General features: G+C 41.3%; 2 protein-coding genes across 4 annotated transcripts; one reads left to right on the top strand and one right to left on the bottom strand.

Annotated features, from left to right (window-relative positions):
• Positions 1-20,019: 20,019 nt before the first annotated feature.
• ibtk (inhibitor of Bruton agammaglobulinemia tyrosine kinase) lies at positions 20,020-96,625 on the bottom strand. 3 transcript variants are annotated; one of them, XM_007905054.2, is made up of 29 exons: positions 96,330-96,625; positions 71,009-71,764; positions 66,141-66,237; positions 65,512-65,636; positions 64,164-64,274; positions 61,172-61,342; positions 60,355-60,472; positions 58,338-58,518; positions 57,725-57,848; positions 49,825-50,002; positions 48,307-48,484; positions 47,407-48,018; positions 45,616-45,702; positions 45,284-45,366; positions 44,442-44,479; positions 43,512-43,608; positions 43,146-43,247; positions 42,505-42,622; positions 40,703-40,763; positions 38,898-39,025; positions 34,497-34,609; positions 32,985-33,136; positions 32,131-32,285; positions 29,472-29,564; positions 28,610-28,759; positions 27,227-27,385; positions 25,749-25,817; positions 23,995-24,127; positions 20,020-22,256 (listed from the first exon to the last, which is right to left on the bottom strand). In XM_007905054.2, the coding sequence occupies exons 2-29, from the start codon at positions 71,330-71,332 to the stop codon at positions 22,122-22,124; spliced, it is 4,092 nt and encodes a 1,363-aa protein (XP_007903245.1). In that variant the 5' UTR covers positions 71,333-71,764; positions 96,330-96,625; the 3' UTR covers positions 20,020-22,121. The 3 variants fall into 3 exon arrangements, with proteins under 3 accessions (XP_007903245.1, XP_007903244.1, XP_007903246.1); XM_007905053.2 differs by lacking the exon at positions 96,330-96,625 and adding an exon at positions 87,173-87,295; XM_007905055.2 differs by lacking the exons at positions 28,610-28,759; positions 96,330-96,625 and adding an exon at positions 87,173-87,295.
• Positions 96,626-97,480: 855 nt separating this feature from the next.
• On the top strand, positions 97,481-102,111 carry tpbgb (trophoblast glycoprotein b). Its single transcript, XM_007905057.2, has one exon. It carries the CDS (start codon positions 97,544-97,546, stop codon positions 98,711-98,713), a length of 1,170 nt encoding a protein of 389 aa, XP_007903248.1. The 5' UTR covers positions 97,481-97,543; the 3' UTR covers positions 98,714-102,111.
• Positions 102,112-144,179: the final 42,068 nt, after the last annotated feature.

Consider the following 144,179-nt stretch of genomic DNA (forward strand, 5'->3'; position numbering starts at 1 on the left):
TGTGTTAGTGTCCAGAGGGACTTGGGTGTCCTTGTACACCAATCACAGGAAGTTAGTCTGCAGGCGCAGCAGCAATTAGGAAGGCGAACGGTATGTTAGCGTTCATTATGAAAGGATTGGAGTACAAGAGTAGAGAAGTCTTGTGCAACGGTATAGGGCCCTGGTGAGACCACACCTGGAATACTGTGTGCAGTTTTGGTCTCTTTATTTAAGGAAGGACGTACTTGCCTTGGAAGGGGTGCAGCGTAGGTTTACTAGGTTGGTGCCAGGGATGAAGGGGATGAGTTACGAGGAGAGACTGACCAATTTGGTCCTATATTCTCTAGAATATAGAAGAATTAGAGGGGATCTTATAGAAACCTATAAGAACATCAAAGGGCATGATAGAGTAGATAGTGGGAGATTGTTTCCCCTGGTTGGAGAAACTAAAACCAAGAGTCACAACCTTAAAATCAGAGGTCAGCCCTTTCGCACTGAGTTGAGGAAGAACTTCTTCACTCAAAGGATGGTGAATGTATGGAACTCGCTACCCTAAAGGGCTGTTGACGCTCAGTCCTTGAACATATTCAAGACTGAGATAGATATATTTCTTATTGCAAAAGGGATTAAGGGATATGGGGATAAGGCAGGGTTAGGTTATTAGCTGGAGTTAGATTAGAAAATCAGCCATGATTGAATGGCGGGGCAGGCTTGAAGGGCCGAATAGCCTACTCCTGCTCCTACATGTTATGTTATGTTATGTTGAGTAACCTTGGATTTTACAGACAAGAAAGGATATTGCAGCTTCAGAGTGTAGAAAGCAATTAAAGTGCAGAAGCGAGCACCAATCATGGGAACATTCTCTTCACAACTGAGAAATAGATGGAGAAAGTAATTATTCTCAAAGAAATTGAATTATGATTATAAAAAGCAGAGATCTTTAAGCGACTGTAATTTCTATGTGTGCAAGTCTTGCTAAAACCTCTGCTCTCTTGAACGTTTTAAATAGAGGCTATTCATTCACTATTAGCAAATACTGTAACATGGAATGAATAGACCACTCAAAGTTTTAATGTGAGAATGTTGTCCACTAAACCAATTGACAGCCCACCCACTGTGTTGTTTTTGTATTCCCCTATTATTACTCTCCTCATCTCCGGATGTGCTGACTAATGCTGGGATATATCCATAGGCATCAGCAGTCTCTGATCACTCTTCATGTGTGAAGCTAACCAGTGTTTGCAGACCATGGGAAGAATCACGTCAGAGCCAATATAATAAGGTCCAAAATTTCTCATGTCTGTCCTAAGGCTTACGAACTTTGGTTAATAGCCTTAAATTGAGTCTTGATTTGCAACTCAATTTTCCACGGTTTAATTTGAGCTTTCTGCTTTAAGCTTTAAACGCTCCGGGACACTGACCCACGTGAAGGGGGCTATGTAAATGCAAATTGATGTTGTTATTGTTTGCATGTTGTTCCAAAAAGATCTTCCATATCTGTCATGTGTTTGCAACAATTCTTAACCAGGAGCATAACTTTTGTAAGAGTTGAATTTTTTTTCTTACTTTCTACTTTCCCTCTCCCACAGTGGATTCTACAATTTGGAAGTTTCCCCAATTCACCAGTTTTCATATGAGTCTAGACAATGAGGAGCAGTGGGGAATCCATTGTGGCACATCACAATGAATCCTCCCGCAAACTCCACACATACAGGCTTACCTTTAATTTTCACTGGGTAGGACTGGGAACTCTAACTTTCCCCTGTTCTATTAGGAGACATAGGCCAACTGTATCATCACTGCTGCGAATGAGCCTTGACAGGCACTATCCAACTCCGATGTAATATCATAATTGAACCAAGTCTCTGCAGTGGGCTTGGTAGTTCGGTTTCTGTGCCAGTCGAGACCGCAGTAATCTAGGGCACTGCTGATGACAGCACAGCCACCCTGACTCATCGGCAGGATTCAGAGGAAAGACTGAGACAATGATTCTATCGCTGGTATCAGGATTTCTTTCCATGCAGCTCCTGTTAACAGTTAAGGCGGTCCTAGCTGGGCAAGCGGTGGGAGGCTTGCCAGACAACACTTTCAATGTCAACCAATGCAGTTTCCTTTTTTTGCATCATATGCACTAGGAATCTTAAGGAATTCATCAATTCTCAGTGCTCCAAGAAGCTACCCCACATAATTGTATATAGATACAAGTTGTTGTTATGGAAGTAGATGCATGGTTTCAACTTCTGCTAGCCTGACACCTTTGTTAATAAGATAAGTGTCAACAAAGTATTGGTATATTTCTGGCAGTGTTGAGCATTTTCTGTAGCCAGTTCTATTAAAGTTACTTAGAGGTAGGGTTATCATTCACAGAGAGCAGCTCCTCATCACATTGCTTCTTATGTGCCTCACTGTGTTACCAAGATTATTTGAAAGACGCTGTAATTTAAAACAGTCCATTCGTACCTTGCAGCCCCTTGTGCAGATGACCAATTTATTCTGTTCCTTGTGTTGGAAGTGGAGCAATATATCCTCACTCTACACAACAACTGATTCCAAGAAGTACTTCTTTACCCAGGGGATGATTGGAACAGGTTACCGGGAAGAGTGGCTGAGATCAGAATATTGGAATTATTTAAGAAACAGCTTGAGGCTGCCCCGGGAATAAGGTGGAAGATCGAATGGGTCGAAGGGCCTTCTTCATCCAAACCTAACTTGTGGCTTTATGATCCTACCTAGTGAGTGACCAAAGTCATTTAAAATGGAAAGCTCCTCAAGATCCAATTGTAAATGTACCTTGTGATAACTAATTTCCAGGGGGTTAAAAATGAAAGTTTTCTGTAAACTAGTATAAAACAGGAGGGTACACAGTTTTATTATTGAATAGGGCCCTTCAACAAAAGGCAAAATACTCCAGATACTGGAAATCTGAATTAAAAACAGAAGTCACTGGGAACACTCAGCAGGTCAAGCAGCATCTATGGAGAGAGGAAAGTGAGTTAAAGTTTCAGGTCGATGACCTTTCGTCAGATCATGGGTCATTGATCTGAAATGTTAACTCACTTTCCTATTTTTATTTTAGGGCCCTTCAATAAGCGGTTAACAAGATTAAATAGCTTTAGAAAGGCAGATTTGTAAAGCTGAGTCCTAACATTTTCAGTTTGGCACATTATAGTTTCCATGGGCTACAGCTTTCTAAACACTTACAACAACCACTTGCATTATTACAGTGCCCTGCAGGAAGGGTAATGTCACAGAGTGTTTTACAAAGATGGGATCGAATGCCAAATGACGGAAAGAGGGAAAGGGAGGAGCCATAGAGGTAGCCATAGAAGTAGCGCGTTCAAAGAGGTAGATTTTGAGGTAAAAGAGAATACAAGTTCTAATTCACACAGCTCTAAGGACTTTTTGTGAACATTTCATGAAGGGGCTCATTGTTTATTTATCCAGACTTCATTCATTTGTGTATTCACTCTGGATCTTTACAGCAATGATAAAGCCCGTTGCTTTTACAATGGATTTATCATTTCTGTAGAAGTAAATGTTCAACAGTTAAGTATCGATTTGTCTGGGAGACATCAGGCAGGATATGCATTGTGGGGATGGGTTGATGCACTTCAAGGTAAGAGACAGAACAAAGTATTAAACTGAGCACAAGCAAGGCTGCAATATATGATTCTCTCATCAGATGCAGCCCCTAACCAACACTCCACAACACTTCCAGTGAGCCACATGAGGCTTTTCAAGGAATTAAAACTTCGAGCTGTTTCTGGTGGAAGAGTTTTCAAGCTTTCAAGTAATCTGGAGCATTCACCATGTAAAACTCCAAGGAAATCTGCAAAGTGAGTCATTCCAACAACTGGCGCACATCCAGAAGGACGACATATGACTTGAAAACAAGGCCTGGGGTTACATGGCTATCATCTATGTGTCCAGTGACGTGAAGCAGCAGTGCAGGCTATAGTGTCAATTATGAACGTGTTGTAGGCATTTACATTTCAAAGAGTGCTTTTATATGTGTTGCTCTTTATCATTTCAATAAGTCTCGACAGAAAGGGTTCCAGCTGTATTAGGTTAGGTTGCTAGGAAGCAGATGGACTTCACTGCTTTTTAAAATTAAATTTCTTTTGAGCTTTAGTTTTGCACTGAGCAATTGGATGTGCAGGTCTTTGTGACTGGAGGGAATGCAATATTTAACTGTCTAAAATAGCAAACAAGTGATTTCTTTCCACAAATTTCAACAATTTAAAATGTACTGTGCGTTCAGTCTGTGTGCCATTAGGTGGTAGAAACCAAGGTTTCTTCAACTGCTGAAAGCTGTCAGGTGGAACAACCCAATTAAGAGTCCAAACTAAGCTGCAGTTCTGGATGACATGAATATTAACTGCATTTGGCACTGATAATGTCAAAACGTCTCAGAGCATCACTTGCAATTGTTCTGTAGTGACTATGACTGTGTATTTGCAGGTAAACACAGCAGCCACGTGCCACATACAACTTACTAATTTATCGGGAGGATTTCTGGCCAGGACACTGAGAGAAACTCCCTTCTCTTTTTGATATAATGTCTCATCTGAAGGATTTACCTAGTGCACACTGGAGTGATAGCCTAGACAGTGAATTCCCAATGTGCGGATATTAATCCAGAATGTTCTCAACTGAGTCAAACTGACATTTGGACAGGAAACGGTCTTAATTTTATTTTGTGAAAAATGCAATTATCCATTTTATCTACTGTCCAGAAAGGAAGTCACGTATTTCTTCAAAACATTGTGAAAGCAAGATACTTTGCATTAACTATGATGCATACAGTTGCTTCAAAAAATATCTTTGAATTATGGGTCCTTATAGAAAAGAGCAACAAGAGTAGTTGACTGAGTAGTGCAATTTCCCAATGTCCAGCCCTTTGGAACATCCTCCCGATGTCAAATGTAATTTGTTGTTACTGTTATTTTGGCAACAAGTGGGACCTTGGTGAGGAAAATTAAATTTCAAACCTGTGGAACCAAATGTTTGCTTTCTCCTTCATCAGTTTTCAGACCACGGGACAGTATTTTCACATTATAAAATATAATAAAAGTACTCCAGATGTAGATGTATTAGATACCTGCAAGTATAGTCTTTGGCCCTGAATTTCAATTCACAGATGAAAGTACATTCTGTGTAATTTGAGGGAATTTGTGTATCAACCAGATTCATAGCTTTACTGACCTTGTCTTAACAGGAGATGGAATCATAAGTTCACTCAACTTGCAATCAAGAACAAAAACAAATTCAATGATATTATTCCTTGCAATTTTATGTGCCAGCAGACAAATGAAACCATGCAAATATGGAAAACTCAGTAGTTTGGTTACTCTTAAGAATGGTGATGGGCTTCACGTGGGCCAGACACATTATTATCATAGATCCAGTGCATCCACAATGTTTTGAATGTGCACCTTTTCACATCAAACACTTACTCTGTTAGGTATAGCTTCATTAGTCCTTCTTCTTTGATAGTGCCTCTGTCCACACTCCCACCCCCACTAGCTCTACTGTCCATCCCTCTTGATTCTAACCCCTTAACTGCCCAGCATGTGGTGCATCCTTCTGACATGAAAAGCGCCATATAAATGTAATTTGTTGTTGTATGAAGAAGGCTGCGGGATAAATCATACAGTGGGCCTAATGACTGCCTCTAGAACTGCTTCTGTTGTGCAGCTCCTATGAGAATTATATGCAACATAATCAAAGTGAATTCCATCATGGAGTTTGGCTACAACACATTTGGGAACTTAGTGATTTCTAAATGCAATCTGTTTAAATCTTCAGTACAGATGAATTCTGCAGCTAAAACAAAGTATTTAAAGAGTTGGACAGGGTTATAATGATAATGAAGGAAATCTTTGCTTTTGGCGAGCTTAGTTTTTTGTCCTACTACTAGAAAAATGTCAGCATTTAAAATGGGTTGTTACAAATGTTTACAGATTCAAAGCATTTGCTAGTTTGCCTCTTTGCAAAAGAGATTAGAATGTGCAAAGTGAAGTTTTCAAGATAATGAAGGTAAATTGACAAAAAATGATACGTTCTGGTTAAGTGATCATATATCAGAGACCCACACTAAAAACTGGTAGTAAGACTCTAAGCCAAAGTAATTATGATTCCTGCTCCTTGTCAAAATAGGCTTCCCACCTTCTGCAATGAACAGACCCAGGTAGAAGCAGCAGTGGACAAAGCTTTCAGTAGAGGACAGTAAAGTGTCCTCTGTTTAACCATTGCAGTCCTCTTCCCCAAGTAAAATTTGCTAAGTTCCTCTTCATTGTACACCTTGGTGTCTGCACTGTCCTTGATTCCTCTGCCTTGCCCCTTCATTGTCCGTCTTTAGATCGCACCTGAAAACCTTCATCTTCGATTGTGCCTATGGTCATCTTCCCCCTCTCCCCGGCTCGGCATCAAGCTCCACCACTGTTAAGGGCTCCAAGATGCCACCCCGTGTGAAGGGCCCTATATAAATGCAAGTTTTTGTTGTGGTTGTACTGGTACATGACCACAACAAATATTCAGAATTCACATTGCTATTGCTATTTTATTTTAATATTGTAATGAGCTATGAGCAATGATTGGAAAAGTTGGGCTCTTCATTCTTGAAAGGAGATTTCACGGACAGACCTTATTGAGGTGTATATAATTTTAAGTGAGATTGAAAAAGTAAGCTCAGATCAATACTTTTGAAATCACCAGGTCAGTAGAACAGGAGGACATAGGTTTAGAGTTGCAAAAGGCAACTTCATGACAGACACTAGGAAGTATCTCTTCATCCAGAGGATAAAGCACTTCGAGATGTTATCCCACGTGAAGAGCACTATATAAATGCAAGTTGTTGTTGTATTTAACGACTGGAACAGGTTACTGGGAAGGGTGGTTGAGGCCAGGACATGGAACTCAGTTAAAAAATACCTTGATCCTGTGATGGGAAGACCGTATGATGTGTTTTCTGGTAGGATGAAATCAAATGCGCCTTTTACATCCAAATCAATCTGATGATATTGTAAACACTTGATGAGGTCCCATATAACTCTTTATGTGGTGTTAAAAATCCTATGGCACTATTAGAACAATAACTTGCATTTAAATAGTGCCCTTCTCATGCTTAGTGTCTTGTAGCAATTAACAGTGGTGGAGCTTGACATTGAATTGAGGAGCGAAGGTAGGAGTAGCCACACTCAAAGCGGAAGAGCTTCAGATGTAATCTGAAGACAGGCAAGGAGAGATTGAGGCAGAGAATTCCAGAGTCTCAGGGCATAGTGCTGAAAGCACGGTCACCGATCGTGAAGCGGAGGGAATGAGGGACATATAACAACCACAACTTGCATTTATATAGCACCCATCATACGGGGCAGCATCTCAGAGTGCTTAACCGTAGTGGAGCCGGACGCCGAGGCAAGGGAAGGGAGGAGGTGACCATAAGCACGTTCAAAGAGGAAATGTTTCAGTCATGATCTAAAAAAGGGGAAGGAGGGACAAGGTGGAAGGATTGGGGGAGAGAGTTCCAAAGCTTCAGGGCATAGTGGCTGGTGATGGAGCCGACGGGATGAGGGACAAGCATGAGGCCAAAGTCAGCCGAGCGGAGACAGCGAGCTCAATCTGTTTTGCGATAGGGAGCCAGCAGAGCTTGGCAAGTAATTGGTAATGGGGGTGCAGAGTCTAATACAGGTGAGAATATGGGCAGCAGAGTTTTGGATCAGTGGGATTCTATGGGTGGTGAAGCTGGGAAACCAGTGAGAAGGAAATTGGAAAAATCGATGGGGGAGGTGACGAATAGAGAAGGGATAGTTTCCCCCTGGTTCTTACTGTAGATTGATATTCCTAAATACAGGAAACATTATTGAAAACTTTTCTTGTGCATCAAACAGGAAGTTACCATTTCCTTTTTTAAAAAAAATCTGTTTCCTGTATTTAGAAAAGGAAACCTATGGTAAACCCAATTAGTGCTGCTTTGACCCGCAGCCCTGTTCCCACAGAAAACCAACACAGTAGAGCCAATCAAAACACAGTGATTGGTCCATACAATCTCAACCAAAGCTATAAGGCGTCACAATCGTAGGTCAGAACTTCTGCACTTATTGTGCACACGCACACACAGAGCCAGCCAGCTCATCCAGTGCTCTAAAACACAGTGTTAGACAAACTGCTGTTGGCTGACTCACAGATCATCAGGTCGCCACCAATATCGCTTTCTGCATATTGAGTCAGTGGTGATCTCATGACCCAGAAGTCAGCCATGTGGAGTGCTGCAGCTCAGTGGTTAGAGCATGTGCCTAGCAAACAAGAGATTCCCTACAGGGCAAAATGTTGGACAAGTTTCTTCACACGCCTTTGTTTACCTAGCAATAAGTAGGAACCTGGTTGTTAGTTGATTGGCTGATCGCTTTTCCGGCGGTAATTATTCCTTAAAAAGATAATAATGAATTTGTCACTTCAATCCACGACTGTTTGTGGGACACTGCTGTGCGCAATTGGCTGATAAATTAATGTTGGTTGAGGTTTACTATCAGTGAACTTGTATTGTTCTACTGTATACTGCAGCAGAGGGAATGTGACCCTAAGTTGCCTCTTCTTCAGCCACCTAGAATCTATGACGACAAACAACAACAACAAAATTACATTTGTATAGCGCCTTTCATGTCGGAAGGATGTCCCAAGGCGCTGGACAGTCACTGTTTCAGACCCGAGCTGAGGGTTGGGATCGGGGAGTGTGGAGGGCAAGGGGGAGAAGCAGGGTGATTGAAAGCACAGTCGAAGAGGAGGGTCTTGAGATGGGTCTTAAAGGAGGCAAGGGAGTGGGTGATGTGGAGAGACTGCGGGATAGAGTTCCAGAGGGTGGGGGCAGAGTGGCAGAAGGCCCACCCGTCAATGGTGCGGTGAGCGAGGCGTGGGACGTTAAGCAGGCCAGAGCCTGCAGAGCAGAGGGAGTGGGCAGGACGGTAAGGGGTTAGGAGGTCGCAGAGGTAGCAGAGAGCAAGGCCTTGGAGAGCTTTGAAGGTGAGGACCAGGATCTTGAACTGTATCCTCTGTGTGATGGGAAGCCAGTGGAGTTGGGCGAGGATGGGGTGATAGGGTCAAGGAACCTAGTGCGAGAGAGGACACGGCTGCAGAGTTCTGGATGATCTGCAGCTTATGGAGGGAGGAGTTGGGGAGCCTGACAAGCCAAGAGTTTGCATAATCAAGGCTCGATGTAGTGAAAACTTGTATGAGGGTTTCGGCGACTTGCGGTGTGAGACAGTGGCAGGGGGCGGACAATGTTGTGAAGGTGGGGGAAGGCAGAGCGGGTCATGGCACGGATGTGGGGTAGAAAGGATAGTTGAGGGTCAAACAAGATGCCAAGGTTCCGGACTGGCTTAGCAAGGTGGAGTTTGCAACCATGGATGGAGATGCTGTCAGCAAAGGGATCTTTACTCCATAATTAGCAATTGACAAAGGGTTACCATGAAGGGTTGCTGAGGCTAGGATGCTGGACTCACTTACAAAATAAATAATTGATGCTGTGATGGGATTAGGATATCAATATTCTAGAAGAATGAGATCAAATGGGCTGAAGGACTTCTTCACCTAAACCTCTCAGGATTTCACCTTGTAAGCATTTTCAATGCAAAGATACTGTCACAGGATAAGTGATATTTGCTGATATTATCAATAAAATTACTGGCAATCTTATATTTACCTTGTGTTATATTATTTTATTTTACCTAGAATTATATTCTGTTGTATTGTGTTCTACTATTATAACTGGCAAATGTTCAAATGAGATATTGCTGATATTTTCACCTTCTAAATACAAGACTGAAGGAATTGTACTTTGGGCCGGTCTGGGCTTGTCAATAGTACATCGGGAAAGAATGCATAGCGCACGGGCTTGAGAGGAGTGACCATGTGTCACCCTGGTTGATTTCACTTTTAAAGCCCTCCAGTCTTACTCCTCCGACCTCTGCAATCTACTAAAATTTTACCAACCTGCCCACTCCCTCTCCTTGTGGACACTGGCCTGCTCCATATACTTGAATACCATCAGTGGTCTAGCCTTCAGCCCTTGTGCCTCCACCCTCTGTCGCTTCACCTTAACACCTCCCTCTCCTCTTTCAAGGTCCAGTTCAAGCCCTCCCTCTTTGACCATGCCTTAAGTCATCCTCCCACCTGCACGTCCCTTGCCCTCCACTACTTTGACTCCAACCCCATGATCGGGTTCAAACCCTTGACTGTCCAGCACCTTGGGATGTCCTCCTGACGTGAAAGATGCTGCATAAATGCTATTTGTTGTTGTTGTAGTTGAAGTGGTAGCAGCTCCATTTGAAAGTAAGCCAGCTAAAGATGACATTCAATAAAGCCAAAGCCAGGTAAAAGCCAGACAAACATAGACAACCACAACAATTTCAATTTCAAATGCAAGCTTTGTTGTTATTTCACTGTGACTCAATTGGAGAGTTGCCTACAATGTAAAGGAAGGGAAAAGGTTAAGGTTAATGATCCACTTGTTTATCTGTACCCCGTCACACAAGTTGTAGCGAGGCATGACTGGCTCCCTATCACTGAACAGATCGATTTCAAGATCTTCACACTCGTCTTCAAATCCTGCCATGCCCTGGCACCTTACTTCTCCAACCTGCTTACTCCCCAACCCACTACCCATTGCCTCTACTCAACTGGCTCCAACCTCCTGCTTGTCCCTTGTGCCCTCCATTCATCATTGGTGACCACACCTTCAGCCACTATGCCCCGAAACTCTGGAAGACTCTCTCTCAATGCTTCCGTCTCGCCCCCTCTTTCTCGATTTATAGGTTGTGCCTGAAGACCCTCCTGTTCGATTGTGCTTCAGTCACCTCCCTCCTCCCCTGCTCAGCATCGTGCTCAACGACTGTCAAGTGCTCTGGGACGCTACCATATATATATACATACATGTAAGCTGCTATTGTTGTTGTGTCCACACTAATGTGAACTGAAACACTGTTGAGATGCAGTTCCTTGCATCAAGTCAGTCACTATAAAAACCCATTTGAAGAATTTGCTTTCAGATTGAGTCTACTTATTCTATGCTGAACAAACATTTGCTTACTGACGTGTAGCTTTATTTATTTGTTGATTTGATGAGTAATAGGAGTGTGTGGGCGTCAGATAAACTACCCATTCCTGGTATTGCTCAATCTCCAGGGAATCAGCAATAAAGCCTGATGCCAATTTGGTCGGTTTGCAGGCAGGTCTAAGCTCAGATTTGTGGAAATCTCCATCCTGTAAGAAATCCAAACCTCTTCCACCTAAAGCAAACTGGGAGCGATGCCCAGATTTCTCTTAGACAATATTGGTTTTGACTCAGTAATGTTACATATTTGGAACACGGCTCTGAGAATTCTGAGTCCCTCCATTTTGTTAGTGAAACCGCCCCAATTATGTGGAGGGGAGGTTTGGCCAATAAGAGGGAGAAAAAGATAGCCACCAGACCTCTGTCCACACACTGCTGTTCAGGCTGTTCACCAGGACCCTGTGCGAGCCCTAGCTTGGGTCTGTGGGTTCTATGGGCATCCACCATCTGCCAATTGCTGAATAAAGATATTTATTTTTTGTTTCTGATGTCTGGTTAACCATGAGATAAAGCAGTAATGAGAAGATTGCTAGTTTTAGCAACTGGGTACATGATAGATCGAAGTGTGTAGTGCAAAAACAGGGCTGGAGAAAGTGAAAAAATAAAAGGAAGGGTTGAATCCATTGACAGTCTTCCACTATGTATTTCCTGCGAAACATGGTAAGGTGCTCTATCAAATGCAAGAATTATTATTAATTGATGTAGGACTTCAGCAACAACAAGATTACATTTGTATAGCGCTTTCATGTCGGGAGGACGTCCCAAGGCGCTGGACAGTGTACAGCATTTCAGACCCGAGCTGAGGTCAGGGAGGGAGAAGGGAGGTGACCGATGGCATGATCGAAGAGGAGAGCTTTGAGGTGGGACATGAAGGAGGCTAAGGAGAGGGCGAGGCGGAGTGATTGGGGGATGGAGTTCCAGAGGTTGGAGGCAGAGTGGTTGAAGGCTCTCCCGCCATAGGTGGGGCGGGTGGGTCAGAGAACTTGGAGCAGGCCAGAGCCGGCTGAGCGGAGGGAACGGGCGGGCTGGTCGGTGGTTAGGAGGTCGCAGATGTAGGGTGGGGCGAGGCCATGGAGGGCTTTGTAGGTGAGTACCACGATCTTGAACTGGATCCTCTGAAGGATAGGGAGCCAGTGGAGTCGGGCGATAATGGGGAAGATGGGGTCATGGAGTTTGGTGCGGGAGAGGACACGGGCTGCAAAGTTCTGGATTATCTGCAGCCCGTGGAAGGAGGAGTTGGGAAGGCCGACAAGCAGGACGTTTGCAGAGTCGAACCTGGACATCAGTAAAATGCCTCATCTATAAATGGTCTGGAAAGCCTTTTTTAAAAAAAAAAATGGGAGTCAATGTTCAGAAACCTTTCATTTTCTTTCACATTTATTGAGATTTTTTTGATTTTTTTTAAGATCACACCTGAAGACTTTCCTCTTTGACCACGCATATGGGCACCTCCCTTTTTTTCCCAGCTTGGCATCAGGCTCCATGTGCTCTGAGAGACCACCATGCACAAAGGGTGCTATACAAATGCAAGTTGTTAGTGTCCTCTTGAAGATATTCTCCTGACTCTGTACAACTGAGAGACAGAAATGTAATCTATTATGCAACAAAATTGATCTGGATGATTGCTTACTCATGCATGAATGGTCATGAGCAAGTTATAATACACGTACATATATAATTCATGACATCAAATGCATGTTAAGTACCTTCTAAACAATAAACTCAGTTATTAATATTTAGGGGTATTTTCCCTGTGTACTGACTGTTGGATGAAGTGGGTGTTTGACTGAAAATACAGAGCACGTTACCTAGGGAGTTTAGGTCAAACAGAGCCATAGAAGAGTGGAAATTTAGGGTACAGTTAAGAAGCCGTTGGATCCTTCACATTAGTGTTGATGTTTACTTCTCTAATGAAACTATCCCTAATCCCGAGCTAAAACCATAACAAAAGATCAGTTGCATCGGAGGTGAAAGTGCAGTCCCATCAATTAAATTAAATCGTTGTACATTGTGTTACTTATAGGAACACTCATTGTAGCTCCATGCAGTTAAAAGAATATATTTCCCCATGACTGTGTGTAAATGCACCATCTTGTGATACTGAACCACACAATTAAAGAGGACCCAAGATCAACGTCTAGACTTAGTTGTTCTCAGTGAAGGCAGTGCAGAGAATGATACAATTGGCATCAATGTCCATCTGTTGTGAAAGATTAAAATGAACCAAACTTACTGTTCCTGATCATTATCCCATGACCTCAGCTAGGAATGTGCAATGTATGCACAGGATTGTGTTCAGTTATGACTTGTGTAATGATCGAATAGTCTGCCAACATTTGGTGTCTAGGCCCGCACATGAAGAATGGCAACTTGGATGTAATACCAAACACTTCTGACAACCTTAACTCACTCTGGATATGTCTTTGAGGAGACAAGGGGAGAAAGGTTGAGAACATTAGATGAAAAAAGGAAAAGGACTTCATTTCACTTTTTAAGCCCAGAATGTTAGACTGGAACATAACAATTCTGATAAAACACTTTCTTGCCAACCAAACATTTTTTGGATTCAAACTTTCATGCGCTGAATTTACATTGCAGATAAAACATCAACAACAACTTGCATTTATATAGCGTCCTTCACCGAGGGTAGCTTCTCACAGCGCATATCAGTAGCAGAGTTTGACTCCAAGCCAGGAAGAGAGGAGGTGACCACAGACAGAGTTGAAGAGGAAGGCCTTCAAGTAAGATCTGAAAACCGTAAGAAAGATTGAGGAACTTCCAGTGTCTTGGGGAAGAGTGGCTGAAAGCCAAGTGGAGGGGATGAGGGACATGCAGGAGGCCGGAGCCAGCTGATCAAAAAGGGCAAGTAATGGAGTATAAGCAAGTAGGGAGGTGCCATCATATGAAGTGATTTGTACATGAGTGCGAGATCTTGAAATCGATCCAGTTTTGTCATAGGGAATCAATGGAACCTGGCAAGGACTGGGGTGATGGGAGTGCAAAGTTTAGTAATATAACTATGAATTCAGGTGCTATTTATTACTCCCATCGTAAGGTGGGTCTTTGTCCTGCTTCCTGAGGTAGCCAGCAGAATAAATAATCCCATCCTTCTTCTGACGATGATCCATGTTTTGCTAGCTGTCAGGTTGAGCTGTGAATGCAAAAAACGCACCACTGCCCTATATGTACCTCTTTCGAACAATCAACACTGTGGATTCCGTGGAGGAAATCTACATTCACAGCATTGTGAGCCTCAGTTAGTCTGACAGTCTTAGGTGGCAGCCAAGCTGCTTCTATCTGACTATAATTCAAACTTGCAGCCTGTTGGGGAAAAAAAATTGAAGGTTCCAGGGCCAAATGCTGTTCCTTTCCAGTGCACCCTCTCCCTAAGGCAATGATTTCCAGCAGTGTGAAACAGCTGCTCAATAAATAGTCATCTTTTTTTCAATGGATTTGATGGGCGGTTTTGCATCACAGTTCCAGATTTATTAGGAAAAAAATGCTTCTGCACCATGCAGCATAGGTACAAAACAGCAAAAAAAATAAAAAAAACCTTCTACAGGATAAACTGAATGTTTTAATTTAAAAATAAGAAAATTGAAACTGCAGCCATGTCCTCATCTGAACTAAACTCCACACCATCATCACTCCAGTCCTTGATAGGCTCCATTAGCTCCCTGTCACAGAATGGATCGACACTCATCTACATATCACTTCATACCCTAGCACCTCTCTGACTCTTCAACCTGCTCACAGCCCACTCCTTTATCCACCCATTTTGCTTGTTAGGTGGCTCGGGCTTTCTGCACATATCTCAGCCCCTCCGCTCCACCATCGGCAGCTGTGTTTTCAGCCACTACGTCCAAAACGTGACCATCTTCAGATCACGCCTGAAGACATTATTCAGCGCTCTAAAATTCCACCGGAAAGGATGCTAAGTTGTTGTTGCTGACACTGTACTTAAAAGCATCACTAATATCCCAAGGAAAAGGCAAATAACAATGCAATAATAATAATCTTTGCCTTTGATACAGCACTTTTCACTTTGGAGAGCATCTCAAAGTACTTCACAGGATTTACTATAAAGTGCAGTGGTTGTATTTCATTTTGTAGGTAGACAACATATCATAACATATCAATCACTGGCTCAAGTCTATTTCTGGTGCCCTCCTTTTGCACTGGTCTATGATAGTATCATACAATAACAAAAAAAATCCTCATATCAAAACACATTGGATTATAAAAAGGCAGACAAATGTATTTGTACCCTGAGGGAAAACAAGTGCAATGATAATTTTAAATTAACTGGACACAACAGTACACAACAGGCTCCCAAATGGCCTTTAGGTAAGGCCTGACGTTACACTAGATTTAAAGGATAAGTTATCAGTAAATGTTCAGCTAGCTGATCTCAGCCAGGATGAAGGTGCCTCTGGGCATATTATCCAAGGTTTCAGCTTTAGATAATTGTCTAATGGAGTCCTGTAGCTCAGTGGTTAAGAGCACTCGCCTTGCAAGAATACCGATTCCCCGGCAGGCGAAAACGTTGGGCAAGTTTCCTGACTTCACATGCCTCTGTTCACCTAGCAGTAAGTAGGAACCTGGTTGTTAGTCAATTAGCGGATCACTTTTCCGGGGGTAATAATCCCTTCAAAAAATTAAAAAATAAAAAATTTGGTCACTCAATCCATGTGGGACACTGCTGTGCACAACTGGCTGCCACATTTTGCCTACAAAATAGTCAATTCACTTTATAGTATATTCTGTGAAGCGTCTTTTCCAGTGACTTTAGCCCCAAGAGCGATGCTCTCCTGTGCCACAGTAAATCACCTCAAGAGCACCTATTATTCGAGTCACATAGCGTAGTGGTTATAGCACTTGTCTCACAAGCATTTCCCAGACTGGGTGAAACCTTAGGCAACGAGGAGTCCTGTAGCTCAGTGTCCCATTTCCAACCTACCCTTCCTTGCCAAAGTCCTGGAACCCATTGTTGCAGGTCAACTTCAATCACACCTCCTCCTTTGGTTTTTGCCCTGCCCACAGCACAGAGACAGCGCTTGTCAAAGTCACAAACGACATCCTCTCTATCTGTGACCAGGGTTCCCTCTGCCTCCTCGTCCTCCTGGATCTCTCAGCGCCTTGGGACGTCCTCCTGACGTGAAAGCGCTTTATAAATGGAATCTTGTTGTTGTTGTTGTTGCTGCATTCGACACAGTCGACCACGCCAGCCTCCTCCACCACCTCTCATCCCTCATCCACCTTAGTGGGACTGCACTCATATGGTTCGAGTCCTACTTAACCAACCGCCTCCATTTCATCTCAGCAAATGGTTTCTCCTCCCGCCCCCGCCTGGGCTCCTGCGGGTTACCCCAGGGCTTCATCCTTGGCCCTCTTCTTTTCCTTATCTATATACTCCCTCTGGGCGATGTCATCCGCAGGCACAAAGTAAATTCCACATGTATGCAGATGACACACAAATCTACTTTGCCTTCTCCAGTACCAACTCCAGGTCCGCCGATGTTCTATCAGCTTGTTTGACAGACATCAGAGCCTGGATGAGTGTACACTTTCTGCAACTGAATATGGTCAAGATGGAAGCCATACGCCTTGGCTCCCAAAAATGTCTTCACACCTGCGGATCTGAACTTCTCAACATCCCTGTCTTTCCTCCCCCACATCCGGTCCCTGATCAGGACCACCTTCTTCCACCTCCGTCATATTGCTGCCTCCGACCGTATCTTACCCCAAATGCAGCCGAAACCCTTGTGCATGTGTTTGTCACCTCTTACCTGGATTATTCAAATGCACTCCTCGCCGGTCTCCCCAACTCCACTATTCAAAAGATCCAGCTCATCCAGAACTCTGCCGCCCGCATACTGACCCTGACCAAACTCTGTACCCAGTTCTGACCAGGCTGCCACTGGCTCCCCATCACCGAATGGATCAACTTCAAGATCCTCACAGGTGTTCGAATCCCTACACTCTCTGGCACCTCCCTACCTCTCCGACCTCCTCTCCCCAATCCAACACCCAGCGACTCTGTTCGATTGGCACTGGCCTCCTGCATGTCCCTTCAACCCTCCTCCCCACCATCGGAGATCGCGCTTTCAGCCACTATGCCCCGAAACTCAGGAACGCTCTCCCTCAATCCCCCTCTCCCTTTTCCAAGTCCCATCTGAAAACCTTCCTCTTCAACTGTGCTTACGCCCCCCCCCCCATTTGGAGTATGGCTCCGCCACTGTGAAGCACTCTGAGACACTACCCTGCATGGGGTACAGAAGTGCAGGTTGTTGTTGTTGTATTGTACTTGAGGTGGTGACTTGTACGCTCAATATAGAATTGCCATAACATCAGAAGATAGATCCAAACTCTTGGTATTCAAAACATCTTCTGGACATATTGTCTGCAGAATGAAAAGTGATTAAGAATGTTTACTCTGTGAAGAGATGAGATGTTTTCAAGTGATGAACAAGAATTATTATTATAATACTGTAGTTACTCTCACAGTATGGCCAAGAACAGAATTCCTTCCCTTAAATTTCAAGTAAGGCTGCAAGAACAAACCTTATTTATCTTCTTGACTCACGCATTCAATGTAGTTTTCTTCCCAGGGGAAAATGTCATGAATATTCCATCACTTGAATGGGCCATCAAATACATTAATCCAGCCAGGACCTTAATGCTTCTGCTTAGGGACCATACAATTTAAATCCAGTGGAAGAACTTTTTTTTTCAAATGGCTATTTCTTTAGAAAGTATTGCTGTCAGTTCTTGGGAGGCTGTGGAGACATGTTCTGTTAGTCCAAGGTTTGTTTGCTATCCTTTAATAATAATAATAATAATAATAATCCTTGCATTTGATATAGCGCTTTTCACGTCGGGAGGACGTCCCAAAGCGCTTCACAGAACACACTGTAAAGTGAATTGACTGTATATTTGTGGGCGAACGCGGCAGCCAATTGCGCACAGCAATGTCCCACAAACAGTCGTAGATTGAAAATGACCAATTTATTATTGTTTTTGGTTTTGGAGGGATTATTATTAGACGTGTGGAGTAAGGAAACTTGCCCAAGGTTTCGCCTCTGCCTGGAATTGAACTCAGGTCTCTCACTTGCAAAGCGAGTGCTCTAACCACTGAGCTACAGGACTCCACACTTTAATTAACAAGTAGGGTAACACAATTTAAATAGCAAAATATTGTTTTGATGCTTTAAGAAAACAATTTTTGTTGGAAAATAAATTCTCTTAACACTTTTTCTCTAAAGACCACAATGTTTGTTCCATTTGGATAAGTGATTGCACTGAACGTGGCAATATGAGTTATTCAATCCTTGGATATTAGCATTATTTTGCTAACAGCTTCTAATAGACATAATATTTTTCCAACAACACTATCAGTAAATTTTCTTTGCTTCACTTCTAGATCACCTGTCCATTTGGAAGTCTGCCTTCCTTGTGGGCTGAATGTCTGCTTGTTCCAATCATCTTTCACCTTTTAAGGCCATCCATGGCCTTGTCCCCTCCTACCTCTGACCTGCTGACTCCCTACCAACCTGCCTACTCTCTCCGTTCAGCGGGCTCTGGCCTGCTCCATGTCTCCCGCCCGACCTGCCCCACCATCGGTGGCCGAGCTTTCAGCCTCTCTGCCCCCACACTCTGGAACTCCATTCCACGGTCCCTTCGCCTCACTTACTCCCTTGCCTCCTTCAAGACCCTTGTCTTCGACATTACCTTTGGTCTCCCTCCCACCTCTCTGCCTTCCCTCACCCCAACACCACCCCATGCTCGGGCCCTGACACCTGACTGTTCAGCGCTTTGGGACGTCCTCCCGACGTGAAAGTTGCTTTATAAATGTAATTTTGTTGTTGTTATCATCTGTCACTTACTGCACCAAATCAAGGCTAAGGATTTCAGTGAAGATTAATTTATATTTCTTTCACTTATTGAAAAAAATATTTGACCAAAAGTGCTTGTGTCAAAAAAACCTTTAAATTGGGTTAAACTCAAGTCTACCTTAAATAGATCATGGAAGAGAATTGCTAAAAAGTTTGTTTCAAGGACACTAGACAAACGTAGCTTTCAGTTTTCTCTTCCCACGTAGGCTGTTAAGAAAAACAAAAATACTGCATTTTCTTCTATGCAAGTAGCCACTTTGTTTTCTTCCCTTTAGTCTGCTGGTGTTTTTATAACCACGTTTATACTTACTTTTCCACAAATAGGACAGGTTATTCAGAATTCTGGCTTGTCGCTTACCCCCACCCCGCCCCCAAGAGATCATTTTAGAATCAAGGAATTTGAAATGCTCCCCACAAAGTACTATTTTACTGGAAAAACCTGACCAGAATGAAGTCAACAAAGAAATAAGAAAGCAACAAGTTATTTGATAGAAATAAATCCTGGAAAGGAGAGTAAGAAGGATCATCAGAAGATGGCCATTATGTCAAAATCTTTTAAAATAGATCTTTGGTTATTCACTTGTACTCCAAATTACTGAAGCATAAGCATTAGCTCTTGCAATTGCTCAAAGGGATTTATCTGCAACAATTTGCAATTAAAACTTCTTTCACATAAAAATAAATCACTTGGCACATTAAGGTATGAATACCAAGCAAGGACATTTAATGATATTGACCAAAGGCATGGTCAAAGAAACATATTTTAGGTTTTGATGGCAGGAGTTAAGTATCTAGACATAGTAGTTTGGGAAGAATGTCCCAGAGCATGGCTGCTGAAGGACTGGTTACAAATGGTGGGAGGGAATTTTGCAAAAAATAGAAGTTAGAGGAGTGAAGGGGATTGGATGCATTTTCTCCCTGTTGCCAAACAGTCACAGCTCACTGTTCAAACTTTTCACACAAATAGACACACTGCAAAACAACAATTTTACATAACAATGTAGTTTAGAAACATTAAATGCACAAAACTCACTCAAATTCACATTTATTGCTTTATTTTTTCCAGTTTGTCATCTATCATGGCTAAAACCCCATGAATAAGATGAAAAAATAATTTCTTTTAAAACACTATGACTTAGTGTTACATCGTTTGCCCCATCGAATTCATCTTTTATGCGGTAACACTCGAAACAAGTGCTTACATTTAGATTTGCCAAATGCTACACTTGAAAAACAGTCACATACTTGCCAGAAATCGAAGTCTGAAACCAGTTTGTCAAAAGTTACAGGCAAATCAATAAACTCATTCTCGGCTATGCAAATACTATACAAACATATGGACAAACAAATCGTGCAGCAGCACCACCTTCGCTACAGCCACAGCAAGGCCTTGCAAAACACAAATGTTTATTCTGTTTCAATCAACGGACATAATTGGGAAAACTAGACAACATATTATCTAACCCTAGTATACTTTTCTGATTTGTTACTAGCGAAGGCACTAGTAACTCTCAGTCTCAAATACACAAACCAGTGGTTGTGCCATTCTTTTCTTCACATATGTGATCTTTAAAAAATGACACAAGCCTAAAACATCAACTGCCCACTGCAGTCATTGCAAAACAACTCAAAAACTGCTCAAATTTGTTTCAATTCTACATACAGCATTATTTAGATCATTTTGTTGCTTGCTTATTAGAAATATATTATTTAATTTCTACTGAAGACATTCAATTAATCTCAACAAAACAATTACAAATCTCGATATGTTTTGTATCTTTGAGAGCAGTGGGAAGATCAACCACTGGTATTGGTTTAACTTTAGTTCAATTTTTGAAAAGTACTGATACAATCAATCAGTTTGGAGAGTCACTGTTACTTTGTGCTTCTGTATAATAAACTGCATTTTATTTTTCAAAAAAGTTATTTCAAAATTTATTGCTGCTTTCACTGAAGCTATTTTTTTCATTGGGTAAATCTTGCATCACAGCAAGTTTTTCCATAGGTGCAGGACATCCCCAAAATATATTGACCTAATTAATGCAGTGATCGTTTTTGAGGATATGAAATCTCTTCCATTTTCTCCTATCCCTTGGTCTCCTTCCACAATGCACTGGTTATGACTGAGATGGCAGGCAACCTACTCAAGTTTCCAAATAATGCTATTCTAGAGCCAGGTGGCAGGAGATACATAAAAGTAGTCTGGAAATGATTGGACTTCTAATCTTCCCTTTCCTGTGGTTAGGTACCTGGCCTCCACAGAATGCCTTTCCACAGCATGAGATCAGAAACCCAGTCCAGTGGGAATAAATCAGACCTCTGCATTGTTATTCGATTGCTTTAGGTTGTTGCACCTGTACTTTTTAATGAGAGATGGAATTAATAACAAAGACCAATAACAATAGGCTAGATATTCCTCTCAGCAATTAAACTTAATGGAGTGGTATCATAATAAATGATCATCTCAGCACCAAGCTTCTCCAATTAATTTGAAAAACAATCAGAGGTTCAGCAAACCCCAAAGCATTTAGAGACGATTTCCTTCACAATTCCAACCTCACAAGCAAATGCAGTTTTGTGACTAGAAATAAACTTCTGAAAGTAAATGTCATAAGAGCTTCAAATCAATGTGCATAGGGGAAAGGGAAGAGCGTACAATCTTATTAGGATTGAAAGGTGTTCAAATGGTGTAACTGCTGGGATAAAGCTCTTGCAATATAAACAGTTTTCTACAGTAAAATCTCTGTATGTGACACCAGCCCATGAGACTTTGCCTTGTCAGAGTCGGTTTCTGAGTGAGACTGATATTTCCCTGCAGAAAAGACAAGTTTACTTTGTTGGCTTTTTTTCCAGTGATTATGGCATTTAAAATACATTCCAATCCCATTATTAGATCAGTTTTACCAACTACAAACTGTAGTATTATACAATCAGAAGCACGCTTTTCCTTAGTAGAAAGGACAAGCTGAAGGACAAGCATATACTGCTGATTGTTAGAAAATGGAGCAAAGAACAGGTTCACTGATACTATACTGAAGCTATTTCATATTCGGGGCCAATTTCACTTGTCCCCAATATAAGAGTAAGCACTGATCAATCTAGTTTAATTTTTTGCTGCTATTAACTATATAAAATAGTGTTTACAATAATCGGTGTTTACTCCATACTGGGGTTGCTATGGGTCTTTGTGGTGCCCTGTCTATCACAATGAATTCCTCAGGGTTGTCAAAGGCTTGGTAGCGGATCAGTAGGTCTTGGATAGCATGTTCCTCAATCTGAAAAAGATAAAATCTTTCTGTTAATTTCCATTTTTGAAGGGAGCCCATGACATTGTGATTTTTGTTTTAAATGACTACTGAAGGAGGAAATAATTTTTCTGTAACCAGTTCCTCTCTGGAGGACATCCTATTGTCATGGCTTCTACAGTATTTATTAAATATCTTCTTTACACTGGTAATTAGACACCCATGTCTTCCAAGATCCAATTATCAACTGAATACTACATCATAAATTCACCTTATTTTTGCACCCTGATATTACATCATATGCTATTTGAAATAGACATTAAAGAGAGGTCCAGTCTTTGGTTCAGGTGGACGTTAAAGATTGTGGCACTATTCTAAAACAGAAAGAAATTTCCTCTCAGTATCCTGGCCAACAATTCCCCAGATAAGAAAATGTCATTCAGCTGTTTGTGGAACATTGCTGAGTGCAAATTGCTGATTGCTATTCTTGCCTATAAATGCACTGTAACTGCATTTTACAGTAAACTCCTGTGAAGTGCTTTGAGACATCCTCTCAACGCGAAAGGTGCTATATCAAATACAAGTAGTACTGCTGAAAATAGTGGAGGCAGCTGGCAGATCCACATTTTGTCTGCTGTTGACTGTATTTTGCCGCCACCACTATTTGTAGTGGAGCCTGAAGCTATGTAATGCTCATAGAAACGTTAAGCACAGAGGGAGGTCAGTCATCCCACCCCTTATGTCTGTGTGGTCATCCCCCATTGGAATGATCTGCCATAATTCCATTTGTAATTAAATTAGAATGAGTGAGGTTTATAAGCAATGAAACTGCATAAGCTAGTAAACAACATGTGGTTGCATACTAAATTAGGAGCAACGCCCTATAATTGTTTGTTCTAATTCCAAGTTTACCAGAAATTTCCTGTTAATGCACTTCATTTGTAGTCAATGTCGTTTGTAGTTACTGTAGTTTGCATCTTCACAGTGCTCCAAAATGCATATGTTGCAACAATGTTCACTGCTGTCACCTTGACTTAACTGGTAGCATTTCTGTGTCAGAAGTTGTGGATTCAAGACCGCGTGAGGACTTGAATTCACAGTCTAGGCTGACACTCCAGTGCAGTACTAGAGGAACACTTTTTTATTGGGGATGTGTCCTATGCCTGTTCTTTAGGTGGAAGTTAAGGATCTTATGACTGTTCAAAAAGAGGTTTGTCCAATGTTCTGGTCAACAATGCTCCAAATTAATTAGTGGTCCATTTGCATTTTTCTATATCATACGGTGCTGTAAAAATGCTGTTCCATTTCCAAATATGGGGCTGTTTTGAACGTACTCTTATGTTTGCTGAAAACTGAATTGAGTCTGGTACTTTTTTTTAAAAAAGTGAAAATGAAAAAGAATGTGAGAACAACAATGAGAAGCAATCCACCAGACAATGCACTGTTTTGCCCTGCCTGGAGAAAAATGTAATCGCACAAATCTGTTCCTTATGTAAAAATGTGGACAAACACTGTGTAGTAATGGAAAAAAACACTGTAGATGCTAATATATTTGCCAAGTTAAAATAGATCTGCATCTGTGAGAAGAGCATTTTTTCAACACTAATTTTAAAACGGCTTCATTCTTAATTTTTCATTGCTTTAATTTAGCATTAGGTCTGGTATTAGTTCCTAGTGTTGAGGACAGTTCATCTTTATTATTACAACAACTTGCATTTATTATACACACCATTCATGCAGAACAGAGTCTTGGTGTGCTTATAATTACCTGAATCAAAGCTAGTGGTTTGTCCTTACTCTTCAGAAGTGCAGCTTCTTGCTGCCGTTCTTCCTCCACAATAGCTGCAAAAGTGACTGGAGCTATCGCTGGTGGACTGTTGGCAACAGCATTTACCCAAGGACTGTTGACAGAAGTAAAAGCGATTTAAAATTCACCGCCTTTTAGAACCTGCAGTATCAACCTAACTGCTATCATGGTAGAACTGTTGCAGCATAAAGCAGATGCAGTGAGAAATGCATTTTGTAATGTTCTCAATTAAATTGACATGATTATCTGCAGGAATTAATATTTAACCTTTAAGACTGATGTTTCTAGGTTATGTACAAGAAAATACGTGGAAAGCAGAATTAACCGCACCAAATATTGAAGAGCATCATCCACACTACCCAGCTTTCATGGATCAAAATGTATAAAGTTGAATATTCACAATTATATAAGCATTGCATTCATAAACATAAGCCAGGGAACTTGGTTTCCCTTCTTCCTCCGATTTGGAGAAAAAACTAGCTTAAAAAAACCAAAAAACACAATGTCCTATAATGTGAACTGAGATATAATAATACTCCTTGTGTTTGATATAGGGCCTCATCATGTCTTTCATCACGTCTCGAAAGCGCTTCACAGAATATACCCTAAAGTGAATTGGCTGTATATTTTGTGGGCAAAACGATAATTAAATAATTAGCCTTGTAATATGCAATCGACCTCCTCACTCCCCAATCCACCACCCCGGCGCCTCCGCACGACTGGCACCAGCCTCCTGCTCGTGCCCTCAACTCCACCACTGGAGGTCTTGCATTCAGCCACTGTGCCCCGAAGCTCTGGAACACTCTCTGTCAATCCCTCCACCTTGCCCCCTCTCTCCCTTTTTTCAAGTCCCACCTGAAAACCTTTCTTTTTGATCGTGCTTACAGTCACTTCTCCCACTTCCGCTGGCTCCATGTCAGACTCCGTCATCGTTAAGCGCTCTGAAACGCTATCCTGCGTGAAGTGCAAGTTGTTGCTGTTATCGTCCCTTTATTTAGTCTCTGATATTGGTCAGGCTCGCAGAAAGAACGACAAATTAAATACACTAGAACCCTATTATAATGTGCTTTGCTATAATGCAGGTTTGTTCATAGCATCATTGAGGCATGGACCCAACATTTTAAACCCACCAAAATCCAAAGTGAGTGCAGTGGCTCTGTCAGCGATTCACAATGCTGTTGGATGCCAAAATGGCCGACTTCTAGGTCATCAGGTCATTGCGACATCACTTCCTGGATGTGTATGTATATATATATATATATATATATATATGAGAACATATGTATTCGCCCTCTCCCTTGCCTCCTTCAAGATCTGTCTCAAGACCCTCCTCTTCGACAGTGCCTTCAGTCACCCCCTACCCTCCCTGCCCTCCACCCCTCCTGATCCCAACCACCAGCTCGGGTACAAATCCCTGATTCTCCAGGGCCTTAGGTCATTCTCTTGACGTGAAAGGTGCTATACAAATATAATTTGTTGTTGTATGAATATGAATGCCAAAGTGTGATTGCCGATCTCATTGCATTAGAATGCCAGGAAGAATTTTATGGACCCAGCTATTACATTATAATGGGGCTCTACATATTCAAGCATTAACCCAACCGAGCAGAGAAAAAANTAGTGAGTTACATAGGTCACTCAATCTTTTTCCCAACAGTCAAAGATGGGGTGAAAAGTGTCAGAGTCAAAGTAAAGCTTGTAAATACAGTACTTACTTATGACTATCTGTTGGTGACAAATCAGTGGAATGGTTTCTAGCACTTTGTCCACCTTTGCAAGGCACGCTGTAATTAGACAAAAGGCAAAGTGTTTTATAAATACAGGTTCTCTGACAGGCTACTGCTGGACTAGACTAGCCGAATGGCCTGTTTCTGAGCTGTACTTTAATTAATCTGTGAAACCAGGTGGAGAGAAAATTCCATGAAGCACACTACTATATTATCTGAACCAAAACTAGTCCACTTGGAAAAAAAAACTTAGAATCAATACTGATATTGGATATCAAACTGGGAGCTACAACCACAAAAGAGCAATGGATCATATGATTCATCTGAGGTGGCACCTGGCTACCAAAAAACAATGTTGAGATTAAAATAGATTTCTAAGGAACCGGTTATCAGGAAACTGTAAAGAAAGTAAACTGGCAAATTTAGTTACTAAAGTATGCACATGTGCAGAAATATAATGGATATAGTTATTACATGGGCACAATTATGAATATTAATAATTAAAACAAGTTGATTTCAGAATGTTGAAGAGGAAGAACTACATAAATCTTGTAAACATCTTGATATGCATATGAAATTATTTATTGTGCCTCAATGAAAAGCAAAGTGAAGAGGAAGATACATCATCCTGGCTTCTCTCACACTTTAAATAGCCAGTGAATGCACTGCGTTACCAAAGGCTTGGGAGTTGGACCTCGTCCACTGTCTATATGGGAAGGCTACGTTTCAATGTGACCTAAAAGAGTGAAACATCTTCAGTGTATTAAGTGGGGAGGGAGGGAGATTTTTAAAACTCTATACAATCCCATAACTAGCAAAGAAAGCAGTAATATTCACAAAAGGATCATGGCTCCAACCAAAATAAACCCAACGTCTGAATATTAAAATGCAGATTGCAGTGCTCATGTTCCTCAGTAAACCGATGATTATTTTTATTTATTTTTTTTGGTGGGGGAGAAAGAGTGAGGGAGCCATAGTTAAAAATGTTTAGAAGCTGCAAAGCTATGGTACCGCCTTCACTGCATATTCTCCAACTAACAAGTAAAAAGAACACAAGTCTGGGATGAGAAAAGACCAGTCAGCCAACCACAACGTACCTTTCTTGTATATTGACTCTCCAATGATGGATAAATTGAAATCTGAATAACTCTTTGAGCTTGTCTTTTCTAACATTTTTGGGAGATTATTCCTAAGAATTTGAGGAAGGTCCCCCACTGATATCTGTTCCAAATGTATTTTTCATTGATTTGCATTGATGTCACTCAATTCCATTTTCTAATTTTACTTTAAAGTAATAAGTCTGGATTCGACTTCCCTATACCGTTAGTATTTGGGATATACTTTAATAAGGACATTCCTTACCAGACTGTACAACTTAAGTTCCTGTAGGACACTCAGATTTTGATATGTATGGTGCTTGCTATTTTACTGATTTAAAAGCAGCCAGTTCTTGTGACATTCTTTACCTGCTGGGCTGCTCCTGTGGATTGTTGGGTTGTTCTGGTTTGACACCATTTTTCAGGGAACTGGAAGCTAGCGAATTGCTTATCTTTACTGATGATGTTTCTTCCACCATCAAGTCACGGAATGATCTTGGGGATGGCAGACCATGGAATGGAGTCACCCTGAATGAAACAGTTATAAAGAGTTTGCTTAACCCAATCAACTCTAAACCTTGAAAATGAACCCTTAATGACTGAACATGCCAGATTCATTGCTCTTTTTTAGATCCCATAGGCCAGGGTGGTCCAAATGGTGGCCCATGGGCCGCAGCTGACCCATGGACCGATTTCATCCACCCCCACCCCGCCCCATATCTGGCCCACCTGCTCCCTCCACATAACCTGTAAATGTTATGTCTCTGAAAGGGAAGCACAAAAAGTTTTGCTTATGTGGCCCGCAGACATTTCTCAAATAGAGAATCTGGCCTGCGGCAGCCAAAACGTTGGACCTCCCCTGCCGTAAGCAATGCTCAAATAGGGAGTTAAGAGCGTTTACTGGCATCGCATTGAGTTGCGAGAAATGAAGTTCCTTTGTGCATGCGTTGATGGATCAAGGCTACGTTTCCGCGGGAGTAATGGAGGAAAGGCGAGCAGTCTTTTTTTTTAAATTTTTAAAAAATATTTATTTTTCGAGATTATTACGAATGGCGATTCACCAATCGACTAACAACTGGGTTCCTACTTATTGCTAGGTAAACAGGCGTATGGAGTAAGGAAACTTGCTTAACGTTTCACCCTGCCAGGAATCGAACCCAGGTCTCCTCGCTTGCGAGGCGAGCGCTCTAGCTACTAAGCTACAGAATATGGCACCTTACCACATCATCAAAATGTCTCAAAGTGCTTCACAAGATTTACTGTTAAAGTTTAGTGACTGTTTATTTAAACGCAAGTCACTTTATGCAAAACAAACAATCATGAACTGAGTGAATAATTTTATTTTCAAAGAATATCACTCATCAGCTAAGCAGACAGCACTTTGGAGGTGGGTTTGGAGGAGATGGTCATCATCAACACAATAATGGGATTGAAAAAGCACTTGAATAGCAAAACCTCTGGAAAAGCACTGCACGACGTAAACTCAGTTTTCTTCTGTATGTCACACTGACTCACAAGACCTCTGATCCGAAAGCACAAAAAGGTTTCAGAGCCGAGGTTTTCCAAGTTGGTGCGATAAAGGGAGAATTCTCAGTTAATGTCAGATACTCTTCCCAGTGGTTACAACATCCGAGTGCTTTTTCAAACTACTAATGTTTATCAGAATAGAATAAATACCTTAAATATGTCTAAAGAACCACCTAACAATTTACATAGGACACATTTCCAACTTGTACACACTAGTGATCCTACCAAGCATTTCCTGTCTTTGATGGTGTTAGTGGTGTCATAGTTGATTTCATTGGTGGGCTACTGCTTGTGCTTGGATCTTTAGCTGCCATGGCAATCATCTTCCTTTGTTTCTGAGAAAGCTTTCCTCCATAGAGTGCAGGCCTATTCCCACTGTGGAACACAATATTCAAAGTCAATTTGATAGGTATGTAGTTGCTTTGAGTGAAATTTTTGTTCAGAAACATAAAGGGTTTAACTTAAATAGAGTTGTACAAGATTCACATACTTTCTTGTGGGCTAATATAACACGACTGAAATGCTGCCTGCAGATTAGGACAGTGAAGATCTTGTATATTTTGAGACATATGATACTATTTTTTCCTGATAAGAGTGTGAAGGGCAAAGGTTTAGCCTGGTTGATCAGTATTATTTCCTATATTGTGTGACCCTTACAGGTATTCAACTGCTAGTGAGGGTTTATAATATTTCTGGCAGTGGTTTGTCTCAGGTCCTCTAGAGCTTTGTGTGGGGAGGGGGAAAGAGGGACGGCAACTGAGTCACCCACACCACCGAACATTTTGTCATCTCTAGATCCAATCCTCACATTACTCCATCAGATTGGAAAATATCCCAGAGGTAATGTATTCATGTTTCTTGTGGGGCAACTTTAGAAATGTATCCACCATAAATTCAAAGGTAACACTTAAGAATTAACGGTTAATAATGATGATAAATTCACTTTTAAAATGATTTGAAATGCAAAGTTATGTTTAAAATATAAATAATAATAAGTATTATTATTAAAATATAAAATGAAACATACGCTTTTTGGTGTAACCCATTACCTAAGTTTGACAGAAGTATAATGCAGCTTTACACACACCTTGAATTAGTCTTTGGTAGAATTGAGCGTTTTTGTACATTCTCTTCCATTTCCATTATTGCTCGTAGGTCCACTGTGGAAGGGCTTGTAGGGCTAAATAAAGATTTTTAAAAAAAGTTTGTGAACATTTCAAGATGATATTTTACAACAACAATATTTACATGCATTTATATAGTGCACTTCAAGCAGGGTAGATTCTGAGCACTTAACAGTGGCGAAGCTTGACGCCGAGCTGGGGAGAGGGGATAGTGACCTTAGGCGAGGTCAAAGAGGAAAATCTTCAGGAGTGACCTGAAGATGGGGAAGAAGCAAGCAAGGTGGAGGGATTGAGGAACAGTGGCTGAAGGCACAGCCGCTGATTTCGAGCAGATGGAACAAGGGATATGCAGGAGGCTAGAGGTAGCTGAGCAGAGATGGCGGGTAGTGGAGTGAAGTGTAAGCATGTTGGAGAGGTTGGGAGGTGCCAGGGCATGAAATGATTTGTAACACAACTCGAAGATCTTGAAAATCGATCCGTTCTGTGATAGGGAGCCTGTGCAACCTGGCAAAGAGGTGATGGGGTTACAGAGATTAGTGCAGGTGAGGATATGGGTGGCTGAATTTTGAATTACTTGGATTTTACATGTTTGTGTCATGTGTTTTATGTCTTAGGTCCTTGAAAGAGTTGTCGCCTCCCAGCTGCGCTCTTTCCTCTCCACCCATGCATTATTCGAACCCCTTCAGTTGGGTTTCCGTGCTGCCCATAGCACAGAAACCGCCCTGGTCAAGGTCACTAATGACATCTTGACCATCTGCGACCAGGGCTCCCTCTGCCTCCTCGTCCTCCTCGACCTATCGGCCGCATTCGACCCGGTCGACCACGCTATCCTCCTCCACCGCTTGTCCTCCCACCTCAACCTTCAAGGCCCTGTCCTTGAGTGGTTTAGGTCGTACCTCTCCCATCGTCTTCATTTTGTTTCCACAAACGGCTTTTCCTCCAGCCCCCGCACTATCTCGTGTGGTGTCCCTCAGGGCTCTGTCCTCGGTCCCTTCCTCTTCACCCTCTATATGCTCCCCCAGTGACATCATCCGCAGACATGAGGTTAACTTCCACATGTATGCGGACGACACCCAACTCTACCTTTCCTCCTCTACCCTCAACTCCACGACCACCGATGTCCTGTTCGACAACGAGTCCTGGACGAGAGACAACTTTCTTCAGCTCAACTTGCGCAAAACTGAGGTTCTCCTGATTGGCTCGCGTCAGCGTCTCCGCACCTCAGGCGCTGACAGCATCAGCATCCAAGGCTGCACTCTCCACCTCTCAAAGCCAGTCAGGAACCTTGGCGTTCTGTTCGACCCTGAGCTGTCCTTTCTTCCTCATATCTGAGCCACAACTGGCACCGCCTTCCATCACCTCCAAAACATCGCCAGACTACGGCACTACATCACCCCTCACGCTGCTGAAACTCTGGTCCACGCCTTTATCACCTCAAGGCTGGACTATGGGAACTCTCTCCTCGCCGGCCTTCCCGCCACCTCCCTCCACAAGCTGCAGGTCATTCAGAACTCTGCAGCTCGTGTACTGTCCCGCACCAGGCTTTGGGACCACATCACTCCCACCCTCGCTCGCCTCCACTGGCTTCCCATCCCCCAGAGGATCGAATTCAAGATCCTCATCCTCACCTACAAGGCCATTCACGGCCTTGCTCCCTCCTACCTCTCCAACCTACTATCCCCCTACTTATCTGCCCGTACCCCCCGTTCCTCAGGCTCCGGTCTGCTCCACATCCCCCGCCCTAACCGCCCTACTATTGGTGGCCGGGCCTTCAGCCTCTCAGCCCCATGGCTCTGGAACTCCATCCCCCAGTGCCTTCGCCGCCTCGTCCCTTTCCTCCTTCAAGGCTGGTCTCAAGACCTTTGACCGTGCCTTCAGCTCCCCTCTCGACTCTCTTCTCCCTCCTCGCTCCCTCCCTTCCCTCCCCTCACCCTGACCATTTCCCCCCTCCTTGCTCCCTTCCCTCCCCTCACCCTGACCATTTCCCCCCCGCTCGGGTCCTGACCCAACTGTCCAGCACCTTGGGACGTCCTCCTGACGTGAAAGGTGCTCTATAAATGAAATCTTGTTGCTGTTGTTAAAGGAACTTATAGAATTGAGAGTTCAAATTTTAAAAGTGATGCAAATTTTAAAGCAGTCTAAGGAAACACTGTCGCTAAGAATCCTTTAAAGGAAATCAAAACATCATTGTAGAAGGTTGTGCCAAATGTAGTGGAACCACACATTGTATAACGCACCAACACATAGATGAAGCCTTTGAAAAAGAGGACTGGGAAAAATCCAAGTGTCAATCAAAAGTGAGTTTCTTTACAGCTTTGAAAATTAAAACAATCTCTCAGCTCAAACAAAGTAGCTGCTCTCTGTGTAACCTAGCATTTCTGAACTACAATTTATTTCTCAGATTTAATTTTAATTTTATGTAGCCTGCAGTATCTAACTAGTTAGCCTAAATAATTTTCTCAGCATCAATTTTCAGGTTAAAATTCCAATAACAGTTTTGGCAAGTCAAAAGCGGAAACGTTTGCATAGATCACGGATTGATTAAGTGTTTGTTGAAAAAATGGCAATATGATGAAGCCTCACCCCTGGTATTATTATTTTTAAAGTTTTTTTGATTTATACCTGAGAGAACAAGCCACCCAGCCAACAGCACTTCCAGAGCTGGATCTAGGAATGGACCGAGGGTTTGACTCTTTCTTAGGGGTCCAGGTCTTCTCGTTCATTTTCATCTCTTCATTTGGGCTCATCACCTCAGAAATATGACCTCTTTCATCAACCTAAAACACAAATACTAAACCATCAGCTGTAGGGAACATATGTTAAACCAATGCACATTTGAAATTACTGATTCAGCCAATCACTAACTGCAGGTTATAGTTGGCCATAGGCAATTATATGGAGGATAATGAGTACCTTTTTCTAAATTACAAGGCAATAAATCCAATTGATGGGTTCAGATGATGTCAAACTGAGAGATTCCGTCATCCAAACCAATTGATCTATTGCCTTAAATTCATAGAAATGTTAGTAATTTTCCATCGTCTTTCTTTACTTTTTTCTCTCTTAACTGTGGTCCACGTTTCCAATACATTGCATACGTGGGACTTGTCCTGAAGAAAAGTTGGATTTACAACGCATAAAAATGCAGAATTCAGATACTTCAGCAATAATTATAGAAAATCCCTATATTGTAGATATTTTTAAATCAATCAACCAAAGTGTCTCCTTGAATCTGCTTGAAAACTGGAGAAACTAAACATACAAAGAGAGCAAGTCGCCAGGGAACTGAAAGCTGCCATAAGCTATGAAAGGCCAGGTGCAGCAGGAAATAGAGAACCATTGAGGATTGAAAAAAGCCTCACAAAGTTGGAAGGCAACTAGCCCCTGGCTAGCTCGTAGCTGGAATTTTTACTTCAGCTTCATATTGCACAGCAAATAACACAATCCTCCATTGTATTTAGTATACAGTCTCAAACCTCAGATATATCATGGCAGAACCCAGCTGCAAAGTCAGGCGAAGCTAATTCTCTGGGGCTGGCTGCTCCACCAGCATAACTGCCTTCTGAATCAGACAACATCAGCTCCTGCAGCGATTCCACTGAATTAGTCTTAACAGGCCTTAGTGAATCTGCAGGAGTAAAGAATATTGGGTTTTCATAACATGCTCTAAAAATAAAGTCTGAAACTAAACTTGAATATACACAAAATTACGTGAATTCACAGGAGTTTACTGGATCACATTGATTGAATGTGCCAGAGCAACAGATTTAATAAAACCTCATAAACAAAAATATTCTCACATAAATCAAAACAGCGGCCGACTAAATTTATATTGTTGATTAATCTCGAGAATTTTGTATAAATGAAAAACATGCAAGTTGGTCCCATGGCACTAGACAAACTCAAAAGTACGTGAGGGCATGTTTTTATTGGGGGGAGGGGTTGTAGAAGAACCTTGAGGTATGTGTAGTTTTTCTATTGAGGACATTTGCACACTGAAGATTACATCCATTTATATAAATTCCCATAAAGCTAAAACATCATTAATGCCTCTTAACAAGGACATTGTTTTTAAATAAACATTACTAAATCCAGTATTTAAATCTCCCTATGAAAACATTTCAGAAAGTTTAATTTCACAATGAACCCCCTTCAATTTCCACCCTCAGCACCAATACCCAGCTAGAATTATCAAGCACTTTGTTATGTTCTTCCCGACATGAAAGGCACAACACTAATTGTATTGTAGTGACATAGCTGCTCCGTATGGCATAATCAGAGGTTTTTCTTCAAGTGAACAAGAAATGCTGCTCCAATTCAGGAGGAGCATAAAACTCAAATATCACAGCTAGAGCGCACTTTACCAGGAGAGTTTCTGCTGTGATTCGTGTGATCCATCAATATTTCCATTTCTCATATCTACTGTTAACATAGGACATTTCCGGGGATCAGGTGTATCAAAATAATGCTACTTTTATGGGTACCTCAATCTAAAAAAAACACAATTACCACTTCCCATCTACCTGTACTCGTGAGAATGTTTCCATTTTCCATAACAGATGCTCTTACTGACCTCAGAGTGTGATTGTTAATATAGTGCCAATTTGTGCCAAAATAGGGGCAGCTTTATACTCTAAGCCATTGCCTATTAGGGAGAACACATGCTGGACTACTACAGTAAATTGAGAGAATTCTTTGATCAAATCAGTTTAGGCTAGATTTTCCTAAAGTGAGAGTTTAGTGTTAAACCCACTACCTCACCCAAATTAACATTCCCAATGCCCATTTTTTCTATCAAAAGCTTCACCGACAATATACAACACTATTATCACAACTCCATGGCACAGAACCATAATCAAAACACAATTCTAATTCTCTTAATCTAGCTATGAAATATTTATTGAAAATTCCTCGGCAATCAAATCCCAGGCACTGCCCACCCCACCCCCTCCCTCCCTCCGTGTCCCATCTCATAACAAACTGCTGACCTGTTGAGGTTGGACTCTGAATGAGATCAGATAGATGGTAACCTCCTGAGCTGTCCGATCGTCGTCTTAGCTTCTTTTTTGCCTTTGCTTTTGCCTTTTTTAGGAGAGAATCTCTGAAACAAATAATACCAGATATATAAAACATTGGACAAAATGGTTTACTTCATGATTATCCACTTAAATCAATTAAACTGGAAGAACATGAACAATTTTCCAATTACAGTCTCTAGAACGACCAAAATCACAAGTCATTTATCAATTTATGTTTCTAGTTCAAAAATTCAATCCAATTGATTTGTTTCAAAAAACATTTTTTAAATTTTAATAAATTATTGGCTTTCTGTAGCTATTGCAACATAGCCTCACTACAGCACTCGCTTCGCAAGCGAAAGACCTGGGTTCGATTCCCAGCAGGGCAAAATGTTGGGCAAGTTTCCTTACTCCACACTCCTCTGTTTACGTAGCAGTAATTTGGAACCCAGTTGTTAGTCGATAGGCAGATCTCTTTTCCGAGGGTAATAATTCCTTCCCCAAAAAATCATAGTAAATCCACGACTGTTTGTAGGACATTGCTGTGCGCAATTGGCTGCCGCGTTTCACCCACAAAATATACAGTCAATTCACTTGACAGTATATTCTGTGAAACGCTTTGAGACGTCTCGAAGACATGATAAGGCGCTATATCAAATGCAAGTATGGTTATTATTATTATTGTTGTCAGACTCCACCACTGTGATGTACTCCGGGACGCTCCACCGCGGGAAGGTTGCTATATAAATACAAGTTGTTGTTGTTATTATAACACTATTGTTGGGATCCATAAAATCCAAAGCAGTGAGGTGTGATAGTTGCTTTCACTAAGCATCCATGTAGAAAGCTGGCTCGTTCCCTTCGCTAGAAGAAATATCTGACCCATCATGCCCGATTCCTATTTGCTGCACGTGAGCAAGGCGGGAAGCAGTGTCAGTGGTGACTTGATGACCAGGATTTTGGTCATTCCTGCACTGGGACTGTGGTCTACACTGCAGCCACATTATAACCAACATTAGCACTATAACGCAAGTTTAATGGGCCCAAAATGTGTGAAAGGTTGACAAATGTAAAATGAAACAATTTTATTAAGTCAAAAGTGCTTAGCAATAAAAGGATTACGGAATATTTATTGTACTGAAGCATGAAGCTAGAAATGAATGCATGTTTCCCTGTAACCCAAGTCTTCACAAAAATGATTTTCAAGATGGAAATTAAAGTTTGCTTGAGAGATCATAATATCTAGAAAAATAGGATTTTCTTCTAATCAGTTTAAAAATATATATTTTCAATATTACCCATGTGCTCCAATCAAAAAGCACCACTAAGTGTTTAACAGTAACATAGTATCTATCTTTCATTGACTACTCCATCACATGGAGATCTTCTGGGCTGGCGGGGGTGTGGGGGAAGGGAAGGGAAAAGTGGGGTCTCCTTGGAGCTGACTGGCTCCAAGGTGACATGTTGGGCAGTCGGTTCCTGAGCCAGGTGGGTTTACAGTAACCCTGGGCACCTCTGATAATAATAATAATCCTTGCATTTGATATAGCGCTTTTCACGTCGGGAGGACATCCCAAAGCGCTTCACAGAACACACTGTAAAGTGAATTGACTGTATATTTGTGGGCGAACGCGGCAGCCAATTGCGCACAGCAATGTCCCACAAACAGTTGTAGATTGAAAATGACCAATTTATTATTGTTTTGGGTTTTTGGAGAGATTATTATTAGGCTCTTTGAGGAGTAAGGAAACTTGCTCAAGGTTTCGCCCTCTGCCTGGAATTGAACTCTCTCCCACCCCTGAAGCCTTAGAACTCTCTCCCCCAATCCTTCTGCCTTGCCCCTTCCTTCGCCTTTTTTAGATCACGACTGAAGACCTTCCGCTTCGACTGCACTTACAGTCACCTTCTACTTCCCCCCGGCTCAGCATCAGGCTTCATGTCACTGCCCCGCATGAAGGGAGCTATATAAATGCAAATTGTTGTTGTCATGTACAGTAAAAGAAAACCTGCATAATTAGATTTGCAAAGATTTTCTAACCCCACATTGCTCAGGATAAAATAATATATATTTCACAGCAGGAAGCCTGAAGTGTGTGTGTGCGTGTGGCCGGGGGGGAGAAGAAGATTGTAGGCACAGTAAAAAAAGGTTTGAAGGCAATCTTTGAAGGTGGAGGGGTAGGAAGCAAGGTGGAGAGACTCTGGGATAGAGTTCCAGAGAGTGTGGGCAGAATGGCTGAAATATTGAGCTATCGATGGTAAGACTGGTGAGCAGGGGACATGAAGCAGGGCAGTGCTTGCGTTTGCTAAGCAGAGGGAGGGGCCAGGGCAGCAGGTCTCAGAGGTAGGGTGAGGTGAGGCCAGGGAGGAATTTAAAGTGAGGACAAGAATCTTGAATTCAATCCCCTGGGGGATGGATAGCCAAAGGAGCCAATACCAAACCCACAGGTATTCTCAATGAGAGCTTTTCATCTTCATTATAATTCCTAAATGCATCTTATGATGTGAAAGACTCCATCCCAAATATAGTAATTATTATTAGTAGTAACTATAACTCATCAAAGTGAATCTCTATTGTACCCTACGTGTGACTGTAATATGCATTTTATTATAGAAATGCTCCAAACTGGATGCAATACTTTAACTGCTGCTACATAAAAAAATTGGCATTTTAGATTTTATAAGTTTTGTTTACTTGTATTCACTCATACCTTTAAAGTTGTATGCATCTCATAACATAATAATAATCCTTGTAGTCAGTATAGAGGACATCCCAAAGCACTTCACAGGATTAACTGTGGAGTGACTGTATCTGTGGGCATCTGTATCCTGAGAGCTCTTTGCTCCTAAATTGTCTTTACAATTATGTTTGGTTGTTTTACACACCCTGAAGAACACACTTCTCCCTTAAATATTCAGCACCAGCTGTGATTCATGGGTTTATAGTACCACTGTCTCAAGCATAACACACAAGCTGATTGATAAAAGGCAAAAAGAATCTCAAGGAATGAGGCAGGTAGGCCTCAAATATTTATCATCTGTGTTTGAATCCAGAACCAGAGCCACTCTTCATTTGTTAACATTTATACCTTTTCACAATATTCCAATTTAAGGGAAAAATGTATAAAGGTGTGAAGAAATTAAAGCTAATCCATTTATTAATTCACACAATTCCAGTTGCAAGAGTTTTCATTGAGCTCAGGATGTCAGGGCAAAACAAACAGCTGATCCAAGTTAAACAATAGAATAGACTGTCAGGAGTAAAGTCACTGCTCCCTCAGCTGGCCTGACGCAGAACTGGATGTAACGCCATCTGCACTCTCAGTTCTCCACAGTGTGTACCTGAACACGTTTGCATATGGAACAGATTCCACTCCACCCTTGTATCATTGAATCATTTCAATTCCATTTGTGTCTAAACAAATGTATTCATGAAGACTTTGCAATAAGTCCTAAGTATCCACTTCACACATCATCAGTAAATCATATGCTATTTAGTTAAAACAACTTTCCTTTAATAATTGTTTGCAGTTGTCGAAGACAAAATATTAATCAGAAGTCACACAATTACTAACACTACCAACGTCTGATGAATATAATTTTTTCCAGATTTGCAATATTGTTTTCATTAATAAAATTAATTTCCAATAGACAATTTAATAGTGTAAATTTGCTGTTCCTTCCCCACTCCCCAAAGTTTGATCCAAGCAAGTAGTGAAGGAATTTTAAGCATGGTGCAAATTATTTTACTTAATTAAATGCTCAAGATTTTGTTTAGTCAGTCAGCCTGGGTGCTGACACGTGCAGAAACCCGTCTTCATGTTTAAGAGTATCCAAACCAGACAGACTTCCACAACATGAGAAAATTCCGTATGTCTGGAATATAATGTGCAATCTCTCACTAGAGGGGGGCATGCAGTTTACCTAATTCTGGAAAGCATTAGGCATTAGAGAGCAAAGGCTTGGAGTTCCCAGAGTGTGTGTTGGAGTATTGTTGGTGTTCAACCAGTTTAAAACATATAGCTTGCTATTGAGAGCAAGCAATGTCCGGCAAGTTTCTTATTGTTTGTCCAAATCCTTACCTACTAGAGCTTTGACTTACAGGGTTAACAGACGCAGATTGGGAAGTAACCCTATCCTCAAGTGACTGGTTCTCCAAATCCTGCTGACAAGTCAAACCAGGAGTTCTGTCATCATCAATGCCATGAAGTACTGTGAACTCACATGACTCAGACCCTGCTAATCTCTTCCTCATTCTCCCCAGGAGAAAACCAAAATGGATAGGAATACAGTAGCATTATCCCTTTTCACCTTATACCTTCCCAACATGGAAAAAAAACAGTAATGTACTCACAGCCTAGAAGCATCACTTACTTAGAGGGCTGTTCAAGTTCTAGTTCAACCCAGCTAGCCACAACATCACCATCAACTTCATCTTCTAGAAAGCTCATGTTAGGACCGCCAGGATAAGGAGTGATAATTCGCTTTTGCATGGCTGGAATCTGCAGATCAAAAAACATATAGCTGATGTCTGATAATCCTAATACTCAAAAAATTAAATCCTGTAGCTCAGTGGTTAAAGCACTCGCCTTGCAAGTGAGAGTCCTGGGTTTGATTCCAGGCAGGGCGAAACTTTGGGCAAGTTTGCTTACTCCACACGCCTAATAATAATCCCTCAAGAAAAAAAAAAATAAAAATTTGGTCACTTCAATCCACGACTGTTTGTGGGACACTGCTGTGCGCAATTGACTGCCGCGTTTCACTTTACAGTATATTCTGTGAAGCGTTTTGAGACATCTAGAAGACGTGAAAAGCGCTATATCAAATACAAGGATTAGTATTATTATTAAATATAAGAACCATTTGTATAAAAAACAAAAAAAATCTACAGAATTTATCCAATATACCAAACCAGAAAAAAAAATGGAGGGTTACACTGTGTAGCCAAGAGACAAAAGATCACCCAAAAGAATTGCCGTCTTGGATTTATAAGTCATGGATTTGGTATCAAGGTGTAACCCATATAATAGATATGAAACTTTTAAATAAACAAAAAATATTGTGTCCATTTTATGAACAGAAAAGAATATAGCAATTGAGTTAGAATAATGCAGTTCCTCAGCCAAAGTATAAATATGCATATCATTATCTCCAGTTAACGCAGATATCAGAGATGGGAGTGGAACTTTATGAGGAACATGAATTATAAGTTTATCTTTTTTAAATGCTTGAGTTAAAAATAAACAAATCTCTCAATGATCTCATTGGTAAAGACACTGAGACATACAAACCTGGAAGGTCCCAATTCAATCTCTGTCTCTCTTAAGTGGTATCAGGTGGGCAGTAGTAGGGGTGCTAACATTGTCCTAAGTAACTTGGGCTAGAGAGGGAAGAAGATCAGTCAGTGCTCCCTCTCTATCACTATTCATTGACTCCTGCTGTCTATGTCAGATGAGGACAGGATTGGGTTTGGTTGTAATGCCCCCATGGTTGAACAATTTGTCAACACTCACTGTCTTGGCTGACGTACGAATGGTCATTTGGATAAGGAACAGGAGAGAATGTACCCCAACATGAGTCAGTGTCAGAGGGGAGAAAATTAAAGTAATAAAAAAAAGTTTGCAAAAGGATATTACAGATTTATTTCAAAAAATTGTTGGATGCCTGCATTTAAAAAAAAACTCATAAAAGACAAAATGTAGAAAGCAAACATATGATTAATATCTTTTTTAAAAACTACAAAATACAACCAACGTTGGTGCAGTGCACACCAGTAAAAGCTAGTGATTCACTCAATGTTCTACATCCCATTACTTGTATGTTGTAGAGACAGACACTGATGCTGGAAACTGGATACAACCTGTGCTCATGTTCGCCAGGGTAGAAAAACAACACCTGAAACCAGGATGAGTTGGGCAAATGGTGGAGAGCAATGCATTAATTTGTCTAGTGTTTCAAATAAGTAATGCAGTTATATAACAGCAAACGTCTCCTGCACAGGCAAAGTCCTTTTGTAGAAATACAAAACAGAACAGCTTTTACAAGATGTGTCTCCCCTTATATGGTTTACACTCCAGGGATCAATTCAGCATTTCTAATGAAACAAGAATACATATCATAGTAATCCAGTAATGGTGTTTTTTTTTCTGTGGTAATCAAATACAATTAAGCAGATTTACCATCTTTCTATAAGCAGCTGACAGCTCCTTCATCACGTCATCACTGAGAATGTCCAGAGATCTGAAAGAAAAAAAAATCAGTTGTAGCATTCAATGGATAATCACCTTCCTTGTAGCTCTTTCTTTACCTGCAACATGCAATCACTACACTTTATAGTAAAATCCTGCAAAGCCCTTTGATACGTCCTCCCAATGTGAAAGGCATTATATGAAATGTAACGAGTTATTATTAGTATTTACAGAGCAATTCAATTTTAAGACGGTCCTTTAAAAAGCAATTACGCTGTGGATTCACTATTTGCTTCAGCACACAAACTGATCAACAACAACAAATTGCATTTATATAGCACCTATGTCAACTATACAATAAAAAAAAGGCTGGTTTCCAGGACATCAAGTGACTATGAAGTGTGTGTGTGTGTGGGGGGGGGGGGGGGGGGGGGTGGCAAGGGAGAAAGGAAGAAAGGAAGAAACTGCATTATTTTTCAAATGAGATTAAACAAAACTCCCATCTTGCAGGTTGACATTAAAAATCCCATGAAACTATTCAAAAAGAGAAGTGTTTTCCCTGGTCCTGGCCAACAATTCCTCAGATGAATTGGCTCTTCACCTCATGGTGGTTTGCAGGAACCTTTTGACTCTACAAGTTACAATACACTGACAGAAATTACCATAAAGTGCTTTGACACAGTTTATAATAACATGTTTGATATAGCACTTTTCACATCAGGATGTTGTCTCAAGTTGCTTCACAGGATTTACTGTAAACTTTATTTTGTAGCGAACATGGCAGCCGATTTGTAGCCAATATGTGCACAGCAAAGTCCCTTAAACAATGATGAAGTAAATTTGATTGTTGACCAGGACACCAGGAGAAACTCCTTCCTCTTATCTAATAGGGGCTATGGGATCTTTAACATCCACCTGAATGGGAAGACTGGATCTCACTTTAATGTCTCATCTGAAGGACAGTACCACCAACATTGCAGTACACCTCAGAAATGCACTGGAAAGTTAGCCTGCGTTATGTGAATTGAAAGTCCTGACGTGGGGTTTAAGCCCACAACCTACTGACTCAGTAGAGTGCTACCAAATAACATCCCTTTTACACTTTGGCCCATCACCTCCATTGGCTCCCTATCCCACAATAGATCAACTTTAAAAACCTTGTTTTCACCTTCAAAGGCATCGCCTCACCAAACATCTGCAATCTCCTGTAACACTACTCCCCTTGTACCTTCCATTACAGCAACTCTGGTCTGCTTCATGGTCCCCACCCTTTCTACCCCAACATTGGCAGGCATGCTTTCAACCACTTTACTCCCAACCTACGGAAATCTCTTCCAACATCCAGGTTAAAGGTTTCAAAATCTGTCTAAAGATCTATCAGTTTTACTGCACCTCCCACCTACCTCAAAATCATATTCCTTTTTTTTAAAAAAAGCACTTTTGAGACATTCTCATTCTCACCTTTATATCCATCCAGAATCCTTCCGACACGCCCTCTCCCTCTCCACATTCAAAGCCTACCTCAAAACTTATCATTTTTGGTCATCTTCCCCCTGTCCAACCTCTTCACTTCCCAGCCCGTGGCTCAGGTGCCTAGCAAGCACTGAGAACTTTAAGATGTCTTCCTGACGTGAAAGACACTATATAAACGCAAACTATTCTTCCGACAAGAGAGGTGTTATACAAGTCAAAATTGCTGTAGTAGAGGAATGTTGAATTCTTACAGTATTTCAATCAAGGAGGACATTTACTGCCATTATTTAATCTAATTAAGTATCTTCAGTGACTTTTACCTTGCTTCAAGTAGAGCTGCCACATTTAGCCCTATAAACTGTAGGCAGGACAGTTTTAACTGCTCAGCATTGTACGTTGCAGCAAACTCCAAAAGTTCTGCAGCATTTTTCAAAGTTACTGCAAAAAGAAGAAGGGTTAAGTCTGGGAACATTAAAGAGATGCAGTATCCCAATTAGTCTGATTTAATTTGTAATCTATACACATAAAGGGTACATAAAAAAATCTATTCCACTAAATAATATAATAATCCTTGCATTTGATATAGCGCTTTTCACGTCTTCTCGACGTCTCAAAGTGCTTAGTAAGTACACTAATTTACCAAAAAGAGCTGGATATAATTACTAGTGATTGGAAAACATGAACATAATCAATCAGCAAACCTTTGTATTACACCAACCATGTTGCAAATCAGCCTTGACAAATTACATTTATGAGATTTTCAATAATAATTCACATTGCCACACCTCAACATAGTTCCTGAAGTATTCAACCATTTGCCTGACAGCAGTACTATTAATATTAATCTCCTGTACATGCAATCTTTGCTACAGTTTCTGTAGGTATTCTAGATAATGATTCTAGTCTTTATTCTCAGTCAGTTCTGCATCTCCTATAATGCTTATTAAATAAAGATCCTCACTTTTCTCTGTAATGGCCACTTCACACATTTCCTTGAGTCGAGTGATGAGAAGCTGATCAGCCACTACAAGAACATTACAAATAAACTCCACATTCTGACACTCTAGGAAGAAAAATAAAACAGAGAATAGAAGTTTATAACTATTGCAAATTAAAAGTCAGCAAACTACAACATAAATGTAAACTAAAACAAATTGAGAATGTAAAATGAAATGGGTGGTATAGTGTGTTGGTATAATGCCCTTTCACCCTTGGAGCTAGTGTTTCAATCAGTCCAGACTGACGTGACTGAAATCTGCTCACTCTAAAGATCATAAATGAAATGCGTTAAAATGAAACTACAGAACATTAGATGAACAGTTCTGACCTTTAACAGTTGGAGCTTCGTCCGTGTATATGTAATCCAAAATAACCTCCAAAATATCAGAATGAATGGGCATTTCCAAAGATGTGCAACAAGAAGCCTAAATATAAATAATACAGGGGTGAAAGTGTTAGAGAAGAAAAAAACAAAGTTAATTAAAAACATTTAATTATGATTCAATATTTTCATTTTTCTCCCCTGGGGAGCAGATCACACCCATTTATTTATACATGCAGAAATAAGTAATCAAAATAGTCAAAGATTCCTCTTCCTCATGAAATCCACCAGATCAGAATATGGCAGTAAAACTCTGCCCTAATTTGGCTTTTAGTAATAAACTGCTTTACATCTTATTCTATGATGTATCTCTGCATCTGTTTTATTTGTCTAAATATCACAGCACTTCTCCGTGCATCACAAGCACTGTACTACTAAGAACAAATACATTGTGAAAGTTTTCCTGAAAGCACAATGAATCTGTGCTGTTCCTTTAACCATTATCTATAGAATATCTTTGAACATTTACAGGTCAGCAAAAGTATAGCATTCCTAAATGAAATACAATATGTTAAATAAGGACACGGGACAAAACAAAGATGGGATTGTAAGGCGAGCAGGGAAGAGTTGGCGGGGGAGGGAAACAGATTTCTTGTTACATTACTATTGGAATATTAGTATTTTCAGTTTCCCATTAATCAAATGGATAAAGGAGGACAATGACCTGTAAATATACTCCCTTTGCTTTTATAGAGTAATCATTTAACCAATTCATAATATAGAAAATAACTAAAGTTATGGTATTAATATATCATTTTTTTAATAGATGATGTACTTGCCCATCAGAAAATTATTTTGATTTGAAAATTTCAATAATGTGCAAGGTCTACTTAAAAAAAAACAAGCATATTTACAGTAAAGTAAGATTACAAATACCTCAATCCAGGTGCTGCTCAGCATGCTGTGAAAGTATTCTGAAACAATAAAAGAATGCGTTTAGTAAATAATTTGACCATAACTGTACAATACAAACATCAGCATGCGCATGAGGGAAAAATAACCATTAGGGTCAGTCTTTCCCATCCCTAAATTAAACTCATCCAACTCTCTTCACTCACTCTCAAAATCCTGAATTGAAATCTTGCCAAGTAGCTACTTAATTCAAATCTGAATTTGCTAACACAATGTACCTTTCGTAACCTTATCTTAATCTGTAAATGTTATGTCTACTTCGGTACCGCTGGGCTCCTAGCTACACCACCCATTGGCTACAATTTATTTAAAACACCATCGCACCTAACCTCACCCACAAAAATGCCAAACGCCCATTACCCCAGCCTCACCAGGTTCCAATGGTTCCCTCTCCCAGCAGATCAATTTCAATGTACTCATCAACTATAAATCCCTTCATACCCAAACATTTCCCCATCTCTCTGACCTTCACCGACCTCAATCACCCACTCGACTTGGATAACGCCGGCTTGCTGCGCGCGCCGGCTTTCTCTGCGTCAGTGGCTGAGCCTTCAGATCTATCTTCCTTAACCTCTAGAACTCAATCCCTCTACAGTCTGGCTTGCCTCCGCTCGGTATGTGTCATGCCTTGAAACCTACCACTTTGATCCATGACCATGGTCATCTCCCCCCCACCCCCCTACCACCACTCCTCCCACACTTGCCCTCCAACCAAATCTTTGTAAAGTGGACTGAGAGGTTATTGTTATATAAATGCAAGTTATTGTACTTTTAAGTACCCCAAATGAAGGAATAACCCTGCTTACCAAGTCTAGCACATAGAACACACTTGTGGCAAGCAAATTCTTTCCCATCTTCTGACCTGAGGGTCACATCGGACAAATATGAACTAAATTGAGACCAAAAAAANGCAAATTACACTGGAACAAGGCCCATATAGATTTGGGAACCATCTTTAAACAAAAACAGTTTTTCAACAAATAGATACTCCTGCTCAAAGTGAAAGCACCACCAATTCAAGCCAACTAGAAGAAAATGGAAACTCATAATCTAGAATACAATTGTTCTTTAATCCAAATTCAGACACCTTTAGAACACTTCAAATATTGCATTCCATTTATATTTATGCAGCACTTACCATTTTTTCTGGTTAAATTTTAGTTTATTTCCACTTTTCTTGTGCATAACTTTTATTTTCCAATTTTCCAATTTAACACCATCTAACCTGAAAGGTAAGATTCAAACTTAAGTTTAAAAAAAAATATACTGAACATGGCTTCTGAAGTGATAATAATAATTCTTGCATTTGATATAGTGCCATTTCATGTCTTCGAGACATCTCAAAGTGCTTTAGAATATACTGTAAAGTGAATTGACTGTATATTTTGTTGGCGAAACGGGGCAGCCAATTGCGCACAGCGGTGTCCCACAAGGGGACATAGTGCACAGTGTTGCAATACTTGGAAGCTGAAGAATAACAACAGCAAATTACATTTGTATAGCGCCTTTCACATCCGGAGGACGTCCCAAGGCGCTGGACAGTCAGGGATCCGCATCCGAGCTGGTGGTTGGGATCAGGAGGGGTGGAAGGCAGGGAGGTTGGGATTGGAAGGTGACCGAAGGCACAGTCGAAGAGGGCAGTCTTGAGACGGATGTTGAAGAAGGCAAGGGAGGGGACGAGGCGGATGGACTGCGGGGTGGATTTCTAGAAGGTGGGAGCAGAAAGGCTGAAGGCCCTCTGCCAATGGTGGAGCAGGCAATGCAGGGGACGTGAAGCAGAGGGAGCAGACAGGTTGGCAGGGATTAAGGGGTCACAGAGGTAGGGAGGATCAAGGCCATGGAGGGCTTTGAAGGTAAGGACCAAGATCTTGAAGCCAGTGGAATCGGGCAAGGATGGGGTTAATAGGGTCGCGAAGCCTGGTGCGGGAGAGGACACGGGCTGCAGAGTTCTGTGGAGCCTGCCTGACGATAGTGGGGCGAGCAAGACGGGGGATGTGAAACAGGCCAGAGCCCGCTGAGCGGAGAGGGTGAACAGAATGGTAGGGGTTTAGGAGGTTGGAGAAGTAGGGGGGAGCAAGACCGTGGAGGGCTTTGAAGGTGAGGACAAGGATCTTGAACGTATCCTCTGTGTGATGGGAAGTCAGTGGAGTTGGGCAAGGATGGGGGTGATAGGGTCAACAACTGTCTATCACTGCCACAACTGTTTGTCGTTTAAGTCATTAATTCCTACTCAAAGTTGCAAAAGTGACTGCTTTGAGTAACGACATCTACATCACACTGCCCACACTAAGCCAGCTCAATTTGCTTCAGGAGCAGAGTTCCTGTGAGTATTGGCATAACATACTTCTAGTTACCAGGAGTCACACTATCTGCGACTCAAGCCATCTTTCGCATATCACCACAATTCTGAACCTATTGTCCTAATATTCAAGTATAGTACTGTCATGTATTATGGTTTGCAATTATCCAAAGTTCATTAGTGGCACCACCTTCCCATCCCTTTCCATGCTGCCTCTCCTCTCATAATATGCTACGATAGCAAATAACACTTTACGACGCTACTGTGAAGTCAGTACTCTCATTTTACGACAGCTTTAATTCCTCCCAGAATACTGTATGGCTAACCAGAGTTGGCAACCCTACTCAAGTGACTAACTCTTTAACAATGTAATTATCCAAACTAATTATACAGGCTCGAATGAAATCGACTGGCTATCTTTCATGCAATAATTAAGCAAATTATGTAATTACCCAATATACATTTGAGCAGAGTACAATACCATGCAAACAAATAGTGAATTTTCAGTGTCTAGAAATTGCTATGCAATTAAATGCAGTGTGCAATTATTCAATATGCAATTAAGTGCACTGTACTTGAACAGCAGCATTTAGAATAAATAACTAGCTGAATTTCTCAGACCAATCTCACCTTGCAGACAAACTGCTGAGTCCAAATTTCTTTGCAATGCCCTGCAGCATTTTAACTGGATTAACTGCTTCATTTACTCCTTTGTTCCTTTTGCTGTTTTTGGTCTTGTTTTGCCCACTTGGTTGGTTCATCTGTTGTTTTTTGTAAACTTCACAGGCAGACATTCCTTTCATATCATTACAAAAGCTGAACCTTTGCATGGGTCTTTCCAGATTGGAAATTAGTGGATCTTGGTAGCCTTCCATTTTATCCTTGCACTGGATTTTTGGTTTGTAACCCTCCGTTAACAAGTCACAGGTGTCAGTATATATGAACTGCAAAAGGTAGGTAAATAAATCTGGCTGAACCTTATCCAGAATATACAAGTCACATCCCACTGCATCATCCTCCTTTAGCCGGATATCAGGGAGCTCAGAGTGTTGACTTTCAGGAAAGAAACATTTTCGAAAGTAATCTGATCGCATAGCCAGAATATACTTATGGGCAGGGAAAATCTGATTGATAACTTGACATGTAACATCATGGATGCTGTCTGTTTCACTGGCTTCTGTGAGCAATTTTCCAAAGTCTTTGGTAAAAGTTGATGAAGACACACTTGGAATTTCATATAGGCTGAAAAAGAATTTGCACATTCAGTGAAAGAGTAAAAGGTACAGAATCCAAATGCAATTTTTAGGGTGTTATTAAAAGCTAGATGATGATTTACTTTAAGGTAAATGAGTATATATTAAAGTTTTTAGCTTGCTAGTGATCAAACTAAAAACAAAGTTTACATGGATAGTAATAAAAATCCAGAATAAAACCACATATTGATTTGATCTATTTTTTCCCTATTCCACCATCATTACTCCACTCCCACATAAAATGTAAATCATTCTTGGGCTCTTAGTATAAACTCACCTAGTTTTTGGATCAGATTGTAAAACAGCAAAATTCCGTCCATTAGAATCCATGGTAATGAGCACAGCCCGGTGAACAGAAGAAAGCTTCTCAAGTTTAATCCTTTCGTACAAACTGCTGCTCACGTCCGTCGAGGTAACAGACTGATCTGAAGACTGCAGAATGCTGGACAATTCATCTGAAAACAGAAACCAAAAAAGGAAAGTAATTTCAAATACTTCGAGCAACATAATTTTTTTAAAAAAAAACAATCGGCAAAATAGTTTTAAAGCCAGGAGTTAGATTTTGTCTGACATTTGATACACAATTTACCACTATTTAGGTCAATACAAATTCATATGTAGTTCCTAGCTCAATCTTATTTGCCCCTCTTTAGGGAAAAATGAAAACACAAACTTGCATTTATATAGCGTCCTTCATGTAGGGTAATGTCTTGGAGTGCTTCTCTGGGATGAAGTTGGACGTCGAGCAAGGGAGAGGTGACCTTTAGCACGTTCAGAAAAATAAGATTTGAGGCGGAACTTTGACAAGTGTGATAGTAGGAAAAAGGTTCAAATTGGAAGTGGGGCGGGGTGCAACTGATGCCGTGGAAAAGATGCAAGACAAACAGGCTGTGAATGACAAAACATTATACTGCCTTTAAAATCTGCATCAAACAAACATTGTGGTCAGAATTGTTCCTGCCAAGGGCAGGGCATGTTACAGTGAAATAATCCACTGTGGTAGAAGGCTATCTTGATAGTAGTCAGTAATTTTACTGAAGTGCATTTATTGAACTTGGAGTAGCTAAAGTAAGAGTAGAGCACATCAATAAATAATTGTCAATTGTAAACGCAGAACCATTATCTGGAAAACCTTCTTTATTCAGAGTAATGGACATATGAAATAATCTACCAAGCTAATAGAGACTAAATACAATTAAACATTATGAGTTTATGTACTAGAGGGATTTGCTTTGGTGACTGAACAGACTATCTACTTTTCTAATGCTCTTACCAAATGGGGCAGTCAGATAGAAGATCAGTAGCTCCATCAACAGGAAAATCAAACATCCTACAATATTGCTATGTTATTGCTACCACCAGACGATACGATTCAATACCAGAAACCACTGGAAGTAAAACCTGAACTGCATTATGTAAAACTACAAAAGACAGAACACAACGAACCCTTGAAAGCAATTTTGTAATGTGGAGGAGGTTTTTCATTTAAAGCCATAGTGACCACAATTACATTTTTACTACACAGATCAAAAAGAATAAAAAATTCTACTTGGCAGCTAATTAAAGTAGTAGCTATAAAACAAAGTTGTAAAGAGATAAATTGAATAGAACAGCAAGAAAGAGAAAGGATCTAATCAGTTAAAGTCAGCCACTGACCACAAGCCAATATTGTAGGCTTAAACAGTCCAATAAAAAAACAGAAAGCTAATAGAGAATTACTGATCAGTAGCAGTTAATTTTTTTTAAATTGTGGTGCCTAATTCAAACAATTCAATTCCATTGCTTAACTCCTCACCTTTCTTTTCAGAGCCCTTTTTCTCTGTTCCAGTCCAGTGCCCTATAAACCCATCTCCATCCTGTGTAACAAACATCATTTCATTCTTGCTCAAAGTGATGTCTGACATGAAGACCTGTCGGCCATAGGCCCAACGGCATTGTTTAATGAAGCAGTTTGAAGACCTCCAACAAAACACCTGACACAGGAAGAGAAAAAAGAAAGCCAGCTGAGTGTTGAGGTAAAAAAGATGGAGTTAATTTAGAAATTAGAGAAAGAAACACAATGAATAGATCATCAATAGAATACCTTTAACTTTTTTTTAAATCCATCATAACTTGCTTTAACTATTTTATTTAATACCTCTCGTGGGGCAGTTTGAATCACACAGTTCAAGAAACTTACAAAAACAGATTTTAATCATAGACTCCTTAGTTTTCCATTTAGCTTTTCTCCACCCAAACGATTTTGCTCTGCATACTATTTTGCAGGTTCATCCACACACCCACAATCCACATTCATTGTATTCCTGAACTCTAATGATTACCTAATTATTGACAAGTTGAGATTTGTACAAACTGCGAAGCAAAATAAAAGGTCATTTAAATCCAAATTTTCAACCTTAAATCTTCAGCCTGCAAACAAAAAAACAAATTGGAGTGTCATAATTGACACAGACAGTATCTCCATCATGAAAACTCAAAGGAAGAGCTTTCACCTCCAAATAATTAACCATTACTAAATGACACAAAAAGTGTCCCAAGATTTGTTCATTTCTTATAGGGTGCTAGAACCAGAACTCTCATTTAGTAGATCTACTAGTAATTCCCTGGGCCACCAAACATCCTGACTTTTTGTCCCGCCAAGTACTCTGATTCTGGATCACAATGCTGAATCACCCACATGTGTTATGGTGTGACTTATTTACTTTAGGGCCCAGGAAATTATCCTTTAAGAAGCTTAAAACAAGGCAAATGTAACTGTCAAGAATGGCAGAATTCCATTTCTGAAGCCATTACAATTTAGAAAAAGGAAAGGTCTGCCCAGTGAAGCATTATGCATAAGACAACCATCGAGACTCAAACCTATTCCAATGTTGCTACTCATTTGACTTCTGCCATCACTTACTGTACACAGAATCAGCAAGTATAGGAGGCAGAAGAATAGAAAGATCAAACGAGGGAGGTCGCATAGATCTATGGCCTTAGAAATAAATACAACCCGCATGCAAAAGTTAATTGGAGCCATCATAGGAAGACAGTTGTGTGCAGCTGGTGGTCAGTGGTGCACCTCAACAGAATCGGGTAATATCGATTTTGTTGTAACCTATTCCTTTAATGTGTTTAGCTGTAAAAGATTTATACGTGTTAAAGCATTAATTTTGTAGTGCGTTTGCTGATACCGTCCATAATGTTTTTGTAGTCTCTCTCTGGCACCCTTACAGCAGTTTCATCCAAACCACCAAATCCCAATTTGATGTAAAGCTGCTTTGCACTTCAGGCCTGGATGCAGGTTTTCTGCCCCGAAATGGCAGAAATATTAAATAATTACTTTGCCTCAGTATTCACCAGAGAGACAGATCAGGTGAACATGACAGTAGAAGAAGAGATCAGAAATGATATAACTACATTCAAGATACAAAGGGGAGATATAATCGGAAAAACTAATGGAACTCAAGAGAGGATAAAACCTCTGGTCCAGGTGGATTACATCCGCGAATATTAAAAGAATCAAGGGAGGAGATAGCAGAGGCACTATTACACATATATAATAACTCATTAAAAAAGGGAGTAGTGCCAGAGGACTGGAGGATAGCTAATGTTATACCTCTATTTAAAAAGGGAGATAGAACAAGCCCAGGGAGCTATAGACCTGTCATCTTAAAATCAGTGGTAGGAAAGATAATGGAATCCACAGGCCGCAGATAATCCAGAACTCTGCAGCCCATGTCCTCTCCCGCACCAAACTTTGTGACCCCATCTCCCACTCTCACCCGACTCCATTTGCTCCCTATCCTTCAGAGGATCCAGTTCAAGATCTGGTCCTCACCTAAAAAGCCCTCCATGGCCTCCCCGCACCCTACCTCTGCGACCTACTGATCCCTTACCAACCTGCCCGTTCTCTCCGCTCAGCCGGCTCTGGCCTGCTCCACGTCCCCCGACCCACCCACCCCACCTCTGGCGTGAGAGCCTTCAGTCACTCTGCCCCAACCTCTGGAATTCCATCCCCCAGTCACTCCGCCTCGCCCCCTCCTTAGCCTCCTTCAAGTCCCACCTCAAGACCCTCCTCTTCGACCATGCCACTGGCCACCCCACTTCCCCTCCCTTCTCCCTCCCTGACCCCAGCTCAGGTCTGAAATGCTTAGCCTCCTTCGAGTCCCGCCTCAAGGCTCTCCTCTTCGACCATGCCATCGGCCACCCCCCTTCCCCTCCCTTCCCTTTTCCCCCCCGGACCCCAACTCGGGTCTGAAAACACTGTCCTGCGCCTTGGGACGTCCTCCCGACGTGAAAGGCTCTATACAAATGTAATCTTGCTTTTGTTGTTGTAATAGAAAAACAACGAGAAAAGCAAAACATAATAAAGAATAGCCAGCACAGATTTCAAAAAGGAAGGTCATGCTTGACCAACCTCAATTAATTTTTTGAAGGGGTAACAGAAAGAGTAGACAAAGGTAATGCAGTAGATGTAATATAATTAGATTTCCAAAATGCGTACAATAGGGTACCACATAATAGACTAATGAATAGGGTCAGAGCATGTGGAGTCAGGGGAAAAATAGTAGAATGGATAGCAAGCTGGCTACAAAACAGAAAACAGAGAGTAGGGGTAAAGGGTAGCTACACAGACTGGCAGGGGGTGGGCAGTGGTGTTCCACATAGATCGGTATTGGGATGACTGTTGTTCACAATATACATTAATGATTTGGACTCGGGAATCAGCAGTAGAATTCCAAAATTTGCAGACGACACCAAATTGGGGGGAGTAATTAATGCAGAGGAGGACTGCAACAAATTTCAGCAAGACATCAATAAACTTGCTGAGTGGGCATTTAAATGGCAAATGTATTTCAATGTAAAGTGTGAGGTGGTACATTTTGGTAGAAGGAATAAGGACATCACATACATCCTGGAAAATAAAAACCTATATGGGGTAGAGGAGCAAAGGGATCTAGGGGTACACATACACAATTCACTAAAAGTAGCAACACAAGTTAATAAGGCCATAAAAAAGGCAAACCAGACATTGGGGTTCATTTCTAGAGGGATAGAAATGAAAAGCAGGGAAGTTATGGTAAACTTCTATAGAACCTTGGTTAGACCACACTTATAATACTGTATGCAGTTCTGGTCCCCACATTAGAGAAGGGATGTAGAGGCACTGGAGAGGGTGAAAAGGAGATTCACAAGGATGATCCCAGAACTGAGAGGTTATACTTATCAGGAAAGGCTGAACATGCTTGGAATTTTTTCTCTTGAAAAGAGGGTAAGGGGTGACCTGAAAGAGGTCTTTAAAATTATGAAAGATTTTGATAGGGTAGACATAGGGAAGATGTTTCCACTTGTGGGGAGACCAAAACCAGGGGCCATCAATATAAAATAATCACAAATAGATCAAAAAGGGAAGTTAGAAGAAATTTCTTCACACAGAGAGTAGTGGGAATGTGGAATGTGCTACCACAGGGAGTTGTTGAGGCAAATAGCATAGATGTATTTAAGGGAAAGCTAAATAGTTACACGAGGGAGAAAGGAATAGAAGGTTATGCTTGAAGGCTTAGTTGAGGAAGGGCAGGAGGAGGCTCATGTGGAGCATAAACACCGGCAGACCAGTTGGGCCCAATGGCCTGTTTCTGTGCTGTATATTCTAATGTATTCTAATGTATTGCAATCTCTGCCTTGCATCTTTTTTTTTACTTATTTGCAGTCTGGGAGCCATATCCCTGCAGCAGGGGATATAGGAAGCGAAGATTCCAACCCATGAGCAAAACTATTAAAATATTTTATGTAATTAATTTTATGTTTTCTAACTGTTGCCAAAACATGGCTGGCCCTTTGTGTGGCTGGCCTCTGCCCCTAAAAAGCGTAATTTTAGACGATGCTCATTCTGTTCGCTTCACAATTCTTCCCTTCACAAACTGTAGACTATCCAGACCTCTGCAGCTCATGCCCTCTCCCGCACTAGGCTCCATGAGCCATCCTCGCCCAACTCTACTGGCTCCCCATCCCCCAGAGGATTGAGTTCAAGATCCTCGTCCTCACTTTTAAATCCCTCCATGGTATTGCCCCATCCTACTTCTGCAACCTTCTTAAACCCAACCAACTTGCCTGCTCCCTCCTCTCGGCAGACACTAACCAAGCTTCTCACCCCTGGCCTGCCTGATCCACCATCAAGCGGTTGGCTTTCAGCCTATCTACCCAGATCTCTGGAACTCCATCCTGGAGTGTCTTTGCCTCACCACTTTCTTCACCTCCTTTAAGGTCCATGTGAAGACCTTCTTCTTTGTCAATTTCGGTCATCATCCCTTCCTCCCCATTCCCCGTCTCTTGGTACCCCCAACCCCTCACAAATCCAACCCCAAGTTCATGTGCAAACCCTCGACTGTCCAGTGCCTTGGCATCCTCCCAATGTGAAAAGCACCAATATAAATGCAATTTTATTTTTATTTTGTTTACATCCAAGAGCTGCTGAGTGAGAAGTGCATAATGCACCTGTAGTTGCACATAGCTCAGATGTACCCGTGTTTAGGTGGGCACCTGAACACGGGTACACCTGAGCTATGTGCAAGTACACGTGCATTATGCACCATGTGTAAACACAGCTGTATTATGAGCTATGGATAAAAACACCTGAACTAAACACTAATTGCTCTTAAAAATGAATCAAAAAGACGACTAATTATGTCAACAATCATTCTCTTTTGTTATTTCCAGAATTAAGAGCACTTATAATTCCCTTTGTAACATTCTACACCAGCACATAACACACCTGTGTTTACTCAATATAAATTTGATGCATAGTACAACAGCAAACATTTATATAGCCCACTTCATGCAGGGTAGTGTCTCAGAGCATTGCGTAGTGACAGCCTTCGACACTGAGCAAGGGAAAGGCAGGAGGGGGAAGTGACCATAAGCGCAGTTCATCCGAATACACCCTATTGGCAATGAGTCTTGACCGAATCTTATAAATTAGAAGTCATGCGCAACAATTCAGCACGGTGTCTATCCCTTAACAGAATACCTCCTTCTAATTCACAAGTTAAACAGCGGCTTGAAATTTGGCTATAGATACAAATAATAATAATCCTAAATTAGATTACTAAATTAGGTAGGCTAGATAGGAAATGTATGTGATAAACTTTTACAACAAGCAAAAAACTTGCTTAAAAATACATTTAAATAGTGTCTTTCATGTTGGGAGGACGTCTCAAAGCACTTTAAAGTGCTGCAATGGCATCCAAGTAGGGGGTGAGGGGGTAAAGATGACCGAAAGAGCGATGGGGGAGGTATGTTTTGGTTACTTATGAAGCAACATCAGCGGCAGAGGATACTGTTGTTACAGAACTAGCCTTTGATCAATTAAAATGGTATTGGCAGATTATTTTAAGAAGTGATAAATATGTTAGAAAATTTTATGTTACTTTCTCTAACAGGATTTTCAAACCTACCTCCCATCCCCAAACCTCAGTAGAACAATTTCATAATCTTCATTGGTTATTAATGGTGATATTATTTTATTTATCAATAAGGGCAGTGTGGGGTGTTCCACTCTCTTATTGTTTTCTGCTCTGGTGATTGATTTCTTGGCCTTTAACACAAAGGCAAAGCAAGTCATGATGGAGGACAGAACAAAAGATCTCTTTATGTTAAAATAATATGTTGGTATTATTGGTAAATGTAAATGATACATTGTAAATCTATAATCAATCTATCTTTCCTGGTATCCTGGCCTGAAGACAATAACGTATTTGCCTGTCATAGCACAAAATAATTTTTTTCATTCTTTGGTCTAGCTATTAAAATAATATTTGCCAAGCATCCAGGGTGGTGCAGGGAGTCAGCAATTTGTGACTATACTTCTAGGACTTGGGTGTGAAAAACGTGCCTCTCTTTAAGAGTCCTAAGTGAAGTAAGTATGGGCAATCTCAATCTAAATCCTAGTGAAGAGGGAATGGTCAATATAGTTACTGAGTGCAAAATGTATTCAATTTCTCAGCATTTCTATTCTATACCTCAATAAGCACACAATGTGTGGAGTCCTGTAGCTCAGTGGTTAGAGCACTCGCTTTGCAAGCGAGAGACCTGGGTTCAATTCCAGGCAGGGCGAAACCTTGGGCAAGTTTCCTTACTCCACACAGAGCCTAATAATAATCCCTCCAAAACCAAAAACAATAATAAATTGGTCATTTTCAATCTACGACTGTTTGTGGGACATTGCTGTGTGCAATTGGCTGCCGCGTTCGCCCACAAATATACAGTCAATTCACTTTACAGTGTGTTCTGTGAAGCGCTTTGGGACATCCTCCCTACATGAAAAGTGCTATATCAAATGCAAGGATTATTATTATTATTATAAATTTACCAAAAATACAATTGTCATTTCACTGGAATATACTGCCCTAGGTATACTAAATAACCAAAATTCAGAATTCACATTAGAACCATTTTCCTTTTCAAACTGCTGGAGATTCAAAATTGTCTTTTTACCTGTGCAGCAATGTGTTCCAAGTTGAATTTCCTTCCCCACATCTTTTATATTTTCCAAATGTTCTACATAATGTTGGGAGTTAATTTAAGGCAAAACACTTGCAAGTAATAATAATCCTTGCATTTGCTACATCGTCATATCACATCAAGACATCACAAATTAGGATTTGGGTGAACACAGCAGCCAATTTGCGCACAGCAATGTCCCACAAACAACCATGGAGTCAGTGATCAATTCTATTTGGGGGATTATTGACCAAGATACCCAAAAAAACTCCCTTCGTTTTTCAAATAGTGGGATCAATAATGGCTTTGCCCCCAAAATATACAGTCACTCCACTTTACAATATATTCCATGAACCGTTTTGAGACATCTCAACGATGTGATAAGGCGCTATATTAAATGCAAAGATTATAATATTTGGTAATAATACCAATAATCCTTGCATTTGATATAGTTGAGACATCTAAAACCGCTTCACAGAATATACTGTAAAGTGGATTGACCATAGATGCATTATTCTACTCCTCACGCCTTCCCCCACTTGCGTGCAGTAAACCTTTTTCCAAATACCTCTCCATTTCTGTAATGAGTTTGATCCCTGCTTTGAAGAACATTTAATCTGTATCAAACCATCTGCTTAGTTTTACATCATATACTATGTCCAAACTTGATGTTTTGTTCTGTGATGCTCTTTATAATACAAAATTGAAAATAACAGAAAGTTAAAAAGTGCTAATTTTCTTTTTTAAAAGAATGACAGTCTTACAGGTTAAAATGCTTGTCTATTCTATGGCCACTAGATGGCAGTAACCAGTCTTACACCATTGGTTAAATATGAAAGGCTGCTGCAAAGTAAAAGGTCTTCAATAGTGAGAAGATAATAAATATTCTAGCCGAAATGCAAACTTACGATTAAAATATGGGAATGCTTATGACAAAGTTGAGATTTATGTAGATTTCTGTTTTAATGCATTTTTAACCACTAACGTCCTAAAACACATTGCAACTTTACAGTTATATAGCATCTTACATGGTGGGAGGACATCCCAAAGTGCTTAACAGTCATAACAACTTGCATTTATAAAATGTTGTTCATTTTATAATATCTCAAGGCACTGATACCACACTCTAGAGGGGCGGGGGGGGGAAGTTCTAAATACTGTAAGAAAAAATAATTGAGGGAGAAGAAAAGGAAATGTACTCATTTACTTACCCTCCCTGCTTCATCCAAGGCAAGCATGCAAACTTTTTCTCCTCCACTTTCCTTCAGGACTTGAGGATCAGCCTTGTGATCCAGGTGTCCACCAGTTACAAGAACTTTCCTCAAGTTTAACTGCCTGCATGAATCAAAAGAAAAAATGAAACTCAATAGCTCATAAAACTTTTGATTTATATACAAATTACATACATATGTATAACTGGCAAAAGCTGGCAAAATAGTAGTCAGTGAAATATCACCTAACTTACTGCAGATATTTTACGTTTGGAAGGGAAGAAAGGAAATAAAAATAAAAGTTTAATAAGCTGCTTCCTTAATATTTATGTAACTTGTAAGAGGCATCTCATCAATAAAGCATAAAACATAAAGCATCAAAATGTAGGAACATGTTCACAGTAGGGAGAAAATTAAAAATACTTCCCTCAGAAAATATTTCCTTCAATATGACATGAATGTTTCTTCTGGGATGATCAAATGAAATGAAGCCAAAGTGAAATGTAAATGAAGACAAATACACTTAAAATCTGAATCTGCACAACATTCCACTGTAGTAATAAAAGGGAAAGAACTATTTTGCTACACAGCTATCTTTTAATCAGATTCCAACCTGGAAGCAATCTTTTTGCATTGATAGTCCGTCAACAGGTAGACATCTCCTTTTTCTGTAACAGAGATTGTTGCTCCATCACTAGCAACAGCCAGAGATATCATTGTATCCTTATGATGCAAAGCTGAGACTTGACGAGGTGCAAGCACGCATCGTTCCCCATTAGGATCCATCAAACAACCTAAGTCAATATTCAGATAAACTGTTATCAACGTATCACACAGGGATGAATATCTATTCAGAGCTATTTATATTGCAGCCTTCAGAACAATTTAAAAAAATAAACAAAAATGTGATTAGAGAATGTAAAAATGACAGAGCAGAAAATTACCCTGCAACTAAATAACTACACTAAAACCCCGGCTAGCCAGAACAATGGGGGTGGAGGGATTGAGGGGTGGGGAGAGAAGTGGGGGGAGGCCGGGGGGAGAAAGTGATCCGGTCCACCAAGCCGGAATTTCCAGCTAAGTATAATTACAATGTCAGTACTGGCATTGTAATTGTTTGAATCCCACGAACAGAAAATAAGAATTAGGAGCAGGAGTAGGCCATTCGGCCCCTCGAGCCTACCCGGCCATTCGATAAGATCATGGCTGATCTTCAGACCTACCTGCCCTATTCCCATATCTAATTACCTGCCCTATTCCCATATCCCCTAATCCCTCTATTTTTTAAAAATCTATCAGTCTCAGCCTTGAAGATGTTCAAGGACTGAGCATCTACAGCCTTCTGGGGTAGTGAGTTCCATAAATTCACTGCCCTCTGAGTGGAGAAATGTTTCCTCAACTCTGTTCTAAAATGCTGACCCTTAATTTTAAGACTGTGACCCCTGGTTATAGATTCTCCTACCAGGGGAAACAGTCCCTCAGTGTCTACTTTATCCAGCCCTTTAAGAATCTTATATGTTTCAATAAGATCCCCCCTAATTCTTCTGTACTCTATAGAGAATATAGCCCCAGTTTATTCAGCCTATCCTCATAGGTCAGTCCCCTCATCCCAGGAACTAACCGAGTTAATCTACGCTGTACCCCCTCTAGGGCAAGTATGTCCTTTTTTAAATAAGGAGATCAAAACTGCACACAATACTCGAGGTGCGGTCTCACCAATGCCCTATAAATGCAAGGATTATTATACAGTTGCAACAAGACTTCCCTACTCTTGTACTCTAAACCTTTTGCAATGAACGCTAACATGCCGTTCGCCTTCTTAGTTGCTGCTGCACCTGCAAACTAACTTTTTGAGACTGGTGTACAAGGACACCCAAATCCCTCTGAACACTAACGCTATCTAATCTCTCCCCCTCTAGAAAATAATCTGTTTTTCTACCTAGGTGAAACCTTGGGCAAGTTTCCTTACTCCACACGCCTAATAATAATCCCTCCAAAACCAAAAACAATAATAAATTGTTCATTTTCAATCTACGACTGTTTGTGGGACATTGCTGTGCGTAATTGGCTGCCGCGTTCGCCCACAAATATTCACTTTACAGTATATTCTGTGAAGCGCTTTGGGACGTCCTCCCGACGTGAAAAGCGCTATATCAAATGCAAGGATTATTATTATTATTATGCTAATATGTTCCCATTAATCCCGTGGGCCTTAACCTTGTGCAATAGCCTTTTGTGTGGCACTTTGTCAAATGCCTTTTTAAAATCTAAATATACTACATCTACTAGTTCCCCCCTATCTAACCTGCTAGATACATCTTCAAAAAAAACCTCTAAGATAGTGAATAAGATATCTTCTGCTTGTGGTTTTGAACTATGTCAAAGTCAGTATCCCTGGCCATTGAAGGCCAGCAAGCATGGCACTATGAGAGTGGCTTAGCAGGAGCCTATACACATGGGCCCATCCAAGGAAATTTAAAAAAAAGCTTCACTTTCAGGCCCGGTTCAAATTCCAGATACCTGGAGTCTGGTAGGAATCTACCAGATTCTGGTAGGAGTCTGGTATGAAATCTTCTCATAAAGATTTTTTTTAAACAATCTGCATCCAACTACATATTTTTACATCTTACCAAGCTGTCCACCATTTAGACCCATGGTATATACTGCCTCCTTTGTCCATAGCACAGTGTGGAACCTTCCTGCAGCAACTCCAATGACAGTTCGTCCTTTAAGAGTTTTAGACTGTACCTAATTCAAAGAAATCCATAGGAATAATTTCTATATAAAAAACTGTATTTCTGTACGTAAATAGACTACCGCATTCACCTACAAATAAACAGTCACTACATTTTCCAGTATATCCTATGAAGCGTTTTGAAACATCTTTCCAATGTGAATGCATGATATTAAATGTAAATATTATTATAGTATGAAAAATAACTTTAGGAACTAAAGGTATTCTATATTGTATTTCAGCACAACATGCTCATGATGGTATTATGATGGTGGACACAGCCAATATTAAAAATCCAATGTACATACTTGAAGCTAATTCCTTACACCAACAAATTTTCTTGATTTCATATTTCTTGATTTGTGCCATAAATCAAGAAATATTCAATCAAGAAAAAAATGGAAACACATTGCTGATTGAGCATGGACTTACCCAGACTAGAGCAAATATTTGGGGGGGGGGGGGGGCAGGTGGCACTTCTTGGCCACCATGAGTTGGCCACCACTGCCTAACATCCTCCAGAGCGGAAAATACCCAATTTTCATCCCGGCAAATCCTAACTATGTAGTAGCTGAATGTAGAAAGAATTTAAAGTATTCTACGGGACAGGATTTACCCATGCACTGATTTTTAAATATGCACTGATTTTTTACTTTCATTTGTCTGATAATAACTGTTTTACTATAAGCATATAGATTGTTCTTGTACCTCACCTGTCTTGGTATGCTGCTGATAGCTGGTGGAGGGACGATACCCAGCTGAAAGTAAGTGTTCACTCCAAAGGTGTAAATAGATCCATCTTCTGTTAAGACAACAGTATGGTCCTTGGCAGCTGCCACCTGAGCACAACAATGGTTAGCTAAGCCTTCCACCATCCGGGGAACCTAACAAAAGTGCACAATAAAAAAACAATATCAACTTCACATCACCTACAAATGCACTGGCACTACACTCTACAGTAAATCCTGGGAAGCACAGAGATGTTTTGATTACAAGAAAACCTGCTATAGTAAAACACGCACAAGTCACAAATCGTATGATGGCCTAAGTTGTACATTCACCCGATTCCCTATCAAAACCACTTAGATTTCTTTGCACTTCTCGGATTAATCACCCCCAATCTCATAATGCCGCTCCCCTATCCTCCATCAATTAGCTGCCACATTTCACCCACAAATATACAGTCAATTCACTTTGCAGTATATTCAATGAAGCGCTTGGAGACGTCTAGAAGACGTGAAAAGCGCTATATCAAATCCAAGGATTATTATTATTATTACACCCGCCTGCAACTCAGACTTCACGGAAGTCATGTTAAATTCTGGTACCATTTATATCAAATGGATATATACTAATTTCGTCTCAAGTAGTAGAACTTTTGTTTGCAACATTGTTTGTGTTTAAACAATATTGCTGACTGCAATTGGCTGCCACATTTCACCCACAAAATACACCGTCAATTCACTTTTCAGTATATTCTGTGAAGAGCTTTGACATGTCTCAACCATGTGATAAGGCGCTATATCAAATGTAAGGATTATTATTATTAACATTCATATTGATAAACTACCCATTGTATTTTTGAACAGGCTAGTTTTCCCTGCAGACTTTTGTTTTGCCTTTTTTGACTGATAATTCTTCATAGTATTATTTTTTTTTAAAAAAATTTCAATCTGGCTTAATTTCTTATATAATTATCTGTTAGCACCCTAGATGAAAGTTTTAGGATGGAAATTTTGTGGAAATGTCTTGTGTTTACAGGGAGGGTAAACAATCCTGCAGTATGATAATTTACTATGAAGGATCCATAAGTACGTCATGAATGAGTATCAAGTTCAAAAACAGTAATTTGAACTAAATTAGGTGATCTTGAATTTCTTTGAAAAACAAAACCCTAAGGGCAATTAAATCAATTAGGAGTTGCCCCTCTGTCTTTAAATATGACGTTCAAACTCATAGCCCAATCATATTAGACTTTCAAACCAATATCTTAAATTGTCTGAACAGTTTTTTTCAATTTATAAGTGGAAGCCAGTTAAGCCGGACACATCAGGAAAGGCCATTTTGTACGATTTAAGAGGTGTTCGAGGATAACCGAAATACCATTTCCTCCCAGCAGAGGACCCCCGCCAATGCCAAATAAAAATATGTAATCATGTTGTTTCACTTGAAGTAATGTTGACTAACCAAACAGGACACCAAGTATTTTAACCAAGTCAAAGTTAAAATCCTATACTTTCACAGAATTCAGTAAAATGTATTTACCTTTATTTGGCTGCAAAATACCAGCAGAGAGCGGCGCTTCCTCCAGTCCTCCCAATGCCATTCCCATTGGGATGAGAAGGGGAGCAATTAGCTTGAGGTGATTGACAGCCGGCATCCGTTTGTGAATGGATAGGATCCACTCATTCACAAGCAGCTCAGCTGTCAATCAATCGTGATATTTGCTCCCTTGTTCTTCCCTGTTGCTCCGTCTCCTGACTGATTGACAGCCCAACTCCAGCTGCTTGTGACTGGCTGGACTCCACTATCAATTAATCTTAAGACTCCTCCCATCTATGTCCGGGACCCCCTTTATGGCTGAATGGAGTTACAGAAGGCCTGAGTGAGTAAATTCAGTGGCAAACCAGTGTGGCATTTTGCCTGGAATAAATGGATTTTTGTTCAAATCAACCACTGTATTTAAGAATACAAATGAATCGGGGCTGGGGGTCCAGTTAATGCCGTTTAACCGGCATCCGGCAAAAGCGGATTTCACTGTACATTTGGGAATACGTACTTCAAAAACTATTGCTCCCAATATTAGTGCTCACATCTACCATGCACTAAGAAAAACAGTTAAAATAAATGTTTCAATTGACTTTGAAGTCTTACCAAATACTCTATGGGTCATTAATCTGTGCATTATAGTTACATGAATATTTTATCCCATTTACTCTGATGTGATATATGCAAAATAGTTGGTAACAGCAAAGCACAATGACTAAATGTCTTGTCCATCCATTAATCTTTATATTGCAGGTGAACTGCCAATTTTTCTCCTTAGAAACTTGCAACATCAAACAATTTTAAGAACTTTGTAAAATCTTAGGTCATGGGAGGCAATAATATATTTGCTCATGTGATTATCCATAACTTACTTGTAACTTGCCAATTACAAGTTACTTGTCAGCCTCAAGTGAATATATAGATTATATATTATTTCTATGTTTAGGCAAATTTACACTACTTGTATAATTTACATAATGTATACTGCAGGAGCAGTCAGGCTGTAAAAAATATTGCATTTCAGGCTTAGAATACATCTTCCCCCTCCCTCCCCACTGATTGGTGTTGTTGGGTCAGTTGTTGGATCAAGGTCATAAGCGCCCACAATGGTCTCATCCTTCTGCTTTGAGCACAGCAACATACTCAGGTCAATAGATTATTACTATTGTCCTCAATCAATGTCAAGATACATACAATAAAACGAAATCATGAACAGGGTTAAACAGTTTTATATTCCACAAGTGACCATAACGAGATAACTGATGAACATCGTGAATCACTTACAAATTTGCCTTAAGAGTAGGAATATAAAATCAGTTCACAGCTGGCTAATACTAGTTTTTTTTTATTTTTGCCCTTTTTTATGTTTGAAACAATTTTATCGAAATACCGGTTTAAACTGATAGTATTACAATGTTAAGAATAATTTTGACCTACTAGATATGTTTGCTCATCTCCATGCCCAAGACGACCTCCTTGGCCATGACCACAGGTGTATATTTGTCCTTTCTGGGACAGGAAAACAGAATGGAACTTGCAAAGCACAACCTGAAAAAGCATAAAAACAAAATTAACAAATAGTCGATCAGCAGCACTTTCCTTTTGTTTTTACTGATTAAACATTTCCACGAGATTGTATCTTGCCTGCCTATAATTTAGGAAAGAATTTGTGTCTATTTGATGGGACACAAGAAACCAATTCAGTTCCAATTACCACACCATGGAAACTATATTTGATACATGGAGTTTCACGACAAGCTTAATGGTGCATTCCCAAGTCAGAATCAAGATAATTAGCTTGACTACGCTCCTTGTGTGGTTCAATTTTATACAAGACATTCATTTAATGCATTCTTGAATCCAAGACCCTAGAATTAAATCCATTTAAACTTAGCATATATATAATATATATATATACACACACACATATTTAAAAATAAATCAGCAGTCTAACAATAAATTCAAGATGACAAAGATCATTTGAGCAGTAATGGTGTTCTCAGTGCATTGAACACAGAAAGAGCATTCACCACAATTTACTAAATGCAACTAACCAGCAGAAGATTAATAATGCACCAACGTTTATTTTTATTATAATCTGTTTCCCCAGTTCCAGAGAACAAGTGTACAAGATAAATTCTTTCAACAGAGTTGAACTGTAATATCACCCATCCATTGAAGAGTGACATACAATTAGATCTGTAACCTGATGCATGCATCCTTGATCCAGAGGAAAATCTGCACTATGAAGTCTTAGTGCTCATTTTGCTTTCCAAAACACGTATTACATTCAAACATAAGATAATTTATAAAGTCAGTGAAGCACTACAGACCAACACAATGACCTAATTTAAATTGTATCATCTGATACCATACATCATCTTATTGCCTGGGAGCTCTTTAATTTACATCCCTCAAAACTACTTTCGATTATTTTCATTACATGAGTAACATGTGCGGTCAAATGTCACCCATTCAGCTGGTCCAAAATCAATTTCTTGTTCACAAGGATATTAATCAAAGTTTGCATTAAAGGATTGCTAATGAAAACAATTTGAGATTCTGTGTTCTTATCACGCATCACTCTCCCAATGCATTAGCACACTGTCAGAATACTTTCAAAGGGAGAGTATAAAATAGCTCACATGGTTAAAAGATTTTAATCTTGGGGTCAGATGCGTTTGTTAGGCAATAAACTGAAAATTATTTAATCTGCTACAAAATCAAGATTGTAATGCAAAAAAAGATTTTAAAGCAATGCAATATAAAAGACAAACAGTCATACTTGTTTAATATAAACCCCAGATCTAGGGAAGAAGTCTACAAGTTCAGGGTGGTATTTGCTTTGCTGGCTCCCATGACCAAGAGTAAAATTGGTGTTGTTTCCCCAGGTATAGACTTCAGTAGGATCTGAAAAATGACAGTACTTTTTGAAAAATACAATAGTTCAAATAGCATTGAAACTCATTAAACATACAGATCAAACTTCTTTATAGCCCAAAGATAACATACAGATCAAGCCTCTTTATAGCCCAGTGGCATACATCATCCCAGCTCTGTGAAGCGCTTTGGGACGTCTAGAAGACGTGAAAAGCGCTATATCAAATACAAGGATTATTATTATTATTATTATAAGAAGCCTCTGCTATTGCCAGAGTTTTGCCACTAGAAAATGCATCTGAGCATCTTAGCCGGTATCTTTTAATGCTGTCTCCCCCGAGAAACCATCTGATCTCTACTCAGCATCTACTCATCCTCAGCTGGACTACTGCTGAAACTGGTTATGTGGTTATTCACAGCTTTACATTGTGCTCTAAACCACAACACAGCAAACGTTTAAGAAAATGCATAGCATCATTGTTTTTATATTAAAATAACTATTACACAGACAATGCAACAAAGAATGGAATGTACCAGTCTTTCTGTAAATCACATATGATGGTCTATCTTTCATGGCCAAGTCAAGTGTAGACAACCCGTCTTTGTCATGTACACAGTGAGTACTCCCATGCTGCAAAAAAAAATACAAATTAGAACTAGACTGTAGAACTTTACAGACAAGGAAACAAGATGCATGTATTTGCAGTACAATCATGTTCCTTTCAAATCATATCTGAAATACAAATTTCATTTACTTTCTTGACAGCTTTGTCCACCTGTGTTCCCACCTTTAAGGATTTATGTACGTTACCAGCTAGCATACACCTGCTCTCTTTATTCTTCATCCCAAATCCCTCGCATTCAATATAGTAGCTTAAGCAATGCGAGACCCTACCCCGCATGAAGGCAGGTAGAAATGCGTTGTTATTACCACATTGTCAGAACTTCTCAAAGCGCTCCACAGGATTTATTGTAAAGTGCAGTAACTGTATATTTGTAGGCAAAATTAACAACAAGTTTGCACTTATAAAGTGCCCTCCACACAGGGTAGCATCTCAGATCGCTCAACAGTGGCGGTGCCTGACTCCGAGCTGGACGGTGGGGGCGGGGAGATGGCATTATTGCACAGTTGAAGAGGAAGGTTTTCAGGTGGTATTTCAAAAAGGGGAGAGGGACATCAGGTAAAACTTCCATTTTTCCAAATAATGGCATAAGATGAACAGACAGAACAGGCAGACGATACCTAGGTTTATCATGTTACCTCCAATTGCTATGATAGCAATGTCAAAGGATTGTACAGGAATCTAGATTATCATCTTTGGATCAAACAATAAACCGAGGCTCCGTCTGCCTGCTCAGGTAGACATTAAAGATCTCCTGGCACTATTTGAAAAATGGAGTTTCTCCTGCTGTCCCTGCTAAAAACAAATTCACTTTATGGCCGTTTGTGGGACATTGCTATGCGCAAACTGACTACTGCATTTACCCTCAAAACAGTCACTACACTTTGCAGTATAAACTGTGAAGTGCTTTGGGATGCCCTCCTGACATGAAAGGCACTGTACCAAATGCAAAGGTTACATAATAATCCTTGCATTTGATACAGGAACATATCACGTTGTTGAGATGTCTCAAAGCGCTTCACAGAATGTAGTGTAAAGTGGATTGACTCTTTGTGGGTGAAACACTGCAGCCAATTGCGCACAGCAGTGCCCCACAACCAGTTGTGGATTGAGTGACCAAAGTTTTTTTCCAGCATGACACCTACATTTAAAACATCTCACATTGCTTTTAATGAAAGGGTTTTATCGGAAGAAAGTAAATCTCCTGTCTAGGAGATCTAGAGATCATCTACTGGCATCAGCTTAAGAACATAAGAAATACTAGACGTAAAAAGACCAAGGTCCACCTAGTTGGCCTTCCACTTTCCTGGCAGTCGTATGCACATATGTCCTTGATTATATGCACCTCAATACTTTATTTTTCTATGCTGACAAAAATATCTTTGTCTAATAAAGATGATCCAAATAATTTTGTAAGGCAGAGTTCATTCATGCTGCTTAGCTTTGCTGCTAAGGAGTGTGTGGTGAATTCTGTGTCTCGCTGAGGTGCTGAGCAGAAACTGTTGACATTTTACTGGGACCAGTGCCACGATTTCAAAAGCAACACTTATTTTACTCATTTATGTAATGGAATGAATGGTGATGTCTGAGCAAACTTGTCAACCAACCTGTATCAGATCTGTAGAACATTAGAAAAGCAAACTTATGCCAACAAAAAAGCTACCTATGGGAAAATATCCTGACCCAAGCATGTCTAAAGCTGAACACTTCAGGCTACAAATACCAGACTCATCTATCCAGGCCATAAATAAGACTGTTGTAAGAGCTCAACACTCTTGAATATTAGTCTTGAAGATTAGTTTAGGAACATCCTCAATGATGGGGAAAAGCCTGTCACTGAAGCACTAGTTGCTGAAATCTGTTCCTGTGGATCAGATTTAAAAAACATCTGCAGAGTGTTTGGGTGCTTAATTGCTTTGCTAAATGATTTACCCTTGGGGTCTTTTTTCTTCTGGGGGCACAGACACTTGATCTGTATGAGTGATTTCTCATATTTAGTCTGAGTGAGAACCATCAACAGGGAGTATGTATGACATGTGGATAAGCTGTGTGTGTGTGTGTTTGGGGGTGGGGGGGGGGGTCATCAATTAAGTAAAAACTACATTTGTAAGGTCTCAGAAGTACTGCAGTAAAAAGACCTAAATTTGCACAAACTATTTTGGTGACAGGAGGAAGAATTGTTGAAAATATAAAAATTGTGCACACTCCTATGATGGGGTGGAGTTTCTGAATAGATCAATAATACGTTTGATAATTATCAAATTTAATTATGGCTAGATCCCTAGAATCTCTGCTCACGCACATACGAGCCGCACTTAAATCACTTGTGCACACACACATGCCACACTCACCGAATCATTCACATATCACACGAGGATAAAGAACCTGTCGACGACATAAGTACTAATGACACAATATATGTGACAATGTTAAGGACTTGAAAAATTTGTCGACATAAGCATGTCAAAGTTTATGTTGTCATATGTGACAAGTTTATTGTGTTCCAGTGTGGGGAAGGGACTGCAATTTATTTTCGACATGAGAAGGATGTCAATATAAATGGGTTCAAGTGGGTATTAGAGAGTTCGAAGGTCTCCAAAGCTTGTTGACTGGAGCAGAAGTTTATGAAGTCTTGGTCCTCTTAACGAACACATAATGCCATCAGAGCTAATTTCCTGAAGCATTCCATACAATGGCTTTAAGCTAAAATCTATTCTCTTTCTAACCTGGAGCTAGAAATTAACTCTGCATATTGGAAAGGAATAATGACATATATATTTTTAATATGATGTGATAGCAGAAAGAGCAAGAAAAATCCCATAATGAACACCATCGCCAAAGTCACGACTTTTAATGGCCAAGAGGAATTTCATTCCCTCAGATTTATTTTCCTATAATGAATTCAGATTACTGTCCAGTATCATCCTTTTTATAGTCTATGAAATGCTTTGAAAGGTCTCAACAACATGACAAGGAGCTATATCAAATGCAAGGATTATTATTGCTGCAAAGCAGCAATCCACAAGACTGATTTGGAGGCAAAGGCCTTTCACTCTATTTCATCTCACTGTTCCAGAATACCCACCCTACCATTCTCCCATCACAGATTTGAGCCATTTTTCAAATGAGTCCTGGCCTCAACAACCACTCCTGGTAATTTGTTCCAGTTGTTAATTATCCTGAGTGAATAAATATTTCCTGGCATTTGTCCTGGAATTGCCCTTTGCAACCTTACGCCTGTTCTGCTGTCTCAGGTGCATCCCAAAGTATTGTTCTTGACTAATTATCTCAATCCTACTTAAAATATTTCATATTCTGACATGTCTTGTTTCAGAACTGAAGAGCCCAGCTTGTCTAATCGTTGCTCACAGCTCATTCCTTTAACACTGGGGATCATTTTCATTGGTCCCCTCTACATAGGGGCTTGGGCAGTCCCTTTATGTCACAGCAACCAGAACTGTGTGCAGTATTCTTGTTGCAGCACTATATATTTTGAGTATGGGTTCTGTCTGAGTATCTTTCTGCCTCCACCCTCAACTCCAGGACCACTGCTGTCCTGACAGACTGTCTGTCAGACATCAAGTCCTGGATGAGGGCAAATTTCCTACAGTCGAATGTGAACAAGACTGAGGCCCTCCTGATTGGCTCGTGCCAGCACCTCAGCACCTCAGGCTCTGGCAGCATCACCTCCATGGTTGCACACTTCAACTCACCAGCCAGTCAGGAACCTGGGTGTCTTGTTCGACCCTCAACATCTTTTCTTCCCCACATCCAAGCCATGACCCGCTCTGCCTTCCCTCACCTCCGTAACATCGCCCAACTCCGCCACTACCTCACCCCTCAGGCCACTGAAACTCTTGTTCATGCCTTCATCACCTCCAGGCTCGACTATGCAAACGCCCTGCTTATTGGCCTTCCCAACTCCTCCCTTCACAGGTTGCAGATAATCCAGAACTCTGCAGCCCATGTCCTCTCCCGCACCAAACTCCGTGACCCCATCTCCCCCGACTCCACTGGCTCCCTATTCTTCAGAGGATCCAGTTCAAGATCGTGGTATTCACCTACAAAGCCCTCCATGGCCTCGCCCCACCCTACCTCTGCAACCTCCTAAACCTCTACCAACCCGCCCGCGCTCTCCGCTCAGTCGGCTCTGGCCTGCTCCACGTCCCCCGCCCCACCCGCCCCACCATTGGTGGGAGAGCCTTCAGCCACTCTGCCACCAACCTCTGGAGTTCCATCCCTCAGTCACTCCGCCTCGCCCCCTCCTTAGCTTCCTTCAAGTCCCGCCTCAAGACCCTCCTCTTCCACCATGCCATCGGCCACCCCCCTTCCCCTCCCTTCTCCCCCCGACCCCAGCTCGGGTCTGAAATACTGTACACTGTCCAGTGCTTGGGACGTCCTCCCGACGTGAAAGGCGCTATACAAATGTAATCTTGTTGTTGTTGATGATCCCAATTCAACCAATTTTCCAATATATGCCAGCTTTTTGTTTGTCCTATTTATTGCTGCCTTACACAGTTTTGACAGGGTGAGCAGTGGATGAGTCAACTAACATCCCTAGATCACTTTCAGCTTCCCCATTGGTGCAAATTATTATTATTATAAATTCTGTCCCATCCATAAAATACATGCATCTCCTATTCTTATTTCCTACAGGCTTTCCCTTGCATTTCCCTGTTTTGATGGTAGCTTTATTTCTTGGAGCACACATTAGCCATATCTGAATTTTGAATTAAGTTGACTGTTCAAAATGTGAACAAAAAAAAGAGTATACAGTACCTTTAGAAGAGACACAGCACAATCAATATGCCCATAGAATATACTTCTATGAAGAGCGGTCCATCCAGATTCCTTATCCTTCACCGAAGGATCAGCCCCTCTCTTTTCTAGGAGCCAATCTACAACAGCTTTCTTACCACATGATGCAGCCATGTGCAGAGTTGTTCTGCCAAAACTATCCTTCAGAGAAGCTGCATTGTAGCAATAAGATGAAAGGAAGGCCTTATTCTGGCCTTCAGTTCCCTTAGTTAGTACTGAAATCATATCGAGGGCATGCTGCAGGGAACGGCATTTTGGAGTGCAGTCAGCGGTCAGCAAACTCATTCTGCTGGTCCAGTCTCTGTACTCTTGAAGAAAAAGTCTCTGAGAAGTTTCTATCGGAGTTGTGTTGGCTGGCAGAAATGCCACCAAGCGCTAGAATTGTGCATGTGCTGTAAAAACACTGCACTCTAGCAATCCCCCAGTCTTAGTTACATCAATTCAGTAATTAGAAGCATTTCTTAGTTCAAGAAATTGCTCCTTCAAGTTATAAAACATATATGGCACTTTCTGTTGCATTAAATAGACAAAAATAGAAAATCATTTATTATAATAAGTCTATATAAAAACAAACTTTGTTTTGTAAATTTCCAGTCAATGTTTAACCATCACACTCTCCAGATAACCATTCTTTGGCAGCCAACCTCCATGGGGAAACTCCCCTCCGCCCCAGCAACTCTTCTTTCTTGTTTATGCCTCCATAATTGTCAGCGGTACCTGTAAAGCAATAAAAGAATATTATAATCAGCTCAATACATACCAAATACTTGTAATCAAATTGCTGAAGTTTTAAACCTACGCTTCTTAGATGTTAAATGACTAGTCAGTTATTATCCATCGGGGGGAGAAGGCAGGGAAGGGATGAGAAGTAAGCTGAGTCTCCCTAGAGGTAAACTTGGCTCCAAGTTGACATGTTTGCCAACAGAATATCGGAATCAAGCCAATTGCCTGTGGCAGTCTCGGTAGTCCGATTCCTAAGCCAGGTGGGCACTGCTCATGATAAACCAGCCAGTGTGGCTCATCGGCAGGACTTTGAATGTCACTGGAGGCAGGGTTCCTTCCCACTCAGTTCCTGTTAACTTTGCAAGCCCAACGGCAGCAAACGCATTCTGCCTTGTCCAGTTTCTTGAAGAAAATGTATCTGAGAAGTTTCAATTGAAGTTGCACTGGATAGCAGAAATACCATCAAGTATGGTATTTTCTACATGTATCAGATACCCATTTCCCCCCAACTAGCAAATATTTCAAACCTTATAATGGAGTATGTTTCCAAGAGTTCTGTGTACCCTCCAGTACATCACTGAGTGGTGAGTCTCAACATAATAGCAGCCTATTCAACCACATGCGGCATCACAGGCAAGCATGATCTCATCTTTAAACATTCATCCACAGCAGAAACCCTGACTGATTTCCCACCTCTAACTTGGCAGTATTGAGGACAATAGTATTTCCCCAATTGCTGAGCGCAAAATATACAGTCAATTCACTTTACAATATATTACATGAAGCGTTTTGAGATGTCTCGAAGACCTGATAAGGTGCTATATCAAATGGAAAGATTATTATTATTATTAGTAGTAGTATTATCAACAACAGCTAACTAAGATCAGGAATCAAACCTGCAATATTCTGATCCATATAGCTTGGTGCTCACCAAGCAACATATTTACCTATTGGGCCATTGAATTAACCATATTTATGTACAGAAAAGATCCTGGCTTAGCAACCCTCGCTTGAAATCAAAAAATATCCTTAAGTGTGACCACAAGCAGAATACTACAAATGTTACCCTATATTACTGTATGGCAAGAATCCATTTAACCACATGTAAATAATCATTCTCCCTCGCCTACGGTCACCTTCCCCCTCCTCCTGGCTTGGCCTCAGGCTCCACCATTGTTCAGCGCTCTGAGACGCCACCCAGCATGGAGGGCGTTATATAACTGCAGGTTGTTGTTGTTGTAATAGCTTAAATCATCTAAAAAGTGTAAAGCACAAATCATGGTATTTATGTTATGGTATTACAATTTCTTTGTAATCTTAAAACTGTTCTTACTGCAATGTTTACTGCTCTTACATCTACTACAATGCATCACAAAAGTCTGGAATGTCCTGCTGTGCTCATTTGGCATGACACAAACTTTCAGAAATTTTGTGCAAAAGTGTATATAAAACTTCTTATACAGTATAAACATTTTATAAAGTGAATTAATGACTGTAAATTTAATTTCAGATTAAGTTGACAGCCATAAACCATTGAAACTTTCTTTTCGGAGTTTATTCTGAGCGTTTCCAACTAAACTATAACCCACACTCCAGGATTATTCATGTTATAAATTAAAATAGCATCTACTAAAACATTGCTATGAATACATTATTTTCACTTTGGCAGGCCAATAGATACAAAACAGAGACTACTGACCAACTACAATCAAAGAACACAGAATGTAGCTGCACATAAAGGTAATTCAAGGTATAAATAAGACAAACATTAACCACCACTTTCAAGGAATATAGCAGCAGCTGTTTCTGAAGTAAAGATGGAAAAATTGGAACGGAAATCACTTCATTCAGCATCAAACTCCATTTCATTGTCAACATCTATGTACTAACTTAATATCATGTACTGTTTTATCCATGTATAAGGATGATAATAAAGTAGATTTAGTGTTTCTGCACTAGGTATCACCATTTCTTTTGCACCATTCAGAAATTCAGCCAATTTTTTCCTTTAACTGAGCCAACGTTTCAGGATTTGTATTTACACTATCCCGGCAGTAATATTTTCCAGTTGTTTTGAATTGATGGGAGTTTGTGTGCCATATAAGGGAATCTGACATTCATAACCAACCATTTCCTCAGATAAAGCAAACCATCGTTCTGAATTATCACTGCAGAAAACAACTATTCTCAAGTTCACTATTATGTGAATGCAATCATACAGTACACAGAGTACTCATTGCCAACCAATTTGATCCTTATTGAAATTCCAGCCTTCACAATCAGGCCTGTTCTGTAAATGGAAAGAGTAACCATGGAGGAACTAGGCATCAGCCCAATTATATTCTGCACATAAATCCTATTTGCTGCCCACTTTTTCATATCTCTGGGAGTAAATGTGCCATGTGTGGCACTGAGCCATGCAATGCAGGACGGTCCATGGTTAAACCATATGCTGAGTTAGTTGTTTTCAATTACGGTGGTAGCAAGAGTTTAACAATTAGTTTCTGCTGAAGAGTTGAGAGAGAACATCAGCCAGAATTTCTGCTCCCAATTGCAAACCAACAAACCTTGCTGTGTAAGGGAACTATGAGACAGTCAGATTCAGCTTTAATGGACCCTGTAGTTGAACAAACAGCCTGTTGATGTTAACTGTCAAAGGTCACTTGTAACAATTACTGTAATAACTTGGCTACCATCACCAGTTTAATCATATTTCTTCAGGAGTTACCCTCCCTAAACGGGGAGAAGTACGGGCAAAGAAAAATACATACCAAAGATAATTTTCTTTTTTTAGTTCCATATAGAACTCTGCTCCGGAAACAATGAAGTTGATGACTTGCACTTATCAACTAATTGTAACCCCAACCATTTTTAAAAACAAACATGTCAGAAGATTGTTTTACACTATTGTCCAATCATGATCACACTAAATTTTAGATTTTGTGTGGAATTGGATGGGTGGACTAGATGACATTCTCCTGCCTGAATCCATTACTATGTTTCTATGTAAAACAGTTTCCATTTCAATGCAGTGATCAAATTACACCATAGTAAACAAAACTGAGCCTTAACATTCTACACTTCGATTTATTTTCAAGACAAATGATGAATAATTTTCTGCTTAAAAATGTTCCTTTTGTTTATTTCTCATGGATGTTCACCATTTTCACCACGTCTGTTTTTGGTCCACTGCTGTGCGCAATTGGTTGCTGCAATACGCCCACAGAATACACAGTCACTACACCGTATGGTATATTTTGTGAAGCACTTTGAGACATTGCAACAAAGTGATAAGGTGCTATATTAAATGCAAGGATTATTATTATTATTTTCCCTATTGGAAACCTAACCCCCCCCCGCCCCCCCACCCCGATACCTTGCAATGATAAAGAGTTCAAAGGTGAGATACAACATGAACTAGAGACTCATTAAAGGCAGCAATAACAACTGCCTCAAATACAGTATTTTTTTAAAAAAGTACTACCTCATAATATTTTAATGGAATGCTTTTTACTGTCTTTACTTTGAACCCCAAAACCCAATCTCTTGTAGGCAAAAACAAAAAAGAGTCATCTGCAGAGTTCTTGATAATCTGCAGCATGTGGAGGGAAGAGTTGGGAAGGCCAACAAGCAGGGAGTTGGCATAGTCGAGCCTAGTTGTGATAAATGCATGCATGAGAGCAGAGCCGGGCAATGTTGCAGAGGTGGGGGAAGAGGTGGGTCATGGCATGGATGTGGGGTAGAACGTATAATTGAGGGTGAAACAAGACACTTAGGTTCCTGACTGGCTTAGTGAGGTGGAGTGTGCATTCATGCAAGATGATACTGCCAGTGCCTGATGTATGGAGACGATGGCAGGAGCCAATCAGGAGAGCTTCGGTCTGGTTGATGTTCAATTGTAGAAAGTTAGCTCTCATCCAGGACTTGATGTCTAACACACATTCTGTCAGGACAGGAGTGGTCTTGGTGTCGAGGGTGGAGGCAGAGATATAGAGTTAGGCGTCATCCGCATACATATGGAAGTTGATCCCATGTCTGCGATGATGTCATCAAGAGGGAGCATGTACATGTTGAAGAGGAGAGGATCAAGGACAGAGCCCTGAGGAATGCCGCACAACACAGTGTAGGGGCTGGAGGAGAAGCCGTTTTTGGAGACAAAGTGGAGACAGTGTGAGAGGTAGAATCCAAATCACTCAAGGGGAGAACCTTGGAAAATAATAAGACTGTATAGGACCAGAAAAAAACTCCTTTGCTTTGGCTGGTGATATAATACATTCCATTAGAACTAATTATCAAAATTCAGTAATATACAATGTTTTACTTTCATACAATTCTACTCAGTAATAACCTATATGAAGCCATTTGAGGTTCATTCGAAAATTGCATGCTACCATATTTAGTTATTCCAGTTCATAAATTATGACATAACCACAGGTACAAGTATGTTTTAAAGGTCATTTGTTTCTTTAGAAGTCATTTGATGTCAAGCATTATTCCTTCCAAACTAATGGTGATGCAGGGAAAGTGTTAACCAAATAAAAAAGATGCATCTTCTACAGTTATTGAGTAATGATTAACAAGGTACTTCAAGCAGCTTGCATCTTTGAGACACTGCACATAAAACCTATCAGTAACTGGAAGTTTTACACATCACATTCATTTTTTAAATGGATTACTCTTTAGAGAAAACATGATACCATCTTCCCAATGCACCACAATGTGCAAACTGAATCACAAAACCCAATTTTCTCTCAATAATAATTGCAATTTAGTCACTTAAGATTTACGGTTATAATTGGCTCCTGATTGGCTTGTGCCAGCGCCTCAGCACCTCAGGCACTGGCAGCATCAGCATCCACGGTTGCAGACTCCACCTCCCAAGCCAGATAGGAACCTGGGTGTTTTGTTCACATCTTAACTATCCTTTCTCCCCCATATCCTTGAGCAGAGTGCCCAGCAGAGTGAGGAGCGAACAGAGTAAGTAAGGTGGAAACAGAGTGAGAATTCTGATAAGGAATTTGGTTAGAGTGGGAATTCGGTACAGAGGGGGAAAGAAGTGCATAATTACAAAATATATAAGTTATATTAAAATAATAAAACATGTCTGCGAATATGGCAGAGCAGCTGAGATCGGCTGCATGCACAATGTGTGTCATTTGAGAACTCCAGGATGTTTCGTGTACCCTGGACAAATATGTATGTAGGTAGGTAGTGCCTCCGGCTGCTCGAGGTTGAGCTAAGATTCTGAGCTCGAGGAGAGGCAGTGTCACTACACAGCATACAGGAGGCTGAAGAGTTCATTTGAATGTTTCAGGAGGTGGTCTCCCCACAGCCACAGAGGGTTCAGAAGGAAGGTAAGTGGGCGGTGCAAAATCCCGAGTGGGGCACTTACAAACCGGTTCTCTGTACAGAGAGGAGGTGAGGATAAATTGTTTGACACAACGATTTGGATGGATCTGGAAATGCATTGCCTAAAAGGACGGTGGAAGCCGATTCGATGACAACGTTTAAGACAAAAGTAGATAATTATTTGGGGAGGACAAATTTGCAGGGCTATGGGGAGAGACCGGGGGAGTGGGAATGAATTGGATAGCTCTTTTCAAAGAGCTGGCACAGACATGATGGGCCGAATGGCCTCCTTCTATGCTGTATAATTCTATGGTATCCATGCCATGATCTGCACTACTTCCCACACCTCCGCAATATTGCCTGATTTCCCCACTGCCTTACCCCTCAAGCCACCGAAACCCTCATACACACATTCGTCACCTCAAGGCTCGACTACGGAAACTCTCTCCTTGTCGGCCTCCCCAACGCTTCCCTCCACAAGCTGCAGATCATCCAGAACTCTGCAGGTTGTGTCCTCTCCCGCACCAGCCTCCGTGACCCCATCATCCCCACCCTCGCCCAGCTCCACTGGCTTCCCATCCCTCAAAGGATAAAATTCAAAATCCTCGGCCTCACTTTCAAGGCCCTCCACGGCCTTGTCCGCTCCTACATCTCTGACCTGCTGACATCCTATCAACCTGTCCACTCCCTCCGCTCAGCAGGCTCCAGCCTGCCCATGTCTCCCACATGACCCACCCTACCATTGGCGGCCAGGCTTTCAGCCTCTCTGCCCCCACTCTTTGGAACTCCATCCCACAATCCCTTTGCCTTCCTCCTTCTCTTGCCTCCTTCAAGGCGCGACTCAAGACTCTCCTTTTTGATCGGGCCTTCAGGCGCCTTCCTAACCCCTCTGCCCTCCCTCATTCCAACCCTGCTCAAGGTCCTGATCCCTGACTGTTCAGCACCTTGGGACGTCCTCCCGACGTGAAAGGCGCTTTACAAATGTAATTTTGTTGTTGTTTGTTGTTGATAATTGCTCTCCCGATGGCTTAGTGAGTACAGTACTAAGATATGCAAATCAAAAATGTACTGGTTCAATCCCTGGTTCAATGGTCTGGTTCAAAAATGTTGTGGTTCGTATGGGGTAATTAAACTTATGATAATAAAACCCTCTTACTTCAAAGATGATTACATTTTTGGGAAGTAACACTTATTCTAAATTTTTAATCAAAAATCTAAAATTTTCTTTGGCATATCACTTTTCCCTTGTCAAATCATACATACCATATCAACTTGGACCCACTTTCATAGGAATGAAAAGAGGTTAAGGTAAATAAGACTTTCCAGGATCTCTATTGTACTACCAAGCCCTAGCCATCTTGAAATTCATAATACATGTAGATAATTTCATAATGTTTCCCACCACAGCAGGTTTGTATCCTTTACTCTCTGATGAAACAGTAATTAGTGCATTTCAACATTACAGCTTGGATTTTGAAATTAGAACTGAAGAACCACCAGACTAAATTACTAATTTACATCTAATCTTACTCATACACGTGAAACTCATTTTGTAAATTATGTGCACACCCTTTCTTCAGTTTGTAAATAGAACAGTATAATAATGCATAATACAGTAGTCCTATGCCGACATCACAGGACCGAGTGGGTTTTATCGACATAAGTGGGGTTCGAGATAAAAGAAACGAGCTGCGCGTGCACATTCAAATGTGGTTAAAGCATTGATTGACTGGAATGAAACGGAAAATAGATTTGAAAATGCTGGAGTATACATTAAAACCATTTAACAACAACAACAAGATTACATTTGTATAGCTCCTTTCACATCGGGAGGACTTCCCAAGGTGTTGGACAGTGCACAGCATTCAGACCCGAGCTGGGGTCATGTCATGTCCTCTTCTGCACCAAGCTCCGTGAACCTATCACCCACATCCATCTGGCTCCTTACTCTCACTTTCAAAGCCCTCCACCCTATTTCTGTGAACTGCTAACTATAAATAAAATAATAATTTATATGTATTTCATTATAAAATGCTTTAATTGGAAGCATTTATTCACATGCAGTTCATATAAAATAATGTAATTATTTAACAACTTGCAGTTATATAGCGCCCTTCACACAGAGTAGCGTCCCACAGTGCTTATTTAAGAGCACACTGTCTCATATGTGACACTTGTTCTTTTCGGATTAGCACTTGCAGCTTGTCCAAATACTTAGCTGGTTCATCTATTTCTTTTGATGGCTCGGATTAAGCAATAAAGGTCTATAATCCTTCACATATCCCAAATGCTTCTTTGCACGTCACATGGCAAATACTGTCATTGTTGGAATCGTCATTGTTTTCAGGTTCCTCAGCTTCTTGTAGACTGTCCTCTTGACCCTTCTTTCCTGAGGCAATCATATCTTAATCTAATAGTGCTGCAGTTCATTTGCACCCACATTAACAGCAAGATCTGTGAATCTTCTTTTTGCAAACCAAGAGCTTCATACAGCATCTGATCATCGGAGTCTTCTTCAGTACTAAGGTACAGTTACTCCCCTCAGGCCGCTGAGACCCTCATCCATGCATTAATCGCATCCAGGCTCAATTAAGCTAACTCCCTGCTTGTCTGTCTTTCCAATTCTTCAGCTGCAGGTCATTCAGAACGCTGCAGCTCATGTCCTCTTCTGCACCAAGCTCCGTGAACCTATCACCCACATCCTTCTGGCTCCTCATTCCCCAGAGGATAGAGTTCAATATCCTCATCCTCACTTTCAAAGCCCCCCATTCTATTTCTGTGAACTGCTAACTCCATACTGACCCGTCCGCTCAGCGGGCTCTGAACTGCTTGTTGTCCCTCTACTTGCCCGCCCGAGCTTCAACCTCTCTGCCCTCACCCTTTAGAACCTTTCCCACATTTCTTCTGCCTCGGCCCCTCCCTTGACTCCTTCAAGGGCTGACTCAAGACCTTCCTCTTCGACCGTACCTTCTGTCACCTTCCTACTCCGACCCTCCCTACTGATCCCAACCCCCAGCTCGGGTTTGAATTTTTCACTGTTCTGTGCCTTGGGACATCTCCCCTTACATGAGAGGTGCTATACAAACATAATTTGTTCTTGTAATTATCAGCTGTGTATCCATGGATGTCATCATTATGTGAGTCCCAGAAAAATGCACGCATAAAGCAATTCTGAATTGTCTTGTTTACCAATGACTAGGCTCTTTTTTCTATAAATTGCGCATCACCCCCAATATGGTTTTCTGTAAACTCTTTCTTGACCTCAATGGCTGTCAACTTTTATGAGCTAAAACTTTTCGATATTTGTACTTCAGATTTTGAATAATCCCTTGAACTATTGGCTGGATTAAGGATATGGTGTTTGGAGGAAGAAATACCAACTTAATGGCTCATAGACCTTTGACAAGAAGGTTGGCAGAGCGGTTATCGACTAATAAAGTTAATTTCCAACCAGGCATGGTCATCTTGCGTTCAAGCTTTTGGACCCATTTGGCAAAAATATGAGATGTCATCCAGGCTTTGATGTTGGCTTCAAAATCAAAATTTTACCATTTTTGAAGTGGGGTTTTCGACTTTCCTATTCCAAGAACTTGTAACTTATCTGTACAGCCATATTGGCAGTGACCATCATTGAAACTTGTTGTTTAGAATGTTTATCTGCAATACTTGGTTGTCCCTTAATGTAGTAAGTTTTGACCTACGCACTTGAAAAAAACGACAGTCTCATCCGTGTTGTAAATTCGGTCCAAATTATAGTCATGCAAAATTTCCTGGAGACCGGTCTTCCACTCCTCAAAGCGAGACACATCAGCAGGCTTACCCTCACCACTAATTTGTTTGTAAGAAAACCATGCCACGCCTTGAAGCGACAAACCGCCCGTTGCTGATGGTGGAACTTTCCACGCCTACCTAATCGGTAAAAGTCTCGGCCTGCTTGATGGACAGATCAAGATCAATTGTGATGGTGGGATTTGGGGTGATTTTTTCATTAAACAACATAGCTAATCCTTCCTCAACATCTTCATATTTCAATCAACCATGGCGTTGTGCTTCACTGGGAAAGTTTCAAACTTCTTTTCCAGAATTTCCACTCTCAATTACAATTACTGTGCAATATTAATCCTCCAGCATTTTCAAATCAAGCTTCCATTTGATTCCAGTCAAGGTATCCATCATGGTTTGGCAGTATGCACTCGCAACACAGCTACCCGGGACGCTACCCCGCATGAAGGGCGCTAAATACAAATTGTTGTAGCTACTTTATACGCCCAACACACCTGTGTGTCGCACACAGTCATGTGCAAGCACTCATGCACACACGAAACACTTACTCAAACACTCACGGCTACTTTATAGATCTAACATCCACATGTAACATTCACTCACGTGCAAACACTAATGCATCCACAAGCCACACTCACTGAATCAATAACTCACTAACTCGCTCACTGATTCACGTATCACATGTGAGGTGATGGGTCTATCCTTATAAGCGGTAAGAACACAATGTACTTAATGCTGTTAGTGACTTGAAAAATTAGAGATACAAGCACACAAAAATTTGTTGACATCGATATACACTGTAATTTTAACATGTTCCTATACAGGAAGGGCCATCAACATACACAGGATGTCGATAAGTGGGTGTGAGATAAGTGGGCAGCACTCTACTTAACTTTTTTATAAGAGTAGAGTAAATCGGTCTTTCCTTAACACTTTCCAAAATGTTTCCAAAATAGGTAATCCATAAACCGGGATCTCACAGATAATTAATTCCGTGGTTCAACCCCCCTCTTCAAACTCCAGAACCTTCCCTGACATTGGTGAAAATGACAATTATGGACGGCACCTGAAAAGAATTAAAACTTCCTGCATGCACAAGGCAGCTCAGCTGCTGATGGACATTAGTAAAATATAGTTTTATTGTATACAACTGAAGGGAGCTGCAAAGTTCAGATCTCTCAAGACTGGCACTGAAAAATTGCTTGAAAAAAGCTTAAAATTTTCATTGCAACTTATTCACATTAAAGAGTCTCAAAGAACTGCACAAATAATCACCATCAAGTGCAGTGACTAATTGAGGACAAATGCACTCATCCAGTACACAATCAGCCAAGACGATCAAACAAAAATCATGATATGACCTACAAATGAGAGTGCTATAATCTTCTGACCCAGAAGTAACAACTTCTGTGGATGGGATCGAGGGAGCACATAGTGGGCTTCATTTGGGACATGATGGGAGGGGAAGAGGGAGGCAGAGTTGAAGACGTGGAGGGAGGGATAGGTGGAGGCCGGAGGGGAAGGAAACAGATGGCACTGGCAAGGGATCGAGCAGATCATCTCGATTTGTGGAGTCCTGTAGCTCAGTGGTTAGAGCACTCGCTTTGCAAGTGAGACCTGAGTTCAATTCCAGGCAGGACAAAACCTTGGGCAAGTTTCCTTACTCCACACAGAGCCTAATAATAATCCCTCCAAAACCAAAAACCATAATAAATTGGTCATTTTCAATCTCTGACTGTTTGTGGGACATTGCTGTGCGCAATTGGCTGCCGCGTTCGCCCACAAATATACAGTCAATTCACTTTACAGTGTGTTCTGTGAAGCGCTTTGGGACGTCCTCCTGAAGTGAAAAGCGCTATATCAAATGCAAGTATTATTATTATTTAGACTCAAGGAAGTCCATTTCCTACTAGCATTCAATATTGGTATTCCATATATAGTACATTAAGGACAACAGCAGCAGCTTTTGTGTAGCTGACATAAACAATGACAGCTTGCGGACTCTATTCTGGTCATGATCGGTTACGGAACTAACAGCTAACTTTTTGTGTGATGTTTCCTATACTAATCCAAGCATAATCCTAATTAAAGTAAAATATTTTGGAGCTAGTTACTTCTGTACAACAGTAAACTTGAAAATGTGCTGTGCTCCATGTCAGAGCTCCTCCACTTTACCCTGTCCCTTCCTGCCTTTAAAACCCATTGAAGACCATTTTTTTTAAACCATAGTTTTGGCACCTTGGATTGCCACCTACATCTATAAATATAGTCAGTGCACTTTACACTAAATCCTGTGGTGTGGTTTGAGACATCCTCCCAACATGAAAGGCATATCAAATGCAAGGATGATTATTATTATTTTTCATTGTTATTATTAACTATCATTGTTGTGACTTTTCAGAGCTGAGGGTTCAGTATTGACAATCATGCTTCAAGAAACATGAAACCCCAGTGTTCCCGAAGGATAAACTACTCCAGTTCGCAACAGGTCCTTAAGTATATAGCCATGGGGCCACTTGTCACTCACATCCCTGTCACAATTGGCTCTCAGCAGGCCTGCTACTCCATGTAAAGCTTGAACTCATAGCCTGCCAGATCTATGGCATGACTGCAGTTAGGATTAAGAGACACCTTATAATAGTCAATGAAAAATCCTTTCTTTCTTATTTTTTAAAATAAACACATGGAGACACTTTAAACTAACTCTGGAAGTGTGATCCCTGAACAAGATATTGCTAATGACTATGATTCTTGAACACAGGTTATTAACTCTTTGTAAACCAGATTCCAGAAACCAAGGGAAGCTGGAAAGTAAAAGAAGTGATAAAGAAAAATTATTTCCAGCACCTTGTGACATTCTTCCGACCTGAAAGGCGCTATACAAATGTAATTAGTTTTTGTTTATTGTTTCCCACAAACCAACAACAACAACTACAAGAAGCACTTATATATGCACCATATATACAGGCCCTCCTCGCAAAGTAGCGTCTCAGAGCACTTATTTGTGACAAAAGCAAGCTATTTGTGACAAACACTGAGAAATTTAACATGTAATATCTTCTGCAATCCACTCCATATATGCAGATGCATTTAACTATTGGTTTGCTAATCTCTGCTCAGGGATGGGTTTTACCTATGGTCTTTTCCCACAATAGCTCTTCAACCGTAAAAATTAAAATTGCTAAGCAGACCTTATAATGGTATCAAATGCTTAACCAGACAGATAACCTAAATTCAGAATAAGAAAGAAATGACATTATTAAAGTACATTAAAGCACTTGACAATAATTCCTATGAAATACTTTCAGACACAAAGTCAACAGAATAGCAAGTCATAGGAACATAGAAACATAGGAACAGGAGTAGGCCATTCAGCCCTTCAAGCAAGCTCTGCTATTTAATTAGATCATGGCTGATCTGAATTAGATCAGCTGCACATATTGCAGCACACAGAAGGTAATCAACAACTAGAAAAGGTTACCAAGAAGGGTCACCAATGTCAGAGAATGAAATAATTTGACAACCAGTTTGATATTGTAATGGGAAGATAGAAGGATCCGTTTCTGAAAGGATGACTTCAAATAGCTGAAGCATCTTTGTCATCCAAGTCATTCTGGTGATCTTGTGAAATAGTTTCCTCTATTACCAAATATTCTATAGTGTACCTTTGTAGAAACCTAGCACACTGGGTGTGTGTCAATCAGGCTAACCACAAACAGTGAATAATGATGAAACTACAGAATTTAAAAGTTTAAACATAGTCCTTTAATAGCCAATTTGTGTGCCAAAAAAGACAAAGGCAAGTTGAATCTATCTACTGCCAAATTTTGATGTCAACCAATTCCACTAGTAAAAATGACAATTGACAAGGCTACTGTCCAAAAAGAATAAACATTTAAAACTATAAGTAAATAGCTGGCATTAAATTACCATGAAAAGGTACAACCAGTACAAGCATAAAAGTACAGTATAAATCAACACTATACATGTGCCAATAAATAAAATATACTGAGAAATTTGATTTCTTTTTAAGACATGTTTCTCGTTGAAAGGGTGTAGAAACGTCATTGGATGGAATGGAACATGATTTTACGTTGAGCAATATACATAAGGTTGTGAATTATTGACCTCCATCACCACTCAGTGAGATATGTGCTTAGTATGAGCTTCCAGGCATACAAGACTAATCACTAATGTAACAGCTCAATTGTAAATGCAGACCAATATTGAATGCATATTTTACAATGCACTTCAACAACAATAATTTCCACTTGTATAGCATTTTTCACATAGGGAGAATGTCTCAAAGGACTTTACAAAGTGGACGCTGGAGTTGGAAGGAAATAGGAAGAGTAGGGAGTAAAGAGCTGAAAACACAGAATGGATGAAAACTCACCAATGGAAGGGTGGAGCAAAAGGGGGCATTCATCAGGGCAGAGTTGGGAGTGTAGAGTGATTGGGCAGGGGAGTAAGATGGCAAGAGATCAGGGAGACAGGGTGAGGTTGTGCCTTGGAGACAACTGAAGTCAAGGACGAAGATCTTAAAGTTGATCAGCTTGGGAATAAGGAGCCAGTGGGGTGGGTGAAATGAGCTCACAAAGGATAATGCGGGACTACGATTTGTGAAGTTCTGGATGGTCTGGATCTTGTGAACGGTGGAGCCTTGCATTTGATATAGTGCATATCTTGAAACATATCAAAGAGGTTCATAAGCTATTGCTGTCAAGTCTAGTGACTGTGCATTTGTAAGCAAACAGCAAATTTTCACACTGCAAGATCTCACAAATAGATGAAGTGAATTTACCAATTACTTTTAATCTGGAGATTTGTGTCCTGAGCACCATGAGACAACCCCTTAATTTTTCAAAGTGTCTTGGGTTCTTAAGTGCCCATTCTAAACAGGCAAACAAGTTAATGTCTTGCCCAAAGAACAACACCTCCAACAATAAAATAATCCTGCATTATCGGACTGGAACATCAGTCTATACTGAGCTCAAAGTTCAGATGTTTCAAATTTAACCTAATTTATGAAAAAAATCATGATTCAGTTAGGATGTTCTTTAATGGGTACTGAACCAAACGAAACAGAGCAAGTGCAAAATTTAATGATCAGCTTTCTCCACCAGGAAAATTATCCTGCCTACGATTTGTATTGTTGCTAAAAAACATTCATTAGAATTACTTATTATAAAATCATATACTATCTACTCCTTGCAATAAGATGGACTGCAAAATTAATCATAAAAACACTTTGAAACAAAATAGTCGACTCAATACAGTCTTAAATACGTTTTAAAATCGCAGACCAGCAATGAATGTTTAGATATCAATTCACTGCCAATTAGCTTCACTGAGCTATAAAGATTGGAAAAAAACTTGAAATTTGATCCCTAATTTCCAAAGGTTAAACTTCAAACAAGAAAGCATCACTGAAGTGTAGTACAGTAGTATGTTTCATCCACAAAACATACAGTATATTCTGTGAAGCGCTTCATGACATCTAGAAGACATGATAAGGCGCTATATCAAATACAAGGGTTATTTTTATTATTACTAGCTCCAGTGTCCAAAACGTTTGAAGCAAGGCGGGTAATCACAGAAGTTTCCCACTCCTGATCGTCATTGAGTACTAAAGCTGGAAGTTGAAAAGGGCTTAGCCATGATGGTCCCTATGATAAAACTGCCTGCTCCATCTCGGCTCACAAGAGTAGCCATTTAGGCAAGATACGGATTAGCATACAGTGAATAAATACATTTATATGAGACAATCCCATTGAGTAAACCTATAGCAGAACATACATACATACATAGATGCATGCATACATCCATCCATCCATCCATACACACACATCCATACAGCAAATAAAGCTATAGGAGTGACACCCATAAATCTATAGGAGTTAAACCTATGACAGAGGAGCAGGTTAACGCCCATTTGGGCGTGTTTTTGTTGTTGCTGTTATGCGTGAAAAACGGGTTTGGGCGGGTGGCTAACTCTTAAAAATTGTAATTTAAACCTACAAATCGTCCCCACCCCCTCCCCCACCGGCCTTGACAACCTTTTCTTAGTCTCAACCACATTGGCCTAAATCGGGCCACGTTGCTACCCATAGGAGGCGACGCATAACATTGGGCCACTCTTGGGCTTGTATCTGGTCACTCGGGACTACAAACGTGTAATATGCGTCCGCTCTGCGGGCTGTGCCCTGAGCTCACACCGCCCGGCCCAGCGGGCGGCCATCCAGGTCAGGCCAGGGCCCGTGTCCTTACCTCTCGCTAGTGGAAACGGGTGGTACGGACGGCGCGGGTGGTGAAAGCGGCGGCGGTGAAGGCTGAGGGAGCGGCGCCCATGTTAACTGTTAGGATGACCGTTGCTGTGACGGGTGTCTCCTCGGTGATCACTCCACCGCAGCCGCGCACCCCGCTCTGACAGCCGCTCCCATTGGTTCCGGGCCTCAGCATTGCCGCTCCCCATTGGACACTGGCACGCGGCGCTCAGGTTCCCTGCTCGTGGCTGACACGTCACTCAGCCCTGGCGCGCGCGGCCGCCGCTGGCACTTCACAGCCACGACAGTGGGAGGACAATAATAATAATAATAATAATCCTTGTATTTGATATAGCACTTTTCACGTCGGGAGGACGTCCCAAAGCGCTTCACACAACACACTGTAAAGTGAATTGACTGCATATTTGTGGGCGAACGCGGCAGCCAATTGCGCACAGCAATGTCCCACAAACAGTCGTAGATTGAAAATGACCAATTTATTATTGTTTTTGGTTTTGGAGGGATTATTATTAGGCTCTGTGTGGAGTAAGGAAACTTGCCCAAGGTTTCGCCCTCTGCCTGGGATTGAACTCAGGTCTCTCACTTGCAAAGCGAGTGCTCTAACCACTGAGCTATGGGACTCTCTTGATCATTTCACCGCCTTATTAATTAGCAGCTAAATAACACCTTCTTGCAATTGTAGGGCATAAATAAATTACTGCAAAGCTTTCAAGCTCCTCACACTAAATGCTAATCCTTGCATTTGATATTGCACCTTATCACGTCTTCTAGACGTCTCAAAGCGCTTCACAGATTATACCGTAAAGTCAATTGACTATACTTTGTGGGAGAAATTCCAACACAAATCCCTTCACACCCTGGCACCTCTCCCATCTTTCTGACCTGCTTTCTCCCCACTCCACCACCTGCTGCCTCCACTCAGCTGGCTCTGGCCTCACGTTTATCCCTCGTCCCCTCCGCTCCACCATCGGCGCCAGCACTTTCAGCCACTACGCCCTGAAACTACGCCCTGAACTCTCCTCAATCCCTCCGCCTTACCCCTTCCTTCCTCTCTTCTAGATCATGACTGAAGAGCTTTCTCTTCAAGCATGATTATAGTCATTTACTTCCCCCCTGGCTCGGCACTGGCTCCGCCAGTTAAAGCCTCCAAGGCACTGCCCTTCGTGAAGGGCGCTATATATGTATACAAGTTGTTGTTATTTTCTTAAAAATGTTTTCTTGCAGTTTCAGTTGCAGAAAATGTAATACAAAATGTGTTTTTTCAGTTTAAATTCCAGAAAGTTTATCGCAAGATTTTTTTTGTTGCAATTGCAGAAAATGCAATGCATATTGTTAATATATTTAACGCATCCCTGCTAATATGAACTCTATATACACCTGCGTTTGTTGTAATCCATTTGTCTTCCTCGTGATCATATCTTTAAGAATTAAAAATGTATGTGATATGTTGTTATCAATCTCTCCATACATGCATTCATATTGTAACTGGATAGTACATGCATTTATAGATTTTGTCGCTTATAGAATTCACTTGTAGTACTTTACTTTCTGTGTTGTATTATCAAACAGATGTCAGAAGCTGTATTTTTGGAACAAGAACATGTCATGTTAAAAAACAATAGATTCTGAGACCATTTTACCACTTCCCAGCTTCTGTGGGTTTGGCTGTTGTTAAATACTGTTCTGTATTCATACATGTAGTTACTCAGTGTATACACGAGATGATGCTGTTTTAGGAGTAAATCTCAAACAAGCTGTCACCTGTTTCAACATAGCAATTTACCTTGTACAATTGAGAAAGGTGTTAATGTTGAGGAATATATTTTTTCATTGCAGACACCAAGTGTCAGACATTCTAATAAAGCACTCTCAAATTATCAATTGCAATTCCGTCCACCCTTACCTTAGTTAGAAGCACTCTCACCTCCAGGTGGGTAGATTGGGTTCAAGCCCCAAATTGGGATTTGAGTTTATAACCTAAAATGACACTCCAGTGCATTAAGAGTGGGTGGAGTGCTGTATATTCAGAGGTGTTGTCTTTTAAATGAAATCCTATAGTTGTAGCAACAGAAGTGACAAATTAAAGTATATAAAAATCACTTTTGAACCATATGATTAATTGTAACTTTTTAAAGTGGGCATTAATAACATCACCAACTGGCTGGATAGAACAAGCTTCATGTGCAGTAGAAACATTAAAAAGATAGGCTAAAAAATTTTAGTGAAACACCTAGGAATAACAATAATAATTCTTGCATTTGATATAGCAACTATAATGTTGGAACCCTAAAAGAGCTTATAACATTTTGTATAAAGTGTATTGACTGTGCTTTTGTAGGTGAAGGCAACACTCAATTTAATTAAAAGAAAGAAATTCTTTCAAACAGCACCATGAGATTTTCAACATCCACTTGAACAGGCAGATGGACTTCAGTTTAGTGTCTCATCTGAAGGGTGACAGCTCTGACAATTCAGAGATCTAGACTGTGACTATGAGCTCAAAGTTACCAATTACATAAAATAAATACAGCTCCTCTTTGTACATTCATTATCGTTTTCTGACATATTTTGATATTCTCTATTGTATGTACTTTTGTTTGAATTTTTCAATAGAAATTTGGAAAATGTAACAAAAAAAAGCTCTTCGTATTGTAGTGCTAAGTAGCCATTCCAGCTAGTTACTTACAATGGGAACTGATTTGCAACATAAAGATTTGTAAATATTAAAATGATTTGTAAATACTGTAGTACATCTGTAAGAGCCCAGGTGTGTTTGAGGCCATACCTCTGGTACTCGTCTTGGATTCCAATCTCAGTTCAAATATATTCAAAAAAAATTATAATAGCAATATTGTGCCAATAATATCAAGATATTTTAAAATACTTCACAGTAATTAACTGTAAACTATACTGTAATTTACTGTAAATTTACCATATTGTAAATTCAATACTTTGCCGCCCATATACTCACCCATACTAAACTGTGCATCCCATCATCCTAGTCCTTGCCAAGCTCCATTGGGCTTAAATCAAGGGTTCTTTAATGTCAACAACTTGCATTTATGTAGCGCCCTTCATGTGGGGTAGCATCCCACAGCGCTTCAACATGTCCACCTGAACAGGGAGACAGTACCTCGCTCTAACATCTCATCCAAAGGATGGTACTTCTGACAATGCAGCACCCACCCAAAACTGAGCTGGAGGGTCAGCCTAGACAATGAGCTCAAAGTATCTGACATGGAGCTTGAACGCACAATTTTCTGGTTCAAAGGAAAGAGTGTAACATCTTTATGTCATTTGAAAACAGAAAATTGTAATGTTCATTTTAATATCTTTGGTGTCTTCACTTCTGGTATCTCTGAACATTGATCATCTAAGAACCTAAGCACACATCCCTATCCACCCCCACCATCTGTGGCCAATCGTTCACATCTACACCTCCACCCTCCCTCTATTCCTCCGTCTTTCCCCATCTCTATTTGTCTTTAAATCCCCCCAAAGACCTTTTAACTGCCTCCCTTGCTCAACATTTGACAAAGTCCCTGTGAAGCACTCTGAGATGTTAACCTGTGTAAAGGGATCTTTATAAATGAAAGTTGTTCAACCAGCTCAACCTGGCAAAGCCAGGCAGATCTAGAGTAATCTACAGTAATCCAAGGCAAACTTAAAGATGTAGACACGTCTGAGTCCTGTAAGCCACATCCTGAAGGAGTTTAGCCAATTCTGAAAGTATTAGGCACAGGTTGGCAAGAGCCAAGCCTCGGGGACCCTAGAGTGTATGTTGGGGTACTGCTGGAGTCTATCCACCTAAACCCAGACAGCTTGCCATTGATATTGCTGTATGTCAAGCTTTCCTGCTGCTTGACCACGCTACCCGTTTGGGCTTTAGCTTGCAGGGTTAACAGAAGCTGAGTGGGATGACTCCCTGTCCACAGTGAGTGGTTTGCCCTTTCGGGTCCTGCTGATGAGCCATCATTAGTGCCCTAAAGTACTGAGGATCCACCTGGCTCGTCAGGAACCAGGCTACCAAGCCCACCACGGAGGGATGGCTCGATTCCAAAATTCTGTTGCCAAACATGTCACCTTAGAGCCAGTTCAACTCCAAGGAGACCCCGCTTAAGGAGTAAATAATAATAGAAATAATAATCCTTGCATTTGATATAGCACATTCATCACATCATTGAAATGTCTCAAAGTGCTTCACAGGATTTTCTAAGATGTATAGTGACTGAGTATTACAGGTGAACAGAACAGTCCGACCTGTTATTTCAACCTATCGTATTTAGAAAATGTTCACATTCTGTTTGGAATGTAAAATTCTGTCTTATTCCGCATTGCTCCACATTAAATTCAATACCTGTATTTGTAGCTTCCCCGAGGATTTTGTTATACCCTATCAATTCTTTATAACCATACTAAATTTAGGATAGGGTGGAGCAAGTCTCAGGTGTATTTGTTTGTAGGGGTCAGCTGAGCAAAGGAGAAAAATTCTGAAAGGCAAAAACATGAAGCAAAAGCCTTGTTTTGAAACACAATCAGTTTGCCACCTGCCCCAAGAACAGTTTGAAATATCTTCATCGTAACTTCCTTTATACACTTCAGAACATCAGGAAGGAGAATGCAGCTGGTCATCTAAAAACATCTGAAGCAAAATAATCTACTTGTCATCTTTATCCAGTTTTAACAACTTTAAATGTAAATCCTTCAAGTGAGCATGCCTGCGTATTAGGAAAGATACAAGTAGAACTTCCGTGGCAGCTGCACATGAGACAAGAATCAGAAACTGGAATTTTTCTGAAATTTGAAAATACTATTAATAAAAACATAACTTCACCATTACAGTCTTTAATCATTTGTTTTATTTTTCATAATATTAACAGTAGTTATAATATAGTTATAGCTGCGTTTGCAAATGTTATAGTTATAGTATAAAATTAATTTTATTTTATTGTATGGTCCAATGCAGTTTTTGGGGTCTAATTTGCGATATTTCTTAATAAGGAATCTGAGTTGTGTAAATGTGCAAATGGGGATTTCACCTGGAATCTGAAGTACATCATATAGAGTGGGAATTTCCCTCTAACACCATCTACTTCTGCAGCAGAATTCAAACAGGTCATTGGGAATTCTAATGAAATTCCTTTTTACAGAATCCCTTTAAGAAATACCACAAATTAAGCTCTTGTGCACAATGCCCTTCCCTTAACAAGTGTAAATGCCTCCGTAATAGTTCATATTGTGTACCTAGAGGCTTTGTGTCTGAGTCTTGATAGGTCTGCAGGAGTGAATACGACAAAGCTTTTCCAAACAATAATTCACCCATGTGTCCGCAGTTACTATGCTCCTAACATCTGGAACTCCCTTCCTCTACTTCTCCATCTCACTCTCTCATTATCTATCTTTAAATCCCATCTAAAAACCTATCTATTTGGCCACACTTATGTTCCCCTTCCCTCTTTTCCCTCTTACAGGAGTCTACTACAACTCAATCTATTTTCAGAGTGGAGATCTGAAGATTGACATGATGCACATGATGTACCCAGTCAAATCCCTTATTAAGGAATCCTGATAGACATCAATGTGTACTAGTATGTCAGAATAGTTTGTCCCCAATATGTCAGAATTTAAGAACGTCTTAGCTTTCTATTGTTAAAAAATGCAATGAGGTGTGTGTTGCGAACAAAAAAAACATAATCTTGGACTTGCCCCCTGCAATATGCTACTCCTGAATCAATCATGCTAGTAAAGTCTAAAATTCTTTTCAGCTGAAAATAAATTAAAGGAATTCATAAAGGGAGATTGTCATACTTCACTGAAGATTTGATCTTCATTCAAATATCTGAATGTATGGCTCATTTAAGAAAATGACTGAAATCCTGCATGTCTTGAACCAAGGAGGTATGTCTATTTGGATAGATTTAAGCTTGTACAGTATAAAGGAATGAAAGAAAAACCTGGAGAGTTAATACGCACAAAGAGAAGCTTAAAAAGAAACACTAATAGAGCAAATTATGAAGGATTCAAATTATGAAATTAAGGAGAAAAGCACGGAAAATTTATTTTCACTTCTCAGTGAGTTATTAATTAGAGATCAAGATTTAAGGTGATTTCCAAAAGATCAAAGGGAAAGGTTAGGAGACATTTTTACACAGTGTTAGAATGTGGTTAGAGCACTCCCCTCGCAAGCTAGAGACTTGCATTTGATTCCCGGCAGGGCGAAACGTTGGACAAGTTTCTTTACTCCACATGCCTCTGTTCAACTAGCGGTAATAGGAACCCGGTTGTTAGTCGATTGGCAGATCACTTTTCCGATCACTAATCCCTTCAAAAATAATAATAATTTGGTCACTAAATCCACGACTCTTTGTGGGACACTGCTGTGCACAATTGGCTGCTGGGTTCGCCCACAAAATATACAATACAAAATTACATTTGTACAGTGCCTTTCACATCAGCAGGACATCCCAAGGTGCTGGACAGTTAGGAATTGGACCCGAGCTGGAGGTCGGGATCAGGGAGGGTGGAGGGCAGGGAGGGTAGGAGGATGGCCGAAGGCGCAGTAGAAGATGGGGGTTTTGAGACATACCTTGAAGGAGGCAAGGAAGGGAGCGAGGGAATGTGGGATGGAACCCAAAGGATGGGTGCAGAAAGGCTGAAGGTCTGACGGCCATTGGTGGGGTGGGCCAGTGGGGGACGTGGAGCAAGCCACGGCTTGTGAGCGGCGAGAGCAGACAAGGGGGTCAACAGGTGCAGAGGTAGGGAGGAGCAAGGCCGTGGAGGGGCTTGAAGGTGAAGACAAAGATTTTGAACTCTATCTTCTGGGGATGAGCAGCCAGTGGAGCCGGGTGAGGGTGAAGTGATGGGGCGCAGTTAAAGATTTTTTTTTAGAGGCATTTAAAGTCAAATAGAGATGGGATTTAAAGACAAACAGAGATGATGAAGGATAGAGAAATAGAGGGAGGGAGTTTCAAAGAATGGATCCTGGTGCGGGAGAGGACACGAGCTGCAGAGTTCTGGATGATCTGTAGCTTGTGGAGGGAAGAATTGGGAAAGCCGATAAGCAGGGAGTTGGCGTAGTCGAGCCTAGATGTGATGAATGCGTGGATGACGACCCAGTCAATTCACTTTACAGTATATTTTGTGAAGAACTTTATATAGTCGTGATAAAGCGCTATATCAAATGCAAGGATTATGTAGAATGCCCTAACTGAAAGGGTGTTTGAGGCGGAACCTGTATAAAATAACATTGTTATAACTCGATCATCTGGGCCCGATAACTCTGCCGCCACATTATAAACATGAAAAAATGGCCAACTTCCTTTATAAAGTACTGTTAGGAACATTCGTTGCACAGCACATGGAAAGTAACATCAGCGGCATTCCTGCTCATGAACACTTATGCACGAAACATGGAGAAAGTGACAACAACAGCCCATTAGTCAGCTATTATTTAGCCTGGGAAACCAGCTAGTTCATGCTGGAAGCTGTGTGTATTGCATGTCCAGTATAGCAGAAGTATACAGATTTAATGTAAGCTTTGCTCAATTGGTATATTCTAATGGGGCTGCCCTGTATGAGGTTTTAAGAAGAAATTAGATAAATAGCTAACAAGAAGAACTATAAAAGGGTATCAGGAAAATACAATAAAATTTACATTTATATGGCACATTTTGTGTCAGGAGGACGTCTCAAAGTGCTCGACAAAGTGCTCGGCACCTGAGCTGGAGGTGGCAGCCAAGGAGGGTGATGAGGGGAAAGGAAAGATAGGAGAGTGGGACTAAATGGATTGCACTTTCAGGGAGCCAGTGCAAGCACCAATGGTCTGAATGGCGACTTTCTGTGCTGTAAATGTTTTTGGTATTATAAATGAATCTATTGTTTAAAGTTTTTATTATTTCATGGAATATACAATAACAGTTACTACACTTGACGTGAACTTGCATTTTTATTTTCCTGTGAACCACTTTGAGATGTTTAAAAATGAAGAATGCTATAAAGATACAAGTTATTTCTTATTGTAATTGGATGCTTGTTGATTTCACATTTCCTAGTATTCAATTTAATAAGAAAATAGTAATGATGCGAAATGAACCAGCCAAAAATTCTTTTAAAAAGATTGGTATTTAATTGTTTTATAAAGGTTTAATATTAATTTTCCAACTGTTGTAAGATAAGGCAAAGGTATCCTTTCTGGTGGCACATTATAAAACGTATATTCCTTCAGTATCTTTTTTTTGACTACATTGTCACATAAAACGCAAAGTCATCCTAGGGACAATAAAATAGTTATGGGAAAATAAATTCACAGAGTAAGTGGTGAATTTATGAGAATGATTTTATTGTGGAGTTCGGAGAAAGAATACAGTATAAATATTTGCAGTATATGAACGTTTCTGGATTAGTGCTACCTTGTAAATTCATCCCCAAATCATCCAGATGTTTCTGACAACCTTTTTTATGTACAAATACAAACCCTAATACAATTGTCAATAATCACTGCAAATAATATAATGGGATTGTATAGTCCACTCAGATCATAACTATTTGGAGATTTATGCTGCAAGGATGTACTAAGCAACAAAGCATGTATTACATGCAACAACTCTGCTCCTGAGCTACTCTCTTCTCTCTCTCACTCTCAAAATTATTAAACTGTTTACACCGAACAAGTCGTTGCATCAGTGTGTGTGAACGAGACACTTGTCGACTCTTATGACAATATTCCTCGCCAAACTCGTCAGACGTCCTCAATTGCAGTTTGATGAGTAGATTTTTTTTCCAAAAAAAAGTCATATTTTTATTGGCTTTTGTGGGGAGGTTTTTTTTTCCAAAAAAAACAGTTTTTTGTGTTTTTTTTTGTGCGATTGTAAATATCTTAGGTTTGAATCATTTAAAGAGGGGCAGTGGCTGCCAGATGTTTTGAACCCACAGCTTGGAGCTGGAGTGTGGGTGATGGGTGGTGGTGTGTGTGGGGGGGGGGGGGGACACACACACACAAGTGTTTTTACCTCTAAATGGAGTAAAAAGGGTGTTTCACTGCGTTGCAAAAGAGCTGCTCTGGGCTCTCACAGCCACTAACAGCCTGGGAGCCAGACAGACAGACAGCCAGACACAGACACTGTAGGTGCAACACCCCTTACCCTAGTCTAGTGGTCCTGCCCATCACCACACACACAGTCCTGGGCTTTCTCCTCCCTGTGTCACACAAGTCAGTGGTTTTCAGCTCCTGCAGCAGTTGGGGGAGTGGGAGCGATGTGAGTGGGAAAAGTTCCATACAGCTGCTGCTGCTGTCTGCTGTCTGCAGATCGCTTCCAATAAATACACCTTCCAGCTCTGTCTGTCGTCGGCTGCTGGTGCTCAGCCCCTAATTTGCTTCGGGTAAATAAATGTGCTGAGTGAGGGGTCTGCGGTCAACCACCCGAGACGAGAGAGAGAGAGAGAGAAAAAAAAAGCCAGGGGTGGGGTGGGGGGGAGGGCAATGTAACCTGAGATCCCACCAAGTCCATCTCATCCTCATCCTCACCACCAACATCACCCGGAAGAGCTGCGCGGAACAAGTGAGTGAGAGTGAAACTTACATCAGAGGAGAGAGAGAGAGAGAGAGAAAGAAAGAAAGAGGAGGAGGTGTGTGTGTGTGTGTGTGTGTGTGTGTGTGTGTGAGGAGGGAGGGGGCGAATGTGGGGGGGGAGAGAGTTTATTCATTTCCTCTGGGATCGCTGGAGTGTGAAGAGCAGATCCACAAAGTAAAAAAAAAGGAGGGAGGGAGGGAGTGTGTGAAAGAGAGAGAGAGAGAGAGAGGGAGGGAGAAAGCTGGACGTTTGAGCAGACAAGGCTTTGCGATCAAAAGAGGATTACAACCGGAGAGAGAGGGAGGGAGGGAGGGAGAGAGAGAGAGGGAGGGAGGGAGAGAAGGAGAGAGGGAGGGAGAGAGGGAGAGAAGGAGAGAGGGAGAGAGGGGGAAGGAGGGAGGGAGAGATAGAGAAGTAAGAGAGAGAGAGAGAGGAAAGCTTTCGGGATTGGTTGCTTTTGGCTAATCTGAGTGGGTGGGGGTGGTGGGGGGGGGAGCGGGAGGTGTTCTGCTTTGATTTTCTGCTCTGGGCTCAAGGCTTTGGTTGAACCTGGAGTCACGGGAGGTCTCCAACCGGGACCACCGCGACTCGCCCCAGATCCGCGCGCGTTATCCCGACATCGTCCTTTGTCTCACAGTTTCCCCACCTCTCCCCCGGCAGCTCCCGGCGGGAGGGAGGGAGAGGAGGGAGAGAGAGAGGGAGGGAGGGAGGAGAGAGGGAGAGAGGGAGGGAGGGAGGAGGGGATCTGGGAGTCGGCCGGTTGTGCAACCTGATCGCGAGTTAGGATGTCTCGGTGCAGACCGGTGCAAACTTTTTGCGGCTCCGGCTTGGCCAAGGCTGCCCCCGAGCTGCGGGGGTCGGTGAGGGCGCTGCTGGTGCTGCAGGTGTTGGGGTGGGTGGGCGTCAGGTCCACGCTCGTTTGCCCCAAGTTTTGCGAGTGCTCGGATCCCGCCAGGACCGTCAAGTGTGTGAACAGGGAGCTGAGCCGGATCCCCGCGGACATCCCGACCAACGTCAGAACCCTCTTCATCACCGGCAACAACATCTCCAGACTGCCCTCGGGGGCTTTCCGGCGCCTGGACCAACTCGCCACTTTGAACCTGAGCGGCAACAAAATGGGGGCCATCGAGCCGCTGGCGTTCGCCTCTTTGCCCAACTTGAAACAACTGGATCTCAGCAATAACCACATCTGCAGCTTCTCCCCCGCAGCCTTCAGCGCGGACCCCGGCCAACTGCGGGACCTCAACCTGAGCAGAGCGCTCTACAACGCCTCCAGCGTGGAGGAGGTGTCCGACCTGCTCCAGAACGGCTCCCTGACCAACCTGGTCACGCTGGACCTGTCCCGAAACGACCTGGTCTACCTGCCCGGCAGCATCTTCGCCCGTCTGCCCAATCTCAAGTCCCTGGACCTGAGCAACAACTCTCTGGTGGAGCTGAGACCCCGCGCCTTCAGACACCTGGACCTGGACAGACTGAACCTCAGCCACAACGCCCTCAAGACGCTGAGCAACTCCACGCTGGTGGAGCTCGGCTCTCAGCCGCGGCTCCGCGTTCACCTCAAAGAAAACCCGTTCGCCTGCGATTGCGGCATCGAGGGGTTCCTGCGGTGGTTGGCGAGTGCGGACAGAGTGGAGGAGAAGGACGCGCTGCTCTGCGCTTCCCCGGACAGCATGAAGGACAGACCTCTGGTGCAGATCAAAGCCTCGCAGTTGGACTGCTCCTACGCGGGCGACATGGAGAGCGTTTTGCAAACTTCCTACGTTTTCCTGGGGATAGTGTTAGCCCTGATCGGGCTCATCTTCGTGTTTGTGCTGTACCTGAACCGAAAGGGCATCAAGAAGTGGCTTTTTAACTTCAGGGATGCGTGTCGAGACCACATGGAAGGCTATCATTACCGATACGAGATCAACACTGATCCCAGATTGACAAATCTAAGCTCTAATTCCGACGTGTAAATCAAACGCGACGCTGGGGGGGGGGAAAGTTGACTTGTTTGAGACTCCAGTTGGAATTTTTTTTTATTAATAATTATTTGTAACAGCTATGCATGATGAAGTCCAACAGGATCACTGCTGCTCGCCTGCTGCTCGCCTGCTGCTCCCTCTCTCTCCCTCTCCCTCTCTCTCTCTCTCCATGGAAACCCGAAATTGACAAGGGTTTGATTCCCGGTGGGAAGTGCCCCCCCCCCCCCCCCCACCCCCCCATGTGATGCAATGTGTGTGATGTTTTCTCTCATTCTCTTTTCATGACATGCTGTGTGATTGTGCCAAACGAAAAGAGGGCTCCAGAAACCACTGGAGCTCTCCAAGCCTCACAATAGTCAGTCGGATTATTAAGCACGTAGTGAGGAGTTAGACTGCCCGGTGTTATAGTGGGTAAGACTATAGCAGGACAGCTGTGCTACCCTTGATATCATTTACAGAGAGCAAAAGGGGGGGGGGGACGCTATAAGCAATAAAAACACAATACTGTAGAACCAGTTTTGAACATGGCTCCAGCAACTTATCATCACAGGGACACAACACAGGCGCTGTGGTGTACAATAAATAGCACAATACAATCTGTCCTCTTCACTGATGTAAGACTTTTAATCGGACCTGAATCACAGAATGAATGAAAGAGGTGCATCTTCCTTCCCCTGAATTGTACTGCAGCGCAAGCCTAACAGGACTCTCAGTCAACATAGCACAGTAAAGCACACTCTTGTACCCAAACCTTAATGTGACTGTTTTCCATAGTATGTTACAGAGTGAGAGAGGCACCAATCTGACAGCTACGATTAAAGTCAGCAACTTGTTTTCTCTCTCCGTGAATTATGTTGAATAATATGGATTTTATCTACTTTGCTATCTTAAAATGATGATTTTAAAAGTTGGATTGAAAACTGGTCGTCCATCTATTCACTGATGTGAAACTCGAGTTTGAAACATCTGGATCCAGAAAGACTGTTTCCTGCTGCCACTTTTTTTTTACTTTAGAGATGGTTAAGACTGCATGAACATTGATGTTGCTGCTGCCTGCAGGCTTTTCTAGGATTGTCACAGTAGAGAGAACTGTGAAATTCAGCGTGACAGCTAACCACTGCACAGGCCAAGCGATGAAAAGCAGCAGCAAATTAATGCTGAGTATAGCGGTTTGTGGATTTTTTTAAAAAAAACTGTCAATAATAATTGCAAGTCCATTGTTTTGTAATGTTTTCGGGTATTCGTAATCTGCACGGTCTTTCGATCGATTTAGACTTCCGATTAAGATAAACAGCAAGACGGTTGCTGTATGAAAGCAACGGTCCTCAAGTAGACAGACCGGCAAAACCAGCTTTTGGGAATTTGCTTTCAAATTGAGACAAAGCACACAGAAACACAGGGAGGAAATGAATCATGAAAAATAGCACTGTAAACGCCAGGTAATTGCATGGACAAGCCTGCACTATCTACAAAATAGTAACAAAGCATCCAATTAACTCCTGAATTATAGTAAAATGTTATTAGATTTTGAATGTCTAGCACCAATAGCGCATGGCTGTAATTTGGCCTTTTAGGGGCTGCGATGGGGTTGTAATACTAGAAAATAGCTGTCCGAGAATGAATTAAGCTAATATTTGTTGAGCTTTACAGCATGAATGAAGCTTCACAGCAACATTGGACTTCAAAGTCCAAATACCTGGCTACCTTTCATGTACAGTGATTTTAATCTGAACAAAATAAGTCGTTGCTCCTGCAGTTTACCAATGTGAAATATATGTCATGCACGTAACCCATTCTTAGTTCAGATCATCTTATTTCTGTGCATGAACTGTGAAACATTTTTAATTCTTCATTTGTCTTCAATTGGGCATTTAGAAAACATTTAACCCAGACTTACTATTATGGCTTAATAAAACAAGTCAAACAGTGACCAGTTGGTGTTTTGAGCCTCATGCAAATTTGTAATTATGTATCAGTGTAGTTCTTTTATTTTGTTTATCAATTTGGCAAATCAATTGGTGACAAGCTTGCACGCATTGACATGGAGACGCATACCATTTGCTTGACTTGGCAAAATGTAATGCTTCCCAGCATTACCGCAGACAAACAGTCCTCAGTCTTAAACAGCAGGGAGTTTTAAATATTGTGACTGTAATAACACTCCAGTCTAGAATTTGTACAGCCTGATGCTTCAAAGAAGTTCGTGGTAGCCAGATACGAAAACCTAGACTTGCAGTTGTAACCTTAGAGGTGGAAGGCATCAGTCCAGTTCTAACCAGTGAAATATGTATACATCTCTTAACAGAATCTTAGCTAATGATGCAGCAATCAGATATTTGTAAAAAAATAAACTCAAAATCTGTTTGTCTCATTTACACCTCAATTTGTAGGGGATTAGGATGCAGTATACTGTTATTAGCAGCCGTTTCTTGTTCCTGTTGTTTGTGAACACCAATATTTGGCAAAATAACAAAAAGAGAACTTGCAAAAACATTCCCAACCAGTGGCATTTCATTTAAATTCCTGAAGCACTGTGGCCAACATAGACCAATGTAGTTCTGCATAACACATTTTGTAAATTATGTCTTTAAAAATACACAAAAAAATTAACCTGCAAACCTGCAATGTTAATGATGAATTAAAAATAGCTAAAGGACTGGGTATGATTTATCTGTTTTAAATTTTAAAACATGGAGAGGTAGTCTGTGTCTTGTACATCACAGAAATATGCTCCTGCTCTCCACTTGTGATTGTACAGAGCTTACCAACACAAGCCCAACACGAGTTCTGGTTATTGTGTATTTTAGTTTTTTTTCAGTTTCAATGTTGATGGTAATTTTATGTTTCCAAAATTCCTCTTAACATGTATTGGCCTTTTCCTCGTTTACGTCAAAGAATGGTGCACAGGTACAACATTTTATTGACAAGCCAATAAAAAATAGTAGGAAGAAATAAAGCCAGACAGAAATCTAGGTTAATGCTAGTTGGAATACGTTTTGTTCAGCCCTAAATATAGGTTTGTGCCTGTCAAGGGGAATGCAAGAAATGTGCTGAATGCAGCCTTTTTGCCATGTCACATCCTTGACTAGTTCCATCGGTCTTGTGCCTACCGGAGTCATACAGCAAGACTATTAGGGGGAAAGGAAAGGAGGGGAATGGGGGCAATACACCTCAAGGCTTAATAATGTAGCTCAAGTTTTCTATCCTCAAAGAATAACCATGTCAGTTACAGAGCCCTTGCAGAAGAAACTGTTTAGGAGTGAAAGTCACATTGTTACATTGCCCTGAAAGTTTAAATATATTTAAGTTGGATGTCCGCTGCTTAACAATGGCTCTGTTAACTTTTATTTTAAAAAATAAAGACTATTGTGGCTACTTTTTGATCTCCATTGGATGTTGCTTTGATTATTTGCATGTTTGCTTTTAATGCTTATGTGTAGTGGTCATAAGGAATGAACTTAGTGATGGATACCTTCATATTTTGTGGAGGTTAATGGCAGTTTTCCCACTGAAGTCACAGCATAGTATTAATTTCCCATTCAAAAGAACATCACTGCAATGAATGATGGCAAGGTCCCATTTTGACATGTTTTCAAAAAAAGATTAGGTGCAGCGAGGCTTATATCTGGAGCAGGTGGAAGAATGTTGGTATTTTCACTGGGGAGTAAGAGAAGGTTATCTTCATCAACATCCCTGAAATAATTATGATGGATGAATGAACCACGGAAATAAAGCGCAGCTCCTCTTTTTACTGGGCAAGTATATTTTTAACATTTACCATTTTGCACCCTTTCAGCTTACATTTTATAAAATGGTTGCTGTTTTTAAAAACAAACAATGGCAATGAATTGTACCTGCTGGGCCTAACTTTTAATAATAAAACACAGAAAAAATATTTGATTGATTGTGCAAAAACAAAGTAAATGTAACTGCAAATCTGTCCACACTGGGAACTTCTTTCATATTGCTGCAGTTGTTGAATCAAACATGAGAGTGGTATACCTGAAATTGCAGATACAAAGTTACTTTGTCATATCCCTGGACAATTTGCTCAGCCAGGCTGTTTGGTGATGTAGTTTCTTGCACATGTCCTGTAGACCGCGATTCATGTGGTCATTGATAGAGATTCTTAGTCAGTGGTGGAATGTATTATTGCATGTAAGACTACAAGAGAGAAGTTGGGATGAAGAAGGTCCTTTGGTCCACTTGATATCATCCTTCCACAATACCCATCCTACCATCTTCCCATCACCACATCAAACTATTTTTTCAATGAGTCCAGTGTTCTGACCTCAACCACCTTTCCTGATAAATTGTTATAGTTGTTAAGTACACTCTGGGTAAAGAAATACTCTGTCTGTCCTGAAATTGTTTTTTGCAACCCTAAGCTTGTGTCCTCTTGTTCTGTTCTCTCGGTGCATCCAAAAGTATTGTTATAAACTTACTTTTTTAATCCTATTTAAATTCTTATTTACCTCTTTGGGTCCCCTTTGAGACTTCTCCTTTCACAACTGAAGAACCTTGTTTGCCTACCTGTGGCTCATAACTCATTCCTCTGACACTGGGGATCATCCTTATTGCTTTCTCCTGCGCTGCATCTAGAGCCTAGACAGCTTTCTTATGTTGTGGTGACCAGAACTGTATGTAATACATTAGGTCTGGCCTGACCAGAGCTTGAGTACAACTAGAGATCTGAATTCAACTGTTTTGGCAAAATAGCCCAGCATCCTGTATGCCTTGTTTACTGCTGCCTCATATATTTGTATAGTTAGCAACAGTTGATGGCCTTTGAGTCAGAAGGCCATCAAATGCCATGCCAGGACCCAAGCAACCTGTTTTCCAGCTAAAATATTTGCATTTATAACTGAAAATGTTGTTAAAAGAGCTGAAAGAGTAAGAGGGTATATCAGTTGGTGACCAAATTACACACTGTCTTTCCCTCTATCAAACGTTCATCAGTCTGGCTCAGTTGGTAGCATTCTTCCTCTGACTCCTGGTTCAAGTCCCACGATGGGACTTGGAACACATATAATCTAAGATGACACTCCAATGCAGTGCTGGGAGAGTGTTGCATTGCCAGAAGTACCGTCCTTTGGATGAGACATTAAACCAAGGCTCCGTTTACTCGTACAGGTGGACATATTAATGGCAATATTTGAAAAGAGAAGGTAGTGTCCTGGCTAACAATCCCCAAATAAAATTGGTCATTCACTTCATAGCTGTTTGCAGGACATTGCTGCACGCAAATTGGCTGTTGCATTTGCCCACACAATGAAGTCACACCACTTTACAATATATCCTGTGAAGTGCTTCGGGATGTCCTCTTATGTGAAAGGCACTATACCAAATAATAATGTTAATAATAATAATCTTTGTATTTGATATAGCGCCTTAACATGTCTTCCCAAAGCGCTTCACAGAATATACTATAAAGTGAATTGACTGTATATTTTATTGGCGAAAAGCGGCAGCCAATTGCATGTATTATTATAATATCATCATTCTCATCATCATATTGGTATCATTATCATTGGTTATAGAAAAACTGACCTGTGTGATTTAGTTCATGTGCATGATTTCAGATAATACGCTTACAAATACACAATAACGTATTTATTTTTGTAGAAACTTTGTGAAGCACATTAAGGTGTTCTCGATGTTACTGGTACTATACCAAATGCAAAGGTGATTATTATTTATCTTTAAAGTCCTTTAAAGATAAATTTATCTTGTGGAGTCCTGTAGCTCAGTGGTTAGAGCACTCGCTTTGCAAGTGAGAGACCTGAGTTCAATTCCAGGCAGAGGGCGAAACCTTGGGCAAGTTTCCTTACTCCACACAGAGCCTAATAATAATCCCTCCAAAACAAAAAACAATAATAAAAATTGGTCATTTTCAATCTACGACTGTTTGTGGGACATTGCTGTGCGCAATTGGCTGCCGCGTTCGCCCACAAATATACAGTCAATTCACTTTACAGTGTGTTCTGTGAAGCGCTTTGGGACGTCCTCCCGACGTGAAAAGCGCTATATCAAATGCAAGGATTATTATTATTATTATTTATCATTATAATGCTCTCAGCAGGTTTTTCAGAAAAAAATGCTTGGGATTTTGAGGCTACAAAGTCATTTTCAATCAGTGCAGTAAAAGATGGCATACAGCTTCACAGGGATTAATTACCTGAGAGTGCCACACTTTTAAAGAGGAAATTTCCTGTATAAGCACATGTAAAACACAATACCAGAAAAAATTGACATGCAGTCAGTATAGCCATCTTTCAATAATAGGATGTATTAATACAGCAATAGGATGTATTCATAAGAGATAGGAATTCCAGTTCTTCTTGCAAACACCGCAATGAAAAAGAGCCAATGCTTGCAAAATATCGGATATACAGTAATGAAGAACTGATACAGCTCGTCTTAATGCTGAATAGATGTATCTGTTGAAGAAGTCAGTAATATGTCAGCAAGAAGGAAAGCTTCTGCTTTGCAGGAAGGATTTATATGGGACAGCGTTGGACATAGATATATTGATCCAAGTTTCATTTCTTGTACCCGCAAATAATCCCTCCTCTTATGAAAGGTTATTGGCAAAAGTTCTATACGAGTCCATGGCTAGATTGATTGAAGGAGAACAACGTTGAAACACTGCCTGAAATCAGAGAAATAAGGGAAAGGTTACCTTTCTGTTGCAAACATTTCTATCTTTGACATTTGCCATTCTTACCATTTAATTCCTCTCCTTTCTCAGCAGCATGTGTCATCAGGGAGGAGACAATAACCTCTTACCAATACTATTATTCATTCAGCCACCTCAGAGTTATCCAAGGTGATTCTCCAACCTGTGCTTCTTTCTCTGTGAAAAGCTGCTGTATTATGCAGAGAGCCCGTCCGCTGTTCACCCAGTGACACAGAACATGTTGTCTAGGGGACAAAGCCGCAAAGTTCCAGTATTGGTAATTGTGGAAATTTTTTTAAAAAAAATACCCAGTGATGGTGCAGTGGGTATAAATATTGCATGGTGTGGAACTTACTATCTCACAAAACGCAAAATACTGCAGATGCTGGAAAACTGAAACAAAAACAGAAATCGCTGGGAACACTCAGCAGGTCAGGCAGCATCTATGAAGAAAAGAAAGTGAGTCAACATTTCGGATCCACGACCCTTTGTCAGAACTGAGGCATGTTCGTGAAGTCCTGTAGCTCAGTGGTTAGAGCACTCGCTTTGCAAACGAGAGACCTGAGTTCAATTCCAGGCAGGGTGAAACCTTGGGCAAGTTTCCTTACTCCACACAGAGCCTAATAATAATCCCTCCAAAAAAACAAAACAATAATAAATTGGTCATTTTCAATTTACGACTGTTTGTGGGACATTGCTGTGCGCAATTGGCTGCCGCGTTCGCCCACAAATATACAGTCAATTCACTTTACAGTGTGTTCTGGGAAGCGCTTTGGGACGTCCTCCCGACGTGAAAAGCGCTATATCAAATGCAAGAATTATTATTATTATTATGTTGGGAGGGAGAGGCTTTTAAGGGCTAACAGAGAAGGGGGAGACAGGGCAAGGAAGACAAAGGAGAAAATGGGGTAGAGGACAGGGGATGATGGGTTAAAGAGGTGTTAATGATGCAAAACAAAGGGGGGGGATTGCAACAAAGCAGGGGAATAAAGGTGTTAATACTGCAGAACAAAGGAGGGAAAAATTGCAACAAGATAGGAAGACCAGAGAGAGAAAAGGTGTGTTTGGGACCAAGATGATATGGTAATGTTCACAGAAGAGGGGGAGGGTGAGCTCCTTTGATCTGAAATTGTTGAAATCAATATTGAGGCCAGAGGGCTGTAAGGTCCCTAACAGATAAATGAGGTGCTATTTCTCAAGCTTGTGCTGTGGCTCATTGGAACAGCATAGAAGACCATGGATGGAGAGGTCAGAGTGTGAGTGGGAGTTTGAAATGGCAAGAAACCAGAAGCTCAGGGTTGTATTTGCAGACAGAATGGAGATGTTCGGTAAATTGGTCACCCAATCTACGTTTCGTCTCCCCAATGTAGAGGAGACCACATCGTGAGCAGCGAATGCAGTAAACTACATTGGTGGTAGTACACGTAAATCACTGTCTACTTGAAATCTGTTTGGGGCCTTGGACAGTGGTATGGGAGGAGATGAAAGGGCAGGTTTGCAGTGCCTGCAATTGGACATCTGTGAGGGCAGGATTGGGCTTGTTTGTAACTTCAAATCGCCTGAAACCACACAGGGTCGAGTCTCAAGAGTTGTGAGAATCCAAAAGTTAGCCAAAACCTGTGAAATTGCATGTGTCACATCCAGCATGTGTCAGTCTCCTCCTTCAGGAGAGGAGCAGAGAAATGGGAGAATAACAGAGATGAAAAATGAAAAGATATGAGGTGGACAGTTTGCTAATCTGTTGACCTGCTTATTTGATATGTTGTAGCCTTGAAAAAGTGTAAGCACCACAATGAAAGATTGAGAGGTTGCAACTGCAAAAAAGTTATGATCATTGAGTAGCTTGGCCAGAAAGGAGTAAGGAGCAATAGGAATAAGAAAATGTTTGTCACTTTGCTTTGCTAAAACACTTCTATTTTAAATAAAAAAAGAATTTGTTATTATACTTTTAACACAATAATTAAATTTAGCTACACAGCAGATTTATAATTGGAATTTTATTATGTGCAAAACTGCTTTGCCCTATAATCATTAAAATAAAATAAAAAGTGATTTGAAACTGCAATAGAGCTTATTTCCACTCGTAATTTTTTTGGGACGCTGTAACATATATTTGGTTTACTTGAGCTCCACAAGACCCACTTTATTCAGCATTTCAATAAATTGTGTTCCTCTGACTTTCTCTTTTGCAAGTCTCCCTCTGCAAAAATTCTGAGTTACAAAGGGGATATAAGAGATTATGCTCCTGTAAAGAAAAAAAAGTTTGCAAAACAGGGTTTCTCAGAGATGAGGGGTATTGCTTCGCAACCCTTATTTCCTATTCCTGTTCAATCAGAAGAGAATTTATAGAGGTATGTAAGATGTTAAATGGGATAGATAAACAAGCCCAGAATACCTTTAGGTATGCCAAAATAGCAGAAGTAGATGCACAAATTCAGGGTTGTGAAGAACAATTTAGGGACAGACACCTGGAAGTATTTCTTTACACAGAGAATAATTAGCATCTTCAACAGACCACCAAGTAAGGTGCTTGAGGTGAGGACATTTAATAAACAGCTGAGTGCTGTGTTGCGAAGATGGTTGTTGGATATTCTAGAAGGATGAGATCAAATGGGTTAAAACATCTGAACCAATCTCATAATCATTAATTTCTTAATTTCTTCCATGCTACAGGTGGAGGGGCTGAACACAGAGCTCGGACTGAGCCTAAACCAAGTGTTTTTCCAGAGTCAAGATGACATCTTTTTTTCTTTAAGAGCACTATTGGCAAAAGCCTGGTACAACACAAGATTTCTCTAATATAATATTAGTGAGCTAAAGTAAGTGCTGGAAACATTCTCAATAAAGCCATCAGAGAGCTTGAGTTTAACCGTATGGTGCATTTATGTGTCCTTAAGTCCAAATTTGGTAAAAGCTTTCCTTAGAGAAGGCCACTAAGGATGTAAGCATTTAGACACTGGGAGGGAAGCCAGACCTAAGGGTAGAATTGTAGAGATGAACTGGAAGCCACAGCAGAGTATCAGATGTAAGGGGGAGCACAGGACAGTCACAGAGATAAGATTGCGCCCCGGACAGAGTCAAAGAAGTAAAGGAGGAGCCCAGAAATAGAATCACAGGAGTAAGAGGGAGCCCATGTATAGAGGGGAGAGTTTTTTTTGTACAACTGTAGCATAAATTTGGTTTACTCGAGCTCTTGCCAGTCTCCCTCTGTGAATATTCTGAGTTACAAAGATGATAAAAGAGATTGTAAACAAAAAAAATTAAAGGACGACACAACATGTTGGTGCTGCAATACAGGGTTTTGAGATGAGCACCATGCAGCAATTCTCAATCTTAGCCTGATTCATGTACAGGGGGCACTTTGTTCCCTCCCCTTCCAATAGTTCATCCATCTCCTTGTACCTCTTGGGTGTTCTTAATAGGAGGTCAATAGCCAGTTTTGTGACCCTGAATCCTTCATCCCTCAAGAGCTATCATTGGAACAAGCCTTAGAATGAGACTGAGGCAACACAAAAGAGTGAATTTCTTCATTGATATCCTTTGCGTGAGCAGGAAAACACTTGAAGTACACAGCATGAATTCCTGTTATCTACAGTCTCCCAGATTCCCAGCCTTACCCTGAGGTATGGGACCATTGCCAATGACCAGACTGTTATGTAACGGATATACAAGTATACTAAATGCAATGGAACTTGGTAATTTACTTATATAAATGCCCAGCTGTATACAGAATGTGTAATGTATTATAAGGCACTGTATAACAGTTATATATTATAAGGCAATGTTTGTAAGATAATAACACTTCAGATAAAAGTCGCTGAATAATTTTTAATTCAAGAAATATAAATTAAAAGCCACTTACACTCATAAACCACCTTTCACTTGGCATGAATATCACAACAACAATCGAGATCAATGAACAGGGAGGAAGGGATGCAGGATTTGAGAGTATTGACCAAAGACATGGTGAAAAAAAAGTTTTAAAAAGGTTTTGAAGATGAGTATAGAGACGCAAGATGATGGATTTTGAGAATCTTTCAAGATAATCATAATTTTCCCCATAAGTTTGATTAATTCAAATGCTTCAATTTATAATATGTTTTAATACAATTTATCGATGTTTCAGGTGACTTTCTTGTTAGAATTTCGGGTTTGTTATAAGCCACAAAATGAACTAATATTGCAATGGTTGTTAATAGTGGTAATCAGCATCTATAACCAATATTTTATCTGAAGAGGATAAGTTCATTCATTTCTCAAACAGATCTTTGATTAAAGAAGCCATTTAGCTCCTGTTGTATCCAAAACTCATTGGATGTTTTCACCATCTTGTTTCAGGGCATGTAAGCATACTGTATTCAAGTGTATACTTGGAGATGAGGAATGTTAGTGATAAAGAATGAATTTTGCGTGGATTAGAGCATCTGTTCGTGTTTTGGTACAGTATATTGAATTCAGGACTTCACTGCATGGCAACTTTGAAAAAATAAACGTACATGGGAGATGACATATAGATGAAACAATACAATAAATGTCAGAATCAGTAATTGCAAACAATTCCATTGATACTTGTTTCACACCTGCTAATAATATTGCTACACTTCATATGACAGAGTATCTGCTATTTATTTTGTTTTAAATAGCATGAATTTAGTGCAAGCATATTTTTCAATGCAACAAAAAAAACCAAAAAATGTATATTTCTGCTAAGTTGTGCCTGGAAAACGAATCTCTTTTATGTGATCACTACTTACTTTCCTCCGTTTATTCATATCCAGATTTGTACACTGCAAAAATAACTTGAATAGCCAATGATTCAGAAATAAGCAGTGTTGTAACACAAAGAAGTAACATTTGCGTTTCTTAACACTTTTGATCATGTTTAGAAATTATTTAATAACTTAAAAAATTAAATGCATGGCATATTTTTCATTATGGATATAATGTTTAAACAAATAGGTAAGCTGGATGCAAAATTGTTGAATCTAGTTTACAATTTAAATGGTGTCACATATAATAATAATCCTTGCATTTGATATAGAGCTTTATCACGTCTTCTCGACGTCTCATAGCGCTTCACAGAATATCCTGTAAAGTGAATTGACTGTATTTTGTGGGTGAGTCGCAGCAGCCAATTATGCACGGCAGTGTCCCACAAACAGTTGTGGATTAAGTGACCAAATTATTATTTTTTTTTGAAGGAATTATTACCTCCGGAAAAGCGATCCACCAATCAACTAACAGCGGGTTCCTACTTTCTGCTAGGTAAACTAAGGCGTGTGGAGGAAGGAAACTTGCCCAATGTTTCACCCTGCCAAGAATCAGACCCAGGTCTCTCTCTTGTGAGGCAAGTGCATACTGACCTTGATCAAACCCCGTAACCACATCTCACCAGTTCTGGCCGGGCCCCAATGGCTCCCCATCACCGGACGGATCGACTTCAAGATCCTCACACTCGTGTTCAAATCCATTCACTCCCTGGCATCTCCCTACCTCTCCAACCTCCTCACTCCCCAGTTCACCACCCAGCACCTCTGCTCGATTGGCACCGGCCTCCTGCTCGTCCCTCGCACCCTCCGCTTCACCATTGGAGGTCGCGTTTTCAGCCACTATGCCTCAAAGCTTAGTGTATACATATGCAGTGTATATATATGCAGATTATTTGATCATATCATATCAATATTACCATAATGCTCAGCAGACCATAAGACATACAGATCAATAGGCTGCAGGTTTGAAGCTGTACTGAGTTAATTGATGTCAGCCAGGACAGCCATTCATCTGCTACAATTGGTCTCAGTGCCCTGGGTTAGAGGTGAAAATCAGCAAAGATTACCAATTCTGATCATTATTCAGTGAAGTTTGCTGGATGGTTCATGTGTGTGGGTGTCAAGTGAGAAGAGAATTGGGCCAGTTTGTGATGGACATGGCAAATTCTTGAGGCTCATAGAAGAATAAAGGACTTCTGGGCAAGGTACTTGGAGGAAGAGTGACTGGTGGCCATGGAACCGCATCTTAGTTGAAGAAAAGGAAGGCGAGAATGTTATTAGTAGAGCCAAACTGACACAGGAAGTATTATACTCTGATACTGACTGGGTAGTTTTGGGATTCTACATACTAGTGCAGTAGATAAAATCCAAGGTTGACCACTGTCAGGAGAAGAATTACAGTAAAAAAAGAGAGATGTAAAGGGAACAAAAAAACATGAAAAATAACTTGTTCATAGGCACAGCACCTCCTGGATAAAATAACATGAATAAAATACACATAATAATAATAATCCTTGCATTTTACGTGACCCTTTATCATGTCAAAATGTCTCAAAGGGTTTCACAGTACTTCCCATTAAATGTAGTGACCATGTCTTTGTAGACAAGAGTTCTCTCATTTTCAATGTTGCTCATTTTCTCCTAGAGGTTAATGTTCTTTTGAGCAAAGGTTTGACTTAATCTACTGCACTGCATGTATTTAGAATTAAAGAACAATCCAGTCACTTACATTATGTGGATGAGGTAAATTTCTGTATTATTTTAAATTCTGCGAAAGTCACAGGCCCATCAAATCATTCACTACAAGTGAGCAACACAACCCATTTCTCTGCATCCTCCTCTTCGCAAATAATTACAGCACTATGTATCTAAATGGGTTTGCAATCTATCTCACTCATTTTGCTTATAAAATCACACTTCTGGTAAGGGCCTACCCTTAACGTCTTTGGACCTGTACAGCAGAGATTTTGTGATTATAGGCACTTAGCCAAAAGTTGTCATATAGTTTAAAATCAGATTATTTTAAGCATTTAAAAATCATGGGCACTGCAGCATTAAATGTACTTCTATAATAGCATTACGTTTCGAGCTATTTATATGTCTGTTGAGCATAGAAAGTATCTATAAGAAGATCAATGCATGTAAGGTATTCTTTTATAGGCTGAATGTCCTTTTTCTATTCAATGCTTTCCTATGTTCTTAGTTCAATCAAAGCAAAGCCACAATCATTTTGAGCCAGCAGACACATTTAAGGATTTTTCCAGTGGTGAGTAATTGCACTGCTTTCTTTTCCAATGGTTTTAACTTTCAACTGACATTAAAATCAACTGGCAGGGAAAACTATTTTGCAAACAATAACGGTTTATTTTCTGCATGGCATTATCAAGTAATTGGAGGTGTTGGAATTGCCTGTTTTTCCAGCATTTCGAGTCAGCAACGATAACAATTATACTCAGCACTTCTTTTTGGAAAGAAAAGCTGGAGTTTTGTCCTCAGCAGAGAGAATTTCCAGCTCCACATTGGATTAAAACCAGTCAGTAGAGGGAAGAGTATGGGGGAAGTCTTAATAATAAACATTGGAATTGATATAGTGACTTACCACATCAAAATACCTAATACATTGAGGCTTCTGTAAAATTTAGTGACTATATCTTTATAGGTGAATTCTTCATAACAAGTACAGTATTTAAAGTTCTCTCTACCTGACCCACACCTCATCAAAAGGATAGACATCCATTCGTGCCCTCTCAGAAATGTAAAAGCAGCTGTTAAAGTGACTGAAAATCACAGAGCTCCTAATTTTTAAAAATGGTTTATTTGCTCTTACAGTGGAAAATAGACATGTCTGACAGCTGAACTTCATTTCAACAGTAGAAAGACCCATACCACTAGGCTTGTCTTACTCTTTTTATTTTCAGAATACTTTTAACAAAAATAATAAAAATACAAAAAACAATGGCAATCAAAACCATGAAGTGAATGCATTTTTTCTCTGCTTCCTAGTGAACTGAACAGAAATGTGCAAGTTCAAATCACAGTCTGTGCTGAGATAGAAGACCTCAGTCAGGACAAGCTACATAGTGCCAATATTGGCCTCAGTACCCCTGGGATAGAAAGGGAGAAAAGCAGTCTGTTCTTGATTGCTTACCTGCAACAACAACAACTTGTATTTATATAGCGCCCTTCATGTAGGATAATGTCTCAGTGCGTTATAGAGTATAAGGGACACGCAAAAACAAGTGGAATTTAAAGGTACGTAAAGAGGAGGCGAGGCAGAGGGATTGATGCAAGAAATTCCAGAGATTATGTGGAGAGTGGCAAAATTGGCATAGCCATAAATGATAATGTGGAGGGGTCGGGGGACATCCAGCAAGCTTGTGCTAGCTGAGCAAAAGGGCCAAACAGAGGAGTGGAGTATGAGCAGGTCAGTGAGATGAACGGGTGCTTTGGTGTGAATTTAGGGTAAGTGCAAAATGTTTCCCTCCCAACCCCCCTTAAAAACAGGTCAAATAGTCTGCTGACTGATTCTCACTATCTAGGCTCATACATAGGTGAAATACTTAAGGATAGTTCAAATAGTGACAATGGGAACTTTTAAAGTCTGGTTGAACAAAATGAGTGAAAAAAAACTAGTATCACTGCTAAAATTTATCAGAAACAAAATTTAATCTTGTCAGCCTTCAGTGCTGCTTAATTATACTCCTTGAATTTGATATAGCGCTGAATCGTGTCGTTGAGACATTTTGCTTCACTGGATATGCTATAAAGTGGAGTGACTGTATTTTGTGGGAGAACAAATCATGGAGCGATTGACCAATTTTTATTTGGAGGATGTGTTGGCCAAGATACCGGGAGAAGTTCCCTTCTCTTTTCGAATAGTGCCATGGGATCTTTAACATCCACCTAAACAGGCAGATGGGACGTCGGTTTAACGTCTCATCTGAAGGTCTCATCTACTAACTTTAAAAGACACATGAATTCTGTGAAACATCTGGGCTCTGAAACATTGAAACTCACAAAGGCTTCAAAGCCCAAGGGTCTAGTATAAGTTATAAGAGTGAAATTCAATCCGAGAATGATTCTAATCACTCCAACCATCACAATACATTGAGATAATACGCATTGAGCAGGTTTGCTTCAGTAATAGGAGAACCATATAAAATATGTTATCTTTAGATGCCCTTATTACAATCTGCTATGTGTCTCAAGGTCTGCATTAATGACCGTTTGAGTTAGTACATCCTGATCCTGTTTTTAAAAGTGGTTTACTCTTTATTGTTATTTGTTGTTTAATCGAATCCATCAACAAAATCTTACTCCGACTTACTCCGCCAAAACTCATATCCATTCTTTCGTCACCTCGAGGATAGATCTTTCCATTTGTTTCTCCGATAGCCACCCAAGCTGTACTCTCTAGAAGCTTCAAATAATCCACAGAACAGAACAGAAATCTACAGTCAACGTTCTCTCATGCACAAGACTCCACACATCAATTATTCCCAGCTTCTCAACAACAACAAATTGGATTTATAAAGTGCTTTTAACGTTGGGAGGACATCCCAAGTACAGAAGAGTCAAGGGTTCGCACCCGAGCTGTGTGCTGGAGTAAAGAGGGATGGACGGCAAGTGGGTTGCTGCAGGGAACATGACCAAAGCCTTGGTTGGAAGGACTTATGACAGGCCTTGAAGGAGGTCAGGAAGGGGACAAGGTGGAGTGGCTCAGAGGGTGGGTGCATAAAGGCTAAAGGCCCGACCTCCGATGGTGGAGCGGGGGCCATGGAGCAGGCCAGTACCTGCTGAGCATAGAGAGCAGACAGGTTTGTAGGATTTTAGAAGGTTACAGAGGTAGGGCGGAGCACTATTGGTTCCCAGTACCTCTGAGCATTGATTTTAAGAATTTTGTCACAGTCTTCAAATCCTTCCAATGTCTCACTTCACTCTACCTATGTAATCTTTTCCGGCCCTACATTCTTTGCTCTTCTAACTCTGCTTGTTCCTTTCATTACACTATTGCTGGCCAAACCTTCAGTCACATTGCCTTGTCTTTTGCAACTCTCTCCCAAAACCAGCTCACGTTGCTACCTTTCTCCTTGCCTCTGAAATCTCATGAACACATATCTCTTCAACCGAGCCTTCAGACAACATCTTTAAATCTCTTATTTGCCTGCTCAATACCCACCATTATATTGTCAAGTATTTTGAGATGTTCTTTTGTGTGAAAGATTTTATACAAATGCAAGTAGTTTGAACAGCGATTATTTAAGCTTATTTAAAACCATGTGGAAATATAAACTTGTGATAATTAAGCTAAAAGTAGGATTACCAATGAAAAGAATTTCACTATTTGGATGTCAAAACTGCTGTAAACAAAATGCTTCTGGCCTTGAATTTTGCAACTGAAGTATTAGTCACTAAAGCTTATATTTGAAATATGATCAGTTTAGGGGACATCTACATTCCTCCAGCAGAAATTTAAATCCTGAATTATGTGTTTTGTTGAAGTATACAACAACAACAATTACATTTGTAGAGAGCCTTTCACGTCGGGAGGACGTTCCAAGTCTGTAGATTGTGGGAATCAGCGCCAATTGAACTAACACTTCACAAGCTGTGACTCTGCAGCAACAATGTTAATTCTCCCAATTCACCCACTTTGAAGACTTGAATGTATCTCATTAAATATCTGAAGTTGTTACTTTCCAGCTTCGCTCCTTCCTCTCCCAACACACTTCTCGTCAGTCTCCCCAGCTCCACAATTCAAAAGATCTCGTTCATTCAAAACTCTTCCGCGCACATACGTACCCGGGCCAAAATCCGTACCCACATCTCACCAGTTCTGTCCAGGCCCCGCTGGCTCCCCATCACTGAACAGATCAACTTCAAGATCCTCACTCTTGTATTCAAATCCCTTCACTCCCTGGCACCTCCCTACCTCTCCAACCTCTCACTCCCCAATTCACCACCCGGCGCCTCCACTCTACTGGCACCAGCTTCCTGTTCAACCCTCACACCCTCCGCCCCACCATCAGAGGGCGTACTTACAGCCACTACACCCCGAAACTCTCCCTCAATCCCTCCGCCTTGCCCCCTCTCTCCCCTCTTTCAAATCCCGTCTGAAATCTTTCCTCTTTGATTGTGCTTATGGCTCTGAGATGCTACACTGTATGGAGGGCACTATATATATGTGCAAGTTGTTGTTGTTGTCCTGGCAGAATATCTGTCAGACATCAAGTCCTGGATGAGAGCTAACTTTCTACAGTTGAATGTCAACAAGACCGATGACCTCCCGATTGGCTCCCGTCAGCGCCTCCAAACCTCAGGCACTCTCAGCATCATCATACATGGATGCACACACCACTTCACTGAGGTAGTCCAGAATCTTGGCGTCTTGTTTCACCCTCAACTATCCTTTCTACCCCACATCCGTGCCATGTCCCACTCTGCTTCCCCCACCTCTGCAACATTGCCTGGGTCTGCCAATGTCTCAGACTGCAGGCCACCTAGTAGCTCACACACACATTCATAACATCGAGGCTAAACTAGCAAACTCCCTGCTTGTTGGCCTCCCCAACTTCTCCCTCCATAGGCTGCAGATAATCCAGAACTCTGCAGCCCGTGTCCTCTCCCTCACCAGGTTCCGCGACCCTATCACCCCCATCCCCGCCCGACTCCATTGGCTTCCCATCACACAAATGATACATTTCAAGATCCTGGTCCTCACTTTCAAAGCCCTCCATTGCCTTACTCCCTCCTACCTCTGCAACCTTCTAACCCTCTGCCAACCTGCCTGCTCCTTCCACTCAGCGGGCTCTGGTCTGCTTCACAGCCCCCGCCTCACCCACCCCACCATTGTCGGGCAGGCCATCTGCCACTCTTCCCCCACCCTATGGAACTCCATCCCGCAGTACCTCCGCCTCGCCCCTCCCTTGCCTCCTTCAAGACCCCTCTCAAGACCCTCCTCTTCGACCATGCCTTCAGTCATCCTCCTTTCCTCCCTGCTCTCCACCCTCCTTGATCCCGACCCCCAACTCAGGTCCGAAACACTGATTGTCCAGCGGCTTGGGACATCCTCCTGACATGAAAGGTACTATACAAATGTAATGTTGTCGTTGTTGTTGAATAAATGTCAAATGTCAAACAGAAATGAATGCAGGGGTTCTTTGGGTCACATAGTAACCAAGTCCAATCCTGTCCTTACCTCCAGAAGGGGAACTGGGCAGAATTGTACTATTTGTCAATCCACAACACAATTTAGACTCAATAGCTCCTTTATTTCAACCTTACACTCTCTTCAACACTCTGCCCAGTCCCTGTCTCAGAATCCTTTTATGCTTCCTGCTTGCTTCTCATTGGTTAATGTCCAGTTGCCAATTTAGCCTTAAAGCAATTTGAAACAAGAATAAGGAGCAAAATGCATGGCTTATTTTTCTATTGCAAATATGGAGCGCTGAAGTCAATTCTGTTGCCCCTACAGTTGCCTAGCCTGAGATTAGTTAACACAGCACAGATCGAGGAATCAGATTTGTATTTTACCCCATCTGTATGGCTCATCACTTACACTTACTAACTCATTGGGGAAGACAACTTCCAGTAATGATTCCCTCTCACCTCACCAGGCAAGAGATCCCAGTTGAGGCTTTCTTCATTACACTATTCAACCAGTGAAAGGATTACTTTTGGAACTATCTGTATTCGTAGGACAAACACAAGTTTTGGCAGGTGTGATCTCAAGTGCTAAATCCTTTTAACTAGTGTAACAAATGGGTAACTTGGAATGGCCGTTTGCCCAGTAAATCAAAACCACTTTGAAATCATGTAAGATAATTCAACCTTATGTCTCTGTAGTTGAAAGACTTCAGCAAAGAAAACAAACAGAACCGCACAGTACAAATCCTAACACTAACAGAGCTGCACTAACTTGTCAAATATAAGGTGATTGTGAGGTGTGGTGATGAAGAAAAGTACATTTATTCTCCTGATTACTGACAAGGAAGAGGCATTGTTATTGGGTGTCTGGTGTGTGAGACTGTGAGGAAAAAAGAGTTTGCATCATCTCCCAGATTTTTGGCCTTTATTCTCAAAGGCATTCTACAAAAGTCAAACAAAGTTCTAATCTTGAATGCAGTTTATCATTGATGAAGCAACATTTGGCATATCGCATATGGTTTTGGCCACCCTATTATGAAAAGGATATTGATGCGTTGGAGAGGATTTAGAAAAGTGCGTCAGGGATAACTCTCGGACTTAGAGTTCTCACTTATCAGGAGGACCTTGGAGAATTTTTTGCTTAGTTTATGATAGAGAATCCCTTAATCCTTTGCAGACTACAGTAGCATTTTTATATTAATATATATATATGATATATATAAACTCTTCTACATCATCCCCACAACTGTTTGTCCATTTGTTTGATTCTGCTCCAGAACATAACAAAAATCATTGGCCAGAAATCATGCATAGTCAAGTGATAGAATCAAGCTGCATATTCACAGGCTGAAGCCAAATTTGATGTGAGCGTCAAACCCAGTAATATAACTTATTTTGCTGCTCAGTTATCTGATCTCAGCTTGGGTGGTGGTGATGGTGGTGGTTTGGGGGAGGTGTTACTCCAATAGTCTCAAAGTTCCTTACTAGGAGTTGGAAAAATCAGCCAGGGTTCACGTTCCTGATAACTAGCCAGTGACTCCTTGCTGGAAAGTGTGCGCATATGGGCGCTACGTAAGGTCCAAATCAGGTCTTTTATAATGGCCTCCACTTCAGACATCTTACTGTATTAGTATAGTTTATTACAATAAGAGTAGGGTCACAGACAATGTACTGGAGGGAGTCACTGAATATAGAATCATCCCCCCGTCATGTATTTAGAGAAGGGACAATATGCACATTACATGCAGATTTGCATCAGCTGACTGCTTTTTTTTTACTGAACTCAATGACTGATCCATTTCTAGAGAGAAAAAAAGGCCTAATTTGCTGATGAAGAAAGAGAATCTGATGCTATTTGTGTCATGGACCAGTGCAACATCCAAGGGTAACTACATTTTGATCTTTTCCCCTCTATCAGCAAAAGGAATTATTACCATGGATGTGTAGAAGATACAGATGAATTGTCAGACTCTTCTCACTTTCCAACCAGATGAACCAAGAGAACACATACTGTTTTATGTATATATCAACATTCATTTTGAATAGTCATTGAATCTGGGCAATCCTGTTTTTTTGTTATATAAGATGGGAGCTGCGTATACTGTATTTTCAAAGCTGCAGAGGACATATAGCCCTCAAAAGATTAAATACTCACAGCCTATTGTTTATAAACTGGAAGAATGGTAAATATATGTGCAGCACATACAGTACTTAATACAGTCAAATCATGTATCATCTATTGTCAGTCTGCTCCATTAACTGAACGCTTGTTGAACCGATTTGCTGTTGTAATATATATACTGGGAATATAAATTCCAGGCAATCAACTGCAGATTATATCTCATAAAACCAGATGCAATAATTCCACAATTGTCAAGCTTTCAGTGTGAACAACGCTTTGTTCTTACAAATGCTGCCAGCACAAAACGGATCCCATTGAGACTGCATACATTGCAAACAATAAGTTAACAGGATCGGAGTTTAGGGAATTTAGGTGCATTGAGTTATAAGGGAAGTCCTGTGAAATCATAAAAATCAACTGTGCACATTATTGGGGTCTAAATTGCAACATTTCCCAATGAGATTCCTTATGAAGAAATTTCTTCATAAGATAATTTACCCATCCAAACTCCACTCTGGGAATAGATCACATTTGAGGAGAATTTCCATGAGTTGATGTGCCATATTTCTGCTAACAAATACTGTAAATTAGACCCCACATATTCTGTTCATTGTATAATAACCAGGATAATTTTGACCCCCTCCTCTCCTGACAATGCTGATTCATGTTAGGTGATGGTTCCACTAGATATCCTCCAGGACTTCAGGACCAGTGGTCATTCTTCATCCAGGATGTTAAGTTGAGTGTTAGCATCCTGTTAGCAGGTTGTGTTCAATCTTGTCCCTATCCAACATACACAAAGGAGCACTTTCCAGCTGGGGTCGAGTGTAAATCCTAGATGATTTTCTTCCCCCTCCATGGCACAATCTTCACATATCAGCTCCTTATGGTTCCAGTTTATGCATATTCAGGATGTTCCTTTCCAAGGTCTTGGAACGAGTCATTGTTTCCCAGCTTCACACCTTCCTCTCCTACCGTTCCCTTCACGAGCCCCTCCAATTGGGTTTCCATGCTGCCCACAGCACAGAAACAGCTTTGGTCAAAGTGACAAATGACATTTTGTCTATCTGCGACCAGGGCTCCCTCTGACTCCTTGTCTTCCTTGACCTCTCTGCTGCCAACAATACCTTCATGATTCTGTCCTTGAATAGTTCAGATCCTACCTGTCACACCGCCTCCACTTGATCTCGACAAACAGCTTCTCCTCTAGCCCCCACACTGTCTCGTGCGGCGTTCCTCAGGGCTCTGTCCTTGGTCCCCTCTGCTTCAATATCTATATGCTCCCTCTTGGTGACATCATCCACAGACATGGGGTCAACTTCCACATATATGCGGATGACACCCAACTCTATCTCTCTGCCTCCACCCTTGACCCCAGGACCACTGTTGTCCTGGATGACAGTAAACTTCCTCCAGCTGAATGTCAACAAGACAGAGGCCCATCACCATCCAAGGATGCACACTCCACCTCACTGAGCAGTCGGGAACCTTGGCATCTTGTTTGACCCTCAACTATCCTTTCTACCCCACATCTGTGCCATGACCACCTCTGCCTTGCCCCATCTCCGCAGCATCACCTGGCTCCACCACTGTCTCACACTGCAGGCAGCCAAGACCCTCATACACGCACGCATTCATAACATCCAGGTTTGACTATGCATACTCCCTGCTACTCAGCCTCCCCAACAACTCCCTCCATGGGCTGCAGATCATCCAGAACTCTGCAGCTTGTGTCCTCTCCGCAACCCTATCAAACCCATCCTCGCCCGACTCCATTGGCTTCCCATCACATAGAGGATACAGTTCAAGATCCTGGTCCTCACCTTCAAAGCTCTCCATGGCCTTGCTTCCCCCTACTTCTGTGACTTCCTAATCCCCTACCAACCTGCCCACTCCCTACACTCAGCGGGCTCCGGCCTGCTTCACGTCCCCCCTTACCCGCCCCGCCATTGGCAGATGGGACTTTGGCCACTCTGACCCCACCCTCTGGAACTCCAACTCTCAGTCCCTCCACCTCGTCCCCTCCCTTACCTCCTTCAAGACCCGTCTCAAGACCTACCTCTTCGACTGTGTCTTCGGTCACCCTCCTTCCTCCCTCTTCTCTCCCCCTCCCCGATCCCGACCCACAGCTCGGATCCGAAACACTGATTCTCCAGCAGCAGCTTGGGACATCCTCTGACGTGAAAAGTGCTATACAAATGTAATTCTGTTGTTGTTGGATTGTTATTCTGCTGCTAGTGTTAGTAAATTGGGTTCATTCATCTGCACAGTGCAAAATAAAGACCCCCAGCAGTGCATATTATGTTAATTTGCTCATGTTCAAATTAAAGATCCCCATTATGTTAATTTGTTCATGTTCAAACTTCATGCAAAAACCATTAAGACAGTTGTTAAGTACAGGAATGTGCCATGCTCAGCACGGAGCCACTTTGAAGCCTTAAATGTTTAGGCAATTAAATCAACAACAATGTGGTAATGCTGTAAGGAAAGTACATTTACTTGAATTGAAAGTTTACAGATATTAAATTCCACTGATGCTTCCATTCATAATAAAATGTAGAATAGCAAGTTCCATTTATATAGTGCCGTTCATGTCAGAGAACGTCCCAAAGCTCTTTACATGGATAATTTGGGAGCAGGATTGGAAGGAAGAGGTGAGAGGGAGGTAACTGAGGACATGGCCAAAGAGATGGGTTTTTACAAGACTTTGGATTATAGTAAGAGAGGGTATGAGACAAATGTATTTACGGAAGGAGTTCCAGAAAGTGGGGATACAGTGAATGAAGGCTCAGCTGTTGTTGATAGTTGGAGGGTGAGAGGCCTATGGCGATCTAAGGGCGTAACAGACATACTGCATAAGTTCAGTATAGAGAACAGAGTTAAGGCAAAAAATAAAATTATCCACCACTTTAATTATATATTTGTGCTCTGAGCATTTAGAAGTAAAGATGACTAACAATTAAAATCAATCCAAAATAAACATTGTACAATCTGAGCTGCTGGCTTCTTAAAATGAGAATGCAAAAAAAGATTGTTTTTAAAAAGTCATTTTTAATAAACAATCACTGCTGTGAATTCTCATTATAATCTGCTAACCATATAATTGATTTGTTGGGTCCTTACTGTAGCTTTAAAGCAATCAGTGCATGGACTCAAACACTAATAAGATGAAGGTGTAACAAGAAGCAACAGTGTCAGTCCCCAAAATGTTTGAGATGATCGAGGGTGTAGGGTGTGGTGGAAATTGGGGAGGATGTTATTTTGTTCTAAATGTACTTAACATTGTAGGCTAAGTGATATTTTGCTCCATTTGCTAAACAAATTACTATATATTTATAAATACAGTATCTGTAATGGATTTTAAATGTGAAATTTAACTCTGTTTATGATATGGCTAAGTATCATTTAAAATTGTATTGCATTTATTTGTAACTACAGCCTCAACTGGATCAAACCTTCCAGAATTTAGCCCAAATCAAGATATTTGCTACCTGGAATGGCCATGTGAAAATAATTCAATAGTATCTGTTTCACTGAAACCAAATCTATCCGAGTCAGCACTAGTCAGGAAAAATTGAATTGAACATTTTACCCAATTTCAACGACCGCTACAGCTTTACACAGTAGGAGATAAATTACAGGAAGCTCTGACCAGCGATATTAAATTTAAACATCGAGATGACATGAATCGATTTTAAGTATTTCATCCACATAGCCTAAGCTAGTTGGGAATGCATTTTTTGAATGCATAGATTCTCCCTCCCTCTGAGGTTGAAATTCCATTACCTATACAGTACTTGTGTAACGTAGTTTTGTTGATGGTCCCACATATATTTTTGTGCCAAAATGTTAACTGTGTTTTTTTCAGTGTGTCTGTCAAGAGTCAAAATATGGTGCTGGGTCTGTGACCAGCCAGGAGCCAGAAAGAAACTCTGACACTGGTTCAACAAGCACAACAAGTTGATTATTGGAGCCGAGATGTGCAGCGGTATATAAGCATTGGGTTCAATGTGAAATGGATGTGCAAACATAGACTCCAGCACAAGAATGGGGTCATCCTGTTGTCACCAGTTTACAAGGAGACCTTCCTTCCACCTGCACCTCAGCATAAGCAAGTGACATCTTCAAGAAGCGTATCCGTGGCCTTATTCCCCAGGAGATGAAGAACGAAGGAGAAGGAAGATGCTATAGAGGAAGGTGAAGAGAGCCAGCAACCTAGGGAAGCAATGGCTGGCGGTCATCCTCCTCCTCCTTCCACAAGCCCTAAGCCCTGCATGACAGTCCCATGTTGCAGTAAAGCAGTACAAAGTTCACAGCACTACTCAGAACAAGGCACCTCAGAGGGGAAGGTAGATGATGGAACAACATGTGGTGGAGCAATTAGCAACTGAGAGGTGAGGAGGAAAGGGCACATCTTAGGGTGCTGCTGCCCCGTGTTTCTGGGGTGAATGAAGTTGTGAGTTAGCAAGGACAGTGACTTCCACCTATCTTCATCCCCCACTATTCTCAGGAAACATCCGTGATGGTTCCCGCTCTCTTTCTCTTTCACACTGGATGGGAATGTACCTTGAGACAGGGTAGTGAGTACATATGGTGGAGAAGCTAGCAGTTGGAAGGTAGGAAATGGAAACCCACTAAATATCACATAGCACACTGATGGCAGGTACATTGTTAGGGATTTCAATATTGTAAATACTGTCTTCTGCAATTTTTGAATATTCTATAATATAAATATTTTTGACACTTTGATATTATTCTTAGCATTTGTTTGTTCAGTCTATTTGTATTTCTGTGTTGTTGCATTTCTGGCACATATATAATGTTTCTGAATTCTTTTGAGTTCCCTAGCACACAAACATCTAGTCTACAGGGTTCCAAAGAGCTATATATACTCATATTTGCTTTTGTTTGGAAAACGACATGATTTCTGGTGCATAAAGAACCCCCAAAACCTCATGCAAAACTAAGACTGTTTTAGGGGTTTGCATGAGAAATGGTAACATCACATCTCCACTAAACAAATGCTGACAACTTGCAGGAATTTAGGACATACCATAAATTGCCAGGTTTCCCACGAACTCCCCAAATTTACATCAACCATCTTAATTTTATTTTTTTCTTAACGTTCAGTATAGAATTTAGACCCCTCAAAGTCTTGTAATGCTCTTTTCAAAGTGATCTGTGGCTTGCACTGCACTGCGGATATTTGAAGGTGCCCTCCAATGATAGAAGCCTTGAAAACACCTTTGGAAAACACCTTGAAAACTACCAAAGACATTAAAACTTCTTGAGCAAGTTTTCTCACAGTCCGGTCACTGAAATCACTACTCAATGACAGAACTGAAAAGAGGACTTGACTTTTCTTTTCAATTATTACACAAATAGATAGCTTTGATCGAGGCAGTAGATCCCTTAGTTTATTTGAAGTTGAAAAGGTAAAGTAGCAAACATGCATACTGCCTATTTTTAGTACAAAAATAGTTTGTGCTATGTAAATACTAGCTTTTTTTTAAAAAAAGAAACTACTTAACTGTCTGGCTGCCAAGTACATATTTAGCAGCAAAATGTTGGTTGAGGGCAAAAAATGACCACAGTACATTTTCCAACTACTGTAAAAATGCCATGAGAGAAAAAAAACACTTTTAAAAGCTTTAATACAGTTCCCAAAATAGAATAAATCAGCTATTCACGCTCTCTTCCTGGCTTACACATGAAAAATGCTACTTAGTAGAGGTCCTATACAGTTGTTGCTAGGGTTTGCAAAACCATATCTCAACACAATACGTTCAGGAGAGGAGGATAGAAAATTGGTAAGAGGTACAATTTACTTATAGAAATAATGGTGGGCAGTTCACAATTAGAATATTGGTTGGGGCTTATTGGTTTTAAGGATTGAGTTACTTTTTTTTACTACTGATTATAATAATTCTTATAATATTAATAATAATCCTTGCATTTGACTGTTCCCATAACAGTCATGGATTGAGTGAACAACTTTTTTTTGAATGAATGAATTATTAACCCCAGAAAAGCGATCCGCCAATCGGCTAACAACCGAGTTCCTACTTACTGATTGACCTCAGAATATGAAAGAATACTCATTATCACACCATTTTTGCCTAAAAATATAGTCACTTTACTTTAGAGTAAATCCTGTCAAGCACTTTGAGACATTTCAATAATCTAATAAGGAGCTCTATCAAATGTACGATTAGTATTATTATAAATATGTCTTTGGGAGCTTCTTGCGACGTAAATTTCTAGATTTCAGAATCATTTTGTTGCTCTTCTCGTACCACCGCTGCCATACGTCAAAGTCCTTTTTGCAAACATTCAATGTGCCCTCACCAGTGATCTAAGCAAGGTTAGAATAACTTTTTCACTTCTATGAACTTGCAGTCAAATGCCATGGAGTGCAACCCGGTATTGGATAAGCTTTATTGGCAGCAGCGTCACATTGTATAGAAATCTTCAGTCAGTGATCAATAATCACATTCGATTAATTTCCATTATCACATCAGCTAAATGAACATACTGAATTATGCATAATTTTACATTTTTTCTACCCACCCTGCCATTCTACTATCACAGCATTGAGCTGCTTTTTAAATGAGTCCAGTGTCCTGGCCTTTACCAGCCTTCCTGGTCACCTGTCCCAATCAGTAATTACCCTCTGAGTAAAAAAAAACTTCCTTGTATCTGTCCTGAAATTGCTCTGTTTAATTGATCATGAACTTTTCATGTAATAGTTATTCCCCATCATCAACAAATGTTATTCCTTTCTCTCCTTTACTTTCCTCTTTTTTGGATAGTTTCCATCACGTATAGTGTCATGAGATTGCTCAGGTTTATCTCATTGGCCATTTTTCACTATTGTTCTCACAGTGTTCAATCTAACTCCATGATTAAGTAGATGTCACTTCCAGTTTTAGTTACACTTAAGCATTTCCAGAAACAGGAAGTGAATATTCATGCATTATTTAATGCTTTCTAAATAAATGGAAATAGATTTGATGCATTTTTTTNCAAATGCATCAAATCCGTTTCTTGATTTGACTCCAGCAGCACTAACCTTGTTACTTAAGCTACTCTGGAAAAATGTTTCTATTTATTGCAGATTGTCAAGTCTGAAAGCTGTATATTATTCTGTAATATTGCCAATGTGTTGGAGATTAAGGAAAATAGTGAACCTCTGTGGCAATCACATTATTACTGATTTGTTTAAATATTACTATAGTGCAAGGTCAAGCAAGCTCCAAATCAGCACAACAACTTTCCAAGGAGCATTGTCAGCTTTTCAGCTTGTTTAACAAATCTGTTTAGTCAGCGGCTGAGCAATTCAGAGTGGAATGTCTCAGGTCTGATGCTGGTTCATGCTGATCTCTGTTAGGACACAAACTAGAGCACTACAGTTGGCCTCAACACTTTAGGTTAGAGACCAGAAAATCAGTTGGGTTTCCCCACATTTGCTCACTATTCAGTGGAGGGGTGTGGGTTAATGGACACTGGATGACTAGATTCAGTTAAAATAATACTGTGGTGAACAACCCATTGATATTTATGGTCAAGGGTCATACATCAAGAATAATTATTTGAGCATGATACAAGAATAATAATAATCCTTACATTTGATATAGCACCTTTCATGGGTGTAGGACATCTCAAAGCATTTAACAGAACCTACTGTAAAGTGAAGTAACTGAATATTTTGTGGGCTAATAAAATAGTCAATTTGCATATAATAATGTCCAACAAACCGCCATGAAATGAATGACCAATTTTATTTAGGGGAGTTTTGGCCAGGAAACCAGGAGAAACTCGCTTCTCTTTTTCCTAATAGTGCAATGGGATCTTCGTCCACCTAAAACAGACATGATCTCATTTTAACATTTTGTTCGAAGGATGACACCTCTAGCAATGCAGCACACACACAGCACTGCAGCAGATTGTGTGCCTAGACTCAATACTACATGGGTTCCAAATCCAAACATGGGGATTGAACCCACAACCATCTGACTCAGAGATAAGAGTGCTACCAACTGAGCCAGGGTGACACATATTGGAAGGCAACTTTCATGCATGGAACTGTATGCCAGAGAAGGAGGCCTAAAGGTGTGAAACACCTTTAAGATAGGAGGGAACAAAATTGTAAGAGAGAAAAGTGGCAGGAAAAAAATTGCAAATCTTGCCTAACTGTTGTCATCAATATATAAAGCTAAAATCCCTGTGTGCAACTATTCGCAAAGCCTAACATACTTATTTGGGAGTTGAAGCTTCAAACAAGTAATTAGTAATCCTTGCTTTTTTTTGGAATAGCGCCTTATCAGGTTGTTAAGACGTCTTAAAGCACTTCACAGGTTATACTGTAAAGTGGATTCACTGTATTTTGTGGGTTAATATAACCCATGCACACTGTTGTACAAACTGTTGCATACATGAGGTAGAAGGGAATAGAGGAAGGGGACAGGGAGAGTGGATTAGGAGGTATGGAAACTCATGGGGAGAACAATGGCACAGACTAGTGGGGCTGAATAGCCAGTTTCAGTGCTGCTCAGTCTTTGTAATTCTATTTATAAACACACTAGTGTTTGGATAAAAGCGGTTTGACTCAATAGCCAAGCAATGTTGGTGGCTTAAAGAATATAAAGGTAACATTTATGAGGAAAACCTCCAGCCAAATATTTATAGAGTTAATGATGGTTAATGATGGCCAGTCGGGGAGCGGCGGCAGGACAGCGCGGGGAGGAGCCTGGGCCTACTGACCCAGGTATTTAAACTCGACGCCGGAGCGAGATCAGCTAGGGAGGGGGAGGGGGAGGTGTCGGGCGAAGCGGGGGAACTGCTGACGTCATAGATTAGTTTTCAGGTGCGTGCGCGCGCAACAAAAAAAAACCTCTGCCCCCCCCCCCCCCCCCCAGGGCTCACATCAGAGCCCACTATGGTCCTGTTGGGTTCGCTGCCCCAATCTACGGGATAATGCCATCCACCTGACCGCTCGCTCCCGGTCCCCGCGTGCGCACTATGGCTGCCGCTTTGACCCGAGCCCCCTCACCCCCTCCCTCCTGCCCCCCTCCTCTCTCCCCCCAAACCCTCCCCCCTCTGCATCTCTCCCGCTCTCTCCTCCTCTCTCTCCGTCCCTCTCGTCTTCTATCCCCACTTGACCCTCCCACAACCTCCCTCTGCTCCAGCCTGGGAATCCTCCGCCGGGCTCACCGCGGCACTCGGCGTTGGCTGTCCAGCAGCAGCCACACCGACTGCCCCATTCCCCACCACACTCGCCACCCACCCCGGACACAGACCCGGGGAGTCAACCTCTCCTCCCTCATCCCCATCCCCCCCACCCCTGCCTCACAACCTGGACCCCCTCCCCTCCCACACACCCTTCTGTCAACCGCTCCCTCCACATCGGACTGCAAAATGTCCGCTCCCTCTGCAACAAGGCCCTGGTCATCAACGATCTCATCCTTGATGAGAACGTTGATATCATGGCCTTAACCGAAACCTGGCTCACCCCAGGCGACACCTTCCCCCTCACGGAGGCCACACCACCCGGCTACACCTCCCACCACATCCCCCGCCCCAACCGCCGTGGCGGTGGTGTTGCCCTTATCTCAAGGACACCACTTGCCCTATCCCCTACTCCACTGGCTCTTTCCCCTCCTTTGAGCACCTCACCCTCTCCCACCCCTCATTCCTCTCCCTTAAAATCCTCCTCCTCTACCGGCCCCCTAAAACCTCTCCCACCTTCATCTCTGACATTTCAACACTCCTCACATCTCTTTGCCTCTGCTCTGATCGCCTCATCATCCTGGGCGACTTTAACCTACACTTCACCCCCTCCTGCTCCATCTCCACAGACTTCTCTTCCCTGCTCTCCTCACTCAACCTCTCCTTACACATAAACTCCCCCACTCACAGTCACGGCCACCCACTCGATTTGGTGATCACCCGGGGCCTCAGTGTCTCGGATGTCACTATTACCGACAAGGCCATCTCTGACCACTACTTCATCTCCTTCACCACCTCCACCCCCCTCCCCACCTCCACCAGACCCACCACCATCTTCTACCGCCCTTGGAAGAAGTTACCCCCACAATCCCTAACCGATGCCTTGGAGTCCTCTGAACTCCTCTCCCTCTGGCCTTCAACCCTCACCGACCCCTCTTCTCCTCTCTCCCTCCTCCACAATACCCTCTCCTCCACACTCGATACTCTTGCCCCCATCACTTCCCGCACTGTCTCCTACTCCCGCTCCTCCCCCTGGTACACCACCCACCTCCGCTCACTGAAAAGCCAGGTGCGGGCTGCTGAACGCACCTGTGTCAAATCTGGCCTAACGGTCCACCGACAAATCTGGCTGGACCTCCTCAAAATTTACCGCTCCACTCTAGCCTCGGCCAAGTCGTCCTTCTACTCCAGGATAATCCTGGAGGCGAAGAACAACCCCAGGCTACTGTTTTCCACCACAACCCGACTCCTCCGTCCCCCCCGCCACCCCGCGCAGGTCATCTCCTCCAACCTTCACTGCGAGGAGATGCTGGATTTCCTTGAATCCAAGATCAAGGGAATTCGCTCCGCGGTCACTTCCCCTCCAACTTCCACCACCCCCACCCCCTCACTCCCACACTCCGACTCCTACCCATCCTCCCCTACTCACCTTCGTACCCGTTTCCCCACCCTCTGTCACCAAACTCATCCTATCCCTAAAACCAACCACCTGCTCCCTTGACCCCATCCCCACTCCACTCCTTATCTCCCAGCTCCACTTTCTTGCCCCACATATCACTGACATCATCAACCTGTCCCTCTCCTCTGGCTCTGTCCCCAATCCCTTAAAAACTGCCATCATCACGCCCACCCTGAAAAAACCCTCCCTTGATGCGTCGCAGCTATCAAGCTACCGGCCCATCTCCAACCTCCCCTTTCTCTCCAAGGTCCTGGAAAGAGTTGTCGCCTCCCAACTGCGCTCTTTTCTTTCCACCCATTCACTTTTTGAATCCCTTCAGTCAGGTTTCCGTGCTGCCCATAGCACAGAAACTGCCCTGGTCAAGGTCACCAATGATATCCTGACCATCTGTGACCAGGGCTCCCTCTGTCTCCTCGTCCTCCTCGACCTATCGGCAGCATTCGATACGGTCGACCACGCTATCCTACTCCACCGCTTGTCCTCCCACCTCAACCTTCAAGGCACTGTCCTTGAATGGTTTAGGTCGTACCTTTCTCACCGTCTTCACTTTGTCTCGACGAATGGCTTCTCCTCCACCCCCCGTACTGTCTCATGTGGTGTCCCTCAGGGCTCTGTCCTCGGTCCCCTCCTCTTCACCCTCTATATGCTCCCCCTTGGTGACATCATCCGCAGACATGGAGTTAACTTCCACATGTATGCGGATGACACCCAACTCTACCTTTCCTCCTCTACTCTCAACTCCACGACCACCGATGTCCTGACAGCCTGCCTGTCCGACATCGAGTCCTGGACGAGAGACAACTTTCTTCAGCTCAACGTGCGAAAAACCGAGGCCCTCCTGATTGGCTCACGTCAGCGCCTCCGCACCTCAGGCGCTGACACCATCAGCATCCAAGGCTGCACTCTCCACCTCTCAAAGCCAGTCAGGAACCTCGGCGTTTTGTTCGACCCTGAGCTGTCCTTTCTCCCTCACATCCGCACCACAACTGGCACCGCCTTCCATCACCTCCGGAACATCGCCAGACTACGGCACTACCTCACCCCTCACGCTGCTGAAACCCTGGTTCACGCCTTTGTCACCTCAAGGCTGGACTATGGGAACTCTCTCCTCGCCGGCCTTCCCGCCACCTCCCTCCACAAGCTGCAGGTCATTCAGAACTCTGCAGCTCGTGTACTGTCCCGCACCAGGCTTCGGGACCACATCACTCCCACCCTCGCTCGCCTCCACTGGCTCCCCATCCCCCAGAGGATTGATTTCAAGATCCTCATCCTCACCTACAAGGCCATTCACGGCCTTGCTCCCTCCTACCTCTCCAACCTACTATCCCCCTACCTACCTGCCCGTACCCTCCGTTCCTCCGGCTCCGGTCTGCTCCACGTCCCCCGCCCCAACCGCCCTACCATAGGTGGTCGGGCCTTCAGCCTCTCAGCCCCGAGGCTCTGGAACTCTATCCCCCAGTGCCTTCGCCTTGCTTCCTCCCTCTCCTCCTTCAAGGCCGGTCTCAAAACCTTTCTCTTTGACCGAGCCTTCAGCTCCCCTCTCGACTCTCTTCCCCCTCCTCGCTCCCTCCCTTCCCTCCCCTCACCCTGACCATTTCCCCCGTCCTCGCTCCCTCCCTTCCCTCCCCCTGACCATTTCCCCCCTGCTCGGGTCATGACCCAACTGTGCAGCGCCTTGGGACGTCCTCCTGACGTGAAAGGCGCTTTATAAATGGAATCTTGTTGTTGTTGTTGTTGTTGTTGATGGTATTTGGAGAGTAAAATACTATAACCAGTGCTATAAACTTGGCGAAAATCCATAGGTGTTTTTCTCCAGTGTTAAAAAATGGCAATGTAAACACCTTAAATAGATCACATTAATGGATAAGCTATTGACCGGCATTATTTATTATTATTTTATTCCATGAATTTTGTCAGTTTAGACTACTCTAAGCCCACTGCTGATTTATAGCTGTGAAGTTTTGGCCCAAGTATGCTACAGGCTGCTGTAGAACATGACGGATTGGACAGCAGGTACAATGGGGAAGGTTTTTCTTCAATTTAAATATTCTTTCCTTCCATCTAATTATTGTTTCAACCATAAATGTACTTAGGTTAGTCAAAAGTGAGTCCTGTGTTTGAATGTCTATTTGTTATCATATCTTCCTCGACACAGAATTGATTATGTTCAAAGTGTCACATACCACATTTTTGAACTGGTGCTTCCTTGGGAGGGTATGTACTGAGAGAGGAGAGGGTTAGCAGACATTTCCAGGATTCAGGAGAACATTTAAGAAATTAGAGAAAACATTTAGCATTGCTGTATGGATGATAGAAAAATGATACTTTATACACAGGACCAGAAAAATGGTACTTTATACCCTGCTTTTCATTCATATCTAACAGGATGTGTAAATTAATATATTTTCTACAAGACACAATGATTGCTGGGAAGGTTTTGGAATGTTGTTGGGAGAACGGTGAGGTACAGGGCTTTGTGGTAGCGTTGTGAAAGCTGTATAGTGCTCTGGTCAGGCTGCATCTGGAGTACTGCACGCAATTCTAGTCACTATGATATAAAGGGAGTATATGCAGAGTCCATTGTGGATTTTAAGAAGGAAGTATACAAATATAAGATAGTTAGAGGCTTCAAGAGTTATGGGGATAGGGCAGAGCAGCAGAATTGAAATAATGGCTTGCTTTGAGAGCCAGTGCAAGATTTAGTGGATTGAAGGCCTCCTTCTGCGCTGTAAATTTCTATGATTCTTAGGGCCCAAGCCTTAGAGGCAATTCAAAGAAGAGCAGCCAGGATAATTCTCAATGTTTGAGGAATGAGCAATGGTGTTAGCCTGGAGACCATTGCCTTAAAGTTTCAGATGGTCAGAATTTTTAGAAATTTTTTAAAAATTAGTCTGACTTTAGAAACCACTTGTTTGCAGTTCTTTTTGGGTAAAGAGGAAAATCCACATCCAAATTATGTCTGAACCAAATCAATTTCTACATTAAGCACAATCTTACACTTTAACAGAGTGGTCCTAAAGCTAAAAACATCTCACATCTGGTCTGCTTCATGTCCCCCGCCTCGCCCGCCCCACCATTGGCAGGTAGGCCTTCAGCCACTCTGCCCCCACCCTCTGGAACTCCATCCCACAGTCCCTCCCCCTCTCTTGCCTCCTTTCAAGACCCATCTCAAGACCCTTCTCTTCAACCACGTCTTCGATCACCCTCCTTCCCCCCACTGCCCTCCATCCTCCCCAATCCCGACCCCCAGCTCGGGTCAAAAACACTGACTGTCCAGCGCCTTGGGAAATCTTCCCAACATGAAAGACACTATACAAATATAATTTTTTTTTTTGTTAGACCATGAGACCCATTGCAGTACTAGCAATATTAAGAAAGGATTATGTCTATAAATATTTAAATGGTTGTTTAACCTGTAAGAAGCAGTAAAAAAAATGTTGTGAACAACATGAAGGGCTCCCGATAAAAAAGCAAAGGAGTTCATAAGAAAAGCACTGAGTGTGAGGTTTAACCATCTAAAATACCCCATTCCTATTGACATAGTGTAGGTGTTCAAGAGAACAATATGGTGATAATGGCACACTGACTTGTTTTCCTTCCCATCCGTTGCTACTAATCCCTAATTCATACAAATGCTGTATATTGGAAATATATGAATTGACTGCAAGTGCAGATGAGTTAACATTTTCTGAAAAAAGTATTATTGATAATAGACTGGAGCATATGCAAAACGAGCAGAAAAATACAAAGTGAATAGGCTAATTGACAACATAAGCATCTCCTTCTCACAATTTTCTCCCTCCTCCCTGAAAGAGCTAACTACATGCAGATAAGTTGACATTTTCTGAAACAAGTATTATTGATAATAGTATAGTTCCTTGAGTACCTGTAGTTTAGTCTGTGGAGGACATCACACCCATGCGTGAATATCCCGCCCCCCCACCCACCACCCACCCCCAACACCATCACATGCACAAGTAACATGACATTTGTCCGAGAGATAAAGCTTTCAGTTTTGTTAATTCCTATAAGCATTGAGAGACATAATGGTTTATAACCTCTGTTTAAATGGTATTTAACAAAAATGCCTCTGACCTTGATAGAGCAATAAAAATTGTGGTGAGCATGGAGACTGCTGATAAAGAAGCAAAAGAGTTTACACAGAGCCAGACAGTAGTGAAAGCAAACACAGGCTGAACGTTTCTGATATGGAAAGAATATTTAGGTGGCAGATTCTTGGTTTACAAAAGCTCAAATGCCACCAGTACAAAGAAATGTAATGTGTACAAAGAAAAGTATAAGTGACACACGAAGAGAGAATTTATTCTTGAAAATGAGATTACAACACAAAGATGACAGAAAAATAAATATCCAAAGTATGCCATGTCGGACTATAGGGGACTGTGAAGGCTATTCTGCTTCTGTTGGTGGAAGTGAAGCTGCTGAAAATAATAATAATCCTTACATTTAATATAGTAATCTAGCATGTTGTTAAAACATCTCAAGTTGCTTTACAGGATTTACCGTAAGGTGTAGTGACTGTGTATTTTGTAGGTGAACGTGGCGGCCAATTTACCCCAGCAATGTCCCACAAAGAGCAATGAAGTGAATGATTGATTTTATCTAGCAGATTGTCGGCCAGGACACCTTCTCTTTTCGAATAGTGCCATAGGATCTTTAGCTGCCACATGAATAAGCAGACAAGACCTTGGTTTAATGGTTCATCTGAAGGACGGTCCACTGACAATGCAGCTCTCTTCTCCACCACTCCACTGGGGTGTCAGTCTAGGCTGTGAACTCAAAGGCCCGATGTGGTCAAGTTATATTATGGAGCACAAAACTCACAAGGAGATTGTTACTCTTTCGAAAAGTTAAACTAAAAAATTGTGCTGATGGATTTTGACTTTAGCTGTCCCGAGAACTTGTACTGAGAAAATAAGTTAAATAAGTTAAGGAGGTGAACAACAACAACAAAATTATGTTTATAGAGCGCCTTTCAGGTTGGGAGGACGTCCCAAGGCACTGGACAGTCAGGGGTCAGGACCCGAGTATGGTGGAGGGGTGGGGTAGGGGTGAGGGAAGGCAGAGAGGTAGGAGGGTGACCGAAGGTACGCTCGAAGAGGAGGGTCTTGAGACCGGCCTTGAAGGAGGCAAGGGAGGAAGTGAGGCAAAGGGACCGTGGGATGGAGTTCCAGAGTGTGGGGGCAGAGAGGTTGAAAGCTCAGCCACCGATGATAGGGCGGGTCGGGTGGGAGACATGGAGCAGGCCAGAGCCCGCTGAACAGAGGGAGCAGGCAGGTTGGTAGGGAGTCAGCAGGTCAGAGAGGTAGAGGGGGCAAGGCCATGGATGGTCTTGAAAGTGAGGACGGGGTTCTTGAATTTGACCCTCTGGGGGATGGGGAGCCAGTGGAGTCGGGCGAGGGTGGGAGTGATGGGGTCACGGAGCCTGGTGCGTGAGAGTACACGAGCTGCAGAGTTTTGGATGATCTGCAGCTTGCGAAGGGAAGAGTTGGGAAGGGCGATGAGGAGGGAATTTCCTTAATCGAGCCTTGAGATGACGAATGACGAATGCGTGGGTGAGGGTTTCGGCAGCCTGAGGGGTGAGACAGTGGCGGGGGTGTTGGGAAGAAAGGACAATTCAGGGTCAAACAAGATACCTAGGTTCCTGACTGGCTTAGTGAGGTTGAGTGTGCAACCATGGAGGCTGATGCTGCCAGCGCCTGAGGTGCGGAGGTGCTGGCACAAGCCAATCGGTCTTGTTGACGTTCAGTTGGAGAAAGTTGTCCCTCGTCCAGGACTTGATGTCGGACAGGCAGTCGGTCAGGACGCCAGTAGTCCTGGCGTTGAGGCTGGAGGCAGAGAGATAGAGTTGGGTGTCATCCGCAAACATGTGGAAATTTACCCCATGTCTGCGAATGACGTCACCAAGGGGGAGCATGTAGTGGGTGAAGAGGAGGGGACCAAGGACTGAGCCCTGAGGAATGCCGCTTGAGACGGTGCAGGGACTAGAGGAGAAGCTCTTTTTTTGTTTTTTGGAGGATTATTATCCCCAGAAAAGTGATCTGCCAATGCTAGGTAAACAGAGGTGTGTGGATTAAGGAAACTTGCTGAACGTTTCCCCCGCTGCAAATCAAACCAAAGTCCTCTTGCTGTGAGACGATCAATAGAGTTATATCACTTATATCACACACCTCAGAAGAAAATCGTGAGGCAATTGCTTAAGCACCCCAATCACATATACTACCAGCAACAGCATTTGACCCTAATGACCCTGGGCAGGCTAGGGAAGCGAAAATAAGACAAAGTTCCTGCTGCTGATTGCCTCTAAAACACTCCACTTTACAGTAAATCCTGTAAAGTGTTTTGAGACATCCTCCCACTGTGAATCTAGTTTTTTTATGATAATATCTGGTTTGTTACAGATTACTGTTCTATCTATATGTACTTGTGAATTTTAGATTAATGTTATTTTTCAATGTCACATTTGCTGGTTGATGTTCACACCAGTTGGTCTTTACACCAATATCAAAGTGTTTACAAATTGTCCAGGGAATATATTTAGCTAAATTGTTATATCAAATAAGATACTTTGAATGTGCTAGGGCTGGATATGATGACAATATGTGGTCCACTGTTTCTAGGCCTGATGACATATTTGGCATTTTGGATCAATGTTTCTCTTTAAGATCTTATTTTTATAATAACGGTTAGTAATAGTTTGGTCTTGTGCTGATATTATGAGAGCTTCTGTTTCAGCTCTCAGATCCCTGTTAGTCAACCAGTTGTAGCTTTGATTCATATCTAGGCCTTGTTCTTTCATTTCATTTGGAAATTGACCATGCATGATTTTTTCTCCCATTCATCTTTTCTACAAGAAATCATTTTCTTTTTAACGACAAATTTCATTCCATTTGCCATTTCTGTTGGTTCAGGTGAGCTACTTTCTATTTTGATGGATATAATATTCTTGTTTATTATTATTATTACTAGTAGTAATATTAGTATCAGTATTATTAGTAGTATTATTATTGCTGAAAAGTATGCATGCATTGGTTTAAGGGCAGAGTTCAGTTAACTGTCCAGGATCACATAGAAAGAATGGCCATTTGGACAAAGTACCAGTGGCCAATCAGTACCTACAAAAGCATATTCCACCATGGATTAATATCTATGAAGTGTGGAGAAAATTCAAATGGCGTGCCCACCACTCATAATACTAAACCTAGATTTGCATTACAATCTAACTCGTATTTAACATTTGAATAAATCATATGGCAAGCTACTAAATCATTATGACACTGAGGTGAAAATTCAATGGTTTCATTTATCTGATTACCTTCATTGAATTAAAGGCCATGATTTGTATCTTATTATAAGTATTGTTTTGGAAAATCCTGCTACCCTGGTTCTGGATGATTTATATTTGTATGTCATTCCAAATTATCTATAAAAATCCATCTGTTTGGATATGGGATGATTCTCCATTGGGTGCAAAACTGTGCTATTGATGGAGAGTGTAAATGTGGCAGAAATTGAGTCAATAGTTTTATAAATGTAGCTCTGAATCTCAGAATTGGTAATTTTTGGGGGGAAGGTCCTTAAGTGTTTCAAGAGAACAGCTGCCCATGTGCCCTATTTGAGTTTGAGCTTGTTGAAGTAGTACAGTTAATGTATGGTGGCTTTTTAACTGAATTTTCATGGGATTGGTGGCACACAAATGAAATGATTCACTTCTGTACACCAATTCTAAGGTGACCTAGAATGAAGGCTTTGCTGAACTCAGCAAGAACTGAGGAAATGCAAAGTTGTGTATGCAGGAGCAGCGATGGATGGATCAATTGGTCTTTTGCGAAACCACATTGGCAAAACAGTCAAACGAATAGTAGGATGTTAAATGCTGCCCTAACGTGCTATTGAACGTGGGCTAGCAATGGCTTACCCTTTACCAGACATGCAGGAGTTTCTGGAAACTAAACAGGCTGGAGTGCAAGATACAACTTGTATTTATATAGAACTTTTATATCAGGAGGAATGAATGATGAATTACATCCAAAGATGAATAAATGCAGAAAATATGGTTATAGGGCACAAGTGGAACATTTCTTCAGAAAGTAAGTTGTTAGTTGTTTATTCCCAGTCCTTCTTCATACAGTGACCTAGCATTCTGATTGTTCTGCTTCTTTCCTACAACAGATGCCTGTTCCTGTTTTATACGAACGAGCTATTGTAGTGATAAAGAATAAATAATTTTGTGACAATGTGCTGCAGTATTTGATGAATTAAGGAATGTAAGTAACCACTTCTGCTTGAGAGTGTAACTGTACGATTGCCCTGTGATTATCATAATGCTGGGGCCATCAGTGGAACAACAACAGCACGATTACATTTGTATAGCACCTTCAGTGAAAAGGTTCTTGAAAAGAGTGCATTGAAACATCAAATGTGGAGCTCGTCCATACTCCTGTGGATGCGTGAGAAGCCTCTGTGCGACAACAAATAATGGAGCTATCACTGGAACTGACAGAAGAAAATCTATCTGATGACTGAGATCTGACAGGGACCTGAGTTAGCATCCATTGTCCCTACATCCATAACTACCAGCAGAAGATGTACCAATCTATTGTAGGGCAAGCATAACATCCTGAGAGAATCATGCACAATCTGTGCACTGATCCATAGATCCCTGCAGTAAATCAGTCCTGTAAGAACATATTCAGGTTGTCATATTGGAACCTGCACATTATAATATACATTCTGTACAAGTTCCTCAATACCATTCAAAGTTGTCTCAACTGCTGCTCATAGTTCACAGCCTCTATTTAAACACGGGTTCACTGAGATCTGCATCTACTGCCTTGCCATCTTCCATTCTCCTCTTCCTCCCCTTGGCAGTGCTCTCACCGTCCAGTGTTACCTCAGTATTCTCAGGACTTTTCGCAGAGCTATTATCTGAGGTAGGGTGGGGCCTACATTGGTGATCTGCTGCTGTGGTGACTGGTATCAGGGGAATGTGTTGCCTCACTTCACCACCTATCCAATCTCTGCCACCAAGTCATATGATGTAGAGTGACCATAAGTGAAACAAGTGTCTATTTAGTACCATACAATATTACATCAAGGTACATGCAGTGCAGCACGCTAATTCATACCTTTTTGCATTGACTGTTGTTTTGCCGCCTTCTCACAATGGGGCTCAGCACTGTTCTGGAATTCAAAGTCACACATGAATTCTGTGCAACAGGCTGGAAACCCTTCCATTTTCTAGGTTCCCTGCACCTTCCATACCTCCCTTGGTTATCAATTATATAACTGGCTCCTTGCGGCAGTTATTTCTGTTATTTCCTGAATAGGGAAACAATCTTCAATCCACAACCACTGTTTTTTTCTGAAAACCCTTTTGATTTGAAAAATAAAAAACAAGGCAATAGTTAGCAATGTGTGCATCCTGTAAAGCCTTTGGCTAATTGTGCCTGAAATCTTTCATTGCTGAATTGGTTACTGCAAAATTTGCATCTAGATTCCCACTGCTCAATATTTCAACGTCATGCAATGTGTACACGTTTTTACATGTTCATTTAGCCCTTGCTGTGCAAAACTGGAAAGATGTCTATGCATGCAGATGTGAAGAGGAATGGCATCTACCTTTGGGCTCTTATAATTACTAAAAATCATTACATTTCTTATAACACCATTCATGTCAGAATGACATCCCATAGCGCTTCACAAGATTTATGCAAAGTTAGTGTATATTTTATAGGCAAACACAGCAGCCAACTTGCTCAGCAATTTCCCATTAAGGTAATGAACAATTTTATTAGGGTGATTGTTGGCCTGGACATTGGAGAAACACTCTTCTCAAAAAAAGTGCTATGGGATCTTCAACATAACAACAACAACAACTTGGATTTATATAGTGCCCTCCACGCTGGACGGTGTCTCAGAGCGCTTCACAGTAACGGATCCCAGGACCGAGCCAGGGGGAGGGGGAAGAAAGTGACCAAAGCACGGTCAAAAAGGTTTTCAGCAGAGACCTGAAAATGGGAAGGGAGGGAGCGAGACAAAGGGAGTGAGGAAGGCAGTTCCAGAGCCTTGGGGCATAGTGGCTGAAGGCCAGGCCGCTGAGGGTGGAGCGGAGGACTCGGGGACAAGGAGGAGGCCAGACCCGGAGGAACAAAGATAATGAGTGCTGTTTTGAGGAGAGAGGAGGTCAGAGAGTTAGAGGGGTGCAGAGGAGTGCAGGGACTTGAATACAAGGGTGAGGATCTTGAAGTCGAATACGAGGGTGAGGATCTTGAATCGACCTGAACCTCGATTTAACGGCTCATCAAAAGGATGACACTGCTGACAATGCAGTACAGCCCTAGCACTGTATTGGAGTGTCAGTCTAAACTTTGAGTTCAAAGTCCCAACATGGGTCTTGAACCCACAACCTTCTGATCAGAAGCAAGTGTGTTACTAACTGTGGCAGGCTGATACACACATATTGAATTGTTTCTGACCTCTCCTCCCAGGGTGTCCTGTGAGAAGAAATCTTTCAGCTCAGTTTTTTACTGATTTACTATAAGAAGCTGAATTTTTTTGTCACATTGAATCGGTAAAAAAAATCTTTTTCTCTGAAAAAGCAGTTGTTCGGTTTCTGGGATGGGATGAATTGTAGTTCTGCCAATGGACCTGCAAATCATGGGTCTGCAGATGACATCTGAAACCTGGGATAATGCACAAGTGAGCTCAGAACAGTACTGCAGGTATACAACATACTTCAGGGCTAGATCCTAGCACCCTTGGCGTTACTCAAAGTGTTTGGAGTTATTCTGTGAGCAATGTTGTTCTCTGACTGCCTTTAACATGGGTAGAAATTATTGATTTGTGGAAGATTTTTCCGATCTTCACTGAATTTACCTGTAGTTTTTACAATAATTCCCCTCCCTTCCCCGCCGCCACAATTCTGTTCAAACATTTTAATGGTGCAACCAAGCTTATTCAGTTGCTGAAAGGGGGTTGATTGCCTATAAATTACTGGGGCCATTCTATGAGCAGAACTGTTTATTTGCTCAGCAAAAATACACTGCAGGATATATATGGAGCATCACCCAGACTTCAGGAGGTGTTCATTGCTGTTCCAACATTATGGCAACTAATGACAAGAATGCATGTAATAGCATCCAGCAGAGGTTCCAACCCTACATTCCCCATTAACAGGTATGGTAAGCTGTGGGGTTAAGGTATATAAGCAGACTTGTTACATTTTGGTGCACGAGAAAACATATGATACAAAATAATTATTAGCCATCATCTACTCTAGTTGGACAATAAGTTAAGTATTGTTTTTTACGAATCCATCCTGACTAGTTTATTAAATTATGGTTTTCTACTTAGCAATTTATCTTCAATATTCTATGTGTATTTGATAACTCAGGAGGTCTAATAACCACAAAGGAATAATTTATTTTGTTGAAATAAGCTTTCTTTTAGAGCAGGGAACCAGAGACGCTTGTTACCTTGTGTGGTTGCTGACCTCCCCAATATCTTACATCCTATCAAATATCCATGTACCATCTGTGCACCTGTGGTGATTGCTTGTATCTATTGATAGAAGAATGGCTCTCAGTCAGTGAGAGTGCAGGTGATATGCAATGCCAATAGCCTGAACATATGTATGCTGGAAGCACCCATGAGTTATGTATCCTTGTCAATTCAGCACTATAAAGAAGAAGCCCCTGCAAGGACAATTGACCGTCAGTGACCTTTAAGCAAAGCATTAACCTGTGGCTCTATAAAAGTTTGCTTTATCTTTCAGATTTATTTTTAATGGATGACAGTTTATTTTTCACTGGTGATTGAGTGGGTAGTTGGAACCCATGAGTTATCAGTCACTACACTCGGCATGATAATGCACTATAAAATTATAGGGTCTGTCTTTCTTTAGTTCAGGACTCCAATTATGAATTTCCACATGAACCATGTGATAATGATAACCGCTGGTAATATCACATGGTGTATTTCCTTTCTCCCCCTCGAAATAATGAAACTTACTTTAATATATAATCTTTTGTTTTGTATTTATTCAGCCTGAGGTGTAAATTTCAGTGCAGACAGACCATGATACATCGTGAACAAAGCCTGAAAGTTTCAAAATGTTGCTGTCTGTTGCATCCAATGCCACATGGCAACACTGCATGATATTACGGTCAACCTGTCAGAGGGCAATAATGACAGATGGATGGTGGAGGCAGGTGACCAAGTGGTGTGTGCATGAAGCAGATTGCACTGCAAACAGGGTTCTTTGTGATGCTGTTCTCCTTAATCACTTTTTCCATGGGTGATTGGGCACCACTAGCAGACACTTGCAAGTAATATATTGTAATGCATTTCTGTGGTAGGCACACATGTACATGCTCTCACTCAAGCTAGTTGCTCCTGAAGGGGTATGTTCTGCCTACCCATCTCTTGTAAAATCAAACTGATGGGGTGAAGCTCAACTTCGAAGACAAGATTACTGTAAAATAACAATGTCTAGGCTGCAGAATGGGAAAAGAATGTGATTTATATCAATCAGTTATTCTGTGTCAAAAACAAAAGATTTATTGTTGAAAAAGGTAAGAGCTTTCCTGCCCAGTAATAACAATTTTACTCCAATTTTTTGCTGTTTTTTCACACAGGGGCTGACTTAGCCTGCCCCATAGTTGCTGAGCATTGCCTACCATTGTGGTGGAAACAAATAGTGGTGTATTTCCATGTGATACTGAGTGAGGGAAAGGGGAATAGTGAGGAATAGTGAAGTACGGGTGAGGGGAATAAGATCGGTGGGAACTTGTGTGGAATATATAGTTGGCCCAAATGGCCTGATTCCATGTTGCATCACTCCCATGTAAATCCTTGTAACTTAAGAAAAGTTATCTGGTTCATGATTGATCCCAGTTAGTGAAGGTCAGCAGAGGCTGTCTCACCATGAGATGGGATGAGCTTGAGCTCACCCTGTGCTCACCCAATATCCATATAGGTGAAAAGTTATCACTCACATTCCTTAACTCGAGTGAAAATCTTTTAACAGACTCAGGTCAGCACCAGCAGCATTTTGAATTGAATATGGTAAATCGGAATGTCTAAAATTTTTAAATGATTCAACCCCAAATCACCAGCCTGACGAAAGTTAAATTGAATTGTTCATTAAGAGCTGGATTGAGAATATATATTTTCTTCCCTTGGGAAACCTTGTGCTTTCATCCCAATCAGTTTGAACTAACTTGAACCCAGGTCACATAGGTGGATGGATTATTTTTCAACTGTAGGTGTATTGTTAAATAATATGCTCCTATTTATAATAATAATCCTTACATTTGATATTGTGTCTTTACACATCAAGATGTCTCAAAGTTTCACATGATATACTGTGAAGTGGTATGACTGTTTATTTTATGGGCAAATGTGAAAGCCAATATGGGCGCAGAAATGTCCCACAAACAACTATGGGGTGAAAGATTAATTTTATTTGGAGGAAGACATTAGGAGAAACTCCCTTCTCTTTTTAAATAGTGCCATGGGATCTTAACCTCCACCTGGCCAGGCAGAAGGGACCTCAGTTTAACATCTCATCCAATTTACGGTACCTCCGGCAATGCAGCACGCATCCAGCACACTCATTAGAGTCCCAAGTTCCCATGGACTAGATGGGTTCCAAGTCCCAACGTGGGTTGGAATCCATAATCTTCTTACTCAGTGGCAAAAGTGTTATCAACTGAGCCAGGCTGACACTCAAATACGATGAAAACACAAACAATAAAGAAAATGCTGAGGTTTGGGGAACACAACTCACAAGTGCTGTATGTTAAGACATAATGTTTTCAAAAACAGAATACAGGTACAAACTATTAGTTTTAGACAATCCCTTTAAAGTACTTTAACAATTACTTCAAACATTGCAGTTTTGTCTTTTTCTTCAATAGGCATATCTACTGCCAAATAAATGTAATGCATTCTTTTGTAAGCTGTTCATTCCTTGTCAACATATTCATCTATTGCTGCTTCAGACATGTTACTGTTAACTATGGAGAATT

Source organism: Callorhinchus milii, unplaced genomic scaffold (genome assembly GCF_018977255.1).
Source record: "Callorhinchus milii isolate IMCB2004 unplaced genomic scaffold, IMCB_Cmil_1.0 Scaffold3, whole genome shotgun sequence".
In the NCBI taxonomy this organism is placed as follows: domain Eukaryota; kingdom Metazoa; phylum Chordata; class Chondrichthyes; order Chimaeriformes; family Callorhinchidae; genus Callorhinchus; species Callorhinchus milii.

Excerpts from the sequence above, each read along its gene's own strand:
- ibtk (XM_007905054.2), bottom strand. The coding sequence starts at position 71,332 with ATGAGTTTGCTGACCGCTGACTGCACTCCAAAATGCCGTTCCCTGCAG. Across the intron at positions 65,637-66,140 it reads TGTGATTTACAGAAAGACTG|ATCCTACTGAAGTCTATACC; the intron begins GTACATTCCATT and ends GTCATTTTTCAG. Across the intron at positions 48,019-48,306 it reads CAATCTGATCCAAAAACTAG|CCTATATGAAATTCCAAGTG; the intron begins GTGAGTTTATAC and ends ATTCTTTTTCAG.
- tpbgb (XM_007905057.2), top strand. The coding sequence starts at position 97,544 with ATGTCTCGGTGCAGACCGGTGCAAACTTTTTGCGGCTCCGGCTTGGCC.